This window comes from Musca autumnalis, unplaced genomic scaffold, assembly GCF_047663935.1.
Source record: "Musca autumnalis isolate F117 unplaced genomic scaffold, ASM4766393v1 scaffold_4, whole genome shotgun sequence".
NCBI classification, from domain to species: Eukaryota; Metazoa; Arthropoda; class Insecta; order Diptera; family Muscidae; genus Musca; species Musca autumnalis.
The window spans coordinates 60,528,507-60,662,684 of record NW_027411977.1 but is presented as its reverse complement, the minus strand read 5'-3'; the positions used below and the strand labels follow the sequence as shown (position 1 = coordinate 60,662,684).

The 134,178-nt window shown below is 37.1% G+C and overlaps 3 protein-coding genes across 7 annotated transcripts in view; 2 read left to right on the top strand and 1 right to left on the bottom strand.

Moving 5' to 3' along the window:
- The window catches only part of LOC141402568 (uncharacterized), a 50,264-nt gene extending 23,642 nt beyond the window's left edge, over window positions 1-26,622 (top strand). For both annotated transcript variants that reach the window (XM_073984113.1, XM_073984111.1), the window contains exons 2-6: window positions 13,597-14,031; window positions 14,098-14,386; window positions 14,455-14,601; window positions 26,068-26,217; window positions 26,286-26,622. In XM_073984113.1, coding sequence (XP_073840214.1) covers window positions 13,656-14,031; window positions 14,098-14,386; window positions 14,455-14,601; window positions 26,068-26,217; window positions 26,286-26,478 — 1,155 coding nt within the window. In that variant the 5' untranslated portion in view covers window positions 13,597-13,655 and the 3' untranslated portion in view covers window positions 26,479-26,622. The remainder of the gene's footprint in view (window positions 1-13,596; window positions 14,032-14,097; window positions 14,387-14,454; window positions 14,602-26,067; window positions 26,218-26,285) is intronic.
- A 9,125-nt stretch (window positions 26,623-35,747) lies between these two features.
- cert (ceramide transfer protein) lies at window positions 35,748-108,902 on the top strand. 4 transcript variants are annotated; one of them, XM_073984108.1, is made up of 10 exons: window positions 35,758-36,156; window positions 36,329-36,859; window positions 49,863-50,170; window positions 50,341-50,425; window positions 50,500-50,709; window positions 103,324-103,563; window positions 103,636-103,867; window positions 103,933-104,135; window positions 104,218-104,353; window positions 107,751-108,902. In XM_073984108.1, exons 2-10 carry the CDS (start codon window positions 36,512-36,514, stop codon window positions 107,876-107,878), a joined length of 1,890 nt encoding a protein of 629 aa, XP_073840209.1. In that variant the 5' UTR covers window positions 35,758-36,156; window positions 36,329-36,511; the 3' UTR covers window positions 107,879-108,902. The 4 variants fall into 4 exon arrangements, with proteins under 4 accessions (XP_073840208.1, XP_073840209.1, XP_073840210.1 ...); XM_073984109.1 differs by having other exon boundaries at window positions 35,779-36,156; window positions 36,379-36,859; XM_073984107.1 differs by having other exon boundaries at window positions 35,748-36,859.
- Window positions 108,903-116,290: 7,388 nt separating this feature from the next.
- On the bottom strand, window positions 116,291-118,388 carry LOC141400635 (saccharopine dehydrogenase-like oxidoreductase). Its single transcript, XM_073979928.1, has 3 exons — window positions 118,320-118,388; window positions 118,198-118,262; window positions 116,291-117,914 (listed from the first exon to the last, which is right to left on the bottom strand). Exon 3 carries the CDS (start codon window positions 117,849-117,851, stop codon window positions 116,577-116,579), a length of 1,275 nt encoding a protein of 424 aa, XP_073836029.1. The 5' UTR covers window positions 117,852-117,914; window positions 118,198-118,262; window positions 118,320-118,388; the 3' UTR covers window positions 116,291-116,576.
- Between the last annotated feature and the right edge of the window lie 15,790 nt (window positions 118,389-134,178).

Here is a 134,178-nt window from a genome sequence, read left to right as displayed (position 1 = left end):
GGACCATTTTAGGTAAATTTGACTCCAAATTGGGCATAATGGACCCGAAATTGTCTGAAACGGATCTCGTATTTGATCGTATCAAAGTATATACCCCTTTAACAGAGAAGCTGAGAGTATAATTAGGGAGTTGTTACTGTTTTTTTGTACAGTCATAGGCTGAGGCTACTTAGATGTTGGCAAAACTGTTTTTGCATGTTTTATTCTCCATCCTTCTCTTGATAATGGCCCAAATTTTCAAAAAAAAAAAAAAAAAAAAAAAAAAAATACCCAATGGTATACTTGCATTCTTTGTGTAGGCAGTGGAGTAATTTCTGATCCTGGATTCCTTGCCCTTGTTACTTACTTACTTAGCTGGCCCATTACAGAACATTTGTTCCATAGACCGAACTAAGAAAAGATCTCCGATTCTCTCCGTTTTTCGCTTCGCTTTCTAGAATACCGCGCCTTTTCATTTCTTCATGCACTTGTATGCTCCATCGAAGCTTAGGCCTGTCGATTCTGCGTTCACCGCCATGTGGTATGTATTCATACGCAACGCAATCGTTGCATCTCGATACGTTTAACTATATTCATGTCTTTGTATAGCTGATATATCTCGTGGTTCATACGACGTCGATATTCACCGTCAACGCAAATCGGCCCGTAGATCTTTCGAAGAATTTTCCTCTCAAACACACCAAGCACTGCCTTATCTGCTTGCGCAAGTACCCATGCTTCGGAGCTATACATTAGCACGGGTAGTATCAGCGTTTTGTATAGTGTTATTTTTGTTTGACGAGATGTGGCTTTGTTTTTAAATTGTTTACTTAGACCATAGAAGCATCTGTTGGCCAATAAAATTCTTCTTCTTATTTCACAACTGATGTTGTTTGTTGTGTTTATGGCAGTGCCGAGGTAGACGAAGTCTTTAACTACCTCAAAATTGTAGGTACCAACTTCCACAGTTGGTCCGAGCTCTATGGTCGCTTTGCGCGTCGACACCATCAATTTGGTCTTTTCGCCGTTTACCGCCAGACCCACTTTCATAGATTCTGCTTCGACCTTCCTAAAGATATCAGTTACTTCCTTTACTGATCGTGACATAATGTCTATGTCATCAGCATAAGCAAGTAACATGTGGCTATTGGTGTAAATTGTGCCATTTCTTTTGACATTTGCATCTCGTATTACCTTTTCCAGCAAAATGTTGAATAGGTCACACGAAAGGCTGTCTCCTTGTCTGAAACCTCTTTTGGTACTGAACTGTTCGGAGAGGTTGTTTCCAATTTTAACTAAGGACCTAGTACCAGTTAAAGTCATCTTACAAAGCCGGATGAGGTTTGCGGGGACACCAAATTCAGACATTGCTTGAATACCTTTGATCGGAGGGGACTGTCGAATGCTGCTTTATAATCGACAAAAAGGTGATATGTTTCGATCTGCATCTCTTGGGTCTTCTCCAGGATTTGCCGCAGGGTAAATATCTGGTCAATGGTGGACATACCAGGTCTATAGCCACATTGGTATGGTCCAATTATTTCGTTGACCATTGCCGTTAGTCGTTCGCACAATATCCCTGACACTATCTTATAGGCAATAGGGAGATGACTTATGCCCCTATAGTTGGAGCATAGAGTCTTATCTCCTTTCTTGTGGACGGGACATAGGGTTCTGAGGTTCCAATCGTCGGGTACGAGTTCTTTCTGCCAGATGGTACTATCTAGCTGATGCATACACCTTATCAGCGCATCACCTCCGGTTTTAAACAGCGCGGCTGGTAAGCCATCGGCTCCTGCTGCTTTATTATTCTTCAGCCGGTTGATTGCTGTTTTTACCTCATCTTGGCTGGGCGGTATACATTCTATACCATCTACTGGGATTGGATCTGTGGTATCATCGTCTTCGCTACTATTGGATACCAGCAGATTGGAGAAATGTTCCTTCCATATCCTGAGCACCCTATCTGTATCTGTTATCAGATTACCTTGCTGGTCTCTACAGGAGGATGTGCCTGTACCAAAGCCATCTGTTTGATATTTCACTCTTTGGTAGAATTTTCGGACTTCATTCTGGCTCCTGTACATCTCGATTTTTTTCACACTCCCGCTTTTCCATTTCTCTCTTTTTCTTGCGGAAAAGACGTTTCACTTCTCTCCTTTTCTCCCGATATCTCTCTCGTGCTCTACGTGTTGCTACTGATTGTAAAGTAGCTCTATATGCCGCATTTTCTCTTCGGTAGCAGCACGACACTCCTGGTCATACCATGAATTCCTTTGTGGAGGTCTCTGATATCCAAGTATGGATTTTGCGGCTGTTTCCATAGGGTGGGCAATATTTTGCCATTGTGTTGATATGTTATCGGGACAAGGAGTGCTCTCATTAAGACATTGCGATAGTTGAGTGGAATATGCTGTGGCTATCTGTTGTGTTTGCAGCCTATCGATGTCCAACTTCCTCGTTGTGTCTGTTCGTGCTTTATTTGCAACGTTTACACGGGTACGTACCTTTGCTGCAACAAGGTAGTGGTCCGAATCAATGTTAGCGCCTCGGAACGATGGTACATCCAACACGCTCAATGAATGTCTTTCATCTATCACAACATGATCAATTTGATTACTTGTTCTTTGATCTGGAGACAGCCAGGTGCCCTTATGAATATCGAGATGATTAAATCTGGTACTGCTAACTACCATGTTTATTGCAGCTGCAAAGTCTATCAGCCTCATACCATTGTGAGATGTTTCAGTGTGGAGACTGAATTTCCCGACTGTTGGGCCCAAGATATTCTCCTTTCCAATTTTGGCATTAAAATCGCCTAGAATGATTTTAATGTCATGTGTTTCTTCTAAGCGCTCGTAAAATATATCTTTGGTCTGTTCCTCCTTTTCTTCAGTGGGAGCATGAGCGCAAATAAAGCTGATGTTGAAGAATTTAGCTTTTATTCGAATTGCAGCAAGTCTTTCATTCACTGGAGTGAAGCTGGATACCAGATGTTTTAGTCTCCGACTAACTACGAATCCGCAACCAAACTCATGCTTTACGTCATGGCAGCTTTAATACAGTGCGTCACCTTTAGGTGTTGTTGTGACGCCTTTCCCAATCCATCGTATTTCCTGTATGGCAGTAATATCGGCCTTGTACTTTTCAAGTACGTCTGCCAATGCGAAGACTTCACCTTCTCTATAAAGAGTGCGAACATTCCAGGTGCAGATTCGCAGATCATAGTCCTTAAAACGTTTGCGGGGTTCGTCAACTTTAGAGGGGTTTGTTATTCTTTTCTTTCGTTTTTTCATAGTAGGCTGTTTTTTCTAGGGGATGGTTACTAACCAGACGCCCAAACCCAAGTTTTTAACGTTCTTATGTGTGAACGCGCGGCACATGTTAGCTCACTACCTTTAACGGGTGTTAAAGGCAGTTCCCCAGGTGACACCACGGGGAGGTCAGCGCCCACTTGAGATGAAAGAGGGACCAAGATAAATCCTGGGCTTTGCCATGTTAAAGCCGGTCAGGACCGTTCCTTGGTATCTTTCATCCCCTACGTCACCCTTGCCCTATGTTACCTTATAAAAAAATAACATTAAATAATTCCGCTTCAAATTTACAGTTGTCTAACAATTATTTGGCAAAAATGCAAAAAAAAAAATATTACATAATACCTTTTTTCTGTGACAAAATATACCGCCTTGTTTGGTGAAATATTACCTTTTATTAAACCAAAAACACCTGATGTGCATCCCCAAGCAGTCCAAACTTAAACTTCAATTGTCGTCATACCGATGTCACCACCCGATAAAAGGGAAACACTGTCTCAATATAACAAATAAATTAAATTCCCCCTTCGCCGGCCATCACAAACAAGTTGGCAATTTTTTTCGATTTTTATTAAAATGCGTGACAAAATTAAAAAATTTCGCCCAGAAAGTGATATAAACAATAAAATTGTTTTGGTTTGCTTCTTTTTGCCAATTTATAAAGGGTCAATAAGCCATCGATTGAGGCACCCCTCCCTTCCTATTAAGTGCTTGTGCATAGAATCGGATAACTAAATATGAGTTAATGTAATTTCGTGTTGTGTTATATGGCTTTAATTACATATTTATGTGTCGTCTAGCAGCTGAAAGCTATTGGTTCAATAGAAAGTTACCCGACCCAAATCGTGTGTACATTCAAAAAACTTGCAATGCAATTGTTGTCAATACACTTGGACTGGACTACCGTAATTGAATAATAATTAACCCCCACATCAACGATGACGATGATGTTGTTGTTGTTGATGAACAAAAACAAAACAAAAACCTTTTAATTCATTTAAATTACATGGGCTTCGTTCGCGTTTTTGCGATTAAAATCGATTGTGTCATTTGATGTGCTGTTATCAGACGACCATGTGACATAGATATGTATGTATGTACTTGTTGTGTTTAAAAATACATTTTGGAAGGAAGTGTGCTAATGTTATAAAATGTGGAACAACAGACGTCCATCTGTCTGTGTTGTTGGCATTTCAATGATCATATTAAACAATTACATTTGATTTAAAAGCCATTTAAGAAAACCTGGCACATGGCTTCTTATAAGTCACATTCTTACATAAGAACTATTGGCATTCACTCACATTTCACTTTTATGAGGTACTTAATTCTGACACTTGTTAAACTTAAACGGGTGTAAATTTCCATTGTTTAATTGTTTGGAAACACGCACTCAAATTCCTTATAAAGAGAATACCATCATTGCATTCATGTGTGTATCATATAAGTGCATGGATGTTTGTGTGCATTTATTTGGTAATGTAATGAAAACAAAAGACTCAAGCAACAAACTTGCATGAGAAAGTTTAATTGACCACGACATTCGATTTCAATGCTACAAACGTACATACATATTTGTATTGTACCCAAAAATAGTATTCTGACATTATTTCATTTCCGAAAAGGTGAGCGTTTATATTTTGTACATTAAAGAAATTTTGAAATAAATATTGGGGTAAATTAAGTTCAGACTTACTTCAGACAAATTGTTTAGCACAGGGGAAGTTGGAAAATAAAACAAGTACAATGAAAAGAAGTAAGTTCGGCCGGGCCGAACTTTTGTATGTCCTCCACCATGAAATATATTGACGTAAAATGTAGCACTGGGTTTCCTTTTGAAAGTACTAACCTCTTCCGCCATACTATCGGAAGAATATCGCTTTCTTTAAACAACAAAGTTTGGTTCCAATAACACATCCACGTTTTCTACCCATACAGAATCTGAAATACCACTTTACAGTTATTCAATTGGGCCTGTGCGTGTAGAACCTTCAAAATACTTAAAATCTTGAGGTAACTTCATATTGGAAATATACAAAAACATGAGCATATATGACCATTTTCTTCGTGGAGCTTCTCTACCCATTGAGAATCCGAAATACCAAGTTACAGTCTTTTAAATGACAGTCTTTTAATGTGGCTAAAACCTTCAAAATACCGAAAGTCGTAGGTTCCATTCTATGGGGCTATATGAAGACGTGGACCTATATTGATTATTCTTTTCTGGGATATTTTATATCGAAGACTAAAAACCAACTTTCTGCAATTTCGGTGGAGGTCACAATCTTCAAAATACGTAAAATCGGGAGGAACCGATCTATGGAGTCTATATGAAGATGTAGACCTATACCGACAAATTTCAGGTGGAAACTTTTACAACCCCAAAGATGACTTATTACCAAATTTGAGCCATTTCGGTGGGATATTGAGGCCACAACCTTGAAAATACCGGAAGTCGCAGGTACTGGTTCTATGGGGTAATATGAGGGCGTGGACCTATATCGACAAATTTCAGGTGGAAAGTTTTATACCCCCAACGAAGTTTAAGTACCGAATTTCAACCATTTCGGTGTTACATTGATACCAAGACCTTCAAAATAACCAAAATCGGGAGGTACCGTTCTATGGAGGCAAAGAAGACTAAATACCAAATTTCAGCCATTTCGTTGGGCCACAACCTTGAAAAAACCGAAAATCGCAGGTACTGGTTCTATGGGGCTATATGAAGGCGTGGACCTATACCCACAAATTTCGTGTGAAAAATTGTATACTCCCAACGAAGTCTAAGTACCGAATTTCAAATATTTCGGTGGTATATTGAGTTGGTATATTATATGGTCGATATTCCAAACGTTTTCATAATTTTAGGGAACATTGAATACCAACTTTTTATACCCTACACCACTATGTGGGGAGGGTATTATAAGTTGGTTTTGGCCAAAAAGTTTGTAACGCATCGAAATAATGGTCGTAGACCCATACTTATATATACCAAAATGAATGTCTCGACGAGCTGGGTCGATCTGGCTATGTGTGTCCGTCCGTCAGTCCGTCCGTCCGTCCGTTCGTCCGTCTGTCCGTCTGTCCATCTAAACCTTGTAATCACGCTACAGGTCGCAATTTTGATCGGATCGTCACGAAATTTTGGTTGTTGATGGGGGTCCCGGAGGGGAAGAAGCCTATTGATTTTGGTGATGGTCGGATAATATTTAGGGGTCGGAATGGGCAAAAAACTTATGTGGATAAAAAGACAAAGTTTTTTTCCAAAGCGAAAATCTCAGCTTCTATACGGGGTATACCAAAAGCAAAACCTGACAATAAAAGTAGAAAATATCACCTTTCTAATGATGTAAAGTAGGTTCTCGTAGGTGATCAAACAACGAAGATATCACAATAGTCGCAACTACAACCTAAATTTTCAGTATTGCGATTTTAATTATAATGACGATTATCACAGCTTTGCTTGGGGACTTTCCAAAAGCAAAGCCTGGCTATGAAAGTAGAAGATCCCACCTTTACAATGATGTAAACTAGGTCGGCGTAGGTAACCAAATAACGGAGATTTCGCAATAGTCGGTAATACATCCCATTTTTACACTTTTTTCGAAATCTCGCTATAGGTCGCAATTTTGATCGGATCGTCACGAAATTTTGAGGGTTAATGGGGGTCACACAGATGAAGAAGCCTATTGATTTTGGTGATGGTCGGATAATATTTAAGGATCGTCATGGGCAAAAAACTTATTTGGAGAAAAAGACAACGTTTTTTTTCCTAAGCGAATATCTCAGCTTCAATATGGTGTATACCAAAAGCAGAACCTGACCATGAAAGTAGAAAATATCGCCTTTCTTATGATGTAAAGTAGGTTCTCGTAGGTGATCAAACAACGAATATATCGCAATAGCCGCTAATAGAACACAACTTTTTATTTTTGCGATTTTAATAATAATGACGAATATCACAGCTTCGGTTGGGGATCTTCCAAAAACATAGTCCGACTATGAAAGTAGAAAATCCCATCTTTACAGTGATGTAAAGTAGGTTGGCGTAGGTGGCCACATAACGGAGATATCACAATAGTCGACAATACTTCCCATTTTTTCATTTTTTTTTTGTAATCACGCTAGAGGCCGCAATTTTGATCGGATCGTCACGAAATTTTGGGGGTTAATGGGGATCCTACAGAGAAAGAAGCCTATTGATTTTGGTGTTGGTCGGATAATATTCAGGGGTCGGAATGGGAAAAAACTTATTTGGAGAAAAAGTCAACGTTCTATTTCAAAGCGAATATCTCCGCTTCTAAAAGGGGTATATCAAAAGCAAAACCTGCTAATGAAAGTAGAAAATATCACCTTTGCAACGATGTTACGTAGGTTGTCGTAGGTGGTCAAACAACGAAGATATCGCTATAGCCGCTAATAGAACACAACTTTTCATTTTTGCGATTTTAATAATAATGACGAATATCACAGCTTTGGTTCGGGGCCTTCCAAAAGCAAAGTCTGACGATGAAAGTAAAAAATCCCATCATTGCAATGATGTAAAGGTGGTTGGCGTAGGTATCCAAATAACGGAGATATCGCAATAGTCGGTAATACATCCCATTTTTCCACTTTTTTGGAAATCACGCTACAGGTCGCAATTTTAATTGGATCGTCACGAAATTTTGGGTGTTATTGGGGGTCCCACAGAGGAAAAAACCTTTTGATTTTTGATAATGGTCGGAAATTATTCAGGGGTCGGAATGTGAAAAAAAATATTTGGAAAAAAAACCAACGTTTTATTTCAAAGTTAATATCTCCCTTCTGTAGGAGGTATATCGAAAGCAAAACCTGGCAAGGAAAGTAGAAAATATCACCTTTACAACGATGTGAAGTAGGTTGTCATAGGTGGTCAAACAACAGAGATATCGCAATAGTCGGTAATGCATCCCTTTTTCCATTTTTGTGCAATCACACTACGAAATTTTGATCGGATCCTCACGAAATTTTGGGGGTTGATGTGGGTCTAACAGAGAAAGAAGCCTATTGATGGTTGGCATACATCCCACTTTTCCATTTTTTATTTGGGTTGTACTGTCGATGCACTTAAATGCGTTTCAAAAAATTGACCTGTGTTAATGAAGACATTCAGAGCAAATGCGCTAAGCTATCCCAATTTTAATATTTTGAATTTTATTAGTCAAAAGGTTATGAACAGGGGTAGTGGTGTAGGGTATCACATAGTCGGCCCCGACCCGACTATAGTCTTGGCTCACTTGTTATAATTTAATATACCCTCCATACTATGGTGGAAGGTATAAAATGAATGCCGAAACGTAAATATCCTCAGCCGATGGGTGTACAAAAAACCATAACATGTTCCTAATTATATCCTTAACCTTTTGGCTAAGTATTATACATTCACTTAGATACGATCAAAAATGTGCTTACTTATACTTTCAGCCCTTAAGCTAACGAGGGTATATACTCTTTCATACGACCAAAAATGTGCCTTATCAAAATAATGGTTTTAGACCCCATGTATGTTTGGAAATTTGAAATTTGTTTTAGACAATTAGGAGTCGAATTAGCCATGTCCATGGCTGGACTGCACGATAACTCTCGAACGGATCGACCATTTCAGTTCATAATTTGGTTAACGTACTACTTTGTCTGAACTTAGTTTAAGTTCGAAGATGGGCATATCGGCACACTTCCTTTGGGTACCTCCCTCACAAAAGTGTCAACATTTTTCACAAAAATGATGTTTGGTCCATATTATGCACATATATAATAATAATAATATATAATTGTTCCACAAACATCCCAGATGGGACAAGGGAGACTTCTCTCATATCAATGAGTGCACGCCGATTCATATTGGCTCAATGATATGGGACCTACTTTTTATTGCCGAGTCCGAACGGCGTGTCTTACGACACCACTTGTAGAGAAGTTTTTCATGGCTTAAATACTCAGGAAATGTCGCCAGCATTACTGAGGGGGAATTTTGCCACCGTTGAAAATTTGATGTTGCTTGGCCTGGGATTCGAACCGCAGACCTTCTGAGTGCAAGGCGGACGTGCTAACCATTGCACCACGGTGGCCCCCATATTATGCACATAGTGGCCCCCATATTATGCACATAGTAATATTTTTACCGGATATAAATCAGGTTCGAATATTGACTTACGGTATTTCCCACACAAAATTTCAGAAAAATGCAGTTTAAGACCTGCTCTTGAATCGTGTTGTTTTTTTTGCAACAGGTCTTTTTCCGGGCGTTATGTTATGACGGTGAAGTTTTTTTCAGAGGCAAGATCATACATGCATGTGTCGTGGCTGGTACCAACCGTATACTGTGCATGTAGTAATATTTCTGAGAATCTTAGATAAAACACCTTCCCTATAAAACCGAATTGGTACAAACTTAGGATCTCGTAATGCATAGGGTCCCTACCTCACAAATGTTAAACATGTTTGTTTAAGGTATGTTCTAGAAGTTTCTCGTTGTGGTCATGTTTACAGCGATATTATATTTTTTCAGGCAAGTATCTTTCGGTGACCAACAGAAATGGTTGGTGGGTGATATACCCTCCGCCTGAGTAAATTGAAACATTAATCTATGGTCAGATTGATTGCCAGCTACACAATAAATTCTTTTTTCCCAAAAATTATGTATTTTAGAATTTTGAGGAGGAGGTACCGGAAGGAATGGGCCGTCATAGTCTATTTTGAATATTATTTTAAAAGTCATTCCTTTCGAGAGATATCGCACCCACCAACCAACAGAAATTTTAAAATACATCATTTTTGGGAAAAATAATTTATTGTGTAACTGGCAATAAATCTGGCCATAGATGAATGTTTCAATTTACTCAGGCGGATGGTATATCTCCACCGGCAGGCCTACTGATACTTTTTTACTTGTTGAAATAGCGCTTTCAGATCAGTTTAAGGCAATTTGCAGTCGATTTGGCTCTGTTCGTCCGTCCATCTGTTTGGCTGCGGCTCACGATAATGCTCGAACGGATAAGCATATGTAATCAAATATTGTAACCGCTAATGTTTTGTTCGATGATGGGCCATGTCGGTCCACTCTTTCATTTACCTCCATCAACATTTCCGGACTCTTCGCTATGATGGGGCGCGCAATAATTCGTAAAATTTCTTCCAGACATAGATGAGGTTCGACAATATCGATTCACTCCTTCTGGTAACTCAACCCACACAATTTTAAAATTTTTAAAATACAGTTCAAGGCCACTTCTTGGATAGTTTTGATAGGCTTGCTGAACTAGAGGTTCTCTCTTATATCGTTGGACCTCTCTCTGGGTGAAGAATTGAGGTCTTCTATATGAAGACCTGAGGTATTCTATATGAAAACCTGAGGTTTTCTATATGAAGACCTGATGTCTTCTTTATGAAGAGCTGAGGTATTCTATATGAAAACCTGAGGTTTTCTATATGAAAACCTGAATGTCTTCTATATGAGTACCTGAGGTCTTCTATATGAAGACCTGAAGGCCTGAGTACATAAGCTGCCTCGCCTGATTACCTTGCTTGCTTCTGATAAAAGAATAAAAAAAGAAAAGGGCAACCCAGTCCGAAATTTGCTCGGCCTTCTTTATTCTTTTATTTTTATTATGTCAGAAATGAAGTGGGAAAGCAAGTCAATCAGGCGAGGCAGCTTATGTAGGCAGGCCTTGAGGTTTTCTATATGAAGATCTGAGGTCTTCTATATGAAGACCTGATGTCTTCTATATGAAGACCTGAGGTCTTCTATATGAAGACCTGGGATCTTCTATATGAAGACCTGAGGTTTACTATATAAAGACCTGAGCTCTTCTATATGAAGACATGTTGTTTTCTACATAAAGACATGAGGTCTTCTATTTGAAGACCTGAGGTCTTCTATTTAAAGACCTGAGGTCTTCTATTTGAAGACCTGAGGTCTTCTATTTAAAGACCTGAGGTCTTCTATTTGAAGACCTGAGGTCTTCTATATGAAAACCTGAGGTCTTCTATATGAAAACCTGAGGTTTTCTATTTGAAGACTTGATGTCTTCTATTTGAAGACCCTGAGGTCTTCTATATGAAGACCCTGAGGTCTTCTATATGAAAACCTTAATGTCTTCCATATGAAGACCTGAGGTCTTCTATATGAAGACCTGAGGTCTTCTATATGAAGGCCTGAGGTTTTCTATATGAAGACCTGATGTCTTCTATTTGAAGGCCTGAGGTTTTCTATATGAAGACCTGATGTCTCCTTATATGAAGGCCTGAGGTTTTCTATATGAAGACCTGATGTCTTCTATATGAAGACTTGGGATCTTCTATATGAAGACCTGAGGTCTTATATATAAAGACTTGAGGTCTTCTATATGAAGACCTTTGGTCTTCTATATGATGGCCTGTGGTCCTCTATATGAAGACCTGAGGTCTTCTATATGATGACCTGAGGTATTCTATATGAAGACCTGAGGTCTTCTATATGAAAACCTGAGGTCTTATATATGAAAACCTGTGGTCTTCTATATGAATACCTGAGGTCTTCTATATGAAGACCTGGGATCTTCTATATAAAGACCTGAGGTCTTCTATATGAAGATCTGATGTCTTCTATACGAAGACCTGAGGTCTTCTATATAAAGACCTGAGGTCTTCTCTATATAAAGACCTGAGGTCTTCTATATGAAGACCTGGAATTCTATGTGGTGGTTTTTTATATGAAAACCGAGAATGTTCTATATGAAGACCTGTTATCTTCTATATGAAAACCGGTGATCTTCTGTACGAAGACTGTGATCTTCTATATAAAGACCGATGACTGATAGAGCATCTTTGACGGACACTTTTATCTGTTTAAAAATGCTATGTTTGTTACAGCAACAACAAACGACAAACATTCGACATGAAACTTTATCGCAGACACAACCCACTACACCACTTTCGATTTTATCTCATCATTAGATTTCATCACATCAACGATTAATAATTAGATTCTTTTTTTTTTGTTATGGAATTATGAAATAAATCAATAATTTGAAAATTCCCAAACAATAACAATTTCAATAATTGGAAATGTCCATAACAAGAAGATTTAAAGAAACCAGTTCTTCTTTTGGCCAACATGTTTAGAAAGTCCAACAACAAATTTTTTGACCGTTTTGTAAGACAATCTTTCTCATTTCTCGATTTTCTAGGTGATCATGATATACATATTGACCAATTTAGCAATGAACTATTCTGGCAAAGAGAAGCAAAACATTATTTAATACAGAATGAACAGTATATGTAGAATGGACTATTTGCCAAGTAATAACAACCAGTTTTTTTTTTTCGCCACAGACCAGACAGGATTATTTATTCTTTAATCAATATTAAGATTGAATTACTTGTAAACGTTTCTAATTTAAACATACATGAATGCATACAGAATTTGAGGAGGGTGATTTTTACTAAAAGAAGAGCATTGTGCACAGTGGGTTTTAACCAACAACATAAATATATTAATTTTTCTCGTTGGAGTTGAGCTGGATGATCGAATAATTTTTGCAAGTGAAAAAGGAAAGACGCAAATTCGAACCCACACAACCACCAAATTATGTGATCGGTTTCGCTGTTAGCTCATCAGACATACTATCGACTGTGAGGGTGGCTTCTCTGTCATCGAACTTTGATTTCCAAAATGTATTGCGTTCTTACAGCGAGGGATATTTGTCCGTTCTATGTGCATGACTTCCATGATAAATGCTTTACGAGTTTGGCTTTGAACGCTAACACGTCATGACAACAGTTTCATATGTTTTCGAGGACAAAATTCATAACTTTCAAGGGCTGCGCTCAAAAGTGATTGTCATGGAAGCCATGCATATCAAACGGACAAATATCCGTCGCTGTAAAAACAAATTGCGTTTGGGAAATCAAAATCCGATGACAGAGAAGACAATCCCACAGACGATATGTCTGATGAGCTGTCTAACCAACAGTGAACCCGGTCACATAATTTGGTGGTGGTCTTCAATCATCCAGCTCAACTCCTAAGAGAAAAATTAACATTAAAATAATCTTCACGCTAACAAGCAAAATTTCAAGATTAAAGAAATTATGAGATTATATATATATATATATATATATATATAGAAATATATTCCGATACGAATCTCCATAAAGTAATGCGTATTATATAATAAAAATTGCACCGTTTCTAATGTTAAAAGAAATTTTATTAAACAAACTCATGTTTGTTGCTTTAATGTTTTGTTAACACTACCTTAACTACATACTAAACAAACTAGTTTTCTTCTTCTCATTCCAGCAAACATATCTAAACAAAAAACAAAACAAAACAAACCAACAAACAAACATCAACAAATCATGACTTCAACGTGGCTGTGCTCTGAAAACACCTCAAAAATAGCTTTATTCACAATTGCGCTTACGGTGTTGATAGCCCAGGCCACAACCACTACCACCTCAGACTCCTTACCAAATGCAGATACATCCGCCACAGCAACAACAACACAACATGCCAATTCACTGGCCGATGAAATAGAACATGAAGAATACATTGATGGCGAGTCACAGCAACCGCATTCGCGTAGAAAACGTTTAATATGGATTACGGATGATGGACGTTTGGCATTGCCACCAGGCACAGCATTGACATTCACGCCAACCATATCTATGCCATTGGTAAGACATCCTCCGGAGGGTTTCTTTTCAAATCTTACCATTAGTTTTCCCGTAACAAGTGAGTAGAAAATGAAATTGTTTTTATAAACCGAAACAAATTTTCAAAAACTTGTATTTTTTTCAGTCGATTTTGATAAATTGGGTCTGACCGACAATCAAAATCCTTTGGGTGATTTGCCTCCCATATTTGCCCGTTCTTTTGGCCATTCTGCCGGTGAAATGTTGGGTGATTATGTGACCAAGTTATTACATTTCAAACGTAAACGTGACTTAAGCGAACAAAATAAGGCGCCAGCATCAGCATCGAGTGGAGGACACTTTAAAATCGACAAACAACAAATGAAAGATGACGAACATCCACAATTTCCACAATTGCCAGAACGTTTTAAGCACATTTTCCATGGTGGCGAAAGGTAAGCAACATGACAACAACAAGATTAACATGCAGGCAATAACATAACTTTTACCTTTTTGTTTCCAGAGTAATTTTATATGGTGTTGTAGAGGACTTTTTGGCCACATTCGGCATGAATGGCAAAGCCTGTCTGTTGCGCACAATATGTGAGGTGCACTCAAGATCTGTGGATCATTTTGGTGTTTTCGGTGAAATGGCTAAACTATTTTTAACGTAAGTACAATGGAAAGCAATATTTTATTATATCGTCATATTTTATTACATACAAATATTTATACAAATATGGAAAAGAAATTTTAAATTATCCAAAAATGTTAGAATTTTATAATAATAATTGTTTCCACAAACAACCCATAGGGACAAATCTCCCTTGTCTCTCATATCAATCAGTGGGGCCTGATGTTTATAGCGAAAGTTTTACATGGTTAAAATACTCAGGAAATGTCGCCAACATTACTGAGGGATATTTTGCCACCGTTGAAATTCTTGATGTTGCTTGGGCGGGGAATCAAACCCACGACCTTCAGCGTTCAAGGCGGCTGTGCATACTTTTGCACAACGGTGGCATCCCATCCAAGAATAATATAACTTTATAATAATTGTTTCATAAGGGAGACTTTTCCCATATCAATGGGTGCGGGTGTACATTAGGGTTAAAACTTGTTGGAATTATTTCTCAAAAATGATTTCCTGTAATGAGAATGAATGAACTTTTGCCTAAAATAACATTCATTCCATGTTATTATAAAACAACTAAGGCGTTAAGTTTGGCCGGGCCGAACTTTTTATATCCTCCACCACGAATTGTATTGAAGTAAAATGGAACAATTAGTTTCCTTTCGTTTATGAAGGAGAGTTCTATGGGGGCTATATCAAAACGTCGATTTATACCGACAAATTTCTGGCGGAATGTTTTTAGACTCAAAGAAGACTAAATACCAAATTTCCGCAATCCCATGGCAGCGGGTTCTTTCGTACCGGATTGACCCGGAACTACACAATATCATTGTTTCGGCCAGCGGCTGCCACCTCAGAGTACATTTGTTTGTATTTGTTTCGTTTTTCTGTGTTGGGAGCAGCATATCCCGGAATGCCTGCTCCGAATCCTTTTGGTCCGTGCCGGGACGGAGGAAAACCCAGGACCAATATATTTGTGGCCGGGTTTGTCACATCCGCATCTTCACCCACATCCAGCCTTCAATGAGATGCAATAGATGTCAGGAGTGGGTGCATCTAAGGGGTTGCTCTGGACTTGTTCACGTGAGGGACTACGACAGGGACTATGTTGCTGCATGCTGTGTGAATACAGTCCCCACTGAATCGGATCATCGGATTACGAAACTCCCTCGTCGTCTGATTATGAGACACCCCCGCAGTCCCCTCGACAACAACCGCACATGCAGCCTTTAACACCAATTTAATTGCAATGGACTCCGAGGTAAAATCGATTAAATAGTAGATTTCATGAGTCGGAGGAATATCAAGGTCGCTGCGGTGCAAGAAACCAAGCTCAACAACAACTGTAGCTTACAACGTTGCGATGGTTACAAGGTGCTAAGGAAGGATCGCACCAGAAGTGGAGGTGGGGGATTAGCTTTCAAATTGCACCAGTCTGTCCAATACAGACCTATCTCGCTTGAGCCTGTCTCTAATGAGCCATACATGGAATGTATGGAGGTAGCAGTCAGGTGTGGAACTGCCGAGATAGAGTTGCTAAACATATACATCCCGCCGAGAAATAGCTGTATCTCAAATTACGTGCCTAACATTAGCCCGCTTTTGGAAGGTCATAATCGTCTGGTCCTGGGGGACTTTAATGCGCATCATGAGATGTGGCATTCGGCCCTCGGAAACGACCAGAGACCCTACCAGAATTAGAGGAGAGTGTCACAGCTCGCCAGACATAACCGTGTTACCTGGTCTGACAAATGACACTACCTGGCAACCCGTCATTTCCCTTGGATCGGACTATCTCCCCATAATTGTCTCCATTAGCAGACCACCCGATTTCATTACCTCTGAACGCCGCACATACATACGTCAATCATAAGAAAGCTGATTGGCCGGGTTTCAGAGAGTTCACCAATCACCGCTTCAGAGAACTGCCCAATCCTTCTGATGTTCGGGTAGCCGCTCGCCATATCCCTGCTGGTCGAATACCCGAAGTAAGACCAAACTTCCCAGCAGAGGCGACGGGATTAGCAAATGAGCGTGATGAGCTTCGCCGAACCAACCCCAATGACCCCAGAGTCAGGGAGCTGACACTGACACAGGCTGGTCGGCGAGCATAAGCGGAACAAGTGGTTAAATCATCGGAAGAGTTGCAACATTGGAGCCGGTATAGGTGAATTGTGGGCAACGGTTAAGTCACTCTCGAACCCTGGAAGAAGGAAAGATAGGACCTCAGTCACGTTTGGCGACGTTACGTTGACTGACCCGAAGAGGTACGCAAGTTATTTCAATCAACAGTTTGCCGAGCACCTTCAGAGTGACAGGACGAAGAGAAGAGTATTACGTCGCATCAGATCTCTTCCTGTCGAGGAGGAACCACCACAGTTTACAATGGATGATGTTGCCAATGCAATCAGGAACGCTAAATCATACAAAGCGTTGGGCCCTGATGGAATCTCCATGGTAATGCTGAAGCAGCTGGATGAGCCGGGAGTGGAGTATCTCACTAAAGTTCTCAACATGTCGCTATCCACCCTAATTGTTCCCGAAGTCTGGAAAATGGGCAGGGTGGTCCCACTCAAAAGTGAATCGTACAGGCCGTGAATCGTACAGGCCCAGCAAAAGTGAATCGTACAGGCCGATTTCGCTTCGGTCGCCCGTAGCAAAGACCCTTGAGGCCTTAGTCCTCCCCAGTATCAGAAATAGCTATCAAGTTGCCGATTATCAGCATGGATTCCGTAAGCAGCACAGCACGACAACTGCGCTGCACGCCATTACCACACATATTTGTCAAGGACTCAACCAGAGACGGCCGTGCGATAGAACAGTGATGGTGGCACTTGACTTATCAAAAGCCTTTGATACAGTCAGGCACTCCACGCTGTTTGAGGACATTGAGCAGACCTACGTCCGGCCAAGCTTGAAACGTTGGATAGTCAATTATATGTGTGGATGCCAGTCGTACGTGGAACAAGAAGTCCAATGCCCGTAGATTGAAACAGGGGGTGGGGTGATATCTCCAGAACTGTTTAACCTCTACCTCTCCTGTATTCCGCCCCCTCCAGACGGCATCGAGATCGTAACGTATGCGGATGATTGCACGATCCTGGCGTCGGGTACCTATCCTGATGACATCTGTGAGAGACTGAACAACTATTTAACCGATCTTACCACCTTTTTCCATTGGAGCAATATGCAGATCTCCGCCACAAAATCAACAGCGACTCTGTTCACCACATGGACAGCGCAGTTTGGAAGAGAATTGAATGTCGTGGTCAACGGTAGCAGAATTCCGACCACAAACTGCCCCAAAATTTTAGGGGTCACATTCGACACTACTTTCACGTCGTGCGCGCACGCCACAGCTATCTGCGACAAACTGAAAAGTAGGAAAAAGGTCCTCAAGACCCTGGCCGGCAGCACTTGGGGTGCAGATAAAGAAACCTTGTTGACCACATATAACGCGATAGGTCGGTCTGTGGAAAAAGATTCAAACTTGCCAGAATGTCGCCCTGAGAACAGCAACAGGGTGCCTCCTCAAATCTTCAGTGGACCATCTACATGAGGAGGCAAAGATTCTTCCAGTAAAGCAACACAATGATATGCTTTCGTTGCAGTACCTGCTTGGATGTTACCGTGCGAGCCATCCCAATCACCATCTTGTGGGTAGGCCCGACACATTCAGGCAGATCAGGAAGGATATCCATGCTCTAGAGGGAGAGGTCCAACGATACAGGAGAGAACCCCTAGATGAACAAGAATAGCAAGCAGGTTTAAATAGTATTCACACGGATGCAGTTGCTAAGGACTTAAGCAATTATAGTGTGAATAAAGTCCTCGAAATACATCCCCCATATATTGAAGCTGAGAAGCGTCAGCTGCCACGACAAACCAGAGTAGTTTTGGCTCAACTACGCTCGAGATATTGCAGTCGCCTAAATTCTTATTGGGCGGAAATCGACCGTGCCGTGCAAGACATATGCCCAGTATGTGGCATGGGCCCGCACGACACAAAACACCTTTTCAACTGCCCAGCCAAACCTACTCATCTAACTTCAGTTGATCTGTGGTTACATCCAATCGAAGCAGCCACTTTCCTGGAGCTGGAGATAGACCCAGAGCCAGATTGAACAGAAGAACGAACATACAAACATAATAACAAAAACTGTTACAACAACAACCAAATTTCCGATATTTCCATAAACCTACAAAATACCACTTACGCTTCTATGGGGAATATAAGAAGACGTGGACCTAAACTGACAATTCTCTTTAGGAATATTTTATAACCCCATGGAAGAATAAATAACAAATTTCAGTAATTTTAGTGGGATATTGTCGTCACAACATTCAGAGTTACGAAAATCTATATTAAGGCGTGGACCTGTACCGACAAATTTCTGAGAAAGAATTGTATACCCACAACGAAGACTAAACACCAAATTTCAGTCATTTCGGAGGAATATTGAAGCCAAAACCTTCAAAATGGCGAAAATTGGACGGCACAGCTCTATGGGGGCTATATGAAGGCGTGGACCTTTACCGGCAAATTTAGAGGGGAAAGTTGAAACCACTCAGCGAAGATGAATATTTTGATGTGTTACAAACAGAATGACAAGTTTAATTATACCGTCCATATTATGGAGGGTATAAAAAAGTTCCGCACAAACCACTCTGAAAATAATATGTAATATTTTTTTTTAAATTTTGAAAAAAGGTCCCGCTTACAACTTTTAATTTTGTTGTTGTATATAATTTAAAATGATATACGTTATAAGACGATGATAAAATTAGTGAGAAAAATACGGTTATGTTATTTTGACCATGTCGTGTGCCCCTATACCTTGTTTTCAGTTAAATATCTGCTTACAGTGACTTCAAAAAATTTTCAAAAATGTTAAAAAATAAAAACTTTAAAAGCTTTTTGTGCTGAAGCTTTTTTCACCGGATCACCTTATAATTAAGATTTTATGCAATCTTAGGTAAAAACTGTTCAAAATATCATACAGGGATACGAGTTTGTAAAAAAGTCATAACCCCAGTGTATGTACCACGGTGGCGCCCAATATCAAAAAATTCTTTTTGAATAAAATACATAATTTACGATGGCAGTTTTGCTATCGCTTGGTATAGACCAAGGCCTAACAGCTTTTGACAACAAACATAATAGATTTTATAGTATTGTTATTTAAGTTTCTTTGTATTTGAAATCACAATAATGTTTTTGACAGCAAACAGAACAATCAGGTGGACTTAGTGTCCAACTGTATAAACTGTGGTATAGACACCATTCTCATTTAGTGAGAGAATTTAGGTGAGAGGAATTCTTTCTCTATTCTTTTATTTGTCTGTGATAGATACTAAATAATAATGTTTACATTAGAGCTTTTTGCTATGTTAAACTCTATTATGAATATAATTGTCAATATTGAATTGACAATTTATATCCATATGCTTTACTAACAGCAGTGTAATGTAGACATTACAATGTAGACATTACAATTAACCGGGAATGTCTTCCGAGTTAATTTGGTCCATGCCGGGATAGAGAAGAACCCCGTATCTACCACATGTCAGCATCTTCTCTGGCCTTATCTGCCTCTAGAACTACTGTGATAGGAGTTATGTTGCTGCTTGCTTGTCCAGAACATCTACCAGAGTGTCTCCATTTACGACGTCGGCGGAATACGAAACACCTCAGCAGTCTCTCTAAGAACAACAAAACGGGGAACCTTACACTACGTTTCGTTGTTCTGCAACTCGAAAATGCGTCATTATTGCGATTCAATTGCAAGGTCTCGTCAATAAAGTCCGTGAAATCGTAGACTTTATATGTCGGAGGAACATAATGGTTGCGGCGATCCATGAAACAAATCTCACCGTCACCTGTAGCTTGCAATGTTGCAATGGTTACATCGTTTTGCGGCAGGATTATATAAGAAGCGGAGAAGGAGGAAGATTTGCTATCCTTATATTATTAGCCTGTCCACTACACACCAATCTCGCTTGACTTAGTGGCCCATACATGGTATGTATGTATGTGGGTAGCAGTAAGGTGTTGGGCTGCCGATGAATAGCTGTGTCCTGTATTATATGCCTGATATACACTAGCTTTTTTGGAAGTCAATAAACGTCTGGTGCTCATCATGAGCAGTTCTGGCTTAGTAAACTGATAGCTCCACGTTTTGCGCGGTGAATGAAGACGCTCCCACGAGGATAGGAGGAGATTGCCACACGGGAGACATTCGAGTGAATTTAACTGGAGAGTTAAACAGATGCAGCTTATCGTTCTGTTCCAATCGACATGTGTTGGATATCTTTCTGTCAATTCGGGGACAACACGAGTTATGTCGGCTGCATCGTCCGGAACTTAACTGGGCTAAAACCACTCTTGCTTGCCTTGACAGCTGACGTTCTTCTGCTACGTTGGTTTTATGTGGTTTACGCCGAATACGACACTCACAATGTACCTTTGTACTGCAATTGCATACGTGTGAATGCTATACAAGCCTAGCTTATGGGCTCCTTGATATAGAGCTTCTCGATTTTACCTTTGGATTTCTTTCGCTCGATCTATGTATGTCTATGTATATCACTCCTGACGTGTCTGGGTGGGGAACCCATTCCTCTAGATTGTGGCAGGGATGTTCAAAAACATTTTATTGTGGTAATGAACCAGTAAAATTTTCGTCTCCTCATGAAGATATTCCGCTGGCGCCGCACAGCTTACCACTGACCGGCCTATTACTTTGTAAGAGGTCAACAAGGTTTCTTTTGTCTGCATGCCAAGTACTGCCGGCCAGTTACTTAAGGACTTCTGATCTTGTTCAAATAGCTGTACCCCAATATTTTGCGGTAGTTTGTGGTCGGCATTAGTACACAATCGACCAATATGTTAAAGGAGATCCACATTTCAGCCGTCCATGTGGTAAACAGGGTGGTAGTGGATTTAGCTGCGGATATTTTCATATTCCTCAGATGGGAGAAGTGCACTAAGACAACTATGTAGATATTTAACCTATCACATATCGCACCTTTTCAACAAAATTTCACTTTATATTAAAAAGCTATAAATAATAATCAACACCATCCCCTGTCTACACTTTCGTCAAAAAATACCATTATGTTGATCTTCATGTCTTCAGAGTAACTATTGAAGTATCATCAGTTTTTTTGTCTCTACTGAAAAATAGAAAATTTTGAGTTGCTACCCTTTTATTGAACAGTTGCGATATGTATGTCATCGACGATAGGATCCATCAACAAAATCGTGCAATCATCAGCATACATTACAATCTCTATGCAGCCTGGAAGGTTTTGGATTTCAGAAAGTTAGAGGTTGAACTGTTTCGGAAATATATCACCAGTTTAAGCTAGGTACACATTGCCATTTTTGAATGACAGCTTTGCTCAAATAATCGGTTGCTTGCCAGTGTGACCGTTCATTTTTGTCATTCATCATGCAACCACAAAAAATTTTGTGGTTGTTGGACAGTCAGGTGTTCGTTGTATGATGGTATGATAGTGTGAACCCAAAACGTCATTCAAGGAATAAATTTGCCGTGTAAATATGAAATAAAAATGAATAATTCGCGTATTTTTATTAAATTTGGAGAATTCCTATTGGAATTAGTGATAATAACACGGTCATAACAAATGGAGTGAATGGCATAACAAAGAAAAAAGCAAATGGTTCTGTGGATGACGGACAAAACAAAAAGGAAAAAATAAATGTGTGCATTGTGCTGTTGGACAAATATAAAAATCTCCCGGAGTTTGAATTGCATGTGGAAATAACTATACCTAAAACCAAATTGTGAAAGACGAGATGATTCTGTAGATGACGCCAAAGCAAATAGAAACAAACAAATTCGTGTATTGTGCCAATAGAAAAATGTGCTCAATATCTTCTAGTGTCTAAATTGAATGTGCAACACTAAAAAATATGCTGTATTATTAAATAAATGCTAGTGGTTTTCAAAATTCATTATATGTGTATTTTTAATTTAGTGAGAAGTCATGGGTCGCTGAGTAGGGATTTTCATGGACAACATTCACAAGTAAATAGAAAATAGCCATATATTTGTTAATATGCATCATTTTATTGTTTTTTTATTAGTTTGTGGTTGCCAGCGCCCATATTTATTGAGCAAATTTTAGAATTTGACTGACGGCTTGGCATCCAACATGAATGATAGTGTGACCGCTCCGTAAAACCCAACAAAACTGAAGCAATCGATATTTTCGAAAAATCGTCTGTCAAAACTGACAATGTGTACGGCACTTTAGAAACCGCCATCTTTCACATTAAGGGTCTTCGACTTTTTACTTTCGAATTCCGCAAACGACTGGCACCCTCCCATATAATTGATTATCCAACTTTTCAAACACGACTGGAGAGAAGTCTTCTATATTTCCACGAACAACTTGGCATGGTTAACGGTATCGAAACATTCGATATTCGTAATGTCATGGCACAATAATACAGGTGCAGCGGGAAAAACAGCTGATTATCACTCTAGTTGGCAAAATGCATTATTGTGAATAAAATCACATACAAAAGGTAAACAGCAATTCGTTATTGTGAACAATTTTGACGTTTGGTATGATTTGATGTAACACCTTCTTATTCCACCATGTAAAGGTACAACGCCAAAACAGCTGATCTTCATATCAGTTGTCAAAATGTATTATTGTGAATAAAATCACATACAAAATGTAAACAAGCAATTCACAGTAGTGCATTATTGTGAGCAAATTTGACGTTTGGCGTGATTTGATGTAACACCGCCATGTAATACTATGTTTACATTTACGAAATCCACTCGACTTCAACTGTCAATTCCATTGCTCAAACGTCAAATGAAATCGGATCGATTTCAGTTGAGTTTTCATTTGACGTATATGCAAAGGAATTGACAGTTGAAATCGAGTGGATTTCGTAAATGTAAACATAGTATAAAGTTATGTAGTTCCGAAACAAACTAGTTCAAAGGAACTACTCCGAACAAGGAACTATATCCAGATGTTTCGTTTATATAGTTCTTATAGTTCTTACTGTGCATTTTCCGGCATTCATGCTGATGTTGGGCAACTCGGAAACTACTTCTCTATTCATAGGGTGACCAATGACAAATTGAGGACACTTGTAAAACACTCAAGTAGTTGCTTGCCGTGCGGGCCCAATGGGTTGGATGATTTTCGATTCGGATGACATATACAACACCGTTCATCGTAAAGTGTGGTGGTATCTCCTCGTTCGTTATACGGCGTATTACACTTCCTTCGGTATGTTACTCTCGGTGTGCTATATACACTGCCGGTTACAATAACACGTCGGTTAGGTCCACGTTTTCATACAGCCGCTTTAGAAAGGAATGTCCCGATTTTTGTTTTCGGTACATTTTAGCTACATTATCCTACCTAAATGACTGAAATTTTGGTATTAAGTATTTGATATGGGTATAAAACTTATGCCTACTGATAATTGTGGGTATAGATGCACGTTTTAATACAGCCCCCGTAGAAGAGTTATTGCGGGTTCTTAGATTGGAAGGTACTACGATTCTGCTCGATGTGAAGTCTTTTAAAGGATTAGTCTACTGTAGTGACTGTAACTTTGTATTTCGGATTCTCGATGGGTAGAGAAGCTCCACGAAGATAATTATCAATTTAGATTCATATTTTGGTATATTTCCATCGATGGGCCAGTGGTACTAAACCTTGCTTAAAATAAAGTGATATTCTTCAGTTAGCGCTTAAGGGCTGCGTACATAAGCTGCCTTGCCTGATTGCCTTGCTTTCCTGCTTCATTTCTGACATAATAAAAATAAAAGAATAACGAAGGCCGAGCGAATTTCTAACTGGGTTGCCCTTTTCTTTTTCATTCTTTTATCAGAAGCACGTAAGGTAAGCAGGCAAGGCAGCTTATGTACTCACCCCTTTAGTGCTTTCATAAACAAAAGGAAACTAATTGTTCTTTTTACTTAAATACAACTCAACTCGTTGTGTAGGGTATAAAAACTTTGGCCTGACCGAACTTAAGGCCGTTGTTACTTGTTCTTAATTGGTCCCTTTAAAATATCGTCAAAAGCGTTTTGCTTCGGCGCGTACTTCCGTTGCTGCAACTAACAGTAGGCTATTGAAATTGGTTCACATATTTAGGGTCCTTTCGATATAACTTTTTTTGGTCCACACTGTATTTAGATTATGAAAAAGACTATTATAGTACGTTTATATATAACCGGATTTAATAAACTCTCTGGGTCTCAAATATCAATTAAATTGCTTATATTTCAAATAAATCCTCATAAAGAAGGTTAACCCTGCAAACGGCTACAATATATACATGATCTAACCAGTTTGTTTGTTTTTAATGCTCTCCCATCCCCTAATGGAAGTGACTAAAATTGGCATTGTATGCAGGAAGTCGATAGCATATTCTCCTTGGATATTCTTCTCTGGTTTCTCGGTTGCAAATGACAAGTATTTCGTTCTTCGTGAAGAATTTTAGAATTAGAAGTTCAACTTTCTTTAACCCAAATATGTTTCCAACTCCATACACGCAGAGAAAAAAATATGTTTGATCCAACAATATTCCAAGAGCAAAATATGTATTGTTAACATATTGTTGGATTCCTTATGTGGTATTGTGAATCCAACAATCGTTTTCGTTAAATAAAAAAATAGTTTATGTCAACTGAACAATATTTCTCTCTTTTCTTTGAAAATTTTTTCTCTTTTCTCGCTATTCGATGCCGTGTTGAAAAAACAATTTTGGTGAGTTGTGGTGTTTGTATGACATGCTGCCTTTATCTTTGTTTTTGTGTGTATGTATACCAACAATGAGACTCTTGTTTTTTATTTGTTTCTGTTTTGGTTTTATTCTTTTTCTTTATTTCATTCTCCTTTCCTTTTCATGTTTGTTATGGTGTTTAATTATTCCTTATGTTGTGGTGGCTGCTTTTGGCTTTTTGTTTGTCTTTGTTGTCAGCTAAAGTAGCAAACCATGTATTATGTTCATCAATGCTCGTAATATTATACGCGATATTTATATCAAAGTTGTGCGGAAAGTGTATATGAGAATTATATACACTCAAATCAAAAAATTTAGTATCTGGTTTTCAGGGCTGACAATATGTTTTGTAAAAAATTTAGATTATGATTGTTCCTACAATCGGTATTGTTAACGATTTTTACAATATTGCGGGAATTCGAAAGTTGTTTTTGTTTTCTATGTTCGGAACAAAAGATGGTATTTTTGGATTTGGATTACAATGTTTGCACAAAACAAACACATTTTTGGAACCAAAATAGATATTTTTGTTCCAACAAAACCGAAAAATATTTTTTCTCTGCGTGTAGAGGGAGAAGGTACCCATAATGAGGATTTCAATTTACTACCATCCCGACGAAAGCAATACTCTTAAATGCCAGTATAAGGAAATCTAAATGGAACCAATAATTAATTTTTTGTCTGATTTTTTTGTTTTTTCTTTCAATCTATAGTGTCACCAGATCCCCCTTCTCTGATCTGATACCGGAATATGTTAAAGCACAAGAAATTGGTGAGGGTCGTGTTGCACCCGGTGAATGCTTCCCATATTACAAGGAATGCCCAAGAAGTATTTTCAAAGCCATACAAAATCACAAATACAGGTAATAATAAAAATTTATTCACTCTTTTATGGTTAAATAATATGTACCCTTTTCTTCCTCTCTTACAGAGAATCACACAAAGGTGAATATCACGAGCAAGAAGTTGAGGAAATTACCAAACCCCAATTACCGCAAAAAATGTCAGCATCAGATATTTTGGATCAACAAATAGTTGATCACGATGAAAATCCCGAAATTAATGAAATCAACAGAGATTATGCGAAAAGGAAAAGGTCTACAACTACCATGTATTCTATGTAAAAAGAATATAACCTCTTTACCCATACATTTACGGACTACAGGGCAATATTTGTTGTAAAAAAATTTCAAATGCAAATAAATAGTTAATTTTGTATTTATTAAATAATTTCTCTTTGTTTGTGTAGCAGTAATACTAGTTAAAGTAAACTTTGTTAATTTATTTAATAATTTTTTGTTATTAATTTAAAAGTATTTTTTGCTTTTTATTTTGCACAAATGAGTGTTCGCTGAAAGTCATGAAATAGTTGTTAAGTTTTCTTTTTAATAATAATATTTATTCAATGTCGTGTATATATTAATAATATTTATAGAAATTGAAGTGTAATATATTTATTTTTTTCATTAATTAACTAATGAAATTATTTATTTTAATTAAATTATTTATTTATGTATTTTCAACTAAAAATCGATTTTAAAATAAATTACTTAAACAAGGTATTGTTTTGTTTGGTTTTTAACATGAATATGATAATAAAAATGCGGAAGTGGAGGACTGTTGCCAGATATCTGTTAATTCGGGTTCCGATGACATCCACATTTTCGTCCGTTGCTATAAGCTTCACGATCCTGCGAGGATAAGAGGAGTTTGGCACAGCTCGCCAGACAACACCAATGTGGTACCCGGTCTAATAAATGATGTGTCTTGGCAACCTGTTATTTGCCTTGGCTTCCCGTCAGATCAAAACCTCTGTTAACCTCTGACCGCCATACTTTTCCGAACTATGGAAAAGCTAATTGGCAAGTGTTCAGAGAATTTACCAATCGCCGCTTCAGAGTGTCTTTTCCGGGACATCATAACAGCTGCGCCCGCTCTCCACATAGCTGCTGGTCAATTACCCTAAATTTGATCAAATTTCCCAGCAGAGGCTAAGGGACTATCAAAAGGAAGTGATGAGCTTCGTTGTACGAACCCTGAAGAGTGAAGAGTTAGAGAAATTACAGTTGAAGACAATTGGCGAGTAGGTTAATATAAGCGGAAAAAGTGGCTAATCCACCTGAAGCAATGCAACATTGGCACAGGATAAGGTAAATTATATGCAACGGTTAAAGCACTCTTGAATTCGGGAAAGAAGGACGATAGAATGGCTGCTACTTCGAAAGTAGCAGATCCGAAGGGATGCGCGTGTTATTTAAGAAGGCGGTTTTTGGATGAAGCCGGAGTTGAGTGTTTGACAAATGTCCTCAATCTTTTGTTGTCCACACATATTGTACCAATAGCCTGGAAAATTGTAGTAAATAAATTGCAGTAGCAAAGATACTAGAGGCACTACTCCTCCCCACAATGAATAGTTGTTGCCCAACATCAGCATGAATTCCGAAAAATGCAGAGTACTACAGCAGAATTATACGTCGTATCCACTGAACCAGAACAGGCCGTGCGAACGAACAATGGCTCTTGACCTATCGAAGGCCCTCGATACCGTCAACCATGCCAAACTGTTCGAGGATATAGGGAAGAACACACTCCAGCCATGTTTGATACGTTGGATAATCAATAATTATATGTGCGAAAGCGAGTAGTTTGTGTAATTCAAAAACAATAAGTCTAAAACCCGTAGAGTGAAATAGGGAGTTTCCCAGGGCGCACAGTGGTCGAAATCACTGAACTAGCGGCGCGAAATTAATAACTTGCAAACGAATGGAGATGTTTCTGAAATTTTAATAATAATTGACTAAATATTAACAACATCGGCAAATATTTTGGTATAGCCCCCATATAACGGTACCTCCTGATATTCGGTATTTTGAGGATTTAAGCCATGGTAGAATAAAAATAAGGTAAAGTAAATACTACAACAAATACAACTCAACAAAAACCACAAAGGAACTTGTTTTTGTTTGTAACGTTACTGTCACCGGTACATGTAAACAATACAAGGAAATGTCTATAAATTATTGGAATTTATAAAACTAATATTTTTCACATTTGATTGAATATTTTGGAAAACAGAAATGATAATTCCATACATTTTCAATTTGAATGTTTCCACATCATTCCACTAAAGGAATAATTTCTCGCAGGAAGTAAAATTCTTGCAAACATTTTTAGGGTCGCTGGAATTTCATTGAAAAAGGAGAAGCTGGTTCAATCGCTAGGGCTTTATTTTTTTATTAACAAAAGTTGTACTGCCTCTATAAGCGGTGCTTTATTGTGTGGCTCGTCGTTCGGACTTGGAGGAGGTTACACATCATTGATATGAAGAAGCCTTTCTGGGAAATAGTTTTATTCGGAAAGATATATTTTTCCTCAAAAAATATATATCCCTAATGTACATCGAAATAGAAATACACTTTGACACTAACGTTACAACCCAGTTCAGTCAGCTGTGTATTGCTGTTATCTTTTATTGTTCCATATTTACATTAGGCAATTTTCCTTGCGGCAATTGTCAGTTTGTCGGTGAGAGAGGGTGTTGATAGGCAAAAAGTTACCATATGCTTTACCTCTCTCTCCATTAAACTGACAACTGCCGCAAGGAAAATTGCCAAATATAAATATGGACTTGTTCTACCATGGATTTAAGCAATCCTTTCCTTCCAAAAAGTTGCAATTTGATACTTTGGGTTTCTAGTGGTCACTAAACTTTTCTACCAAAAATTGTGGACATAGGTCCACGTTTGGGTATAGGTCCCTTTTTAGGTGCCTCCAGATTTTCAGTATTTTGGGGGATTTAAGCTAAATTTTCCGCCCAAATTATGTGTAATTTGGTATTTGGAGTTCCCAGTAGTCACAAATATTCTCCACCAAAAATTGTGGACATAGGTCTACTTTTTGATATTGCCCCCATATAACGGTACCTCCCAATATTTGGTATTTTGTCCACATTTTCAGACAAAATTAGAGTTTCTGGTCGGGAATTCTCGACCCGGGATTTCCCGGGAATTCCCGAAATTTTTGGAACGGGATTTCCCGGGAAATTTTTTTGAAATTCCCGGGAATACGGGTATTTGTATTTTCATGTATAAGTCATGTATATAATTAAATTTGTCATTCCGTTTGCAACACATCGAAATATTCATCGGGGACTCTATAAAGTATATATATTTTTGATCAGGGTAAAATTCTATGTCGATATAACCATGTCCGTCTGTCCGCCCGTCTGTTGAAATCACGATACAGCTCGCAATATTTTGAAGGTTGTGGCCTCAATTTCCCACCGAAATGACTGACATTTGATATTTAGTCTTCTATGGGGTTATAAAATATTCCAGAAAAGAATTATTAGTATACCTATACTGGACCTCCACGTCATCCTATATCCCCCATGGAAGCATACCTCTTAATTTTTGGTATTTTTTAGGTTTTAGCCACATTATCTTACATAAATATTGGTATTTGTCTTCTTCATAAACGAAAGGAAACTAATTATTCCATTTTACTTCAATACAACCCGTGGTCGAGGGTATAACAAGTTCGGCCCAGACGAACTTAAGGCCGTTCTTACTTGTTTGCCTTATAGTTATTTAATGTTGGCAATATAGTGGAGTCGCGATAATTCGTGCCCTGATTATTCGTAATTGCGGGTCCATTGTAAAAATAGCGGTAATTCGTGTAAAATATATACATTTTGGTCCTCTCGATAATTGGTGTTTTTCTCTGGAATTCGAACCTCACATAATTCTATATTTTTAGTTGATTACGGCAAAGAATAGGAGCATTCTGAACTTTTTGTAGCCATTTCCTTGTTTTTCTAGTCAATATTTTTATTGATGACGTTCTTGAAGGATATTAATTTGCTAAGATATAAAATTGTTTCATTCTCCAAAATTATTGTATGCAATATTAAAAACTGTATAATGTATAAGTGGTAAATGGAGTATATTAGGATTGGAAGCCAGTACTAACTTTGGTATGAATGCTCATATAAGTACGCATCTAATTATTGGTGCCACCGTGTTGCAATTGTGAAGTCGTGTACTCAAAACATCAGCAGTATAAAAATTCGCTATAAACAGATTTGTTCTATGATTAACACGCTCTTCGAACCATAATAACAACATACCATATGGTTGACTTTAAAATATAATCGGACAACACTCTTTGATATCAAGGGAGCTTTGCTAGGATGGTAGTGCGAAACATATATTTTATATAACCTCCGCAAATTAGTCAGGAATAATTGGATTTTGATCGCATACATATAGATATTCTTGAACAGCTGTCATATGCCGTATATGATTTATTGCTTCTTTAAAGATTTTGGCGCAACGTCTTTTAAGATGTTAGCTATTGCTTTTGACCCTTTTGTATTTTACCCTTAATATTGTTCCAAAGAGATAACTAACGACACAACTACACATAAAGGGAGTAAGTACTTCATGTTTGCTTACTTTCTGTCACGTCTATGTCCCACGGATTCGATTTCCCATAGTCCCGGGAATTCCCGGGTTCCCGGGAATGAGAAAATTTCATTCCCGATTTCCCGGGAATGGAAAAAAGTCGGGAATTCCCAAACTCTAGACAAAATTCAAACCAAATTTTGGCATTGGAGGTTTTCGTTGGTTATACATCGTCTCCAGTAAAAATTGTGAACTTAGATCAACGTTTTGATATAGCTCCCATACCCAGCAAAAAAGTCCTCCCAAAATCATGGGGTTTTGTAAGAGATTTTTGGCAGCCGTAACTACTCGCAAACCCCCTTTCTTCCCCATTATTTTTACAAGGGCATGTCGCACTCAGTTTGTAGTTATTTTATGACCACTAGAATAACTAGTTATTCTGTGGCCACTAGAAGTTGAAAAGTAAGGTGAAAAAATTATATTTTTAGACAGTTGATGTAGAGAATTTGTTTTTAATTTCATCACACATCTTACTTTTATTTTACTTTATTTTATTTCGCTGTCTGCCCGAATTGAACCCACGAACCCTCTGATTTCTAGCCAAACACACTACACACTATGCCACGCACACGAATATTAAGGGTTGCTTAAGAACTTAAATGTGCAGTGCACATGTGCACCACGAACTGTTATTTTTTAATTAAAAAAACTCGCGTGCCGACGGTGAGCGTTGAACACACAACCCTAGGATTTATAGTCGGACACACACTCACTGTGCCACCGTCGTCATTAATTAGTGAGGAGTAAAGTAAGTAGGTTTACCTTGTAAATTTTTTAAGAAGTAACCCATTACTTTTCAGATTACTTGTAATGCGAATAGAAGTTTGTTTACATTACTTTGTATACGTAACCCTTTGTATATGACTACCGGATCCAAATTTTTGCTGGGTAGATTCATATTTTGGTATATTCCCAATATCATGGTATTTCGGATTCTGAATGGGTAGAAAACATCGATGGGCCAGTGGTACTAAACCTTGCATAAAAAAAGTGATATTCTTCAGTTAGCCTGGCGGAAGAGCTTAGTGCTTTCATAAACAAAAGGAAACTAAAGCTCTGTTCCTTTACGTTCAAGAATCTTCAAGATTAACCACTTTTTACACGAAAAGCGTTCCTTTCCTTTCAGACACAATACAATTCGTATGGGAGCAGTTTACAACTTTAACTACTTTTGCCGGTTTTACCATTTTCAGAAGTAAAGGAACAGACCATAATTGTTTTATTTTACTTAAATACAACTCAACTCGTGGTGTAGGGTATAAAAACTTTGGCCTGACCGAACTTAACGTCGTTCTTACTTGTTCTTAATTGGTCCCTTTAAAATATCGTCAAAAGTGTTTTGCTTGGGCGCGTACTTCCGTTGCTGCAACTAACAATAGGCTATTGAAATTGGTTCACATATTTAGGGTCCTTTCGATATAACTTTTTTTGGTCCACCTGCATTTTGATTATGAAAAAGACTATTGTAGTACGTTTATATATAACCGGATTTAACAAACTCACTGGGTCTCAAATATCAATTCCATTGCTTATATTTCAAATAAATCCTCATAAAGAAGGTTAATAGCCCATTCAGATATAACTTCATTAGCCGGATTTAGCACATTATCAAGTTTTATTTGCTAAATCCAGCCAAAATCTACCAGATTTCCCACACAAGAATAAATCCTCGTATTGAGTGGATTTGTTTTATAACCCATTTATACCCCGGTTACACTATTGAAGGTTAACCCACTGGGTTTAATAGATCAAGTGGGTTAATCTTTGCTGGTTACACTTAGCTTTTCGAGGATATAAACTGTCAGCTGATGTTTGTTTACGTATACATACAAAATAACTAATAAAGTCGGGTGTTACACTTTTACAATTTCTCGTATGAGATATCGTCCCCTCTTTGCTCATATTGGTATATTTTACACACAGGGATACATTTTTGTATCATGGTATCAATCGTACTTTTTGTTAAATAAAGCTCTGTTCCTTTATGTGCAAGAATCTTAAAGTTTTAACACTTTTTACTCGAAAAGCGTTCCTTTACTTCTGACACCATACAATTCATATGGGAGCAGTTTACAACTTTTACTACTTTTGCCGGTTTTACTATTTTCAAAAGTAAAGGAACAGACCAAAAGTGTCTAATGAAAAAAAAAAAAATAAATAATTTTATGATTTCCAAATAACTTTATACCCCGTTTATATATAACCGGATTTAACAAACCGACTGGGTTTTAAATGTCAATTCCATTGCTTATATTTCAAATAAATCCTAATAAAGAAGGTTAACCCTGCAAAAAGCTCTAATATAAACAGCATATTAGATTTATTAACTCCATAAAATCTCATGCGACCAATCGTAAAAACAGTTGCAACTTTTGGTACTTTTTGAGTAGAGTTGGATTTTTTTGCACAAATACCGAATACAACACTGTATTTTTGGTGGATTTGTGCCGGATTTAAAATAAACCCAGCCATGAGAGGATTTAATTTTTGTATGGCAAATCTGGTCAGATTTGAGCAGATTAATACCCCGGTTACACTATTGAAGGTTAACCCACTGGGTTTAATAGATCCAGTGGGTTAATCTTTGCTGGTTACACTTAGCTTTTCGAGGATATAAACTGCCAGCTGATGTTTGTTTACGTATACATACAAAATAAGTAACAAAGTCGTGTTTTACACTTTTACAATTTTTCGTATGAGATATCGTCCCCTCTTTGCTCATATTGGTATATTTTACACACAGGGATACATTTTTGTATCATGGTATCAAGCGTACTTATTGTTAAAAAAGTGTCTAATGTAAAAAAATAAATAATTTTATGATTTTCAAATAACTTTAGATTTATTAACTCAATAAAATCTCATGCGACCAATCGTAAACGTGTAAAACAAAAACAGTTGCAACTTTTGGTACTTTTTGAGTAGAGTTGGATTTTTTTGCACAAGTACCGAATACAACACTGTATTTTTGGTGGATTTGTGCCGGATTTAAAATAAACCCAGTCGTGAGAGGATTTAATTTTTGTATGGCAAATCTGGTCAGATTTGACCAGATTAAGCAATAAATCCTCATGCAGTGGGTTAACCCGGCAAAAAGCTGTAGTGTAACCGTGCTATAAGCAAATAAATCTTCATGAAGTGGGTTAACCCGGCAAAAAGCTGTAGTGTAACCGTAATATTAGATATGACTTCATTAGCCGGATTTAGCACATTATCAGGTTTTATTTGCTAAATCCAGCCAAAATCTACCAGATTTCCCAAACAAAAATAAATCATCCTATTGAGTGGATTTGTTTTAAATCTGTCATAAATCCTCGTATACAACTCTGTTTTTTTGCAACAAATACAAAAACTTGCAAGCTGGCACAAGAAACAAGGTAGATGCAACGGTGAATTGCTACACTAAAAATAATTTAATATGTAAAAATTTGTAAACAAGGCGGACAAATTAAATCTGTTTTGATGTACAAAGTTCATTTTAATCAACCATGACTAATATTTACGATGTCTAAACGATAAAATAAAACGTTTATTTATTTTAGATGGGCAAACTGCGATAAAATAATTCTTTATTTGCTTTCGGATATGTTAAAATATTTGTTTCAATGATAATCTGACAAAATTTCTTCCATACTTGGTCTGTTCCTTTACTTTTGAAAATGGTAAAACCGGCAAAAGTAGCAAAAGTTGTAAACTGCTTCCATATGAATTTATGGTGTCTGAAGTAAAGGAACGCTTTTCTAGTAAAAAGTGGTAAAACTTGAAGATTCTTGCACGTAAAGGAACAGAGCTACTAATATTCTAAACACGAATTTAAAAATCATTGAATTCGATTGTTTTTAAAATTGTTTGGCATATTATTCAAACAGCACACACACATAAACAGATTGTGTATTTTGTTTTGACGTTTTAGGAACGGTCGAAAGAAAAAATTTAAATTGACAGAAAGCTTTAGCTAAGGCCATGTTTATATTAGGTGTGTTCGTTTACTCAATAATTTGTACAAATTTGTACAAGTCCAGTAACTTCTTGCAAACGACTAATGTCTTTTGTATCGAACTGAAGTGTAAACGAACAGCATTCAGTAACAATTTGTACAAATTTTGAGTAAACGAACACACATATTATAGCCTTTTGCTGGGTTAACCTTCTTATTCAAGATTTATGTGACGTATACGCAATGAAATTGACATTTGAAACCCAGTGGGTTTGTTTAATCCGGTTATATACAAACGTACTATAAGGCCATGTTTATATTATAGCCTTTTACAGGGTTAACCTTCTTTATGAGGATTTATTTGACGTATACGCAAAGGAATTGACATTTGAAACCCAGTGGGTTTGTTAAATCCGGTTATATATAAACGTACTATAACCTTTCTTATTAAACCATGGCATAATGTGCTAACATTTTCAGTAAAGGCCAGAACAGAATCAATCGTCGCTTGCTTTGCTTCCTTCCCCAAATGTAAAATTATAAAGGAATGCCAAACCCTCTTTGCAAATCCGCCTGCGTTCCCCTTTAGGAGGCTCTGGCATTCCTTTATAATTTGACATTTGGGAAGCAAGCAAAGCAAGCGACGATTGATTCTTTTCTGACCTTAATTGTGCTATGAACAAAAATCAGCTGACTGCCATTTAAATCCTCCAAAATGTATATCTAAATGCAATGAGATTTGTACTGGATTTATTAAATCCAGTCGAGGATTTATGGCTACTCTAAATGAGCTATTAGGCACAGAAGATTAGGAAAGGAATAGCTATACATCTCCCCTCATCTCAATCCCCTATAAACGTATAATTTCATTAAATTAATCATCGGCAAATAAAAATCAATTTAATTTCATATAAACTTTCAGTGTGTAACATGAGACTAGGCTCCATCAAAAACATCAGCTGATTATCGACAAAAACTGTCAAAACACATTATTGTGATTTGTATTCACAATAGAGAAAAACATAAACAACACAACTACGAGATATTAGACGTCAAATTTATTTTTTGCTTTTGGAATAAAACGAAAGAAGTGGACGAGTGAAACAACAATTCAGAACGGCAATAAAAATAAATTAATAAATTCATTAAAAAATTGCCAATTTACATAATAACAAATGGAACTAAACTGTTTATAAATGCAATATATCTGCATACTCGAAAAGAATTATTTTTCGCAAAAAAAAAGTTCTTTGATTTGGTCAATCGGTCGGGTCGGTAATGTTACTCTGTCCCTCTTTGGATAGTGATAATTTAATCCTCATCCAATGCGGATAATTAAAGATTATTGCTTTTTTTTATTGTTTTTGTGCCTGCCTAATTAAAGAGATTGTGTTGTTAATGTGAGTGTGTGTGCAAAGAACATAAATCCAAAGATAACAAAAGAATTGCTCTACTCACTCTTCAGTGACTGTCAAGTTGAGTTTTTATTAAAATAATTGAAATTACGTGGCCGTCCGTCCATTAAATTCCTTTGGTTTTTTCTATATTTGTTTAATATAAACAACGCCCCAGAACTTGGAAAAGTGGTTTGGTGTTCAAAAAAAGATTTGTTTTGTTTCCAGCTGTAGTTGTTGCTCTTGTCGTGGCCTCCCTCTTGTTGCTTATAATTAGAACACACAACAGGCAGACAGACAACACCAAGAAGGCAAAAACAAATAAACAAACAAAATCAACAACAACTGCACAACGCAAGTAATGAATTATGTTAAACCACTATTGAATGGTGGCGTTCAAGTGGCAAGTGGTACCGGCAAAACAGCCCCACCCCAAACGGTGGTAACAACAACAACATCATCTTCTTCGCCTCGATTATCATCTTCAAATACCATGGTTGACCCGCCAAGCAGTGATTCCGAACCGGAATTCATTGACAATAGCAGTGTGGAATTGCGAGGATATCTAAGCAAATGGACCAATTACATCTATGGTTGGCAACCGCGATATATAGTCTTAAAAGATGGCACCCTATCCTATTATAAATCGGAATCAGAATCAGATTTTGGTTGTCGTGGTGCTATTAGCCTTAGCCGAGCAACAATTAAGGTAAGTTGTAAAAAGGTTTGAACGATGCATACCTACATATGCAAAGTGGATAATTTGAAATGCATATCTCATTGATGGAATGGCCGGCCTATATATGAAAAATATATTTGTTCTTGTTGGTGTTCTTTATTTAGTATAGTCTCCATTGCTAGAATATTTTATTTGAAATTCAATTAAATTGAAATCATGTGTGCTTTGACTTTTGACCCGCATAGATTGTTGTCTTTGATGACCAATTCCAATTTGCTGTTGTTGTCACGTCATTGCTATTTTTCTATCGATACAATTAAGCTGGGTGGTGGTAATGTTCTTTTTAGTCTCTTTTTTGAAAACCGCAATATGGCCCCAACTACATTAGTGTGCTGATGTTTATCTTCATGTACAGAACTGACAGAACAGTGTTTGTCGGCCAATTTTAATTGACATAAAAACGATGACGTATTGCTTTTCTTTATTTATTTCCTTTAATAGCCTTTTTTAGACGTACTATCCTTTATTGCATTTGGGGTACATGGAGGTACATTGAGATTGTCATTTGGTTTGAAAGTCACAATTTACTTACATTAGGCTTCAAGAAGAGATAGGGGAAACGTATAGTGCAACCATGACTGTTCGGTCGCACGACCTGTTCTGGATCAGTCCTCTACTGATATGTGTGGATATTACGTGTAATGTTGAGGTAGTACTATGCATTTTCCGGAATCCATGTTGATGTTGGGCAACTGGAACACAGATTCTCATCGTGCGTAGAAGTAGTGCATCTGAAATTGTTGCTACTGGCGACAGGAGGGAAATTGGCTTGTACGATTCACCTCTGTTGGCAGCCTTGCCTGGCTTCAGTAGCGGGACAATATTAGGCATCGTTCTAAAGCCCACGAAGAGTATTTATAATACCGCTTACAATTTCTGATAATAGTTTATTAAAAAATTATCTTAACATTGTAAAAAATGTTAATTGTAAATGTTATTTAAGAAGGCGGCCTTCGACTTTCTATCAAACTGTAAGTTTTCTCCTAGTAGCCGGCTTTTGGCCGGGGTCTTAAGCCTTTCTCCTATGACAGCTGCAAGTGTAGGCTTTCCTTACATTAGAAGTTGTATTTTTTTTTCAAAATAGCCAGAGACGTTGTTATACCCTCAGCCTTTAGACTAAAGTGGGTATATACACTTTGATACGACCAAAAATCCTTTTAGACCCCAAACAAAATTAGTTTCTGACAATACCATTTTGGCGTCGATTTAGCCAGGTCCGTCCGTCTGGCTAGCTGGTGCGCACGATTACTTTCGAACGGATCAGCCGATTCGAACCACACTTTGCAATTCTTAATATTTTGCCCAAATTTATTTTAAGTTCGAAGAAGGCCGTATCGTTTCACTCCTTCGGGTGCCTCGCCTACAAAAGTTCAACATTTTTCTGCAAAACGGTGTGAACGATAACTTTCTAAGGGAGCAATCGATTTGGTCCAAACTTTGCACATCGTATTACTTCTTCCAGATATAGATCGGGTTCCAATATGGACACTATCGGTCCACTTGTTCGGATACCTCCCACAAAAAATTCGGAAAAGTGCAGTTTAAGACCTCCTCTCGAATGCCTTCGACTTTTGTTGTGACAATTTGTATTCGCTGCCACCATTACGACGGTACATGTTTTTGCAGGGGTAAATCCATACTTCCTGAGGAAATGACCCGAGCGGTCTTCTCCGTAGGGTACTTCCCCCACAAAAGTTCATTCATTGTTTTAGTGCAGTTTAAGATCTGTTAGAAGATCCTTTAGAAATTTATACCGAAGCTGTTCCTTGTTGTTGTTGTAACAGTGTTTATTATTGTGTGTTTGCGTGTTTGACCTTTCTTCTCAATCTGGCTCTGGATCTATCTCCAGTTCCAGGAAAGTGGCTGCTTCGATGAGATCTGAACACAGATTCACTGGAGTTCGAAGAGTAGGTTTGGCAGGGCAGTTGAAAAGACGCAGTGTGTCGTGCGAGCCCATGCCGCATACTGGGCAGATGTCTTGCACGGCGCGATCGATTTCCGCCCAATAAGAATTTAGGCGACTGCAATATCCCGAGCGTAGTTGAGCCAAAACTACTCGAGTTTGTCGTGGCAGCTGACGCTCCTCAGCTGCGATAGATGGAGGATGTACTCCGAGTACTTTATTCACACTATAATTGCTTAAGGCCTTGGCAACTGCGTCCGTGTGAATGCTATTCAATCCTGCTTGATATGCTGTTGATCTAGGGGTTCTCTCCTGTATCGTTGGACCTCTCCCTCTAGAGCATGGATATCCTTCCTGATCTGCCTGAATGGGCCGGGCCTACCCACAAGATGGTGATTGGGATGGCTCACACGATAACATCCAAGCAGGTACTGCAACGAAAGCATCTCATTGTGTTGCTTTACAGGAAGAATTTTTGCCTCCTCTTGTAGATTGTCCACAGAAGACTTGAGGAGACACCCTGTTGCTGTTCTCAGGGCGGCATTCTGGCAAGTTTGAATCTTTTTCCAGTTCGAATCACACAATCTCGGGGACCAGACTGGAGCCGCATAGCTTACCACAGACCGACCTATCGCGTTATATGTGCTCAACAAGGTTTCTTTATCTGCACAAGGTTTCTTTATCTGCTGCCGGCCAGGGACTTGAGGACCTTGTTCCTACTTTTCAACTTGTCGCAGATAGCTGTGGCGTGTGCGCACGACGTGAATGTAGTGTCGAATGTGACCCCTAAAATTTTAGGGCAGTTTGTGGTCGGAATTCTGCTACCGTCGACCACGACATTCAACTCACGTCCAAACTGCGCTGTCCATGTGGTGAACAGAGTGGCTGTAGATTTTGTGGGGGAAATCTGCATATTCCTCGAATGGAAAAAGGTGGTAAGATCAGTTAAATAGTTGTTCAGTCTCTCACAGATGTCATCAGGATAGGTACCCGCCGCCAAGATCGTGCAATCATCCGCATACGTCACGATCTCAATGCCGTCTGGAGGGGGTGGAATACAGGAGAGATATCACCTCACCTTGGGGAACTCCCTGTTTCACTCTACGGGGTTTGGACTTCTTATTCCTGAATTCCACGTACGACTGGCGTCCACACATATAGTTGACTATCCAACGTTTCAAGCTTGGCCGGAGGGTTGTCTGCTCAATGTCCTCAAACAGCGTGGAGTGCCTGATAAGTCAAGAGCCACCATCACTGTTCTATCGCACGGCCGTCTCTGGTTGAGTCCTTACAGATATATGTGGTAATGGCGTGCATCGCTGTTGTCGTGCTATGCTGCTTACGGAATCCATGTTGATGATCGGCAACTTGATAGCTATTTCTGATACTGGGGAGGATCAAGGCCTCAAGTGTCTTTGCTACGGGCGACAAAAGCGAAATCGGTCTGTACGATTCACTTTTGCTGGCATCCTTGCCTGGCTTCCGTAGTGGTACCACCCTGCCCATTTTCCAGACTTCGGGAACAACGAGGGTGGCTAGCGACAAGTTGAAGACTTTGGTGAGATACTCGACTCCCGGCTCATCCAGCTGCTTCAACATTACCATGGAGATTCCATCAGGGCCCAACGCTTTGGATGATTTAGCGTTCCTGATGGCATTGGCAACATCATCCATTGTAAATTGTGGTGGTTCATCCTCGGCAGGAAGAGATCTGATGCGACGTAATACTCTTCTCTTCGCCCTGTCACTCTCGGAATGCTCGACAAACTGTCGATTGAAATTACTTGCGCACCTCTTCGGGTCAGTCAACGTAACGTCGGCAAACGTGACTGAGGTCCTATCTTCCCTTCTTCCAGGGTTCGAGAGTGACTTAACCGTTGCCCACAATTCACCTATACCGGCTCCAATGTTGCAGCTCTTTAGATGATTTAACCATTTGTTCCGCTTATGCTCGCCGACCAGCCTGTTAACTTCCAGTGTCAGCTCCCTGACTCTGGGGTCATTGGGGTTGATACGACGAAGCTCATCACGCTCGTTTGCTAATCCCGTCGCCTCTGCTGGGAAATTTGGTCTTACTTCGGGTATTCGACCAGCAGGGATATGGCGAGCGGCTGCAGCAGTGATGATGTCCCGGAACGTCCTTTCCGCTACCCGAACATCAGAAGGATTGGGCAATTCTCTGAAGCGGTGATTGGTGAACTTTCTGAAACTCGGCCAATCAGCTTTTTTATGATTGACGAACGTGCGGCGTTTAGAGGTGATGAAGTCGGGTGGTCTGCTAATGGAGACAATTATGGGGAGATGGTCTGATCCAAGGGAAATGACGAGTTGCCAGGTAAAGTCATTTGTCAGACCAGGTGACACGATGGTTATGTCAGGCGAACTGTGACGCTCTCCTCTAATTCTGGTAGGGGCGTCCTCATTGACCGTGCAAAACGTAGAGCTATCAATCTGCTCAGCCAGCGCTGTACCTCTCTGGTCGTTTCCGAGGGCCGAATGCCACATCTCATGATGCGCATTAAAATCCCCCAGGACTAGACGATTATGACCTTGCAAGAGCGGGCCAATGTCAGGCCTATAATCAGGGATACAGCTATTTCTCGGCGGGATGTATACATTCAGCAACTCTATCTCGGCAGCTCCACACCTGACTGCTACCCCCATACATTCCATGTATGGGTCATTAGAGACAGGCTCAAGCGAGATAGGTCTGTATTGAACAGACTGGTGCAATAGGAAAGCCAATCCCCCACCTCCACTTCTGGTGCGATCTTTCCTCAGAACATTGTAACCATCACAATGCTCTAAGCTGTGGTTGTTGTTCAGCTTGGTTTCCTGCACTGCCGCCTTTGTTCGACGAAACAAATACGAACATGTACACACTGAGGTGGCAGCCGCTGGCCGGAACATTGGATTTGTGTTGTTCCGTGTCAATCCGGTACGTAAGAACCCGCTGCCGTGGGATTGAATACAGGAAATGTAGAGGTTAAACAGTTCCGGAGATATCACCCGCCTTGGGGAACAACCTGTTTCACTCTGTGGGGTTTGGACTTCTTGTTCCTGAAGTCCAAACCTCCTTGTGGTCTTGTTTACAGCAATATTATGTTTTTCGTGCTCAAGTGCATGCAGTCTGACGTGGTGGTCCAAAAGCTCTAAATTGTACGGTGATCAACTGAAATGACTGGTGGCTACGATATCTATCGAAAAGAAATGATTTCCAAAAATAAGATCACTTCTAAAATGGTACCTTTTCCTCAACAATTTTGAGTTTTAATTCAAATCCATATTTTTGTGAGCAAGTTCATCCGTTCAGGAAGTTCATAAAACCTTCTTAATACATAATTTTAAGAGAAAGTGATCTTGGTTGCATGGCCGCTTTTCAATCTGCCCGTAGATGAAAGTTTCAACTCACACAGGCTGAATGTACTTGTTTTAATATTTTTACCTGTTTTAATATAGTGTGAAAATTGGCATCGTTTACGAAGAGGTAAGGCAGGGAAGACTATAGTTTCGGACTGCACCATAGATCTTCATCAGTTTCATTGATTTTTTTTGTTCAACCCTGGATTCAAGAATGAATTTTTGGGAAACAAAATATATAAGTCTTAATCCCAAATAAATAGAGAGGATTCTCTTGAAAGTTTTCTTAAGTATCCGGCCTTAATTTAAGCCTTTTTCTTATAGACAGGTGCAAAAGTCGGTTACGCGCATATTTACCTCATTAACATACAGTGCTGGACATATCAATGGAAACTTTTTCCAGAAAACTAAATATAATAATTTTTGACTAAGTACATTTATTCCTTAGTCAAATATACCTGCATATTTCATTTTATGCAAACATATAAAGGTATATATATCTAACTAAGGAATAAATTAATTTAGTCAAAAATTATTATATATAGTTTTCGGAAAAAAGTTTCCATTGATATGTCCAGCACTGTAATTAAAATAGTTGTCAATACCCGTACCTGGAATGTATGGAGTTCCTGCGGAAAACTATATATCGATGGATAACAAGGACTGCCAATGATAAAAATTTCAGTTCAATCCGAAGGGTACTCCTAAGCAACAAAAAAGTGTTAGAGTAAGGCATTTCCGATAAGTTAAGACTCTTATCTTGAAAATTATTGTCTCCCCGGGAAAACCATATGTCGTTGGGATCAGGATAACAAAGGCTCCCTGTGATATACATTTTAACATTTTTAGTAGGTATGTTAGGTTGTTGATACGAAATATTTAAGACAATTTTGTGAATCATAAACGAAGCCCTTGTAAATTTTATCTTTTACAACATTTTTCAATTCCCACCTAATCCCACCTAATGTTCCTGCATTTATTTTTTTCAATTGAATCACACTGACAACAACGTACATTTGTACTTACTTTCTGTTCTGATAACAATGTAAACTCCCATTAATTAGAACAAAAACAGCACACAACAACAATAAGAAACACAAAAATCCCCAACAACAATGAAAAAGTAATATGACGTCATTGTTAATTGAATAGAAGTCAATTAAAGAAGTAGTCAAATACATGTGTATGTTGTGTTGTTTTCTTTTTCAAGGGAGTACAAAATTAACATGAATTGCAACGTTGATTTATTTTGTCGCCTATTAACCAAACAATTGCCACTGTTTACCGTTGAGCTAAAAGCGACAAATATTTCAATTTCAAATTAATGTTCTACATGAATTATCTAATTTTACAATAAGAAATACTTCAAAACACTATCGGTCGGCATTTGATTGCAAGTCATATTTTAATTCAGGCGCTATTCTATTAGCTGCTTTTGTTATATTTACAATAACTTTACAATTGTGAAGAACAATGCTGATAGTGCTGTGGTTAATGGAATTTATTATTATGATTGTAGCGATATATACTACTATTGGGCTATCGGAATTTAGAAATTATATTATCAGTACATTTTTACAGCAGCAATGGGTACTCCCAAGCATTGGAATGTTTAGCTTCCGGTTAAGACTCGTACAAAAATGACTATTAACAGAAAGGGTCTGGGGTCCGAATGGGTCTTTCTAACAGGGTCTAGAGAAGCAAAGTTTTGTTATAACAGGGTGTAGAGAAGCACCCTTTCTTTCAGAACGGGTCTATAGAAGCACCCTTCCTTTCAGAACAGGTTTATAGAAGCACCCTTTCTTTTAGAACGAGTCTATAGAAGCACCCTTTCTTTCAGTAAGGGTCTGTAGAAGCACCCTTTTTTCAGAACGGGTCTATAGAATCACCCTTTATTTCAGAACGGGTCTATAGAAGCAACCTTTTTTTCGGAACGGGTCTATAGAAGCACCCTTTCCCTCAGAACGGGTCTATAGAATCACCCTTTCTTTCAGAACGGGTCTGTAGCAGCACCCTTTTTTCAGAACGGGTCTATAGAAGCACCCTTTTTTCAGAACGGGTCTATAGAAGCACCCTTTCTTTCAGATCGGGTTTATAGAAGCACCCATGGTACAATAATTCTTAGGTAGGCCACAGCTAACAGCTGATTACAATTTTTTTTTGTTATGGCTTAATCTGTCAAAACCGAGTTGACATGCAGAGTTGATATTTATTATTGATCAAAAAATTCAACTCTGTTTTGTTTTCATTCCAACATTTCGTTCTTCTTCTTCTTTGTTTACTCATCCGTTATCATTCATCAAAACAATTTTGACGTTTGAAGCCATAGCGACAGGGTTGCATTTTTTTGGCGATTCTCATACCTGGCCTACCTATGAATTATTGTACCATGGAAGCACCCTTACTTTCAGAACGGGTCTATAGAAGTACCCTTACTTTCAGAACGAGTCTTGAGAAGCAACCTTTATTTCAGAACGGTCTATAGAAGTACCCTTACTTTCAGAACGAGTCTATAGAAGCAACCTTTATTTCAGAAGTGTCTATAGAAGCAACCTTTATTTCAGAAGTGTCTATAGAAGCAACCTTTATTTCAGAAGTGTCTATAGAAGCACCATTACTTTCAGAACGAGTCTATAGAAGCAACCTTTATTTCAGAACGGGTCTATAGAAGCAACCTTTATTTCAGAACGGGTCTATAGAAGCAACCTTTATTTCAGAACGGGTCTATAGAAGTACCCTTACTTTCAGAAAGATCTATAGGAGCACCCTTACTTTCAGATAGATCTATATACTTTCAGAAAGATCTATAGATGCACCCTTTCTTTCAGAAAGATCTATAGGAGCACCCTTTCTTTCAGAAAGATCTATAGGAGCACCCTTTCTTTCAGAAAGATCTATAGGAGCACCCTTACTTTCAGATAGATCTATATACTTTCAGAAAGATCTATAGATGCACCCTTTCTTTCAGAAAGATCTATAGGAGCACCCTTTCTTTCAGAAAGATCTATAGGAGCACCCTTTCTTTCAGAAAGATCTATAGGAGCACCCTTTCTTTCAGAAAGATCTATAGGAGCACCCTTTCTTTCAGAAAGATCTATAGGAGCACCCTTTCTTTCAGAAAGATCTATAGGAGCACCCTTTCTTTCAGAAAGATCTATAGGAGCACCCTTTCTTTCAGAAAGATCTATAGGAGCACCCTTTCTTTCAGAAAGATCTATAGGAGCACCCTTTCTTTCAGAAAGATCTATAGGAGCACCCTTTCTTTCAGAAAGATCTATAGGAGCACCCTTTCTTTCAGAAAGATCTATAGGAGCACCCTTTCTTTCAGAAAGATCTATAGGAGCACCCTTTCTTTCAGAAAGATCTATAGGAGCACCCTTTCTTTCAGAAAGATCTATAGGAGCACCCTTTCTTTCAGAAAGATCTATAGGAGCACCCTTTCTTTCAGAAAGATCTATAGGAGCACCCTTTCTTTCAGAAAGATCTATAGGAGCACCCTTTCTTTCAGAAAGATCTATAGGAGCACCCTTTCTTTCAGAAAGATCTATAGGAGCACCCTTTCTTTCAGAAAGATCTATAGGAGCACCCTTTCTTTCAGAAAGATCTATAGGAGCACCCTTTCTTTCAGAAAGATCTATAGGAGCACCCTTTCTTTCAGAAAGATCTATAGGAGCACCCTTTCTTTCAGAAAGATCTATAGGAGCACCCTTTCTTTCAGAAAGATCTATAGGAGCACCCTTTCTTTCAGAAAGATCTATAGGAGCACCCTTTCTTTCAGAAAGATCTATAGGAGCACCCTTTCTTTCAGAAAGATCTATAGGAGCACCCTTTCTTTCAGAAAGATCTATAGGAGCACCCTTTCTTTCAGAAAGATCTATAGGAGCACCCTTTCTTTCAGAAAGATCTATAGGAGCACCCTTTCTTTCAGAAAGATCTATAGGAGCACCCTTTCTTTCAGAAAGATCTATAGGAGCACCCTTTCTTTCAGAAAGATCTATAGGAGCACCCTTTCTTTCAGAAAGATCTATAGGAGCACCCTTTCTTTCAGAAAGATCTATAGGAGCACCCTTTCTTTCAGAAAGATCTATAGGAGCACCCTTTCTTTCAGAAAGATCTATAGGAGCACCCTTTCTTTCAGAAAGATCTATAGGAGCACCCTTTCTTTCAGAAAGATCTATAGGAGCACCCTTTCTTTCAGAAAGATCTATAGGAGCACCCTTTCTTTCAGAAAGATCTATAGGAGCACCCTTTCTTTCAGAAAGATCTATAGGAGCACCCTTTCTTTCAGAAAGATCTATAGGAGCACCCTTTCTTTCAGAAAGATCTATAGGAGCACCCTTTCTTTCAGAAAGATCTATAGGAGCACCCTTTCTTTCAGAAAGATCTATAGGAGCACCCTTTCTTTCAGAAAGATCTATAGGAGCACCCTTTCTTTCAGAAAGATCTATAGGAGCACCCTTTCTTTCAGAAAGATCTATAGGAGCACCCTTTCTTTCAGAAAGATCTATAGGAGCACCCTTTCTTTCAGAAAGATCTATAGGAGCACCCTTTCTTTCAGAAAGATCTATAGGAGCACCCTTTCTTTCAGAAAGATCTATAGGAGCACCCTTTCTTTCAGAAAGATCTATAGGAGCACCCTTTCTTTCAGAAAGATCTATAGGAGCACCCTTTCTTTCAGCAAGATCTATAGGAGCACCCTTTCTTTCAGAAAGATCTATAGGAGCACCCTTTCTTTCAGAAAGATCTATAGGAGCACCCTTTCTTTCAGAAAGATCTATAGGAGCACCCTTTCTTTTAGAACGGGTCTATAGGAGCACCCTTTCTTTTAGAACGGGTCTATAGGAGCACCCTTTCTTTTAGAACGGGTCTATAGGAGCACCCTTTCTTTTAGAACGGGTCTATAGAAGCACCCTTTCTTTTAGAACGGGTCTATAGGAGCACCCTTTCTTTTAGAACGGGTCTATAGAAGCACCCTTTCTTTCAGAAAGATCTATAGAAGCACCCTTTCTTTTAGAACGGGTCTATAGGAGCACCCTTTCTTTCAGAAAGATCTATAGAAGCACCCTTTCTTTTAGAACGGGTCTATAGGAGCACCCTTTCTTTTAGAACGGGTCTATAGGAGCACCCTTTCTTTTAGAACGGGTCTATAGGAGCACCCTTTCTTTTAGAACGGGTCTATAGGAGCACCCTTTCTTTTAGAACGGGTCTATAGGAGCACCCTTTCTTTTAGAACGGGTCTATAGGAGCACCCTTTCTTTTAGAACGGGTCTATAGGAGCACCCTTTCTTTTAGAACGGGTCTATAGGAGCACCCTTTCTTTTAGAACGGGTCTATAGGAGCACCCTTTCTTTTAGAACGGGTCTATAGGAGCACCCTTTCTTTTAGAACGGGTCTCTAGGAGTACCCTTTCTTTTAGAACGGGTCTATAGGAGCACCCTTTCTTTCAGAAAGATCTATAGAAGCACCCTTTCTTTTAGAACGGGTCTATAGGAGCACCCTTTCTTTTAGAACGGGTCTATAGGAGCACCCTTTCTTTTAGAACGGGTCTATAGGAGCACCCTTTCTTTTAGAACGGGTCTATAGAAGCACCCTTTCTTTTAGTACGGATCTATAAAAGAAACCTTTCTTTCAGAACTTGTCTATAGAAGCGCCCTTTCTTTCAGAACGGGTCTATAGAAGCACCCTTTCTTTCAGAACGGGTCTATAGAAGCACCCTTTCTTTCAGAACGGGTCTATAGAAGCACCCTTTCTTTCAGAACGGGTCTATAGAAGCACCCTTTCTCTCAGAACGGGTCTATAGAAACGCCCCTTCTTTCAAAACGGGTGTATAGAAGCACCCTGTTTTTCAGGACGGGTCTATAGAAGCACCCTTTCTTTCGGAACGGGTCTATAGAAGGACCCTTTCTTTCAGAACGGGTCTATAGAAGCACCCTTTCTTTCAGAACGGGTCTATAGAAGCACACTTTCTTTCAGAACGGGTCTATAGAAGCACCCTTTCTTTCAGAACGGGTCTATAGAAGCACCCTTTATTTCAGAAGGGGTCTATAGAAGCATCCTTTTTTCAGAACGGGTCTATAGAAGCCCCCTTTCTTTCAGAACAGGTCTATAGAAGCACCCTTTCTTTCAGAACGGGTCTATAGAAGCACCCTTTCTTTCAGAACGAGTTTATAGAAGCACCCTTTCTTTCAGAACAGGTCTATAGAAGCACCCTTTCTTTCAGAACGGGTCTATAGAAGTACCCTTACTTTCAGAACGAGTCTATAGAAGCATCCTTTCTTTCAGAACGGGTCTATAGAAGCACCCTTTCTTTCAGAACGGGTCTATAGAGGCACCCTTTCTTTCAGAACGGGTCTATAGAATCACCCTTTCAGAACGGGCCTATAGAAGCACCCTTTCTTTCAGAACGGGTCTGTAGAAGCAGCCTTTCTTTCAGAACGGGTCTGTAGAAGCAGCCTTTCTTTCAGAACGGGTCTATAGAAGCAGCCTTTCTTTAAGAACGGGTCTATAGAAGCACCCTTTCTTTCAGAACAGGTCTATGGAATCTCCCTTTCTTTCAGAACGGGTCTATAGAAGCACCCTTTCTTTCAGAACGGGTCTATAGAAGCACCCTTTCTTTCAGAACGGGTCTATAGAAGCACCCTTTCATTCAGATGCACCCTTTCTTTCATAACGGGTCTATAGAGGTACCTTTTCTTTCTTTCACAACGGGTCTATAGAAAGGTGTTTCTTCAGAAGGGTGCTTGTTTCAGGAGCACCCTTTCTTTCAGAACGGGTCTGTAGAAAGGTGCTTCTTCAGAGGGGTGCTTGTTTCAGGAGCACCCTTTCTTTCAGAACGGGTCTATAGAAGCACCCTTTATTTCATAACGGGTCTATAGAAGCACCCTTTATTTCAGAACGGGTCTATAGAAGCACCCTTTATTTCAGAACGGGTCTATAGAAGCACCCTTTATTTCAGAACGGGTCTATAGAAGCACTCTTTATTTCAGAAGGGGTCTATAGAAGCATCCTTTTTTCAGAACGGGTCTATAGTAGCACCCTTTCTTTCAGAACAGGTCTATAGAAGCACACTTTCTTTCAGAACGGGTCTATAGAAGCACGCTGTCTTTCAGAATGGGTCAATAGAATCACACTTTCTTTCAGAACGGGTCTATAGGAGCACCCTTTCTTTCAGAACGTGTCTATAGAAGCACCCTTTATTTCAGAACAGGTCTATAGACGCACCCTTTCTTTCATAATGGGTCTATAGAATCACCCTTTCTTTCAGAACGGGTCTATAGAAGCACCCTTACCTTTAAAACGGGTCTATAGAAGCACCCTTACCTTTAAAACGGGTCTATAAAAGGACCGTGTCTTTCAGAGAAGAGCCCTTTCTTGCACAAAGGGTTTGGAGAAGCACTCTTTCCAGGAGGTGTAGATGCACAAATCGTGGTCCTTAAGACTTTCGCCGTTCGTTGTTTTTATAGTAGTGTGTTTTTGGCTAGGATTGAATACTCTTTGTATTATGGCGGAAAGTATTAAAACAAAGACTTAACTTTTTTTTATTCCCCATCCACTGTCGTTGTAATTTCATATTTCAGTATCATCAAAACTAATTATCCTTTTATATACAATTATAGGTTTAACATATGCCACTTTACAATTGTCAACAAAAATTTAATTAAATTATATCCTTTATCTATAACACCCCTTTATTTTTTATTTTTTGCCTAGCCTCACGAGTCCGATGAACTCCGTTTCGATGTTGTGGTCAATAATTATAATAACTGGTGTTTACGTGCCGATACACCCGAGGATCGAATGCACTGGGTGGAAGTGTTGCGTATGTACAAGGAGGACAGTACCAGTACAGATACAACATCATTGCGACGTCATGGCAGCACCATGTCCTTGCAATCGAATACAGTGTCCGTGGCAAGTGGCAGTAGTTTGAAAAAGACTCAACGCAATCTAAAGGAAAAAGTTGGAGAAATTGAAACATTCAAAGATATTTTGTTTGGTCAAATAGAGACGCTGCAAAGGTAATGAAATGATTGAAGTAACTCCTTTAAATTAAGTGCAATTTGTTATTGCAAAATAAAAACGCCTTGTGCCTGAAGGTCATTTTTAATTTGCCATAAACAATCACGTTCAACAAACACAATCATTAACGTTTATGTTCCTTCCTTTTCCATTTAACTTCACTTAACAGATACTTTGATGCCTGTGCTGATATCAATAAGGGCATGGATAAGCCCTTAGATTTGGGCGATGGCTTAAAACCAATTGATTTTAAGGTATATATAACGTAACCAATCTTGTTGTTTTGTTCATTTAACCATTAACGTTTTATGTTTCCTTCTTCCTTAAGGGCGAATCTATAACGTTTCGTGCCACAACAGCTGGTGTTTTAACAACTCTGCAACATTGTCTAGAAATCATTGTTGAAAATGATGAAACATGGAAGAAAAAACTGGACAGAGAAATAGAAAAACGTAAAAAAGTCGAAGAACAAAATCGTAAATTTAAGGAAGAAATTGAGAAACTAAAACGAATATCATATCCTGGCCCAGATCTGGAGGTAAGTGCAAAGAATTAACTCAGAAAACTATTTGAATGGTGTTTATATACATATTTACTGTTTGGCGAAAGTATATTCAAGGACTTAACTGTAATAAATATTCACAAAATGAGTTGGATACAAAATGATTGGAATTAATACAAATATCCAAAAAACATAAAAATATTGTTTCTAGCCCGTCTAATTGTCATGGGATTTAAGTGTGCATCCTATTTCGATTATAACGTAACGACGTAGTTTAACTTAAACTATTACAGAAATCACCAGATATGGTCTATCATCGAAGTTAATATAATTTTGAATAAATATTGCCAGGTGTAAAATTTGGATCCAATGTTGTGCGCTTCAACCAGTTTCTGCTTTTATGATAGGTCAGGTTTAATGATGCGCAGAGGCTTTTGGTCCATTGTGTAATATCATGAGAATGGAACCTTTTTATTGCATTTTTATACCTTCAGAATTTATGTTAACGAGGGTATATACACTGTGATACGGGCATAATGTGCCTCATGACCCCCAAGTATGTCCGTATGTCTGGCTGGCTGCACCGCACGATAACTCTCGAACGAATTGACCGATTTGGTCCAAAATTTGGCTTTCATAATATTTTGACCAAATTTTGTTTAAGTTCGAGGATGGGCCATATCGGTCCACTCCCTTGGGTACCTCCCCCACAAAAATTCATATTTTTTCGCAAAAATTATGCGCACGACAACTCTCGAAAGGACTAACCGATATCGTCCATACTTTGCACGACGTAATATTTTAACAAGGCATAGATCAAGTTTGAATATGGACTATATCGGTCCACTTCTTCGGGTAGCTCCCACTCAAATTCCAGAAAAGGTTTAAGACCTCCTCTCGATTCGTTTTGATTTTTGTTTTAACAACTTTGGGGCCAGGTTCATGCTTCCTGAGAAAATGACCCGAAAGCTCTAAAAAGCAGCTCCTGCACCATGTATAGTGGATGGAGCACACGAACGGATAAACCGATTCGGTCCAAAATTTGGTAGTCATAATATTTTGCCCAAACTTAAATCAAGTTCTAAGATGGGTCATATCGGTCCACTCCTTTAAGTACCTCTCCCACGAAAGTTCAAAACTTTTCTCACAATAACTCTCGAAGGTAGTAACTGATTTTGTCCATACTTTGCACTTGGTAATATTACTGCTAAACATAGATCAGGTATGAATATGGGCTATATATGTCAACTCCTTCGGGTATCTCCAACACTAAATTTCGGAATAGTGCTGTTTAGGACCTCTTCTCGAATCATTTTGATTGTTCTTGCAACACGTTGCACGCAAGGTCCATACTTCTTGGGAAAATGTCCCGAAGGCTGTAAAAAAAGTCCTACGGCCAGCATGTGTAGTGGCTTGTGCGCAAGACAACTGTCGAACAAAAAATGCATTGGTCACACTTTGCATATCGTAATATTTCTTCAAATATTTGATGAAATTCAAAGATGGTGCTTATAGGTCCATTCCTTCCGGTACCTCTGGTATCTCTAAACGGAGCAACCGATTTGGTACAAACTTTGGATGTCGAAATATTTTGTCCAAACTTAGTTTATGTTCAAAAGTGGGCCCTTTCCTACTCCTTCGGATGCTCAACATTTTTTTTAAAGTGCGGTTAAATGTCCGTCCGAGGATCCTTTGGAATTTTTTACCGAAGGTATTATGTTTCGATATTATGTTTTTTGTGGACAAATCCATGCTTCCTGATCTAATGGTCTAAAAGCTCTAAATTATATGGTGACCAACTGAAATGACTGATGGGCGCGATATCTATCGAGAGGAATTACCGCTCCCGCAAAATTCTCTCAATGGAATCTATGCGTGTCTGATAAGAGCTTCTATCTCAAATCTCTCCAGTACTTGGTATTTCTTCTGTGCAGCATGCGACACCTGCAAAATAGATTCTCGGCCGCCCCTATCTCTTTTACATCTCCACATAATCAACAGTAGACGTCGTCACTGTCATCCCATCTTCAAGTTAGAGCTCTACTGCAGAGTGACCCGTAATAAGTCCAACAGTGATCTTCATTCCTTATTTATCGGGTGAGAGAAGATACATGGTTCTACGTTGGGATATCATAGATTGCTTCAAATATTCTACAACTAAGTTCCATAAGGCATCAAGATTTTCCGAAGTGCACATCGGTTGGTAAATCATTTTTTAAAACGCTCTTATCTTACGTGTCAAGGCAAGTTTTTTAAGTAAATTAATTACATTTTCTACGTTTGCACCTTTTTGGCTGTCAAAACCCTGAAAATCGCCAAATTGTATTTATTGAAGTGTACATTTCCATTACTCAATATATTTTAGCAACTTTCGATGTAAAAATTATTAGCATACTTTTAGGTGGCTACCTTTTTGTGATTGTTACTTTATTGTGAATGAAGCGAATGAAACATTTCGAAACAAAAATTTCATAATAAAGGATTTACATTTAAACCAGTAAACAAGTATCAGTCGACTTTGCCGACAGAGGTGAATGTATGGACAAATCGAATACCAGCTACACAACAAAAATCTTTTACCCCAAAAATTATTATTAAGGGGTTTGGCCCTTTTTGGGTGTATAAACTTGTCGACAAAAATATGGATTTGGATTAAAGTTCAAAAATGTTGCGGAGGAGGGACATATAGGAATGGTCGGACATGGTACATTTTGGAAGTGGATCTTATTTTGGTAGTCATTCCATTTAATATACATCGCGCCCACAAGTCATTTCAGTTGGTCAACGTATAATTTAGAGCTTTTGGAAGTATGGACTTGCCCACGAAAAACATAATATCGATGAAATAAGGCCAAATGGAGTACCTTCGGTACAAATTTCCAAAGGATCCTTAAACAGACCTTAAACTGCACTTAAACAAAGGGGTCGTTTATCGATAGCAATTATCGTTGAGTGGAGGTGTCAGTTGTCAAAATTACTTTATGTATGGCAACCTTCAACTGATGTTGCGAATCTCAGTTGACGAATCGGCTATTTTTCAACAACCAGTTCTTTTTAGTTGCAGTGAATATTTTCGAAGAAACAAGAAGTTAAATTGGAAGGAAAAAACATTTTTTTAACAATTGTTGATTATTTGCATGATTAATTAATTTTGTGTATCAAAAATATGGTAAAAAAATAAAACAACATTTTGAAATATTTGTTGATAAATTGAGTGCAAATCCAATGTGCACATGGGTCCATCTATACAGCCGAAAACACCAGGGAATTTCGTTTTTTTGTTTTGTCTCTTTTCCTCCTCCGACAATTTCGAAACGATCCAATTTTGGCACAATTTGTCCTCTATCAAGTGGACAACTTCCTTCAATACGTTCGACAATATAGATTGAGATTGAGTAATCATTGTCATGGGACTTTTGGAAACTTCCCTCCACAAAAAATCTCAACGCAGCGCACACTTTTAAAAGTGGGGGTATTGCTGTTGATCTGTAACTTACTTTGAAGTCATCCTATAACGTTTCCACAATGTAAACTACGGCATCCTTTTCAATCGAAAATACTGCTTAAACCTAAAATAATTTACTGATTATACAGATCTTTCCAACATGAGCTTCAACTTACAGTGCAGATGACAAGTTCAATGGATTCGACTTGTCCCTCATATTTCTTCTAATAGATGTCATGTCCTGTACATTAGGGATATAACTTTTTGCACTTTTTTGCAAATATTAAAAATACCACCACATAGCCGTGTAGAGCATGGAAAACTATTATGAAATACGGCGTAAATGTTTCTCTATCGCGAAAAAAGTTTCCGCACCAAATGCATTGAAGTTCAGTAATGCATTTTTTAATTTTAGCTGTTATGACGACATATTTGCTTTTAATTAAATTTTTTATTTTTTTGTAATCTAATTTAAAATCATTACCAAAGCATTCTGGACCAATTTGTTCTCAAATCGCGCCATTTCGGAGCATTTTAGGAACTTTTGACACTATTACAATTTTTGGTTTTTCTTTATAAACTCGTGAATTTTATGTTTATATTTTTTTAACCTATCGGACAAGAGAATATGGAGTCATTTGCAACTAATTCGCGAAAGTTACAGGCTGTTTTTGTTGACTTTGCCTGTGAGAATTGTATTTTTTTCTATAAATATTTATTCAAACAAAGCAAATTTAAAATGTTAAGTAGAAAAAATATCAAAAGGGTTTTAGTAATCACGGCCGGCGCGGAAACTTTTTTCACAGAATCGGTCTTAGAAACGCGTTTTCATTATTAGGACCAAATTCCCCACATGGTACTGGTGTTGTATTTTTGTAGAAAACAAATACGATTCTCACAAGCAAAGTCAACAAAAACAGCCTGTAACTTTCGCGAATTCGTTTCAAATGACTCCATATTCCCTGGTCCGATATGTTAAAAAAATATAAACATAAAATTCACGAGTTTATAAAGAAAAACCAAAAATTGCAATAGTGTCAAAAAATCATAATGTGGTCCGAAATGGCGCGATTTGAGAAGAAATTGGTCCAGAACGCTTTGATAATGATTTTAAATTAGATTATAAAAAAATAAAAATTTTAATGAAAAGCAAATATGTTGTTATGACAGATAAAATTAAAAAATGCATTGCAGAACTTCAATGCATTTGGTGCGGAAACTTGTTTCGCGATAGAGAAAAATTGAGACCGTGTTTCATAATATTTTTCCATTCTCTACACGGCTATGTGGTGGTATTTTTTTGGTTATAGCCCTACTGTACATTTTCTTCATCATCAAAAAATAATTCTACTGAACTTATCATTTTAAAATAGTTTTTTTTTTTTGGCGAATTGTTCCTTTTGCATTAATATAGAGTTCACAAGTTTGAAAAAACACTGATCGATAACGCGTTTATCGACAACCCAGTTGGGTTGACATCAATAATACAACATTTCATCTCAGTTGTGCTGACAATCGACAACCCAACTCAAGTTTAGTGGCAATGCATAATTGACCCCAACAACGTTGAACTTTTGGGAGGGAGCTGCCCGACATGGATCGATATGAACCATCTTCGAACATAAGCTACGTTTGGACAAAGTGTTACGTTTTCATAGTTTGGACCAAATCGGTTGCTCTGTTGAAGAAATATCGCGCATACCATTTCTGCAAAACATTTTTTAACTTTTGTGGGGGAGGTACCGCTAAGAGTGGACCTATATGGTTTTTCGAACTTTATCTAAGATTCACCGAAATATTACGATATGCAAATGGGTTTTTTACAGTTTTCGGGTCATGGACGGTATGGACTTGCCCCTGAAAGAAACCTGTGCCGTCGTAAAAGTGGTTTTGAGTACAACCTGTTGCAAAAAAGAAAATAAAGTAAAACCGATTCGAGAGAAAAAACTGCAGTTTTCCTTTCTATGCCTGGTAGAAATATTACTATATGCAAAGTATGGACCAAATCGGTTATTCCCTTCGAAAGTTATCGTACGCATCATTTTTGTAAAAAATTTTGAACTTTTGTGTGGAAGTACCCGAGGGTGTGGGCCGATATAGCTTGATTTAAGTTTGGACAAAATATTTCGACCGCCAACTCTAAATCGAATGGGTTGATCCTTTTGCGAGTTATCGACTAAATCTACTCCAAATTGTCTGAAACGGATTTCGTCCAAACATACTTGGGGTCTAAAATTATTATGTATATCGATGAGGAACTTTTTGGTCGTATGAAAGAGTATAGTAGTGTAACAAAGTAGTAGCGGTATTCACTCATTGTGGTAGATTTACAACTCTTGTTAAAGTACTATATGTACCAGGGTTTTTTACAACGAAGTGTGAATGTCTTCTTTGTGAATATCGTAAACAAATCAAAGCATCTTAAGTAAGTCTATCTTTAAGTTTCAGTTTTATTACACTTTTTTCATAAAAAAATGTTTTTTTCTTGGCCTCCATTCTTTTATTCTTTTTATTTTTCCCATTTTTCTACCAAAAAAAAAAAAAACAAAACTCCGACATAACAAAGACATAAATACAACTAAGACTAGACAAAATGCATGCAACAAAAAAATGTTTACGAAACTTTGTATAGAAACATTACCCTTAACAGGTTGCAGTTAATTCAAAATCGCAACCAAAGAGGAACATTTCATGTAATGGTATCAGAAACGAAATTTATGAATTCAAGGATCTATTCAAGAATGATTCTATGTCAATTGGATCGGTAAATTCGGTTAAATACGTGAAAAAGTATAAAAGAAAAAAATGTTATATCACCATATCGTAATATAACATTATGTTAAATTCAAAAGCCATTCACTGAAGAATGATAGCAAAAAAATGTCTTATCTTGTTGTATTTATGTCTTTGGACATAAATAAAACTCCCCAGCAAAATGTTCGATGCCAAAGATGACATTCAATCATGGGTGCAAGTGATCTAGCATGTCATCTTTTTAGCATCTTCATCGATGAATTTTATATGAGCGTGGACCCCAAAAGATGACGTTCTTTTCTGGATCCTAAGCATGTCATTTTAACCAATGCGTTGACATGTCATTTCCACCAATGCTTTGGCATGTCATTTCCATCAATGCTTTGGCATGTCATTTCCACCAATGATTTGACATGTCATTTTCACCCATGCTTTGGCATGTCATTTTCACCAACCCCTGGGCATGAAATTTTCATGTCTTGTTTGGAAAATGGAAATGCTGTATTGAAATATGGTTTTCATGAAAAACAAAACTCTTTATTAATTCAAACGAATTCATGAAATAGCTACAATTAATTTATCAGTTTAGTTTTTCAAAAGTTTACATCCAAAATTGCAATGTAATCACCACCGCTGCAACGCAAAAGATTACTTCCTCCGTTCTCCACAACTGATATTCTTTCATCTTACAAAAGGTTTTTGAATTATCTTCCCATCACCAGTTCAGATTTCAACATGGACTCCAAATGCACTCCTTTAAGTATTTTTATTTCGTAAATTACTTTTATTTTATAATTTTGTTATTTTATAACAACATTTTGGTAATTTATACTCTTTTGTTTAGTGACGGAAATATGTAGGGATCTACAACCCGGCTTGCTTTAGGGATCTCTAAGAACAAAATGTAACGAACGGAGAGGAGAGACTTTTTATGGAAAATACCATTTATGCTTAATTAATTTATTTTTAATTGTTTCTTTCCAAAAGTAGTTTCTTCTTTATTTTCAGATTCTTGTTCCTTTTCGTTTCGGACTTTTTTTCAAATTCCAAGAAGCGAGATTTGATTGATTTCATTCTATGTCAGATTTAGAACAGACAAGGGAACTTTTAAAATAGCAATGTGTGCAGTCCGATTCTATTTTTAGCTCGATGGTTGGGACTTCATATAATACCAATTGTTTAGAAATTTTAGTTGTTTGATATGCAGGAAATGTAAGACAACATCACGACGACAGTTCTAACAACTTTAGTCTGATCCAGAAACTGCAAGAATCTACTTATTTTTACTACGATAACACTTTTTCCTTTATGTTATCGGAAAAAATAGTAAAAATTAGTAGATTTTTGCAGTACTGGAACATACCAAAATGAAAATAAACAGGTGTGTAAATAAAAACACAAACATCATCTCTATTGGATCGATGGAATGGGTACAAATGCTGATGAAAAGATCGGATCTTTCACGACTTCCTTGGCATTGGTTCAAATCCTAATGAAAAGATCGGATCTTTCACGACTTCCTTTGAACCAATGCAAAAGATGACATGAAATCACGTCATCGCAAAGAACCCCTTCCGTCAAATTTTGCTGGGTCACAACAAAGTGACGACACAGCAATCAGCTGTTTTAACCCTTGTAAAAATACAATGGAATGTTTACAATACCTTTAGGTCGAGTAAACAACCCTGTGGTAAATTAAACTTTCATTTATTTTGTTGTTGTGGTATTGTAAACACTTGTAGATCTACAATATTAACAAGATGTACAAGATCTACAATACCACTTTACCAACATGAGTAAATACCGCTAGTGTAACATCACTGCACAATTTTAGTGCGGGAGGTGTATAAAAGAATGTCCTTAAATATTGGGACATTTTGGGGCGCATCTCACGGGAAGTATTTGTTTCCCTAGAAAAATTATAGTTGTTGTTATGATCACAATGACTACACGTTAATAATATTGCAACACGATCCAAGAACTGACAAAATTCTTGAACTTCTGTGGAGGCGATACTAGAAGCAACGAATCGACATAGTCGATGTTGTACTTTGATTTAAGTTCATTGTAGTGGCTAAAAAACGAATCTGCAGTCGAAAAATAGTAGTGAACACACCAATTGTGAATGAAAACACTTAAGGATAGTGATAAATATGACAAACATGCAACCATGTATTACATAAAACGTCATGTATGTAGATTAGGTTGGGGCGATTTGAACACCACCACGGGCGCCTGGATTTTCTGATTATTGGGATTGTACAGAGCAAAAAAGTCCACTAGACCATATGTCTACGGTGAAAATCGAGCCCCCGGATTTTGACTTAAAAATTTTTTCTAGGTTTTTTGGATATTTTGGCATATATGTAACAGCCAAACCACTGATATTTTCGATTCAACACAAAGACAAAAATTGTAGCCAAGACAATAATTAAGAACTCTCTAGTACACAGCAAAAGCATTGGAACGCACCTTCCGGCAGTTATGGCCCCGAGAATGTGCACATTTTTCGGAAAATATTGATAAATTACACTGTGCTACAAAATGTGACTCAAAGTCAGTGGGTGGAAATTTCCTTTTGGAGATGAAAGCCCTTGGTGAGTGTACTAAGAACGCAAAAGGAAATTTTCAGGATAGGTCAAGTTTCTGAGATATGGTTTGGCCAAAATATCCTTGAAAAAAATTTCAAGTCAAAATTCGGGGGCTCGATTTTCACCGTAGACATATGGTATAGTGGACTTTTTTGCTCAGTACAATCCCAAGAATCAGAAACTCCAGGCGCCCACTATCACATTTTTCCTTCCATACAAATCGCCCCGGCCTAATGTAGATAAATGAAAATATAAGTTATACCAAAAACAAGTTGGGGAAAAGATAAGTTGAGATATTAAAGAACATGGCGACACCTTTTGTGTAGCCGGAAAAGAGAATAGACGTTTAGAAATCCTACAATAAATTGTGAAAATCAGATCAGATTTTGGTATAGCTAAATAGGCCCAAAACACCTAAAATCGGCCTATCAGAGCAATACCAAAATCCGATATGATTTTCAAAATTCTTAGGCACAACAATGAACTGTTAAAAAATGTTCATCGATTGGACCATAAATGCGGTTTTTAGAGAATTTTCGTGAAAATGCACCATTCCACATTAGTTAGCATGTATAAGTCGTCCGCGCATGTCCTCGCAATAGGTCAATCTGTGTTAAGCTATGCGGTGCCAGTGTGGTTTTCCAAGGTAAGTGATACGCAATCTAAAAATTTGCAAACCTGCCACAATGCAGCCCTGAGAACAGCAACTACGGGTCTCCTCATGTCTTCAGTGGACCATATGATGTTGTCGAAGCAAAATTTGTATGGATTTTACAGGCAAAAACATCCAAACTACCACCTAATGAATAGGCACCCGCCACCCAGGCAAGTCATGGAGAGGGAGGTCCAGAGATACAAAAGGGAGCCTCAAGATCAACAAGCTTATCAGACAGGTTTGAGAGATATTCACACTGATGCAGTCTTTGTGGCTTTAGGTGCCTATTGTGTGAATGCTGTCCTTTCAACTTTCACATTTTAGATTCACAATTTTAGATTGTAATTAAGATGAATCAGCAGAGTTATGTATATTCTTGATCCTCAAAAAATTTTTAATCGACATATAGATGCTCGTCTTTCTGCTGAAATCGCAATATTTGAGATAAAGCTTTGTAATTTGGTGTAGAATTTTTTTTACTCCTGGGATGTTTGGCCCCCCATAGAACGTTATCTCGGTATTTTTAAGATTTTAGCCTCATTATCCCAACATTATGGCTGCAATTTGTTATTTTGTCTTCGTTGAGGCTACAAAAATTTGCCCAAGAAATTTGTCGTTGCAGGTCAAAATACTTCCCGATTTTCGGTATTTTTAAGCATTTAGCCGCATTATCTAACCGAAATGAATAACATTTAGTATTTAATCTTCGTTGGTGGCATGAAACATTTTTGCAGATAATTGTATCTATAAATTAATGTAAGGCAATGGATCTCCCGTGAGCGTAAATTTACTCTCGCTCGTGTTAGACTCTAACTGGTGAGCGAGTGTGAATTTACGTTCACGGGAGATCCATTGCCTTACTCTGGTATTACGATATGAAAAGTGTGGACCAACGTAGTATTCGGTTCGAGTGTTGTCGCGCGTACCAGCCACTACACAAGCTGGCCGTAGGAGTTTTTTACAGCTTTCAGGTCATTTTCTCAAGAAGTATGAACTTGCCCCTCAAAAACCTTGTACCACCATAATAGGGGACTTGAGTACAACCTGTTGCAAGAACAATCAAAATGATTCGAGAGGAGGTCCTTAACAGCATTTCTTAGAAATTTTGTGTGGGAGGTACCCGAACGAGTTGACATATATAGTCCATATTCAAACCTGACCTATGTCTCCTAGAAATATTACGATGTGAAAAGTATGGACCAAATCGGTTACTACCTTCGAAAGTTATCGTAAGCACCATTTTAGCGAAATGTTTTGAACTTTTGTGGGATAGGTAAGCAAAGGAATGGACCGATATGGCCCATCGTAGAACGTAGATTTAAGTTTGGGCAAAATATTATGAGTGCCAAATTTTGGGCCGAATTGGTTTATCCGTTCGTGCGCTCCATCCACTACACATGGTTCCGTAGTGGGTTTTAGAGCTTTCCGGCCATTTTCTCAGGAATTATGGACTTGCCCCTGAAAAAAACTTTTACCGTCGTAATTGTGGCAGCCTGTATGAAAGTGTAGCTTAAATGCTGAGGGTATAAAAACTGTTATTTGGTATTGCTTGGACCTATCGGAATGGATTTAGAATTCAAGGACAAATTGCAGCGAAATTAAAATGATAGCAAATTGGAAGTGATATTGAATATCTGACGATTTCACACGTAGAGCTAAGAAAAAAACTATCCATTAAAATGGCTTAGAAATGTTATCTAACTTAAAAATAAATTTACATATTATAGCACTAAAGCTCGCATGCGACATTTTATCAACCTAATTCTAATTAAACGTTTCTAAAATATTGTTTTAGTTTTGTGTAAAAATATATTTCGTAATTATTTCAGTCAAATGTATATTATTTTAATATAATTATTGATATGTTTTATTATTTTAGTTCCGCGCACATGTATGCACATTTATCTTTACCGGTGTATCTTGTAAAATAATATTCGCAAAAACAAAACAAAAATCGGTCAATCATGCAATATTTGTTTTCCGTATTTTCTATTTAAATTTAACCACACAATATTTGTTTTTTGTTTTTTTTTTTTTTTTTTTTTTTTTGCTTTTATCTATTCCCCACTTATTCTGTAACTATCTAATTGGATTACTCTACAAACATGGGAGTTGATGAGTTGTTGTAATCGTTATTTACTTATAGCACACTGACCTCTGTTTGCATATCTATGCATAATGCAAAATTACTTTTATTTGTCTAGCTTATTACCATGGTTCATTGGAATAAGTTTCTCTATTTCATCTGGGGGCAATAAAGTGTATTCATGTGTACATCTTCATGGGTTTGTATATCGTTTGTAAAAGAATGGTTAGTTAATGTTTTCACCAATGAAAGATAAAAGTACCCTATAGGAAGCCTGGTGTCAAGTGTGGACATTTCTCTACTGTTGTGTTCTATAATGGTGACGTGCCAACATGTTGTCAACAATCGATTCCATTACGAATGAAAAATAAATCCTTGTCATATAGACGAAACTTTTGAAATCCAGTGGATTTCGTAAATATAAACGTACTATTAGGCATCTAGGTTATTCATCTACTAAAAGCTGCAAATATACTAATAATCTGATGATAGTTAAACTCTGGTATCAATGTGTCCTTATGTGTGACATGGTCTCTCAGAAACTAGTTAGTTACTACTGATAAACTAATTCCAATGTGCCTTTCAAATGACAAGTTCAGGACAGGAAAATACATACAATTGATTGTTGTTTTTATTGAAACAGTATTTGATATGTTTGTATACTCGTTTTCCTGCCTAATTTGGCTCTGGGTCTCCAGTTCTAGGAATGTGGAGTTAGTTAAGTAGGCTTGGCATGCTCCTCAGCTGTGATAGATGGAAGTTATTCTCCAAGGACAGCATTCACACGATAGTTGTTTATGACATCTGCGACTACATCCGTGTAAATCTCTTGTGTGTCGATCTCTTGTAACGTTGGACCTCTGTTTCTAGATCATGAAGATCCCTCCCTTCTGACATGCCTGGGTAGGGGTTTGGTCCTATCCACCATATGTTGATTAGGATAGCTCTCACGGAATAGCTGTTCTGGAAGAATCTTTGTCTCCTCATGTAGATGGTCCACTGAAGACATGAGGACGCACACCCTTCCAGTTTTCAGGAGGCGCACAGTGGTTCAGAAATTGGCCGAACACGCCATTTTTTGTTGTTACCGATTGTTAATTTCAATATGGGATTCGATAGTAAACATATTGAAACTAGGGAATGCAAAAAATTATATCAAAATATTGGATGGTGTGGGCGTGGCGTGCTCCTAAAGACGAAAAATGTTTCCCAATTTTGAAAAATACGTCATTTTTACAAATTTCTGGAGAAAGCTATTTCTCAGAAACTATAACAAATATGGTGTTCATTGTATTTTTTGTTAGGTAGTTAGGATTGTTGCGTTTAAGAGTCGGTTTAATAAATTACCGTAGTGTTTACACGAAGTGGATGTCCTCTTTTAACCCGTCCGGATCCTTCCGTTTAACACTTTTTTATTGAAATTACATTATATATGTGTCTTTCCGTACCGTTTACCATATAAATTATAGATTTTTCACATAAATGGACATTTTTTATTTAATATATGAGTTTTTATAAGAGTTTTATGAAAACCCAAGGAGTATTTTTTTCAATTTATTTTATGGTTTGTTTATTGGGGTTTGAACCTTTTTAAATAGTTAGAACATATGTAAAACTCAAAAACACTCGTATTTTGATGAACATATGATAAATAATTTTTAACTTTAACGGAAAGTTGAAATTGTTATCTGTCGAAGAAAAAAAGAATTATGAAAATATCTCTACCCGTTCAAAATCGTTCTTAGCTCGATTTCCATACTAAAGCAATTTTATGAAATTGCTGTAGTGGGGAACTCGATCTCAGAACGCCTAATTTCGTGAAATTCTTTCACTGAAATCGTTCTAGTGTGGACCGGGACCATAGACATTTCCGCCATTTTCATTTCCAAAATAATGGCGATGACAAATTAACGGTAATATTGATAGCTATCGTTTTTTGAAATGAAATATCGAAAATATCTAATGTTGGGAATATCGGAATAGCGACTGCAGCAGTGATGATGTCTCGGATGTTAGTAAAAATTCTTTCAAGCACACATCAAGTTCGGACAACACTAGAGGGTACATACACACGTCACAAAATATCAACACTTTCTCTTAAATGTAGTTTGACTCCCATATCTATAAGAAGACCTCCAGGTCATCTATAAGAAGACATCCAGGTTATCTATAAGCAGACATCCAGGTCATCTATAAGAAGGCCTCCAGGTCTTCTATAAGAAGACCTCTAGGTCTTCTATAAGAAGACCTCTAGGTCTTCTATAAGAAGACCTCTAGGTCTTCTATAAGAATACCTCCAGGTCTACTATAAGAAGACCTCCAGGTCTACTATAAGAAGACCTCCAGGTCTACTATAAGAAGACCTCCAGGTCTTCTATAAGAATATCTCCAGGACTTCTATAAGAATATCTCCAGGACTTCTATAAGAATACCTCCAGGTCTTCTATAAGAAGACCTCCAGGACTTCTATAAGAAGACCTCCAGGACTTCTATAAGAAGACCTCCAGGACTTCTATAAGAAGACCTCCAGGACTTCTATAAGAAGACCTCCAGGACTTCTATAAGAAGACCTCCAGTACTTCTATAAAAAGACCTACAGGTCTTCTATAAGAAGACCTCCAGGTATTCTATAAGTAGACCTCCAGGACTTCTATAAGAAGACCTCCAGGACTTCTATAAGAAGAACTCCAGGACTTCTATAAGAAGACCTCCAGTACTTCTATAAAAAGACCTACAGGTCTTCTATAAGAAGACCTCCAGGTTTTCTATAAGAAGACCTCCAGGACTTCTCTAAGAAGACCTCCAGGACTTCTATAAGGAGACCTCCAGTACTTCTATAAAAAGACCTACAGGTCTTCTGTAAGAAAACCTCCAGGTTTTCTATAAGAAGACCTCCAGGTCTTCTATAAGAATACCTCCAGTACTTCTATAAAAAGACCTACAGGTGTTCTATAAGTTGAACTCCTGGACTTCTATAAGTAGACCTCCAGGACTTCTATAAGAAGACCTCCAGGTCTTCTATAAGAAGACCTCCAGGACTTCTATAAGAAGACCTCCAAGTCTTCTATAAGAAGACCTCCAGGACTTCTATAAGAAGACCTCCAGGTCTTCTATAAGAATACCTCCAGGTCTTCTATAAGAAGACCTCCAGGTCTTCTATAAGAATACCTCCAGGTCTTCTATAAAAAGACCTCCAAATCTTGTATAACAATTCCTGCAGATTTTCTAAAATAAGTTCTCCAGATCTTCTATAAGTTGGCCTCCAGGTCTTCTACAAGATGACCTCCAGATCTTCTACAAGAAGAAATTCAGGTGTTCTATAAGAAGTCCTTTAGGTCTGCTATAAGAAGACATTTAGGACTCCTATAAGAAGTCCTCCAGTTTTTCTATAAGAAGGCCTCAGATCTTTTATTAGATGACTCTAGGTCTTCTGTTAGAAGATTTCAATGTTATAAAAGAAGATCTCCAGATATTCTTTTATGAGAAGATCTCCTGCTTTTCTATAAAAAGATCCCCTGCTCTTCTATGAGAAGACGTCCTGTTTCTCTATGAGACGTCCTCCTGCTCTTCTATGGGAAGACATACTGACCTTCTATGAGAAGACGTCTTGCTCTTCTCTAAGAAAATCCCCTGCTCTCCAGGTCTGCTATAAGAAGGTCTCAGGTCTTCTTGTATAACCATTCCTGCAGATTTTCTAAAATAAGTTCTTCTATTAGAAGACCTCCTGCGCTTCTATATGCGAACGTCCTGCTCTTCAATGAGAAGACGTCTTGCTCTTCTATTAGAAGACATCCTGCCCCTCTATGAGAAGACAACCTGCCCTTCTATGAGAGGACCTTCTGCTCGTCTATGAGAAGACGACCTGTTCTAGTATATAAAGAACTCCTGCTTTTCTATAAGAAGACCTAATGCCCTCCCATTAGAAGACGTCCTGCTCTTATCTGAGAAGACATTATGACCTATGAAAAGACGTCCTGCTCTTCTCTGAGAAGACATTCTGACCTATGAGAAGACGCCCTGCTCTTCTATTAGAAGACATCCTGCCCCTCTATGAGAAGACAACCTGCCCTTCTATGAGAGGACCTTCTGCCCCTCTATTAGAAGACATCCTGCCCTTCTATGAGAACACGTTCTGCTCTTCTATGAGATGACCTTCTACTCTTAAATGAGAAGACGTCCTGCTCTTCTATAAGAATACCTCTTCCTTATCTATAAGGCCTTCTGGTCTTCTATAGTTTTGTTTTTTTTTTTTCTTTTTTTTGGCATAGAGTCCAAACAAAATGTTAGAAAATTAGTTTTGAGAATTCATATAGTGGGCTTAAGTATATATAAAATTGGAAAAATGTATTTGGCAAATGAAAAACAAAAAAAAACCACCGAAAGGGTTAACAGCGACATCATGTTATTCGTGGATAAGTCAATGCTTCCAACATAATGCTCCAAAAGCTCTAAACAATTCTATGGTGACCAACTAAAATAGCTGGTGGGCACGATAACTACCGAAAGGAGTGAAGTTGCTCTAACTTTTGCACATCATAATATATTTCTCCCAAAGTGTATTCAAGTTAGAATATGGAGTATATCGGACAATTTCTTTCGGTATCTCCCAACAAAAGTTCAACATTTTCCCTTAAGCACAGTTTTGGACTGCTCGATTGTTTTGAAATTTTCATCGAAGATTCGGGGGTAACGACTTAAAAGCGCAAATAAATCCAACGGTGACCAACTAAAATGGCTGGTTGGTATCGAAAGGAATGACTCCTAAAATTAGATCAACTTCCAAAATGGACTTGTAGGTTTTAATCCAGTAATTAAATTACTAAATTATATTTAAAAATCCAAAAATGGGTTGGAAAACTTTCTAATGGCCCTCCAACACTTAACCTGAATTTCTACTCTTTCAATAAATAACTTTTTGATGCAAGGTCCTTCACAAATACTCATTTATGCGCGCAATCTATAAGCTTCAACCTTTTAACGGTTGAAAAAAGTTTTTATTTTGGTGCACAATTACTAAGATTAGTTTACATTCTAAAACATAAATAAACTTTTTTGTTAATTCCCTTCTATCACCTTATTAATAGACATCGGATTTTGCATATTTGCATATTTTTTATTAATAAAGATACGAAAATTCTGATTGGACCAAAATTCGTTTTGAAGAAAACTGAATGCAATGACAGGCTCATATTTTTTATTTTTTTGCATATTTGCATATTTTGCATATGCACAAAATATGCAAAAAATATGCAAAATATGCAAAAAATATGCAAAATATGCAAAAAATATGCAAAATATGCAAAAAATATGCAAAATATGCAAGTAGTTTTTTTGACAAAAATCATCAAATTTAATTTGGAAAGTCATCAGAAAGTGTTTTAAATTAAGTTTATTGCCGTAAAACGTCGATTTCTTAGCAGATTATCATGTTATTAATTATTATTCCGCCACAGCAATAAATCTGGACTAAAAGACTTAGAAAATTTCCTATAACCCAGCCTTCTTATTACAACATAAGTTGCTTTCTAATACAAATTTGTTCAAAAACTCAATCAGCAATGTCAAAATGTACGTATCCAAATATGTTGATAGTTTCTGCTCGGTCAAAATTGTCTAACAAAATTGAATAACAAAATTGAATAACAAATGAGCTAGAAATTAAGTCTAAGAAATTTTTGAATATTAATTAAAATCTTTCATATTTTACTAAAAACATATAACACTAGCGAACCCGGCGAACTTCGTCTCGCTATTAAGGAATAAAATTTCATACAAAAACTCAATTTTCGATTTTTCCAATTTTCCGACTTTTCCAGAGAGATTTTCCAAAATTTTCTTCCGTAAAGACCTTCTCCTCGAAAATACGAATAACTGACAAAAAATTTTACAGAAATCGGCCTAGCCGTTCTCATTTTATGAATTACTATACATTTTTTACACCATTTTTATATATATAAGATATAAAAAATATATACGGTGCCATCATGAATATTTTCCTCTGAATTTTCCACACGGAAAATAATTTTAAAAAGTGAAATTCTTTTAAAATAAATATTTTCGCTTCATTAAGGCGTATTCTAGTCGAATCGACAAAAATATTTCCTCTTGGGGCATAAATATGGAAATAAAAATTGTGAAATTGGGGAAAGGAAACAAATTCTGCACGGAATTTTTATTCATGATTGCACTGTTAACTATATTTAATAGCCTAACCGTATTATGTCTTAGTGAATGAGTTTGCAACATGCAAAATGAAACGAAATAGACCCACAGTTCCTTTTGATGATATGCATAGATTCGCACTTATCCATCTGGCCATGTCTTTTTGAAAACAAAGCACAGGTCACATTTATAGACCAATTCGCATAAAAATTGGGGGTTTTTTGGCCCTAGAGCGATCCCTATTTTGGTAAGAATCGATTCAGATTTTGATATTGCCCGCATATATACAGTACATTCGCGATAATCCCTACGCCACAGGTTTCGGCCGTGTCCGAATTATCAAATTGTTCGGATTAACGAATTGTAAGGAAAATAAATTATTTTATATGCTTAAATTACTCGTGGAAGTTATATAATAATACTTTTTTAAATTGTAATTGCTAATACCGAACACTTAAATGAAAGTGCAGTACGTGTAAAAAATAGTGCGCTTTTTCTACTCGACAATCTGGACATTTTTATTGGCATTGCCCGTATTTGTTCCAGAAAAAAGCCAATCAGATTGTGAAAGTAGTGCTAGAAATATGACGTTTTTAAAGTTTACATCAGGATGTAAGTAAACCAAGAGACAGATGTGGAATTTCATCGTTTTGTAAATTAATATTCCTTGAAATTTTTGCCTTTTAGGTGTATAGTGCATTTGGCAACTTTAATGACAATATTGCGGCGAATATTTTTCTTAATATATTTATTTATATCCTTTACAACAAGACTAATGTGTCATGAAAGGTTTGTCTTTGTTCTCGATAATTTTTACTAAATGTTGCTGAAACATTTTTGGACCAACTTCTCCATTAAACAACTGTCAAAATTCGAAGCATTGGTAATAATTAGTACAAATTATCGAGTACACGGATAGGTATAAATCATGGTACAATAATACAGGTAGCATTATCATGCCAGCTGATGGTAACATAATGTGTTATTTGCATTGAATTGATGTCAAATTTTGACATCTTATGTTGCCAACAATTGTCGATGCTACACAGGTAGTATTTGTACCATGGTATAAATTAAACAATTGTGTATACAAAAGGGTTATGACTTTTCGACTATGTTATCAACATTCCAAATACTTTCCTAGCAGAAATATGTGAGTGGTTTTGCCATTTTAAAGACAATTCCAACGTTTTTGACTTATTTTACCACTACGTTTCTATTGTGTGGTTTTTCTAAGTGATGTCATTTTGCATTAATCATTGGGTGTTCTTCATTTTGCTTATTATTAATCGTTGATAGGTATAACAATAATGAACATTTGAACATTTTCCAATTCTGCATTAAGCGGTTGTATGCGTACAATATTGATATTTTAAATTATGTATTTTTAGTGCATTAAACTAAAGCCATGTCATCACTATTAAAGCGGCAGTTAGAGCATTTTTCCAAAGAAGTTTTTAACCACAAAGAAAAAAATTGTCAATTTATGTCTGTATATACTGAATAAAGGACTAAACACTATAAAATATATTCAAATCTAATATGTGGTAATTCAAAACGTATACTTCTAAATGGTAAATGGTACTTTAATACCAAAAAAATTGCGCTTTTATCTGAACAAAAATAGCGATGACTAACTCTAGCTCCTTTGTTTTTCTGCTAGACAATTTTGGCCGATTAGAAACTATCACCATATTTGGACACGTTGATTTTGACATTTTTGATTGAGGTTTTGAAATTTTTCCATTGTCTATCTACTGGTCTGTTCCTTTACTTTTGAAAATGGTAAAACCGACAAAAGTAGTAAAAGTTGTAAAATGCTCCCATATGAATTGTATGGTGTCTGAAGTAAAGGAACGCTTTTCGAGTAAAAAGTGGTAAAACTTGAAGATTCTTGCACGTAAAGGAACAGAACTTACATTTGTATAGGAAGCAACTTATGTTGTAATAGGGATGCTGGGTTTTTGACATTTTCTCACCTTGTGAAAACTGATTTAAGTCTTGTTAGTCCAGATTTATTGCTGTGGCGGAATATCTGGAGAGTCTCAATAACATAATAATCCGCCAAAAACTATGTTAAACGGCAAAAAACTTAATTTAGAACGCTTTTTTGATGATTTTCCAAATATAATTGGCGATTTTCTTCAAAAAATCACTTGCATATTTAGCATATTTTTTGCATATTTTGCATATTTTTTGCATATATTTTGCATATTTTTTGCATATATTTTGCATATTTTTTGCATATTTTTTGCATATTTTTGATATGACCCCAAATATCGAAAAATTGACCATCAAAACGCCTAGATCCAAAATTTGAGTCCAATCGGATAAGAAATAAAAAACATGCTAAAATCCGATGTCTACTTATTAAAGATAGTGGAATTTACCATCATATAAACTATTTTGGGATTACACCTCAAAAGCCATACAACCCACCCACCCACAACCCTATTTTTAATGCTCGTCATAACTTTGCGTATTATGTTTCCTTGTAAACCGCTAAAACAAGAGAGGTCAGCATTTGAACTTGACCGACAATTTACTAATTCGGCAAACAGGTTTTTTAATGGGAATAATAGTGGTACTGGTGGTATGGCGGAAACCAAAATAAACTTGGCGTACAATTACAATTTAAACGTTGTAAATCTATGTTTGTTTGTATGCAACTACACACGCCGACTGACGGTACCACATACCTACCATGTTTATTATCACTGACTTTAAGCTAGCTATGCAAAATTGAGACATTACAATGCCTATGAAATTAAACAATTATGCTCTTTGTTTCTTAGCTTTGAGATAATGTTTTTGATATAAACAATAAGTAATGAATAAAATATTGAGAAACATAAAATATTTTTGAAAAAGGGAAACATTAGGTCATTGTGCTAAGAAAACATTTTTCTGTATAAGAATTCCCTTTGATAACCAAACATAAACTCTAGAAGTCACACTACTACACATAACACCTTAATATTGTTGCTTCTAACGAACAATCTGTCTTGATTTTGGGTCATGGTGCCATATGCTACATTCTCACTTTTAGTCCAGCTTAAATTTTTAGTTGCTGTGGCATAATTGTCAGCGTGACATAATTCCCCAAAACTGTTTGGGGCTTATATCCGTTGTTATGTGATGAACATAACTCATAATAACATTTAAGTCTTCATCTATTCGACGTACAAAACCTTCTTTGCCTTATAAACTATTTAAACATTATAAGATGAAGTAGACGACCGGTCTTTGGTCACAATTTGAGATTTCAACCCTTGGACAGATGTAAACATCGGCGCCGCGTGCAAATTTTTCTTCTAAATGTTTTGGGTGTTTTGTCCGAGTTCGTTGACGCACATAAGTCCCAAAATCATGTTGGGAGTTATGTCCGAGCACGGAATTTTTAGTCGTTTCTGGGGTAGGAAGCAGTAGCATTAAATATTTCACTGACAGACCCAATTAACACCGTCTATGTAAAAAAATGCCCGAAATTCTTCTTCGCTAAGGAGTGAACCGATATAGTCCATATTCGAACTTGATCTATGTCTGATAGAAATATTACGATGTTCAAAGTATGGACCAAATCGGTTACTGACTTCGAGAGTTGCCGTGTGCACCGTTTTAGCGAAATGTTTTGAACTTTTATGGGGGAGATACATGAAAGAGTGGACCGATATGGCCCAATTTCGAACTCATACTAAGTTTGGACAAAATATAACGAAGGTCAAATTTTGTACCGAATCGACTGACCCGTACGAAAGTTATTGTGCGTTCCAGCCACTACACATGGTGCCCGTTGGGGCTTAGAACACCTTTCGTGTTAATTTATCAGGAAGTATCTACTTGCCCCTAAAAAACGTGTACCGTCGTTATTGGGGGCAGCAAAACCAAAATCCTAATATGCATGATGTTCGGACTTAACCACTCGTGAAACGTAGCATAATGGTTGGATGATGTGTGGGACTTTGGTAGACTCCTAATTTTTCAATGTACCTCTTGTTGTTGTAACAGTGTTTATTATTATGTTTGTATGTTCGTTCTTCTTTTCAATCTGGCTCTGGGTCTATAACCAATTCCAGGAAAGTGGCTGCTTCGATGGGATGTAACAACAGATCCACTGGAGTTAGATTAGTAGGTCATGCCGTATACTGGGCAGATGTCTTGCACGGGGCGGTCGATTTACGCCCAATAAGAATTTAGGCGAATGCAATATCCCGAGAGTAGTTGAGCCAAAACTACTCTGGTTTGTCATGGCAGCTGACGATCCTCAGCTGAAATAAATGGGGGATGTACACCGAGGACTTTATTCACGCTATATTTTCTTATGGCCTTAACAGCTGCATCAGTGTGAATACTATTTAAACCTGCTTGATATGCCTGTTGATCTAGGGGTTCTCTCCTATATTATTGGATCTCCCCCTCTAGAGCATGAATATCCTTCCTGATATGCCTGAATGGTGATTGGAACGGCTCTCACGGTAACACCCAAGCAAGTACTGCAACGAAAGCATCTCATTGTGTTGCTTTACTGGAAGAATCTTTGCCTACTCATGGCGGCATTCTGACAGGTTTGACTCTTTTTTTCAATTCGTATCACATAATCCCGGGAAACAATCTGGAGCCGCATAGCTTACCACTGACCGACCTATCACGTTATATGTGGTCAACAAGGTTTCTTTATCTAGACCCCAAGTGCTGATGGCTAGGGAATAGGGATACGTAAAATCGATTTCGGTTAATCGATTAATCGATTATTAGCCGCAAAATTTCTAAAAGTCCTAGTCGACTATTGACTGTGCGAAAACCGGATAATCGATTTTTCTTAATCGACTTTCGAAAGACGGAGTCAACTATTATTCGCAGTCGACCATTAGTCGTAGTCTATTATTATTCGTAGTCGACTATTAATCGTGGACGACTATTAGTCATAGTTGACTATTGGGTGTGCTAAAACCGCGTAATGGACGGTACTTTTGTATACATACATACATGATGGATCGCATCAACGAAAATGGTCGATTATATTCGATTATAATCGGTTTTCGGCGGTAAACGAATAATCGAAAGTCGACTTTCAGTACACTCTCAAATAATCGACTAACCGAAAATCGAGTTTTAAGTTTTTCACGAAAACCGTATAATCGAAAAACCGATTATTGCATTCCACTGCGTATCCCTACTAGGGAATTGAGGACGTTGTTTCTACTTTTCAGTTTGTCGCAGATAGCTGGAGCATGCGCGGACGACATGAACAGAGTGTCAAATGTGATCCCTAGAATTTTGGGGCAGTTTGCGGTCTTCTATACTGCGCCGTCCATGCGGTGAACAGAGTGGTCGTAGATTTAGTGGCGGATATCTGCATATTCCTCGCGTAGAAAAGGCTGGTAAGATCGGTTAAACAGGAGTTCAGTCTCTCGCAAATGTCATCAGGGTAGGTATCCAAGATCGTACAATTATCCGCATACGTTACGATGTCAATGCCGTCTGGAGGGGATGGAATACAGGAGAGGTAGAGGTTGAACAGTTCCGGAGATATCAACCCACCTTGGGGAACTCCCTGTTTCACTCTACGGGGTTTTGACTTCTTGTTTCTCAATTCCACGTACGACTGGCGTCCACACATTTAATTGATTATCCAACGTTTCAAGTTTGGTCGGTGGGTTATCTTCTCTATGTCCTCAAACAGCGTGGAGTGCCTGCCAGTATCAAAGGCTTTTGATAAGTCAAGCGCCTTCATTACTGTTCTGTCACACGGCGGTCTCCGGTTGAGTCCTCGACAAATATGTGTGGAGATGGCGTGCAGCGCTGTTTTCGTGCCGTGCTGATGATCGGTAAGCAGATAGCTATTTCTGACACTAAGGAGGACTAAGGCCTCAACGGTCTTTGCTACGGGCGACAAAAGCGAAATCGGCCTGTATGATTCACTTTTGCTGGCATCCTTGCCTGGCTTCCGTAGCGGACCACCCTGCCCATTTTCCAGACTTCGATTATTAGGCCGCATCTATCAATCCGCTTGGGACCATCTACTCTACAGTAGACGACCTTTGGGGACATCTACTCTACAGTAGACGATCCTTGCAGACATCAACTATTCGGTAGACGAACCTTTGGGCCATCTACTCTATAATACTACTCTATACTAGACGACCATATAGTCAATACTAGACGAACTTTAAAGCCATCTACTCTATGACAGACTACCCCCAACGTTGGTAGATGACTCTTGCGGTAATCTGGGTAATCTACACTATAATATGCGACTCTTGGAGACACAACTACTTCTTGAAAGTCCCCTTTCGAATTATTTTTAAAGTTTCCCTAACGTTTTTAACCACAATGTGCCGATGGCCTCAAGGGGTTTACACCAGGATGCATTGTGTTTACCAATATTCGGTTGTTTAACTATTTTATTATTCTACGAAATCGGATTCTCTATTCATAAACCTGCTATCAGAAAGAGTCTATAGAAGAAGCCTTTCTTTCGGAAAGGGTCTATAGAAGTAGTCTTTCTTTCGGAAAGGGCCCGGTACACAAAATTTTAATTTTTGAGAGAAAAATATAGAAAAAAAGGATCTATAGAAGTACCCTTTTTTGAGAAAGGGTCTTAGAAGCACCCTTTTTTGAGAAAGGGTCTTAGAAGCACCCTTTTTTGAGAAAGGGTCTTAGAAGCACCCTTTTTTGAGAAAGGGTCTTAGAAGCACCCTTTTTTGAGAAAGGGTCTTAGAAGCACACTTTTTTGAGAAAGGGTCTTAGAAGCACCCCTTTTTGAGAAAGGGTCTTAGAAGCACCCTTTTTTGAGAAAGGGTCTTAGAAGCGCCCTTTCTTGAGAAAGGGTCTTAGAAGCACCCTTTTTTGAGAAAGGGTCTGAGAAGCATGAACAGAGTGTCAAATGTGATCCCTAGAAATTTGGGGCAGTTTGCGGTCGGAATTCTGCTACAATCGACCACCACATTCAACTCTCTTCTATACTGCGCCGTCCATGCGGTGAACAGAGTGGTCGTAGATTTAGTGGCGGATATCTGCATATTCCTCGCGTAGAAAAGGCTGGTAAGATCGGTTAAACAGGAGTTCAGTCTCTCGCAAATGTCATCAGGGTAGGTATCCAAGATCGTACAATTATCCGCATACGTTACGATGTCAATGCCGTCTGGAGGGGATGGAATACAGGAGAGGTAGAGGTTGAACAGTTCCGGAGATATCAACCCACCTTGGGGAACTCCCTGTTTCACTCTACGGGGTTTTGACTTCTTGTTTCTCAATTCCACGTACGACTGGCGTCCACACATTTAATTGATTATCCAACGTTTAAAGTTTGGTCGGTGGGTTATCTTCTCTATGTCCTCAAACAGCGTGGAGTGCCTGCCAGTATCAAAGGCTTTTGATAAGTCAAGCGCCTCCATTACTGTTCTGTCACACGGCGGTCTCCGGTTGAGTCCTCGACAAATATGTGTGGAGATGGCGTGCAGCGCTGTTTTCGTGCCGTGCTGATGATCGGTAAGCAGATAGCTATTTCTGACACTGAGGAGGACTAAGGCCTCAACGGTCTTTGCTACGGGCGACAAAAGCGAAATCGGCCTGTATGATTCACTTTTGCTGGCATCCTTGCCTGGCTTCCGTAGCGGACCACCCTGCCCATTTTCCAGACTTCGATTATTAGGCCGCATCTATCAATCCGCTTGGGACCATCTACTCTACAGTAGACGACCTTTGGGGACATCTACTCTACAGTAGACGATCCTTGCAGACATCTACTATTCGGTAGACGAACCTTTGGGCCATCTACTCTATAATACTACTCTATACTAGACGACCATATAGTCAATACTAGACGAACTTTAAAGCCATCTACTCTATGACAGACTACCCCCAACGTTGGTAGATGACTCTTGCGGTAATCTGGGTAATCTACACTATAATAGGCGACTCTTGGAGACACAACTACTTCTTGAAAGTCCCCTTTCGAATTATTTTTAAAGTTTCCCTAACGTTTTTAACCACAATGTGCCGATGGCCTCAAGGGGTTTACACCAGGATGCATTGTGTTTACCAATATTCGGTTGTTTAACTATTTTATTATTCTACGAAATCGGATTCTCTATTCATAAACCTGCTATCAGAAAGAGTCTATAGAAGCAGCCTTTCTTTCGGAAAGGGTCTATAGAAGCAGTCTTTCTTTCGGAAAGGGCCCGGTACACAAAATTTTAATTTTTGAGAGGAAAATATAGAAAAAAAGGATCTATAGAAGTACCCTTTTTTGAGAAAGGGTCTTAGAAGCACCCTTTTTTGAGAAAGGGTCTTAGAAGCACCCTTTTTTGAGAAAGGGTCTTAGAAGCACCCTTTTTTGAGAAAGGGTCTTAGAAGCACCCTTTTTTGAGAAAGGGTCTTAGAAGCACCCTTTTTTGAGAAAGGGTCTTAGAAGCACACTTTTTTGAGAAAGGGTCTTAGAAGCACCCCTTTTTGAGAAAGGGTCTTAGAAGCACCCTTTTTTGAGAAAGGGTCTTAGAAGCGCCCTTTCTTGAGAAAGGGTCTTAGAAGCACCCTTTTTTGAGAAAGGGTCTGAGAAGCACCCTTTTTTGAGAAAGGGTCTATAGAAGCACCCTTTCTTTGAAAAAGGGCCTATAGAAGCACCCTTTCTTTGAGAAAGGGTCTATAGAAGCACACTTTCTTTGCGAAAGGGTCTATAGAATCACCCTTTGTTTGAGAAAGGGTCAATAGAAGCACCGTTTGTTTGAGAAAAGTTCTATAGAAGCACCCTTTGTTTGAGAAAGGATCTATATAAACACCATTTCTTTGAGAAAGGGTCTATAGAACCACCCTTTGTTTGAGAAAGGGCCTATAGAAGCACCCTTTGTTTGAGAAAGGGTATATAGAAGCACCCTTTGTTTGAGAACGGCCTATAGAAGCGCCCTTTCTTTGATAAGGGGTCAATAGAAGCACAGTTTGTTTGAGAAAGTTTCTATAGAAGCACCCTTTTTGAGAAAGTTTCTATAGAAGCACCCTTTTTGAGAAAGTTTCTATAGAAGCACCCTTTTTGAGAAAGGGTCTAAGAAGCACCCTTTGTTTGAGAAAGGATCTATAGAAGCACCCTTTTTGAGAAAGGGTCTAAGAAGCACCCTTTCTTTGAGAAAGGGTCTAAGAATTACCCTTTCTTTGAGAAAGGGTCTAAGAAGCACCCTTTGTTTGAGAAACGATCTATAGAAGCACCCTTTTTGAGAAAGGGTCTAAGAAGCACCCATTCTTTGAGAAAGGGTCTATAGAAGCACCATTTGTTTGAGAAAGGGTCTATAGAAGCTCCCTTTGTTTGAGAAAGGGTCTACAGAAACACCCTTTGTTTGAGAAAGGGTCTATAGAAGCATCCTTTGTTTGAGAAAGGGTCTATAGCAGGGATGGCCAAAAACAACAAAAAACATTTGCAGATTATAACTTGCGCTAGTGTGAGTGGAAACGTAAACAATGCATCGACCTAACGAATGTGTTTATAGGGTACGTGAGTTTTGTATGCCCGCGGTCATAGGAAAGTTGTTGTTGGTGGTCATTCCTGGTCTATAGAAGCACCCTTTGTTTGATAAAGGGTACGATGTGCCATTCTTTAAAATTGATCTAATTTTGGATAAAATATAAGAGGTGCATAGTCTTGACAAGATCGTTTAATCCATTCAAAGGGTTCTTGGCGAACATAAAATGTCGTTACTAAAATTTGCCAATCTACGGTCTACATTTTGGAGTACCCCCAATTTCAAGTGAGGATACCTCCTGACATGCAGTATGTGAAAGGTTGAAACTACATTTTCAAAACGAATTAACTTTAATTTGACGTCCATTGATAATGTAGAAAATAATAATAAATAATATGGGGCAATAACCACCAAGAATTTGATGAATTCATAGAAATGACTTCTTAAATACATACCTATTTATGTGCAGTAGATTACAGAGCAATGAACCAAACGACTAACTAACCCTACAAACTAACCCCTCTTGTGAATATAATGAACAGAGCAAAAACCCTAAATTCCATTCCCTAATCAAACCATCGCAAATTGAAACAAAAACTTCCCCCTTTTAAGAGCCACAACAGCAGCACCGCCAGCAAGAGGCATGTGAGTTTGGTTTATGGCTGTGTGTTAGCCAGATTGATACCTGTTGGTCATTTGGCAATTCAGTTAACCATAAACACTAAAACCATCAACAACAAATAACGCTCAACGCGGAGGGCATTCGTTTGTCTATTTGAAAGAAACGTATAGTACAATCAACCGACATTAACATTCGACGTTATTCTACGCCTTTCCTCTTGTAGCTTCATTTCTTTTCGTTTTTGGTGCACTGTTGTAATAATTTTCTTGTGTTATGCTGTTGTCGTTGTTGTGGATGTTTTAAAACAATTACACTAAAAACTATGTTTTTTATTAATGTTGTGAATTAAGTTTGTTTTTTGGAAAATTCATGCAACATTGCTTTGTTGTGCTTGATGTTTGATTTCAATATTTCATAATAATTTTTGTTATATCTGTGTGTGAATGTGTAATTTCATTTAAGAAATACATTTTGTAGTTTGTATTTAAAAAAACAACGAAACATTTGTGCAATTTATAAAATTTGACAATAGAAAATTCTCGATAATCATGCCTTCCATAAGCCACATGATCAAAGGACTAAAAATTAAAAACAAAGATGTTCTGGTTGTAAGTATTCGTAATTTGTTAAAAAAACACTCGTCTCTTTATTTAATATCAACAAAAGGTCGAGTAAAATCAAAAAAGAAACTTAATATTCGTAATTTGTTGCATCTAAACTTGTTGCTAAAACTTAAAAAAATCCATACCAGTTATGGGGCTATACAAAATCGTAGATCTATGAATAAGGAATTTCGCAAAAATTTTTCAAAGTGATAAATTTTGGGAGCAATGACTGCTAAGTATGGCTTAAAATCTCAAAACACCCCAGATTTTAGTGGTTTTAAAGGGAACAAATATATCGAAAATTTCAGATCGTCTACAAATAGTTTTGTCACATTACACGGTGCGCCTTAACTAAATTTAAATGAAAGGTGCTTACACCTGGGAAGTTTTTGCGGTTTCTAAAACTACAATGTTCATAGATAAGAAAAATCAAAAAAAAAAAAAAAAAAAAAAAAAAAAAAAATCGCCGATTTTGCTTGGAAACGGCAAGACCTATCGAAATGGGATTAAAGAAAATGTTGTAGCAGTGAAAATTCTCTACTAGATTGTTCTTTATGGTGTTTTCGTAGGTATTACCATTTTTGAGATATAGAAGTTCCAATTTTGACAGTCAGTAAATTGTAAATTGTTCTTCTGCTCAATCTGGCTCTGGGTCTGTCTCCAGTTCCAGGAAAATTGCTGCTTCGATGGGATGTAGCCACAGATCCACTGGTGTTAGATGAGTAGGTTTGGCGGGACAGTTGAAAAGGTGCTTTGTGTCGTGCGGGCCCATGCCGCTTACTGGGCAGATGTCCTGCACGGCGCGATCGATTTCCGCCCAATAAGAATTTAGGCGACTGCAATATCCCGAGCGTAGTTGAACCAAAACTACTCTGGTTTGTAGTGGCAGCTGACGCTACTCAGCTGCGATAGATGGCCTTAGCAACTGCATCCGTGTGAATGCTATTTAAACCTGCTAGATATACATGCTGCTCTAGGGGCTCTCTCCTGCATCGTTGGACCTCTCCCTCTAGAGCGTGGATATCCTTCCTGATGTGCCTGAATGTGTCGGGCATAACCACCAGATAGTGATTGGGATGGCTCTCGCGGAAACACCCAAGCAAGTACTGCAACGAAAGCATCTCATTGTGTTGCTTTACTGGAAGAATCTTTGCCTCCTCAGGTAGATGGTCCACAAAAGACTTGAGGAGGCGCCCTGTTGCTGTTCTCAGGGCGGCATTCTGACAGGTTTGAATCAATTCGTATCACATAATCCCGGGGACCAAACTGGAGCCGCATTGCTTACCACAGACTGACCTATCGCGTTATATGTGGTCAACAAGGTTTCTTTATCTGCACACCAAGTGCTGCCGGTTAAGGACTTGAGAACTTGTTCCTGCTTTTCAGTTTGTCGCAGATAGCTGTGGCGTGTGCGCACGACTTGAATGCAGTGTCGAATGTGACCCCTAAAATGTTGGGACAGTTTGTGGTCGGAATTCTGCTACCTTCGACCACTACATTCAACTCTCTTCCAAACTGCGCTGTCCATGTGGTGAACAGAGTGGCTGTATATTTTGTGGCGGAAATGTGCTTATTCCTCAGGTGGAAAAAGTTGGTAAGGTCGGTTAAATAGCTGTTCAGTCTCTTACAATCTATATACAGTGCTGCTCAAAACATTTGCAACTCAAATGCCTATATCACATTTAGACTATTTTTAAGGACATGTTATGTTTTGAAATATATTTATTTTTGCAATTTGATTCTTTATTGACCCTACTTTCAAGATTTTAAAATGATTATTCAGTTCTTAACACTTATGTTACAGAAATGTGTGAAATGTCGGAGGATCACGTGTTTTAGCCTGCTCAAAACATATGCAACTCCGTGGTTCGAATGTTTATTACATAATTTTTGTTGAGTTTTTGTACTAAATGGCATAAGATGGTTTTTAATCAGAAGAAGGGGCAAAAAGCTTTTATGAGGAATACATTTTATGCCGCCTATGTTTAATTTTGACAGACAAGTATGCCGAAAACCAGACATTTCTAATTTTTTAATAAAAACAAAAGTTATGGTCCGAAATTTGTATCAAAGATATGAGAAATGTTTATTTCTGAAATTTGTGGATCCAACGCAGTCCAGAAATAAATATAAGGACATGACAGTATTTAAAATTGAGCTGTATACCGCGTAAAAAGTACTAAAATTGCGATAAAATGGGAAGGAGGTGAATGTACAACTAGATCTACTGCAGGGAATACTCAAATAATGATGCGAATTATTAAGCAGATCCCTCAGAGGCCATCAACAGACGTTTAATAAAGGCTTTACATCGATAAATCTATACAAAACCCTCCGATACATACCATAGATACCGGAGTACCAATATGGGCAAATTTTAGGAAAACAGTAATTTCCAGAACAAGTTCAATTTTTCATATAAATTTTGCCAAAAATGTGTGGAATTGATTTTGGAGTTATAAAATCGAGTATTTTTCGTCGACTTAAATCGATATTTGAATTATATGACTTGAAAAAATTTACTTGATCACCAAGTCGAATGATAATAGAATTTGTCCCCTTATACAAAAAAGTTGACCCAAAACGAAGATGGTGTTTTATATTGACCTGGAGGTATTTTTATGGACAGGGATTGTACTAGAGGCATGAGGTCGAGATATTTATTGGATTTAAAAACTAACCAGACATATAATATGTCGAAATCGCACCACGTACACACCGCAGATGTCGTATAAGAGGGGTTTTTGGCATAATACCGCCGCTAAACGTATGTATAACCGCGTAAAATTAGCAATTTTTGCAAATATTTTTTGTGTTTTTATCGGACCCGATCAGCTTAAGTGATCTGAATTCATACAAAAGGTTCCGGGACCCTAAAATGGACTCTACACTATTAACTATCTAATAAAACTTTTGTATTTAATAATTATCCTTAGAGACAGGATTCAAAAGGATATATTAATTTATTTAGTTACCTGGATACCTTTATGATGTGTCCAGATAATAAATAAATGGTTAAACTCACAATATATTATCAAAACACAAATCATATCTTCAGATTTTGAATCAAATTTTCTAAGTTGCAAATGTTTTGAGCAGGACCAAAAGTGTGTCCGAGCTTTGTTTCGCGTATTTTTGAAAAATAAGTGCATTTATTGCCAATTCTTTTTTTAATCTTTAAAAAGGGGTCAATAAACAATCAACCTACAAAAATATTTGCATTTCAAATCCATAAATTACGTCAGAACTATATAAAAAGTGAAGTAGTCATTCCAGTTGCAAATGTTTTGAGCAGCACTGTATATATAAAATAGTAGTGAGGTGAGTGACTGACTGACTGACTGATTCATCAACGCCCAGACGAAACGGCTGAAGCTAGAAACTTGAAATTTTGGGTGTAGGTTGCTGTTGGTGTGTAGGGGTGAGATAAGGCTGGGATTTTGGAAATTCGACCTAGAAGTGTACGAAAAGTACTAAAACGTACTAAATATGGTACCCTTGGTATTAGGCAAGCGGGAAGAGCTAGAATTCTGAAATTTGGAATGAGGGTAACTGATGGAGAGTTAGAAAGATGTACCAAAGGGTTTTTGGAAATTCGAACTACAAGGGTACGAAATGTACTAAATGGTACTAAATTTAGTACAATTTGGATTTGGGTGAACGGATAGAGCTGGAATACAAACATTTGGAATGAGGGTCACAGATGAAGAGTAACAATGAAAGGTTTTTGGAAGTTTGAACTATAAGGGTACGAAAAGTACTAAATGGTACTAAATTTAGTGCAATTTTGATTTGGGTGAACAGATTGAGCTGGAATACAGACATTTGGAATGAGGGTCACTGATGAAGAGTAACAATGAAAGGTTTTTGTAAATTCGAACTATAGGGGTACGAAAAGTACTAAATGGTACTAAATTTAGTACAATTTGGATTTGGGTGAACGGATTGAGCTGGAATCCTGAAATTTGTAATAAGGGTCACTGATGGAGAGTAACAAAGACAAGTTTTTAGAAATTCGAACTATAAGTGCACGAAAAGTACTAAATGGTACTAAATTTAGTACAATTTGGATTTGGGTGAACGGATAGAGCTGGAATCCTGAAATTTGAAATTAGGGTCAGTGGTGGAGAGTAACAAAGAAAGGTTTTTGGAAATCCGAACTATAAGTGCACGAAAAGTTCTAAATGGTACTAAATTTAGTACAATTTGGATTTAGGTGAACGGATTGAGCTGGAATCCTGAAATTTGTAATGAGGGTCACTGATGGAGAGTAACAAAGAAAAGTTTTAGAAATTCGAACTATAAGTACACGAAAAGTACTAAATGGTACTAAATTTAGTACAATTTGGATTTGGGTGAACGGATAGAGCTGGAATCGTGAAATTTGGAATGAGGATCACTGATGAAGAGTAAAAATGAAAGGTTTTTGGAATTCGAACTGTAAGTGTACGAAAAGTAATAAATTGTACTAAATTTAGTACAATTTGGGTTTGGGTGAACGAATTGAGCTGGAATCCTGAAATTTGGAATTAAGGTCACTAATGGAAAAGAAAGGTTTTTGGAAATTCGAACTATAAGTGCATGAATAGTACTAAATGATACTAAATTTAGTACAATTTGGATTTGGGTGAACGGATAGAGCTGGAATACAAACATTTAGAATGAAGGTCACTGATGAAGAGTAACAATGATAGGATTTTGGAAATTCGAACTATAAGGGTACGAAAAGTACTAAATGGTACTAAATTTAGTACAATTTCGATTTGGGTGAACAGATTGAGCTGGAATACAGACATTTGGAATGAGGGTCACTGATGAAGAGTAACAATGAAAGGTTTTTGTAAATTCGAAATATAGGGGTACGAAAAGTACTAAATGGTACTAAATTTAGTACAATTTGGATTTGGGTGAACGGATAGAGCTGGAATCCTGAAATTTGAAATTAGGGTCACTGGTGGAGAGTAACAAAGAAAGGTTTTTAGAAATTCGAACTATAAATGCACGAAAAGTACTAAATGGTACTAAATTTAGTACAATTTAGATTTGGGTGAACGGATAGAGCCGGATTCCTGGAATTTGGAATGAGGATCACTGATGAAGAGTAAAAATTAAAGGTTTTTGGAATTCGAACTATAAGTGTACGAAAAGTAATAAATTGTACTAAATTTAGTACAATTTAAGTTTGGGTGAACGGATAGAGCTGGAATCCTGAAATTTGGAATTAAGGTCACTGATGGAGAGTAAAAAAGAAAGGTTTTGGAAATTCGAATTAAAAGTATACGAAAAGTACTTAATGGTACTAAATATAGTACAATTTGGATTTGGGTGAACGGATAGAGCTGGAATACAAACATTTGCAATGAGGGTCACTGATGAAGAGTAACAATGAAAGGTTTTTGGAAATTCGAACTATAAGGGTACGAAAAGTACTAAATGGTACTAAATTTAATACAATTTTGAATTGGGTGAACGGATTGAGCTGGAATACAGACATTTGGAATGAGGGTCACTGATGAAGAGTAACAATGAAAGTTTTTGTAAATTCGAACTATAAGGGTACGAAAAGTACTAAATGGTACTAAATTTAGTACAATTTGGATTTGGGTGAACGGATAGAGCTGGAATCCTGAAATTTGAAATTAGTGTCACTGGTGGAGAGTAACAAGGAAAGGTTTTTGGAAATTCGAACTATACATAAGTGCACGAAAAGTTCTTAATGGTACTAAATTTAGTACAATTTGGATTTGGGTGAACGGATAGAGTTGGAATCCTGAAATTTGGAATGGGGGTCACTGATGAAGAGTAAGAAAGATGTACCAAAGGTCGAAAAGTCCTGAATGGTAGTGAGCTTAGTATGATTTGGATTTGAAGAGCTGGAATCCTGAAGTATGGAATTAAGATTACTGTTGGAATATAGAATTGAGGTATAGACGTAGCTTTGGAAAATCGTACTAACGTGCACGAAGCAGTACTAAATGGTACAGAATTCGCTACAATTTCTGTTTGCGTGAACAGATTACTGTTGGAGTGTAGGATTGAGGTAGTTTTGGAAATTCGTACTTATGGAAAAGTGCTAAATGGAACTACATTGGCTATAAATTGGGTTTAGGTGAACGGATAGATATTAAAGTACATTTTGGAAAATCGTGTACGAAAAGTGCTAAATCGTACAAAATTTGACAGCTTTTGGTATTGGCTATATGGTATAGAATTTTGTACAATTTGTGATTTTGTAAGGGTTAGAACTGGAATTTTGAAATTTGGCATTAGATTAGCAATTCGTGTTTAGAGTGGAGGTAGGGAGGAGGCTTTTAAAATTCGTACTTATTTATACAAAAAGTACTAAATAGTACTATTATGGGTTTCAGGGGAACAGATAAATCTGGAAAAGTGAATTGGGATTTGAATATATGTTAGAAGGGTTAAAACCAGGAGTCAAATCTGAAATTTGCAATATGATACGTAGTTTTGGAAATTCGAAATAAAAAATATGGTAGTTGTGTAGGGATGCGATACGGCAGATTTTTTTTTGTAAATTCTGGCTACAATCGAAAAAAATATTGGTAATAAAAATAGGTCTTAGTACAACAGAATCTCCAGCAATCACCATTCCCGTATTAAATATTGATTATATATTCTGCTTCCTTTCCGCATACGAAGTAGCGGGCATTTGCTAGTCTGGTGGTATGGTGAAACAAAAACGGTCAAATTCGGTCTGGTAGGTGCATTGGAATTCAAGGTCAAAGTTAAACTTTTCAGTTTTTATACCCTCCGTCTTTGGGTTAATGAGGGGTATATGTAATTTTATAAGACCAGAAAGGTACGTCATCGAAATAATGGACGAAATTGGACGAAATTAGTTTCAGACAATTTGGAATCGATTTAGCTCTGTCCGTCCGTCTGACTTGTTGGTACGCACGATAACTCTCGAACGGATCAACCTAACCAAATTTTGCACTTCGTAATATATTGCCCAAACTTAGTTTAAGAACAAGTAGGGAAAGTGTTAAGTTCGGTCGGGCCGAACTTTTTATACCCTTCACCACAAATTTCAGCCATTTTGGTGGATTAATGAGGCCAAAATCTATATGATGGCGTGAACCTATACCTACAAATTTCTGGGGGAAAGTTTTATACCCCCGACGAAGACTAAATACCATCTCGGCCAGCCATCTCGGTGTGATAATGAGGCCAAAACCTTCAAAATACCGAAAATCGAGAGATATCGTCCTGTGGACCTATATAAACATTTTATGGTAGAAATGTTTCTTAGCCTCTGGAAACACAAAATACGAAGTTACAACCGATTCTGTTGTCAAATGGAACTAATACATTCAAAATATTTAAAAATGACGCGTGCTTTATATGGGGCGTTATATGGGGGCTATACCAAAACGTGGACCTATATAAACCAACTTTGGTAGGAATGGTCTGGAGACACAAACAACCAAATTACAACCAATTCGCTGGTAAAATGGGACAAATATCTTAAAAATTCCTTAAAACGACGACGCGTCATTTTGTATGGGGGCTATACGAAAGCGTGGACCTACATAGCCCGCTTTCAATACCAAAGGTCCTATGTACATATAATAGATTTTCCTAAAATGTCATCCACCTATCGATGTAGAATTGCACGCTGATCAAGAATATATATATAGTTTGTGGGGTCTACAATGATTTATTTTTAGTCTATAGGTCCTGAGATAATGGCCTAAAAGCTCCATGGAACCCTGACTGTACCAACTACAACGGTAAATCAGCAAGATAACTCTCGCAGGAAGTTTCTGATGGGTCAGGTTGGAATATAGACTATATCAGCCCCGTCCTACGGGTACCTCCCACACAAAATTTGGGGAAAAGTTCAGTTTGAGGAAATTTTTTGCAGAAGGTTGTAACTCTCAAGCATTTCACAAAATTTCTTTCAAACTTATCGTAGCAGAAGAACGGCAGCCGCCAAGGCAAACACGAGTTGTTTTTGGCCGATTAAGATCCGGACGATACAGCCGGCTCAATTCGTATTGGGCCATAATTGACAGCAACATACCCAACATAAGTCCTATATGTGGATTGGGACCACACGGTACTCTGCATCTGTTTAACTGTCGAGCTAAATCCACGCTCCTGTCTCCCGATTGTTTATGGACAAAGGCAGTCTAGTTTCAGAATTTTTCAATCACGACGCAGTTAAACCGGAACTGCAAAAGATATACCAACGAACATATTTCCGTTGCTGCAACAACAACTGATGAGAACGATAACATAGAAATTGAGTTTACGGTTTTCCCGAAACTTTAAGCTTGGGGTATACATTGTCAGTTTTGAATGACAGATTTGCTGAATTAATCGGTTGCTTGCTAGTGCGGCCGTCTATTTTTGTCATTCATCACAAAATATTTTGTGGTTGTTGGACGTTGGGGCAGTCATCGATAATTGCGAGAAATCGACATTCAAAACTGACAATATGTACTGCCCTTTACACATGGCAAAATATCTTCAAAACGTAGATAAAGTTACACTATATCGGACAACTAAAGCCGGGTACACATTGTCAGTTTTAAATGACAGCTTTTTTGTTGCTTGCTAGTGTGGCCGTTCATTTTTATCATTCATCGTGCAACCGCAAAATGTTTTGTGGTTGCTGGACGGTTTGACAGTTATCGATAATTGCGAAATATCGACATTCAAAACTGACAATGTGTACCCAGCTTAATTCATCGAAGGTGGTCTTTGTGATTCTGATCACAAAGATAATAACTTGTTTTTGTTGTTTTGCTTCATGAAATTTCTACCAGACTTAGATGAGGTTCCAACATGGACTCAATCGTTGCACTCATTCGGGTACCTCCCATACAAAATTCCGAAAAAGTTCAGTTTAACACCTGCTCTCGAATCGCTTTGATTTTTGTTGCAACAACTTGTATTCACTGTCCCCTATACGACGGTACCAGTTTCATCAGGGGCAAGTCTATACTTCCAAAGAAAATAGCCTGAAAGATGCAAAAAAAATCCTATGACACCGTGTGTAGTGGTTGGAGCGCAAGATAACTCTCGAAAGGATCTGCCGATTCGGTCCAAAATTTGGCCTTCCTAATATTTTGTTCAAAATTAGTTTAAGTTCGAATATAATCGATATAGGACCACTCCTTTAGGTATCTCGAAAAAGTTGTGCGCACGATAACTATGGGAGTGACCGATTTGGTCCATACTTAACACATTCGAATATATCTACCAGATATACATCAGGTTCGAATATGGACAATATTTGTCCACTCCTTTGTGTACCTCCCACACAAAATTTCGGAAAAGTTCACTTTAAGACTTTCTCTCGAATCACTTCGATTTTTGTTGAAGCAACTTGCATTCACTGACCCCCTTTGCGATGGTACAAGTTTTTTCAGGGGCAAGTAAATACTTCCTGAAAAAATAGCCCGAAAGTTGTAAAAATCCCTATGGCAGCATGTGTAGTGACTGGAGCGCACTATAGCACTCGCACTGGTCGATTTGGCCGGAAATTTGGCCTCCGACATATTTTGTCCAAACTTACTTTCAGTTCGGAGATGGGCAATGCCGGTCCACAACTTCCAGTATGTCACTAAAATATTTAAAATATGTCACTAAAATGGTATGCTTTATATCTCTTGAACGGGGCAACCAATGTTCCAAACTTTGGGTCTCCTAATATTTTGTCCAAATTTAGGACAATATCGGTCCTATCTTAGGGTACCTCCCCCACAAAAGTTCAACATTTGTGTCTAAGAAATGTCTACCGATGCTGTTGATTGTGGTCCTGTTTAAAGCGATATTATGTTTTCCGTGGACAAGTCCATCCTTCCTGATCCAAACTTTATACGATGCCCCTCTGAAATTATTACACCTTTTTCAGATGTAATTCGAATTATTTTGATTGTAATTCGAGAATTTTATTTATAATTCCTAACATTTCATTTGTAATTCGAATTATTCCAATTGTAATTCGAATTATTCCATTTGTAATTCGAATTATTCTATTTGTAATCGAATTATTATACTTGTAATTCGAATTATTTTATTTATAATTCGAATTATTCCATTTGAAATTCGAATTATTCCATTTGAAATTCGAATTATTCCATTTGAAATTCGAATTATTCCATTTGTAATTCGAAGTATTTTATTTTTAATTTCAAATAAAATATTTCGAATTTCAAATGGAATAATTCGAATTTCAAATGGAATAATTCGAATTTCAAATGGAATAATTCGAATTATAAATGGAATAATTCGAATTACAAAAGGAATTCTCGAATTACATATGAAATGTTACGAATTACAACTAAAATGTTTCGAATTACATCTGAAAAAGATGTACTGGTACAATATCTATCGAAAAGATATGACTTCCAAAATAAGATCCACTTCCATAATGGACCAAGTCGGTCCATTGTAAATACCTCCTCCGCAACACTTTTGAACTTTAATCCTAATCCACATTTTTGTCGGCAAGCTCAAATGTACGAAAAGACCCTAAATACATTTTTATACCCTCCACCATAGTATGGAGGGTATATTAAGTTTGTTTTTCCTTTTGTAACGCATTGAAATAATCATTTGCGACCCTATAAAGTATATATATTCTTGATCAGCGTAAAATTCTGAGTCGATCTGTGCATGTCCGTCCATTCGTCTGTGGTAATCACTCTAGCATCCACAAAAATGGAGATAGGACGCTGAAATTTTGGCAAGATGCGTCTTTTGTTTGCAGGCAGGTCAAGTTCGATGATGGGCTATATCGGTCCACGTTTTGGTATAGCCCCCATATAACGGTACCTCCCGATTTGAGGTATTATAAAGTTTTCGTTCACATTTTCAAACCGAATTAGTTATAATTTGACATTTAGGGTTCCTAGTGATCAACAAACTTATATTCCAAAGGATATGGGCATAGGTCCATGTTTTGGTATAGCCCCCATATAACGGTACCTCCCGATTTTCGGTATTTTGAGAATTTTAGCTACAATTTTCACCCGAACTAGCTGTAAATTGACATTTGAGGTTCTCAGTGGTCATCAAACTTCTCCACCAAACATCGTCAACATAGGTCCATGGTTTGGTAAAGCCCCCATATAACGATACCTCCCGATCTTCGGTATTTTGAGAATTTTAGCAACAATTTTTAATCGAACTAGCTATATTTTGACCTTTGAATTTTCAGTGATCACGAAACTTCTTCACTAAAATTCGTCAACATAGGCCCATCTTTTCGTATAGCTCCTATATTACGGTACCTCCCGATTTTCGGCATTTTGAGGGCCTACATTGTTTGATGGAACTACCCTCAATTTAATTTGACTTTTGAGGTTCTCTGCAGTTACAAAACTTTTCCACCAAAAATTATAAAGATAGGTTGACACTTTGATATAGTCCCGTAGGTGGTACCTTTCACCTGGCTGAACACATTTTTTAGATTAGATTTGATAATTAAGACAATTGGTGTATCTATCCATGGTCGAAAATTTTTTCCACCTAAAATTGTGAAAGGAAACTAATTATTCCATTTTAATTAAGACTATTTTATGGTGGAGGGTGTAAAAAGTTCTGCCCGGCCGAACTTAGCGACTTTTTACTTGTTATTTTTATTCAACCGAAGTGGCTGAAATCTGATTGCAATATTTTTTTTTTTTTTTTTTTGGTGAAGGGTATTTATTTATGGGAGGAGGGCCCGGCCAAACCTAACGCCATTTTCACTTGTTTCATCATATGTTGTACTACAGTAGAATCTCGATAATTCGTAATCCAAGAGACCGGTCATTTTATCGAATTATCGAGGTTTTCGATTTAGCGAGGTTAAAATGCGAAGGAAATGGCTTCAAGGGACCGACAGCTTATACAAATTATCGAAAATTTCGAATTATCGTGATTCTACTGTATATGTTTTATGCCAGTATGTTTACCTTGTTCATTGAATTCCTGAGACCGGTGCCCCAGACAAAAAACTATTATCATACTCTTGGTTATAGTTTTTTTTTTTGGCAAAGAAAGCTTTCATTCTTCGTTAATCGAATCGAACGGTGCACAGTGGTTCAGAAATAAATTTTCCTGTTCAAAACCCCAATTTGTTATCGTCACCGATTGTTAATTTCTATGTGGGATTCGATAGTAAACATATTGAAACTTACTATACCATAAAATTAGGTCAAAATTTTATAAGGTGTGGGCTCGACGTGCTCCTAAATACGACAATTTTCCCATTTTGAAAATATGTAATTTTTGCAAATTTGTACCCATATATACTTCCCTTCCGAATTTCCCAAGGATTTTTTTTCGATTTCGTTCTGAAATCGGACCGACATCGACCCGAAATTATGTCAACCACTTCACACTATTTTCATTAAGATATCGTTACGATTTCGGATCCGACATCGGACATAGCGTCCGAATTTTGCAGCGATTTCGTTACGATGTCGGATGTCGGATACATCTGAACAATTTCAGAAGCAAATTCGTTCAGATTTCGTTCCGGATTCGGAGAAAACATTGGAAGTAAATTTCCATTCGAACATACCAATGTTTTTCTTTCAATTTCGATACGCATTCGGAGCGAAATTTCGGAAACAAATTTCTCTTCGCACAACAACCACCACCGTCACTGCCAGTATACCGCCACTTTGTGTATATATCTAACAACTAGCAACAAGGTGTTGCTTTCATTTTAGTTTGTTGTTGAAAAACAAAGTGTTTGGTTATAAAATTCGCATATAAAATTTTTAAATATTTTAAATATATAAGCAACATATAATAATTGAAGCTAGTGCTGATAGACTCAACATATTCGTACACAAAGTTTACATTGTTCTACTATAACTACAAAATAATAACAACAACATTTCCTTTCCGAATTTCCCTAAGATGTCCTACCCTTCCCTAGATTTCGCTTCGAATTCGTACTAAAATCAGAAGAAAACAAGTAAAAAAGTATCAGTCGGTTTTGCCGACAGAGACACACCCTCAGCCTGTGTGGATTGAAATACTTTTTTCCCAAAAAAAACTTATGTATTTAGGGGGGGTTTTCAAAATTTTGGGCGTATGAGGGGATTTTTTAAGGCTATTTTCTCAGGAAGTATGGACTTGCCCCTGATGAAACTTACACCGTCGTATGGGAGGCAGTGAATACAAGTTGCTACAACAAAAATCAAAGCGGTTCCAGAGCAGGTCCTAAACTGAACTTTTCCGAAATGTTGTGTGGGAGATACCCGAAAGAGTGAGCCGATTGAGCCCATATTGGAACATCGCCTAAGTCTGGTAGAAGTTTCACGATGTGCAAAGTATGGACCAAATCGGTCAATTTCTTCAAGAGTTGTAGAGCGCAAAAATTTTCCGAACATTTCCGAACTTTTGTGGGTGAAGTACCGGAAGGAGTGGACCGATACAACCCATCTTCGAGCTTAAACTAAGTTTGAACAAAATATTACGAAAGCCAAATTTTGGACCGAATCGGTTGTCCGTTAGAGAGTTATCGTAAATCAACTCCAAATTGTCTGAAACACATTTCGTCCAAACATACTTGGGGTCTAAAACCATTATTTCGATGCGGCACATTTTGCCCGTATGAAAGTGTATAACCCTCGTTAGCATAAATGCTGAGGGTATAAACATTGGTATATTTTTCATTGTAATCTTTGTCCGGCTTGAGGTCATTATAATAAAACAAACTTTTATTTTGTTTTATAATTAAATTTATTTCCGATATTTCGATACGAATTCGACGATTATAATCAGGGACGATCATATTCAGGTATATTGGAAGGAACATTTATAGCAATCAGAACGATTTTCCTTCTTAAATTGTTCAGACTTGTCGGACATTTTGTTGGCAGGGTACGTCCTTAAATTCGGTATTAATGGTATTTCTGCATTTTGGATTTAGGACCAAATGCATTTTAGATTTAGCCTTTTTTGTATTTTACACTTAGAATTATTAGCTTTGTATGTTTGGCTAATATGACCGGTCGCACATTCTGATTGTCAGAATTGTCTTTTGCGAAAAATCACAGCAACACCTAACCGATCGACAGGTAAATAATTAAAAATAAAAACGACATCACTTGTCTTGCATTATTAATTAGTTGATGGCCACAAGTATTACAAGTAACGCGACCTTAACTTTGGCATAAACAAAATAGGAATATAAAGTTTTTGGCTGCTATGGTATTTCCAGTTGTTCCAAATTTGTAGCACAACAAAAATACACTCATGGATAAAGTAATGGACAAAACAGCGTAATGGTCAAAATAAAAAAATTTACAAAATTTCAATCCACCGGTAAATTGTTTATCAGCCAAAATGTATATAAATGAATTACATTCTCCATTACATTACACAGGCAATTGTAGCCCCACCCTCCCCATACACTTGAATTTAATATCTTGAAAATAGAGAAAGAAGTTTCTTACGTATAATTCGGTTTCGCCTAAATTCCATCGATTTTTATTGATTCAAATCCCGTTTATAGAATTTTGTTTTCAATTGTCAGACAATCATACTGACTATAAAATCCAACTACTGGTTCTATAATAATGGCAAATGACGCAAATATTTTCATTTGCATAAGCATTTTTTTTTTTTTTTTTTTTGATTTTGTGAATATGAAAATATTCTTTTTTTGAGTTTATTTGACTCACGCGCAGCTTTTTTCTCTGCACGTCCGTTAATAAAATCTTTTATTTTTCACAATTATTTTAGTCACGTTATAGCCTGCTGCTGAAAACGGAAAAATTCTCTACAATAGACGTGATGATGTTAATAATAATATGTTTTTGGTAAAATTTTTATTTAATTCAAATTTGAGATTTATACTTGTGATTTATTTTGGTAAATAGGCATAGATTGTAAAGAATTAAAAAATAGGAACAATCCGTGGAATTCTGTATCTCATTTTATCTGTAACTCAAATATCGGGAAAATTAATACGCAACATCTTATTATATAAAAGAGCTTAGTGATAAGTGAGTGAGTGAGTGAGTGAGTGACAGATCATCGCCCAGACGAAACCGCTGAAGCTAGAAAGCTGAAATTTTGACTGTGGGTTGGTGTCGGTGTGTAGGGGTGAGATAAGGCTGGGTTTTTGGAAATTCGACCTAGAAGGGTACGAAAAGTACTAAAAGGTACTAAATATGGTACCCTTTGTATTACGCAAACGGGAAGAGCTAGAATTCTGAAATTTGGAATGAGGGTAACTGATGGAGATTTAGAAAGATGTACCAAAGGGTTTTTGGAAATTCGACCTATAAGTGTACGAAAAGTTACTAAATTTGGTACCAATTGTATATTTTGAGCGGATATAGCTACAATGTTCATATTTGGTATGGAAATCAAGGTTGGGAAGTGGTGTTGATATAAGGAAATTATTTTTGAAGTTCGTACTTATGTGTACGAGTAGTACTAAATGGTACTAAATTTGGTACAATTTGGATTTGGTTGAACGGATAGAGCTGAAAACCTGAAATTTGGAATTTAGATTACCGTTGAAGCGTACGATTGAGATATGGGTGTACTTTTGGAAATTCATGCTTATGTGTACGAAAAGTACTAAATGGTACCTAATTTGGTACAATTTGGATTTAGATAGACATGGAAACCTAAAATTTGGAATTAAGATTACTGATGGAGTGAAGGATTGAGGTAGTTTTGGAAATTCTTACTTATGGGTACGAAAAGTGGTAAACGGTACTAAATTTGGTACAAATTGGATTTGGGTGAACGGATAGAGCTGGAATCCTGAAATTTGGAATTTAATTACTTTTGGAGTGTATGATTGAGTTAGTCTTGGAAATTTATACTTATGGGTACGGAAAGTACTAAATGGTACTAAATTTGGTACAATTTAAATTTAGTTGAACGGATAGAGTTGGAATCCTGAAATTTCGAATTAAGGTTACTGATGGAGTGTAGGATTAAGGTAGTTTTGGAAATTCGTACTTATGGGAACGGAAAGTACTAAATGTACTAAATTTGGTACAATTTATATTTGGGTGAACGGATAGAGTTGGAATCCTGAAATTTGGAAATAAGATTACTTATGGAGTGTAGGATTGAGGTAGTTTTGGAAATTCATACTTATGTGTACGAAAATTACTAAATGGTACCAAATTTGGTACAATTTGGATTTAGATAGACATGGAAACCTGAAATTTCGAATTAAGGTTACTGATGGAGTGTAGGATTGAGGTAGTTTTGGAAATTCATACTTATGGGAACGGAAAGTACTAAATTTGGTACAATTTATATTTGGGTGAACGGATAGAGTTGGAATCCTGAAATTTCGAATAAAGGTTACTGTTGAGGTGTAGGATAGAGAAAGTTTTGGAAATTCGTACTTATGGGTACCAAAAGTACTAAATTTGGTACAATTTGGATGTGAGTGAACGCATAGAGATGGAATACTGAAATTTGGAATTATAACTACTTTTGAAGTGTAGGATTGAGGTAATTCTGAAATTCGTACTTATAAGTACGGAAAATACTAAATTTGGTATAAATTACATTTGTATGGAGAGATAGCGCTGGAATCCGGAAATTATAATAAATAATCTATATATATATAAAAGAGCTTTGTGATGACTGAGGGAGTGACATGTATATCATCGCCCAGACGAAACCGCTGAAGGTAGAAAGCTGAAATTTTGACTGTGCTTTGCTATCGGTGTGTAGGGGTGAGATAAGGCTGGGTTTTTGGAAATTCGTCCTAGAAGGGTACGAAAAGTACTAAAAGGTACTAAATATGGTACCCTTTGTATTAGGCAATTGGGAAGAGCCAGAATTCTGAAATTTGGAATGAGGGTAACTGATGGAGAGTTAGAAAGGTGTACCAAAGGGTTTTTGGAAATTCGACGTCTAAGTGTACGAAAAGTACTAAATTTAGTACCAATTGTATATTTTGAACGGATTTGGCTAGAAACTTGGAATTTGGTATGGAAATGAAGGTTGGGAAGTGGTGTTTATAAAAGGAAATAGTTTGTGAAATTCGTACTCATGTGTACGACCAGTACTAAATGGTAATACAATTTAGTACAAATTGGATTTGGGTGAAAGGATAGAGGTGGCACCCTGAAATTTGGAATTAACGGAGTATAGGATTGAGATATGGGGGTAGTTATGGAAATTCGTACTCATGGTTACGAAAAGTACTAAATGGTACTAAATTTGGTACAATTTGGATTTGGGTGAACGGATAGGACTAGAAACCTGAAATTTGAAATTAAGATTACAGAAGGAGTATAGGATTGCGATATGGGATAGTTTTCGAAATTCGTACTTAAGGTTGCGGAAAGTACTAAATGGTACTAAGTTTGGTACAATTTGGATTTGGGTGAACAGATAGAGCTGGAATCCTGAACTTTGGAATTAAGATTACTGAAGGAGTATAGGATTGCGATATGGGATAGTTTTCGAAATTCGTACTTATGGGTACGGAAAGTACTAAATGGTACTAAATTTTTTACAATTTAGATTTGTATGAACGGATACAGCTGGAATCCTGAAAATTTGAGTTAAGGTTACTGTTAGAGTGTAGGGTTAAGGAAGTTTTGGAAATTCGTACTTATGGGTACGAAAAGTACTAAATTTGGTACAATGTGGAGTTGGGTGAACGGAGGGCGCTGGAACTCTGATATTTGAAATTAAGATTGCTGTTGGAGTGTAGGTTTGAGGTGGTTGTGGAAATTCGTACTTATCGGTACAGAAAGTACTAAATATGGTATAATTTGAATTTGGGTGAACGGAGAGAGCTGGAATCCTGAAATTTGGAATTTAGATTACTCTTGGAACTTATGTATATGAAAAATACTAAATGGTACTAAATTTGGTACATTTTAGATTTGGGTGAATGGATAGAGGTGGAACCCTGAAATTCGGAATTTTTGTTGGGGATAGTTATTGAAATTCGTGCTTTCACACGAAAAGCATTTATGGTATTATGAATATAGGTGGAATTCGGAAATTTGGTATTATAGGCGCTGTTGATGTGTAGGGTTGAGATATGGATGTGGTTGTGGATATACGTACAATAAGTGTACGAAAATTACTAAATGGCACAGAATTTGGTTTACACCGTTATTGTGTAACGGGGTAGAGCTGAAATTGTGAAATTCGGTATTAGTATAGCAGTTGGCGTTTAGAGGGAAGATAGGGAGGAAGTTTTGGAAATTCGTATTTATGTATACGAAAAATACTAAATCGTGGTTGGGATATAGTTTTGAAACTTATACATATTATAAGTACTACATTTGCTACCAGTTTGATGTTGCAAGAAGGGATATAGGAGGAATTTCTAATTGTTGTATGAGCGTTTGTGTTGGTGTTTACATAAGGATTTTTTGAAATGCTTGCAAATTCTGAGGGCTGGCATGTTTTGTTAATAAATACGAAAAGTACTAAATGACGTTAAATTTGACGTTGGGTGTAGTAATGAAGCTGGAATTATTTAATTAGTGCTATAAAAGTACAAAATTGCAATAAATTTTGTATTGGGCTCAGGAATAGATGTGGAATTCTGATTTATTATTTATTTGTCAGGTTCATTGTTAGAGGTTTTTACATGTAATACTATTGGCATTGGGTGAACAAGTAGAGCTAAAACTGTAAAATTTGAGCTATGGTACGGGATTTTAAAAATTGTACTGAATATTGTACTATTTTTTTATGTTAACACGAATTCGGTTTCAAAATAATGTTATATAGGGTAACATCTTTGGAATAAAGGTTTTCTACATGTTGATATCACAAATTCCAAAATTCGGTTGAAAAATGTGGATAAAATTTTCAAAATACCCATACCGTTCTAATAATGGACTGGAATTTAAAATGTAGGCCGCTGTTGAAGTGAATATCAAGTAAATATCAATTCTAATATCAAATTTTTAGTGTTCACCATATTAAATATTGTTTATTTGTATATTATTCCTTTTCCGCATACGAAGTAGCGGGCATTTTGCTAGTTATGAATAAAAAGTATCAAACCAACAAACCAATCGTACCGACATCGTAACGAAATCGGATCCGAAATCGTAACGATATGTCATCGAAAGTTGTATGAAGTGGTTGACATAATTTCGGAGCGAAATCGGATTGGTTTCGGTTAGATTTCGGAACGAAATTGGAAGAAATCCTTGGGAAATTCAGAAAGCTATTTTTTTCTTAGGAATTTTCTGATTTCTGATTCGATTTCGAAATAATGTCGTATGAAAATAGGAGGTACCTTCCGAATCTTCGTAAGGATTTCTAAACGATATCGGAATAATGTCGTATGAATATCGAAGGAAAAAAATCTTTCTCTGACGCCTTTTTTTTGATCAATTTTTCTTTTTTATGTTTTTTGTAATTTTAAACGTTTCTAATGATTTTCACAGCTATTATCATTTTGTAGTTGTAGAAGAACAATGTAAACTTTGTGTATATATGTTGCATTTATAATTAAAATATTTATAAATTGTATATGCGAATTTTATAAACAACCATTTTGTTTTTTTTGACAACAAACTAAAATGAAACCAACCCCTTGCTGTTAGGCACATACAAAAGGTGGTTGTTGTGCGAAGGGATATTTTATTTCCGACATTTCGTTCCGAATTCGTATGGAAATTTACTTCTGACATTCTCTCCGAAATCGGAACTAATTCCCCTACAAAAAATCGTATAGAAATCTAAACGATTTTGCTTCCGAAATTGTTCAGATGTGTCGGACATCCGATGTTTGATTTGCTGGGAACAAACGTTGACAGCAATGTTGCTATCGGAAGGACCCTTGGGTAGGACTTAGCGACGACTTTATTATGGCTGTTAACTTACCGAAAATTTTCGTTAATTGCCGAAATTATAGCGCTTTAATTTTACCAAACCAAATGTCGGATGTCCGACACATCTGAAAATTTCGGAAACAAAATCGTTCATATTTCGTTCGTATTTCTACATGATTTTTCGTAGGGCAATTCGTTTAGATTTCGTTCTGAATTCGAATCGAATTTCGGTACGAATTCGAATTCGGAGCGAAATGTTGGAAGCAAATTTCCCTTTGCACAACAACCACCAAAGTCACTTTGCGTAAGTATGTAACAACTAACACCAGGGGTTGGTTTCGTTTTAGTTTGCTGTCGAAAAACAAAATGCTTGGTTATAAAATTCGCATATACAATTTTTTAAAATATAAATGCAACATATAATAATTCAAGCTAGTGCTGATTGACTCAACATATTCGTATATAAAGTTCACATTGTTTCAACATATCTACAAAATGGCAACATAAGTGAAAATCTTGGTCAATAAAAAAGGCGTCAGGGAAAAATATTTTTTCCTTCTCTTCTCTCATATCAACGAGTACATCCTAGTCTTAAACTTCACTTTTTCCGAATTTTGTGTGGGAAGTACCCGAAGGAGTGGACCGATATAGTCCATACATGACTGGATGAAATAATACGATGACCAAAGTCTGCACCAATCAGAAACTCCCTGCGAGAATTATCTTGCGGATTTGTCATTTTGTTTGGTGCCGTCAGGGTTTCTTGGAGCTTTTAGGCCAATATCTCAGGAAGTATGGACTTACGCAAGAAAAAAATTGTACCGTCGTAAAGGGAGCCGCAAGGACAACCAACTGAAACAAATTTCGAAACGATCCGAGAGGAGCTCGTAGACTTTACTTACTTAGCTGGTCCATTACAGAACATTTGTTCCATAGGCCGAACTAAGAAAAGATCTCCATTCCTCTCTATTTGTTGCTTCGCACTCTGGAATACCGCCCCTTTTCATCTCATCATCCACTTGTTTGCGCCATTTATTCCTTGACCTGCCAATTCTGCGTGCACCGCCGAGCGGTCCGTATTTATACGCCTTTTTAGCGGGTTCATCATCGCCTAGCCAACGCAATCTCGATACGTTTAACAATATTGATGTCGTTGTATAGCAGATACAGCTCGTGGTTCATGCGACGTCGATATTCGCCGTCAACGCAGATTGGTCCTTAGATCTTTCGAAGAATTATTTTTGTTTTTAAACTGCTTACTTAAACCAAAGTAGCATCTGTTGGCCAATACATTTATTATTTTTATTTCACAACTGATGTCGTTTGTTGTGTTTACGGAGGTACCGAGGAGACGAAGTCTTTTACTACCTCAATATTATAGGAACCAACTTCCACAGTCGGTCCGAGCTCAATGGACGCATTGCGCGTCGACACCATCAACTTGGTCTTCTCACCGTTTACCGCGAGACCTACTTTAGCAGATTCTCCTTCGACCTTTATGAAAGTATCAGTTACTTCTTTTACTGATCGTCCCATGATGTCTATATCATCAGCATAAGCAAGTAACATGTGACTATTGGTGTAGATTGTGCCACTTCTTTTGACATTTGCCTCTCGTATAACCTTTTCCAGCAGGATGTTGAAGAGATCACACGAAAGGCTGTCTCCTTGTCTGAAACCTATTTTGGTAGCAAACTCTTCGGAGAGGTTCTTTCCTATTTTAACTGAGGACCTAGCATCAGTTTTAACTTTATCTTACAAAGCCGGATGAGCTTTGCGGGGATACCAAATTCAGACATTGCATGGAATACCTTTGATCGGAGGGGACTGTCGAAAGCTGCTTTATAATCGACAAAAAGGTGATATGTGTCGATCTGCATCTCTTGGGTCTTCTCAAGGTATTTATCGCACGGTAAATATCTGGTCAATGGTGGACTTGCTAGGTCTAAAGCCACATTGATATGGTCCAATTATTTCGTTTACCATTGGCTTTAGTCGTTCGCACAATATCCTGGCACTATCTTATAGGCAATAGGGAGAAGAGTTATGGCCCTATAGTTGGAGCATACGGTCTTATCTCCTTTCTTGTGGACGGGACACAGGATGCTCAGGTTCCAATCGTCGGGTACGCGTTCTTCCTGCCAGATGGTGCTAACTAGCTGATGCATACACCTTATCAGCGCGTCGCCTCCGGTTTTAAACAGCTCGGCTGGTAAGCCATCGGCTCCTGCTTCATCCTGCTTCATCATAGTCTTCGCTACTATGGGATACCAGCAGATTGGAAAAATGTTCCTTCCATATCCTGAGCACGCTATCTGTATCTGTTACCAGATTACCTTGCTGGTCTCTACAGGAGGATGTGCCTGTACCAAAGCCATCTGTTTGATGTTTCACTCTTTGGTAGAATTTTCGGACTTCATACTGGCTCCTGTACATCTCGATTTTTTCACACTCCCGCTTTTCCATTTCTCTCTTTTTCTTGCGGAAAAGACGCTTCTCTTCTCTCCTTTTCTCCCGATATCTCTCTAGTGCGCTACGCGTGGCTACTGATTCTAAAGTAGCTCTATATGCCGCATTTTTCTCTTCGGTAGCAGCACGACACTCCTGGTCATACCATGAATTCGAATGAATTTTGCGGCTTTTTGCATGGAGTGGGCAATATTTTGCCATTGTGTTGTTATGTTATCGGGACAAGGAGTGCTCTCATTAAGCAATTGGGCTAGTTGAGTGGAATATGCTGTGGGTATCTGTTGTGTTTGCAGCCTATCGATGTCCAACTTCCGCGTTGTGCCTGTTCGTACATTATTTGCAACGTTTAGACGGGTACGTATCTTTGCTGCAACAAGGTAGTGGTCCGAATCAATGTTTGCGCCTCGGAACGATCGTACATCCAACACGCTCGATGAATGTCTTCCATCTATCACAACATGATCAATTTGATTACTTGTTCTTTGATCTCGAGACAGCCAGGTGACCTTATGAGTATCGATATGATTAAATCTGGTACTGCTAACTACCATGTTTTTGCAGCTGCAAAGTCTATCAGCCTCATACCATTGTCAGATGTTTCACTGTGGAGACTGAATTTCCCGACTGTTGGACCAAAGATATTCTCCTCTCCAATTTTGGCATTAAACTCGCTTAGAATGATTTTAATGTCATGGGCAGGGCAACTGTCATATGTTTCTTCTAAGCGCTCGTAAAATATATCTTTGGTCTGTTCGTCCTTTTCTTCAGTGGGAGCATGAGCGCAAATAAAGCTGATGTTGAAGAATTTAGCTTTTATTCGAATTGCAGCAAGTCTTTCATTCACTGTGGTGAAGCTGGATACCAGATGTTTTAGTCTCCGACTAACTACGAATCCGCAAACAAACTCATGCTTTACGTCATGGCAACTATAATACAGTGCGTCACCTTTAGGTGTTGTTGTGACGCCTTTCCCAATCCATCGTATTTCCTGTATGGCAGTAATATCGGCCTTGTACTTTTCAAGTACGTCTGCCAATGCGAAGACTGCACCTTCTCTATAAAGAGTGCGAACATTCCAGGTGCAGATTCGCAGATCATGGTCCTTAACACGTTTGCGGGGTTCGTCAACTTTAGAGGGGTTTGTTTTTCTTTTCTTTCGTTTTTTCATAGTAGGCTGTTTTTTCTAGGGGAGGGTTACTAACCCGACGCCCATACCCAAGTTTTTAACGTTCTTATGGGTGAACGCGCGGCACATGTTAGCTCATTACCTTTAACGGATATTAAAGGCAGTTCCCCAGGTGACACCACGGGGAGGTCAGTGTCCACTTGAGATGAAAGAGGGACCAAGATAAATCCTGGGCTTTGCAATGAACCGGTCAGGACCGTTCCTTGGTATCTTCCATCCCCTACGTCACCCTTTCCGACTAAACTCAGGTATAAAATAACATTGTAGTTTCAGAATCCCTAAAAACTACCCACGTGTAAGCACCCTTCATTTAAAGTTAGTTCAGGCGCACCGTGTAGAATAATAACACCAATAAGGTTGAATGGTAGACACAATTTAAAAGGTTTTAACAGGTCCGTTCATTAATTTAGGCAATAATCGCTGCTCTCAGTTCATCAACAAATGCCGTTGGTATATATAAGATGTCCTCTTAGACGTACGATGTTTTTGAGAAGGTTTACTTTAGCGAAGTCTCCATTGTCCCGTCTGGGATGTTTGTGGAACAATTATTATTACTTTAGTGTAATCCACCCTTATAGCCTTTCATCTTTGCCCTACAAAATTGTGTCTTTGTTGATGGTTTCTTCCTCCAAAGGCTGGCATAATTTATTTTTAATTGATGGTAGTTCCCATAACTAAAACCGATTGATTTTACTGAACCAAAATTAAAATATAAGTCTTTAAAAACTACATCAGAAGATAAATTAGACACGTGTTTGTTTTTGTCTGTTTCCATTTATATTAATTTTCTATTTCCATCTAGCCCCTTTTTAAAATGATTCTAATAAAAATCAAATATCTATTTATTACAGGAAGGACCACATTCCACATTACCGGAAGATGAATTTTTCGATGCTGTTGAAACGGGATTGGATAGAATTGAAGAGGACATGCAAATGCGAGTAAAATTGAAATTACAATCACAGCAATCACAAATCTCTACACACAATTCAGTACATGCCAATCAGCCAACGGAAAATGGTGAATGTGAGGATGGTGATAGTGATTTTGGTACCGGTGCTTTGGCCAAGTCGCATGGCCTGTGGCAAGAAGTGAGTTGGCAGACAAAAAATACCGGATATTAATAATTATTGCAATTTGTTACTGTTTTGTGTCTTCAACAGATTGATAGAGTCTGTCTGGAACAGTTACACTACGCACGCCAGGGTGTTGGTTCCGATGGTAATGGTTGGCAAATATTTGCCGATGAGGGTGAAATCAAAATGTATAAACGTGAAGAAGAAGTCAATGGTATGGTGGTTGATCCTCTAAAAGCCTATCATTCCGTCAAGGGTGTAACGGCAAGAGAAATGTGTCATTATTTCTTTATGCCCGAATTCCGTAATGATTGGGAAAGTAAGTGTAGATGTTATATTTAACTATTTTATATAAATTGTAATTGAATTTTTTTCTTCTTCTAGCTACTTTGGAGGACTGCACAATATTGGAAAAAATCTCGCCAGACACATTTCTATTCCTACAGACCCACAAACGTGTCTGGCCTGCTAGTCAACGAGATGCCTTGTTTTGGTCGCATATGCGTAAAATTACCGATGGTTTAGATGAAGGTGCTGCCGATACCTGGATTGTTTGCAATAATTCAACCGATTACTCAAAACAAGAGGTAGGTTTTATTTGGAATATACAATTGATTGTGTATCTTTTCATAGTTATTTTTAACGTTTTTTTTTGTTTTGTAATTCTAGTCGAAAAATGGCAAATGTGTGAGAATATTTTTAACCGTTATAATGGCCTGTCAGACACATTTACCACCGGGAAAAACTAAAGCAGATAAACTAACACGCGATGATCTGACGTGTAAAGTTACCTATTGTTCTGTGGGTAAGTACACGCAAAAGGTTTTTTTAAAAACAAATAACTAAAGTATCAGTCGACTTTATCGACAGCTAAATGCCCACAGCCAATTACTGCGGAAAACAATAACAGTGGTGGACCTAAATGCACTATGACCAGATCCCTAATTTTAAAAGTAAATAGCATTTTCTTTGATGACAAAAGAGAAGTTTTGGAAGTTTCCAGCTTACATTTATAGGCGTTTGTCAGGTAGATGTCATAAACAGTTGGCCTAATAATTCCACTAACATAGCTAATCAATCGTATATTGCAAGAATAATAGATGGGCGGGTTTTAAGAAAATTCAGACAATTCAGAATAAAATTATAGCGCTGTAACAAAAGCCACAAAGACTACAAAAACTTTAGCGCGAAAGGTGTGGCTCTAAATATTGGTGCATTTCGAGGCCCATATGTCAAGAAGTATTAGCTTCCCTAGCATTCCCATTATGAAAAATATTACGCGAGAAGTGACCTACAACTAGATTAAGGGGGGATATGGGCACTAATTGAGCACCAAACTTTTTTTAGAAGATTTTGTTTTTATCTGAAAGATCACACCTTGATCTACTTTCGCCTACGAAACACTGTTTTTTCTAAAGTCAAAGTCAAAATTTCAATTTTTTCATCTTGGCGCAGGTTCTATATATATATTTTAATTACGCTGTGCAACATTTTTAAGGTGATATTGTGCAAACTATTCGAACTGAGGATTTGTTGAAAGTACAGACCCAAACGACAAGGAACCCTAGTTGGGTTTTGTTGTGTCAGATCCAGCTCGGATTTTATGGCCCCATCTAAACATGGTATGAATCTTCATCTCCTCATGCAGATGGTTGCATTCAACCTGTTGCAGTTCTCAGGGCGGCATTCAGACAGGTTGCACTGATGTTCGCGAACCACACTGGCACCGCATAGCTTACCACAGACCGACCTATCGCATTCTAAGTGGTAATGAACTTGGGCGATTTGCTGATATAAACGACTATAGGGAGATGGTATGATCCAAGATAAGCGACGGGTTGCCAGGTGATGTCATATCACACCGAAATGGCTGAAATTTGGTGCTAAGTCTTCGTTGGGGGTATAAAACTTTCCCCCAGAATTTTGTCGATGTCGGTTCACTCCATTATATAGCCCCCATAGAACAGTCCCTCCGATTTCCAGTATTTTGAAAGTTGTGGCATCAATATTCCACCGAAATGGCTGAAATTTGGTATTTAGACTTCGTTGGGGGTACTCAACTTTCCCCTTTAAATTTGTCGGTATAGCTCCACCCCTTCATATAGCCCCCATAGAATGGTACCTTCCGATTTCCAGTATTTTGAAGGTTGTGTGGTTGAAATTTTGTATTTAGTCTTCATTTAGGGTATAAAACATTCTTCTCTAAATTTGTCGGTATAGGTTCACGTCTTCATATAGCCCCCATGGAAAGGTACCTCCCGATTTTCGGTATTTTGAAGGTTGTGGCTTCAATATTACACCAAAATGGCTGAAATTTGGTATTTAGTCTTCGTTGGTGGTATAAAACTGATCCCCAGAAACTTGTCCGTACTGGTCCACGGTTTCATATTGCCCCTATTTCCGACTAAAATTCGTCGGTATAGGTCCACGTTTTGATATAGCCCCCTTAGAACCGTACCTCCCGGTTTTCGTAATACTGCAGATTGTGACGTCAATATTCCACCGAAATGACTGAAATTCGTTATTTAGTTCTTATAAAATATTCCAGAAGAGAATTATCAGTATAAGTCCACGTCTTCCTATATCCCCATATAGTACCTCTTGATTATCGATACTTTTTAGGTTTTAGCCACATTCTCTTACCGAAATATCGGACATTTGGTATTTTGCCTTCTTTGTTTGAGTCTAAAAACTTTACGCCAGAAATTTGTCGGTATAGATCAACGTTTTACCGAAATTGCTGCAATTTGTCTTCTTCATACACGAAAGGAAACTAATTATTCCATTTTACTTCAATAGAACTCGTGGTGGAGGGTATAACAAGTTCGGTCCGACGGAACTTAACGCGGTTCTTGTTATTGTTGTTTCCGTTCAAGATGTAGATATTTTTGTTTAGGTATCTACTTATGAGTGTATTTTTTCACACTTGTGTATTATTGATATATGATTCTATGCACAAAGTGAAAAACAAGTAAAAATTTTAAGGTCAGCCGGACCGAACTTTATTATACCTTCCAACATGAAATATTCTAATCTGAAATGGAATAATTAGTTTATTTTCCTGTTCACAATATCAGGCGGAGACGTTTTCTGAACACTGAGAATCCCATAACCAAATTACAGCTAATTTAGGCCGAAAATGTAGATAATAACTTCAAAACGCCTGAAATTGCGAGTTACCGTTATATGGAGGCTATACCAAAACCTAGACCTATGTCCACAATTTTTGCTGCAGAAGGTTTCTTTCTGACTACTGGGAACCCTAAATACCAAAGTACAGCCAATTCGGACTGAAAATATAGATAAAAGCTTCAAAATACCTGAAATCGAGTGGTACCGTTATATGGGGGCTATATTCATATTCCCCATATTCATGATTTTTTGGCTAAAGTATTTTTTACTTATTTTAAGCATTTAAACATCAGATATATCCGACGAATAGAAATATTTTTGTCGCTTCTTCCCATACAAGTGGGACCACTGTGCATCCCCACTGACATAATTAGGAAATATTTAAGCGACCACCTTTGTTACGACCAGAAGTGCGATTCTAAAACGCAAAATTATGAATGAAAAGTTCAAATAAAAGTTGAGAGCACTCTTACTATCGGTAGAACTTTACGACTGCTTTTTATTCATCGCTAACTTACCGAAAAACATCATTAATTACCGAAATTATAAGCATTTTAATTTTACCGATTTTTGTCGGTAACTCAAAGAATGAGTTAGAGAATCGCACTACAGGGTTACACGATGGTTATATCTGGCGAACTGTGACACTGTCCACTGATTCCTGTAGGGGCATCCTCATTGACCGTGCAAAACGTAGAGCTAGCAATCTGTTCAGCCAGCGCTATACCCCTCTAGTCATTGTCGAGGACCGAATGCCACAACTCATGATGAGAATTACAGTCCCCCAAGACCAGTCGGTTATGTCTTTTAATATCCATCAATTCAGGGTGGTAGATCTCACCGCCGCACAGTGATTTGGTTATTCAATATTACTGTCCAAAATCTCATTTATTTAATAGTGGTATAGTATCGGCTGAATTTTTACTTTGTAGAGTATGAAACGGTATAACTTATTACACTGTGTACACGTATCTCCACAATGTTTTGTACATTGTTGTTACAATTAATGAAATTTTCCTGTGTCGTATTTTTAATAAATAACATTTTCTTTTAATTTTTCTCTTTTCCAGTAAATCCCGGTGGTTGGGCACCTGCCTCAGCTTTACGCGCAATTTATAAGCGTGAATATCCAAAGTTCCTTAAACGTTTCACCAGTTACGTGATAGATCAACGTAAAGATCAGCCCATTATGTTCTGATATTTGCCATTATCATTATTATAATTACTGTTATAACAAAACATTTTTTATTGTTTTTTTTTGCACTTTATTCACAACGTTTTAAATATTTTTATTTTCTTTGTTTCTCTCTCGTTCTTTTTTAAAATGCAAGGCATAAAGTAAATTATTTATTTTTTCATGTAAATTAATCATTCATAACTTATTTAAAATGTTCCAAATTGTAATTTTTTAAAATCTGTTTTTTTTTTAATTTTTACTATTGTTAACAAAGTTGAAAACGAACAAATCCTTTCCCACTACTACCCTGTTCAAATAGTTCTTAGATATTAAGTAAACAAAGCTTGGGTGTTTTGTTGTTTTTTGTAAAAAAGTAAACAATAATTTAATTTCATTAATAAAAAAAATACCAAGTAAATTAAAGAAAACAAGTTGTAATCCAACTGGATACCATATGCCTTTCAAAAATGAAATGAAATAAAAAACACAACATTTATCATCATATAAATATTTACAATAACATTATTAGAAGTGTAAAACAGTTCTGAAACAAGTAAAACAAGTTTAAATATTTCCCTCTTTTTGTGTACATATTTGGAAAACACAAACTTTTTATGAAGGACAAAACATTTTATACCAAAAATCTTATCTACCATTTACATTAGGCAATTTTAGCTGTGGCGATTCTCAATTTTTCCCTGTCGTGAGGTGAAGCTAATGGAAACCTTTCAACAACCTCTCTCAGGGACAAACTATGAATTGCCGCTGGCAAAATTGCCAAATTTATTAGGGCTTTATTTCGAAATATTAAAATTATAATATTTAGTCTTCCGGTTTGACCGTTTTCTTCCACACAATTTTCAGTTGAAACTTGTAGTCGCATGAAACTTTTTCCCGATAATCATTATTAACATAAATAGAGGAAATAATTTCCAAAACAAAATGGTGCAGAGTGAGCAATATATCAATACTTTTTAACTATGCCTTATAAATAAATTGGCTTTAGAATGCGAACTGAATACCAATTTTCCTTCAAAAAAACAAATTATACATTGCAATTTACATCCTATAAATAAATAATAAAATTAATTTAAAAATATTATTATCATATTTTTTATTTTAATTAATTATTTAATTATTTTATGTTATTGTTGCTTTTAAATACATAATACACATATACACATGCACAAACACTGCAATCCTTACTATTTTCCAATACACAAGCAATCACTTTGACTCAATATTATTTTTTGTTCTTATTTACAATAAAAATTTATATATAATATACCATATATATTTATATACAAGAACAAGAAGAAAACAATGGCAAAAAATAAGATTTATAAAATAAAAAAGTGCTATATATTCAACAAAGTTGTTATGCATAATCCCAAGAAAACAAAAAAAAAACTATTAATGAAAAGAAAATTGTTTTAAACAATATTTTTAATTTATCAATTTGTTTATTTTTAAATAAATTATATTTTTTGAGAATAAATCGCATTTATTTTACGGTAGCTAAAAGTATTTGTCAAGACAGAAAAGCAAAAACACCAAATAAAAAAATATGTCATTTTACTTTCTTTTTTTAAGAAGACAATCATGCTTTAAAAGTTCTCTTACACAATTTTACTTAAAAATATGGATCACTGTTCAAATTTCAAAGCAAAACTACAACAACAACAACAACAATTCAAAGTTAAACAGAAACGATAAAAAATTTTAAATAATAAATGTGGAAAATTAATTAATCAGATTATTTAAGAGAATGACAAAATCGTGGCATTAAGTCTTAAAGGTTGAGCTGTAAGTATGTCATTAATGTTAATGTTTTAAACTGAAACGTCAAAATACAAATATACAGCAAATTCGGATCTACTTCGTCAAAATCGAACAGGTTTCTGACATATATATTTTCGTTAGAAAATAAAAAATTGCACCTACCTATATTATATTGTTGCTATTATTATAGTAGGTTTACATTTACGAAATCCAATAGATTTCAACTGTCAATTCCATTGCTCAAACGTCGAATGAAATCCAATGGATTTCAGATGAGTTTTCATTTGACGTATACGCAAAGGAATTGACAGTTGAAATCGAGTGGATTTCGTAAATGTAAACCAAGCAAAACTCGATTTCAAATGTCAATTCCATGACGTATACGTCAAATAAAATCCAGTGGATTTATAACTAGGATTTATTTGACGAATAGGCTATGGAATTGACATTTGAAATCGAGTTGATTTATAAATCTAAACGAACCATAAGAAAATATAGAATTATGGGGTCGTTCTAAAAATTTTCTAACCCTGCGTTTACACATGACAGGACAGTTGAGTTCATGTATTGATTGTCAAAATCCCAAAACTTGCCCGTGTGACGTAGGCGTCCAGAAATCGATGATTTTTATTCATAATTTTACAACTGTTTCTGCAGTTGTCGGGACGCTTACGTCACACGGGCAAGTTTTGGGATTTTGACAATCAATACATGAACTCAACTGTCCTGTCATGTGTAAACGCAGGGTTAGAAAATTTTTAGAACGACCCCATAATTCTATATTTTCTTATGGTACGTTTAGATTTATAAATCAACTCGATTTCAAATGTCAATTCCATAGCCTATTCGTCAAATAAATCCTAGTTATAAATCCACTGGATTTTATTTGACGTATACGTCATGGAATTGACATTTGAAATCGAGTTTTGCTTGGTTTACATTTACGAAATCCACTCGATTTCAACTGTCAACTCCTTTGTGGATACGTCAAATGAAACCTCATCTGAAATCCATTCGATTTCATTTGACATTTAAGCCATGGAATTGACAGTTGAAATCGAGTGGATTTCGTAAATGTAAACTTACCATTGGTTTCGTAAATCTAAACGTACTATAAGGCCCTAAACACATCCAACGTTTGAGTAAAGTTTTGTCCCATTTCTGGTACAAGAATAAAGAAAAATTGAAATTTGGCAGCATTTTGTCTTTTATTCATCTACCAGAAATGACAGAAAACTTTACTCAAACTTTGGATGTGTTTAGGACATAAGCCTGTCTATCAGAGCACCGATTTGCTCGTTTTTACTCGCGAGTGGGAGTACTCGAAGAGTGCGAGTAAAAAGTCAGATTTTTACTCGCGATGATGTTCCTGTGGACTGAATATGGAAAGAGCAAGTTGTTCGGAGGTTCACAAGAGGTTGGAGGTCCAGAGGAGGTTGTTCCGAAGTTCGGAGGAGGGTGGTTGGAGGTCCAGAGAAGGTTGTTCCTATGTTCGCAGGGGGTGGTCGGAGGTCCAGAGGAGGTTGCTCCGAAGTTCGAAAGAGGGTGGTCGGAGGTTGTTCGGAACTCCGAACTCCTTCCTCTGAACCTCCGACTACGCTCCTCCGAACTTCGGAACAACCTCTTCTAGACCTCCGAACAACTTGCTCTTTCCATATTCAGTCCACAGGAAAATCAAAACCTGTTCGCTACTACACACGCTGCAACACACAAACGGCAAAAAATATTTTTTTCACTCGATTTTACTCTTCGAGTAAACTCCAACTCTATTTCGAGCATTTTCACTAACACTCACTTTTTCTTGCAAAACTCGTACTCTTCAAGTACTCGTACTCGCAATCACTTTTCACTTGCGAGTAAAAATGAGCAAGTCTGAAATATGCTTCGCGAGTGACGAGTAAAAATAGAGTATACTCGATTTATTTTTTCTACTCGCGCGAGTACTCCCGCTCGAACTCGAGCGAATTTCACACGCGAGTAGAATTCGAGCGAGTATTTGGGAGCTCTGCTGTCTATTTTGAAAAAGCAAAATAGAAGTCGTCATCTCCTAATAGTAAATAACAGCTAAAACGCCGTTTGCATTAGAGGTTTAAATATATCCACTGTTCTTCAAATGTCAACACTATTGTGTACACCAGAGGCCTGCGTTGAATCAACGCAACTATGTAGTGTATCGCATCATTTCGTAAACAAATCATTCATTTTACCAAAAATCAGCATACGCCAATGACTACCACAACAATGCATTTCTTATCTCAAACAATCGGTTTGATTCATTCATAAATGTGTGTGATTTACGAACTACTAATCTGTGATCGTTAATGTACAAACAAACACCACATGAAGAGAGAGTAATAATCCTACAAGGCATAAAGTATGAGAGAACTGAAAACAAAAACAACACAGTTGTCTAAACATAGCTGTCTACAAATATGGGGAATTTATGAGAGAGGTGTGTTGTTGTGTTATACAAAGGCTGTGTTAGCTAAACAGAGAATGCGTTTGTTTTGGTGTTACGACAACGTACATAGGCGGACATAACTGTGATTCATTTGATGCGTTTAGATTTTTTATGTGTTTTCGATTGTTTTTCTTTTCGCTAGTTGTATGCATAAAGTATACTCGAAACGAAGTCAACACGAACAATTCGAGCAAGAGGTAGTCATTTGTACGAAGCAGTAAAGTCTTTACATACAATGCGTTAAATATGAATCAGCAATGTTTGTGTTTGGCTTTCAACAGAATATTGATTACATTCTAACGCAAAAAAGAGAGTGGTGGTGCGTACTAGTATCGCTTTTTCTTGTGTCTACCGCAATTCATAAAATTGGCACCGGTTGCAGGTCACTGGTGTACACGTCAAATAAGTCTTCATAAAGAAGGCAAACAGCTCTAATGTAAATGACATTTAACAGTAGTCCATAATACATTATTCTTCATTATAGTAAGCGCCAATTTAAACGTACTCTAACAGCCTGTTTCTGTATGTCGAAAGAAGAATGTGTGCGAATGAAACACGCCCAAACTTTAGTTTTCGAAATAATTTTACCTTTGCTTTTGCATCAAAACAAAAAAAGAAATTCGAAAAACACACAACAGTTTGCCCCTGTTTCATTCGCACACATTCTTTTTTCGAAATATACAGAAACAGGTTGTAAAGCTAAAAACACATCCAACGTTTGAGTAAAGTTTTGATTCATTTCTGGTAGAAGAATAAAGAAAAATGCAAACTTGGCAGCACTTTCTTTTTTATTCTTCTACAAGAAATTACACAAAACTTTATTCAAACGTTGGATGTGTTTTCAGCTTTACGGCAAGTCAAGAAAATTAATCCTTCGTTATCACACCACAATCGCCGACATCGCTGACGTTTCAATTGTGTTTCATAATGACTGCTGTTGTTTTAGTACAAGAGGAATACAACCCTGTTAGATTTAGTACAAATTCTTCTTCTTCTTCCATTTAAGTGAATGATTGATATACACCGCCAAATTGTGAAATGAGTGAAAAAGTTTAAATTTGAACGAAAGTTTATTGAAAATAATGGATTTCGTTGTATTTTTAACAAAGGTAAGTAATTGGACTTAAATTAATTGATAATTGTCTTAATATTAGTTTCTTGTGTGAGTTTTTCATGAATGATGGAATCGTATTTTCAAATTGTTAAGGAAGGAACCGAAGAACCCGACAGCATAACTGATGTTGGAACATTCCTAGTTTGACTATAATACTCCGATCGGTTTGAAATTTTCACCATAGATAGATCTCGATGCCCTGATTACGAAAATATTAAACATTACCAGCGGTCATAACCGGTTATCCGATTATTTGAACCGAAATTACGGGTAAAAAAAGCGGATATATAACCGGGTATTCTGGGCCGATATGGGTATCAAAGATAGCTTAGGAAAACTCCTATCCAGAAATGTAATATTTCCAGCTGTATATAAACCGGTTACAATTCTAAAGCAAATTTCGGCTACGCGGGTAAAAGTTTCTTTAAAATTGCATGTTTTCTTAAGTAGCCGGCTTTCGGCCGGGGATTTAAGACTTTCTCCTATGGACAGGTGTAAATTTCGGCTACGCGGACAACAGTTTCTTTAACATTTTAAGTTTTCTTAATCAGACGGCTTCGGCCGGGGATTGTGATTGTTGTGAACCAGGGTATGGAATATTTAGGTATCGAGTGTGCCCTCCCCTTGCAATAATAGTTTCACCTCTTGCCTTTAACCCATCGGCTCCTGTCACCTCTTTTTCTTCGACATGTTTAATGCAGTCTTCATAATATTATGCAACGCCTGCACAGGTTCGGTACCTATTGGTTTTGTGATATCTTCTAATGATTGTCAACAGCTTGGAAAAGTGGTATTTTAATAATTTTTTTCTTCTAATGGAGTATGTACCAAATCCATACTAATGATTTAATAATATTTTGCCTAAATTTAGATAGCCCATGTAAATGTAAATCATTAGGCTATTTTCCTTGCGCAATTTTCAATTTGTAGGCGATAGAGAGTGCTGAGAAGCAAAGGGTTGCCAAATGCTTCACCCCTCTCTCCATCAAACTGACAATTGCCGCAAAGAAAATTGCCTAATGTATATATGGACATAAAGTTCGAAGATGGGCAATCAACCATTTGGGATACCTCCTCCATTAAAGGTACAAAGTTTTACCGATTGGTCCAAACTTTGTACATCAAGGTTCGAATATAGACTCTATCGGCCCACACCTTTGTGTAACTCTCAAGCACCATTTTAAAACGGTTGTTCAATAGGTATACAGTTTAAGGCATAATTCCGATTGTTTTAAATTTTTTGCAGCAGCTGCGAGGACACATCCTTGTACTGCTTTTCGTTGTTGTAACAGGTCTGCTGAATAATAATTGTTCCACAAACATCGTAGGCAGGACAAGGGAGACTTCTGGGGAATCGAAACCACTACCTTCTGCGTGCAAGGCGGGTATGCATACCATTGGACCACGGTGGCACCCACAGATGTTCGTAACAAAAAGATCGATTGTTCTAGATACTATTTTCGTCTTGGATGTCAGAGCGGAAGTGTCTGATGTCCTTCTGGTGTGTCGTTGCAATCCTGAGTGGTGGCTAGATTTTAGCATTTCATTCATCTATATCCACTCCAGTACTCATCATTGTGCTCCTGTTTACTGCGATATGTTTATCGTGGGCAAGTGCATGCTTTCTGTTATAATGGTCCAAAAGCTATAAATTATACGGTGACGAAATAAAATGGATGGATGAGTATTTAACAAGTGTCATCAATCTATCGTTGGAACGTTGGATAATCAACTATATTTTGTTGTTGTAACAGCATATGGTGCTTAGGAGCTATTCGCCGAAACACTTTTAGTTTCGGGTCAATCCGTTACGCCCGTGGAATTTTCTACAACCAGTATCGTAAGACGCGCCGTTCAGACTTGACTATAAAAAGTAGTTTAATATTATTGATCTAATATGAATTTGTTTGCACTCATTGATATGATGGAATTCTCCCTTGTCCCTTAGGGAATGAATGTGGGAAAATACGACACCAGAGAAAAGCAATTTGCCACTTGCTAAACAACAAGCCTACATACATATGTATTGATTGCCACCCAAAAAACAAGTTTTCTTAAAATACATACTCATAGACCAATGATGAACACGTCTATAAATTCGTTAGTCTATGTTTTTGTTGTGTGGTAAAACTACTCGAGTGGCAAACACACTCGCTATTAAACTACTCGAGAACTAAAAACGTTTCTGTGTACCTATGTGGCTCACTTTTGCCTGTGACTTATTGAAGATCTCTGTACGACACCTAGCACAAAAAGTGATTGACATTGATCCAACCCTTGCACATCTCAATTTTGTTCTCAAATTTAAGTCAAATTCAATGGTGGAATAGAAGGAACAACTCCTTCCGGTAATGCCCTCACAAAAGTTCAAAATTTTCGCTTAAGTACAGTTCAAGAAAGGTTCGATGATATAAAGATATAACTTTTTTCGTGGACAAGCCCATGCTCCCAAGCATAATGTCCCGACAGCTCTAAAAAATCCATTCTACGGTGATCAACTAAAATGAATGGTGGGCACTTTAACTATCGAAAAGTATGACTTCAGAAATTATATCAAGTTTCAAAATGCATTATGTCGGTCCATTCCTACCTAAACTCCTGCGCAAAAGTTCAATCATGCACAAATTTTAACAGGCGATAGTCATCGTTTTCGTTTACTCTAGTGTAACCGTACTATTATTTTTTCAAGGTTGGATTATTAACCCGCTTCGAACTCATCTCAAGATTTTGTCCCGTGAACGTTTTATGCGATACATTGCAATCAAGCATTTAATTTGCACAAACTTGTTTGTCAGTGCTGTTTACAAAATTATTAGTGGAATTTAATATTTTGTCTACTTATATGCTATGACGTATATCCGTCGATCTGTCTCATCAGTCGTATTATCTGAAAACACAACAATGCAATTTGTGCCACCAAAGGTTATCGTGGGGTTTAGAAACGAATATAATATGTATTTAATTAATTTCACCTATATAAATATTAACAAATTAATATTGGCATGTATTTTATGACTGTTATGAAAATTTTGTTTTCAACTGAACATTGAACGCCGGCTATTAAATCTAAGGGTTGTTCATTATATTATAGTATTTATTTTTTTCATGCTTGCCATGTTAGGTATAGACACATTTTAAATATATATTTATATTACTTTTTCAAAGATTTCTCATAACAATGTTATGCATTACATAAACTTTATAAGACACTAATAACTATGGTTATCACTTCGCATTTCTAAATAGGTTTCTTGCCCGACTTCCGTGTTAGTTGTTTGCTTTCGGGTTTTATTGAAATTATATATTAATCGTTTTTTGTCTTTGCCTAAAGACACTGTTTCTCTTGTTCATCACCCACCACTTCACTTGTTAGCTAAGATTTCGAATTTCATGCCATGCTCGTGCTTTTCTAATTCACTGATCAAACTTGTTTTGGCAAATGCTGCACCTGGTGGCAAAACACCACCACTTCCAGGCATTTTGTCGCTCTCCTTCAATATTGTCTTAGCTGTGGATAATAAAGCCACACATGTTGCACCATAACCTGGATTCGGTCCAGATACTCTAACCATCAGTGATTTTGATGGTGGGCCACTTGGTGGTGTGGCGTTATCGGTTTTGGGCCAGCCCAAGGCTTTCATAGTCATTGCAAAGTATGTTCGTTCCATTGATGCTTCAGAGGGGCCTTCATGTGAAATAAGTCCTAAAGAAAATAAACGAGGGTATTTCAACAGTAAACGACGTCCAAAGGAAAATTTCGCCAAAAGACCAAAGGCAACAGCAGCCAAGGCAACCAAACAAGCTGTAACATATGATCCAAATGCAACATAGGCGTGCATTTGAACTGGACGCTTCTTTTCCTGTTCGTATATAAAACGTTGGGAACGCATAACAACTGAACGATCAGCACCGGGGAATGGCAGGCAAACACCATTTACAATTTCCGAACGAAATATTAAAGGACGATGCTTGAGTACGGGTTCAAAGCGTGGCATTTTTTCAGAGTACAATTTTTGTCGTATGCCACGCAATTCATTGGCATGGGCCAAACCATAGACAGCACTTTCCCAGGTTCCAAAATGTATACCACCTCTCCCTCCGGCTGAGCCTCCTTTTGTATAACTCTGCAAATAAGTTTCCACGGAGTTAACAATGCCATCGAAATTCTTTTCAATAAAAACGACACCCATATCAGCTGGTATTGAATCAAAACCACAGGCTGACACAACATAAACATTGCGCTCCTGGGCCTGGCTATGATATTTCAATTGCATCGTTTCCATGTATTGAGGTTCACCGCTGACATCCACATGATGAGTACCGGCCTCAATGCAGGCGCGTACCACCGGTTCACCATAGAAACGATATGGACCACAGCAATTTACCAACACTCGGCAACGTTTTGCCATTTCCAACAATGAATTTTGATCTTCAATATCGGCAATAATAATCGGCACATTCTTTAGACTTTTATTTGCCTTGGTGCCCATATCTTCGAGGACAGCTTCCAATTTCTTGCGATTCCTGCCGGCAATGCCCCATTTCAAGTCAGCCAAAACTGAAACCGCTTCGAATACTGTATATTTTCCGGTAAATCCCGAAGCTCCAAATATAATCACATCCAAGCGATCAGCCATTCTGTGTTCTGTTAAGAATTTCTTTTCAATTCACTTTTTTTCGCTCCCGCCTTAAGAAGTTATCTACAAGAATAAAACAAGAAATGTCAATGAAACATTGTTCCCACATTCTTATCTCAAGTGAAACTAAAAGGAAAGACAAATCACGTAGCGAAAGAATACAAACAACCAACGCAACTTATCGCATTCATACGTTCACTAAGAATGAAGATTGGATTTGGTTGTTGTCGGAAATGACCTTTGCTTCAAAACCCAAAATCAATGTGTGATGACTTAATACACCAACACTTATGTTGAATATATTGAATACCTAATTAAATGTTATTATTGAACGCCAATTTCTTACCTCTTCTACAAATAAGAAAAAATCCCGAAGTTTCCGAAACTCGTAGGTAACGCCCAACACCAATACTGAAAGAATTATTTGTTCAAGTAAAAATGAAATGCAAATAACAAATGCAATACTACCGGCATTCAAAATACGGAGGAGTGTAAATATGTGTTTTTGCAAGACCAGACTTGCCACTTTTGTGTGCAAATTCTATCGAGAAGCAAATAATGTTATCGACCAACGATGTACGCCATACGCCATAGAAAACTTTCGCCTAAACAAATCATTGCTTCTTGAAGCTTTGCGATGCGTTGTTCAAACGGTCAGTAGTTTTTATGAAGTATGTCCCGTTCCACACTAGAGTGATTTCGTAGCAAAAATTTCATGAAATTAGGCATTCTTAGATTGAGTTCCCCTCTATAGCAATTTCATAAAATTCGATCTAAGAACTCCTAATTTAATGAAATATTTGCAATGTAATCGCGTTACTGTGGACCGGGACTAAATAAAACTGATTTATTTCACACATTGCTCAACTTTTCTTTGGCTTTATTCTAAGATCTATTATATTTGAAACACAATCTATTTTATTTGAAACACAATTAGTTTTTACATATTTTAAAAGATTTATCTTTCTATAATAAAAAGGGGTCACTACGAAAAGAATTTTGTATAAATAAAAATAATAATTACTAAAATAAAAAATAATTAAAATAAAGTTACAGTGTTTTATTTATACACTTAAAACTAGAAAATAATTTTTCGCTTAGCCTTAATAAGTATATTCATCTTCATGATAAAATCTCTCGAATAAAACGCTTGCCCTTTAATTTTGTCACCATTTTTAATTTAATTGCAAGCGTTTTATTTGAGAGATTCCATCATAAACAGCGGAATTTTAAGCAACCCCTATTTTTAGTCCGATTCATGTCAAATTTTGGGACTGGGCATATTTTTGGCTTCTAATTAAATTGCAATCGAAACATATGACATATGCAAAGTGCATAAATTTTTGCATATGCAAAATTTATGCATTTTACATACACTAATACCTCGATTTGCGTAGTTTCGATTTGCGTTAACAAAAAAATAATAGATTTTATTTCGATTTGCGTTACAGATTCGATTTGCGTTATATAAAAAATAATATATTTGGCATTGAATATCGTGAAGAGGACATGGGTTCTTAATGTCACACGATAAAACAATAAGAAAAGATTTTTTATTTTACATTGCCTCGGAACATGCATTAATTAAAGGGATAATCACCATCGTCTAATTACCGCAGAAACATATTTTAAAATTCACTCAAATATCAGAAGCATAGCAACTTATAACCAAAGCAATTGAAATGTTTGTGGACAAAGATTCAGAAAATAGCAGCGATAATCCAAAATAAGCTATGGGAGATGCAATTAATTGTTATAAAGAAACATTTTTTCCAAAAAATTTATTCGACCAAAAATAAAACAGTTTTTATCAGAGAAATAAAAGCTATAAATCATTCGCATAATGTGACGATTTTTTATTATATTTTAGTTAGTTTTTTCGTAAAAAGCCTGATTTTGATATTCTTTACATAATAATAACAATATCATTGATATAGCATTGGTACAGTTAAATGTTAACAACCGCCTTCGATTGAATTGTTATGCAAAATTTAGAAGAAAAAGATTCTAAATAACAATTTTGGAACCAATTAACAACTTCTTCACACAAACACGTGGAAACATGCGTTTCGATTTGCATTGTTTCGCATTGCGTTGAAGTTTGTCGGAACCAATTATTAACGCAAATCGAGAAGAAATATTTCAATAATAGGTACAAAAATGTTTGTGTGTACAGTATTTCTGTTTAAAATTCTCTTCAGAGAAGTCAATAAAATAGAGAAATTTATAACCACAGCCACAACCTATGGGGGCTATATGAAGGCCTGAACCTAAACCGACAAATTTTAGGTGGAAAGTTTTTTACCCCCAAGGAAGACTTAATACCAACTTTTAGTCATTTCGGTGGGATATTGAGACCACAACCTTCAAAATACCGGAAATCGGGAGGTACCCTTCTATGGGGTCTATATGAAGACGTGGACCTATACCGAGAAATTTCAGGTGGAAAGTTTTATACCCCCACCGAGGACAAAATGCCAAAATTTCAGTCATTTGCGCGGGATATTGAGGCCTGAATCTTTAAAATACCGGAAATCGGGAGGTACCGTTCTATGGGCGCTATATGAAGACGTGGACCTATACCTACATATTTCAGGTGGAAAGGTTTATACCCTCAACGAAGACTAAATATCCAACTTCAGTCATTTCGGTGGGATTTTGAGGCTACAACTTTCAAAATACCAAAAATCGGGAGGTACCGTTCTATAGGAGCTATATGAAGACGTGGGCCTATACTGACAAATTTCAGGTGGAAAGTTTTATACTGCCAACGAAGACTTAATACAAAATGTCAGCCGATTTAGTGTGATGTTGAGGCCACAAACTTCAAAATATGGGAAATCGGGAGGTACCGTTCTATGGCGGCTATACGAAGACGTGGACCTATGCGGACAAATTTCAGTTGTAAAGTTTCATACCCCTAACGAAGACGGTGGGATATGTAGACCACAAATCCTTGAATATATTTTTGCATATGCTCATTTAATGCAAATATGTAAAAATATGTCAAAATATGCACGATATGCAAAATATGCGATATGCAAATTTTGCACGAGGTAAGAGTTTAGGTAGAAGAAAATGGCTATAATTTTGCATGATGATCTGATATTATTTAGCGGTTGACATAGACCATTACTTTTGTATGAAAAATATACAAATTTTATTTTTGGTCCATATTTTAATTCCTGGAGGGCATATACCGGAAAAGTAGCCTACATATGGAATAATAACTACTGACCTTTCCCCTGATGCAAATTGCAATAATGTGTCTGCTAGATAACGGGCCTACTGCCTAATATATAATGGGTTTTGTGTAGAGAACCACAATTTCCTCCCAAGCTACAAATTGTCTCTATCATGACTGAGAAATTTTCAGTTCAGTTGTCAAATTGGATTTTTTATACAAATATTGCAACGACCCCACCTATTTTATACCTCAGAATTTAGGGTAAAGGGGATACAAACAAAATACAACCAAAGATGTGTCTCATCGAAATATTGGTTTTAGATCGCAAGTATGTTTGGACGAAATTAGTTTCAGACAATTTGTAGTCTATTTAGCCCTGTCCGTTCATCTGTCTCTCTTAATGTCTAGCTGGCTGGTGTGCACGATAACTCTCGAACGGATCTACCGATTAGAACCAAATTTTATACATCATATTATTTTGCCCAAACTTTGTTTAAGTTGGGATGTAGGTTATGTTCGGACCAAATCTCCCCCAAAAAAGTTCAAAATTGTTTTCGAAAAATTGTATGAACGATAACTGGCGAAGTGAGCAATCGATTTGCTCCAAACTTTCCATATATTCCATCCAGATATAGATCGGATAAGACTATATCGGTCCACACTTTAGGGTACCTCACACACAAAATTCGGAAAAGGAGCAATTTAAGAGTCCTTCCGAATCGTTTCTTTTCACGGTCCCTATTCTGGTCCCTTTTCAGGGGTAATTCATACTTCCTGAGATAATAGTCCAGAAGTTCCAAAAACCCCTGCCGGCTTCAACTAAAATTACAAATCTGAAAAAATAATTCTCAAACTTACTTAGCTTACTAAAATTGATTTGGTATAGCCCAATATTACGATACCTTGCACGTATTTTGAAGCAAACTCGTGTTACCGTTAGCGCAGCTGAATTATACTATCTTCTTTGCTGTGTAATTGAATATGAATAATTTTGGGATTTATAAATTAGTTTGCATGCAAAATTTTTGAATTTCTATTCATTGTTAGTTGTTTCTACCGATATAAAATATATTTTAGATATCACAATATATGCCTACAATGACCTATTTTCGAAGCATATGTGAGGTATTGTGCACAATTTTGGACGATAGATCTTCAATAAACTCTTAATTTTCTCAATTATCAAATATACCAAATTGCATGGTATATATATTTATTAATTTTAGGTGTATTCCAAAAAGGAACCTGATATTCAAAGACAATTTGAAGATGTAGCAGGAGGGGCTAATCAATGTGAATTTTCCAATGTTCGAATATTTTTTTAGAAATGTATCTCTATTATATAAAACTCAAATGGCGTTCGTACGTGAATCAAAAACTCGACCAATTTACAACCGATTCGTTTCGCGTTTGTTCGTATTTATCCAAGGAAGGATCTGACGTATTTTATTTTTGAGATATTGCGAAGAATTCGCGAAAATTTGTTAAAAATTTTTTTTGAAGAAAGATTTTCAGAGAATATTTCTAAATCGCCTCAAAGTAACATTGGCTATATAAATCTTTGAAATTCCGCGTGGATCTGGAGATATAGCATCGTAATCGGAGGCATCCCAAAAAATTTAAAAGTTGTATGCGAATATCTATAGAACGGTAACAGATTTAGTATCCAAAATTTTGATGTGTGGCGGAAAACGATTTAGAAATAAATATGACAATTTATATTGAAATCGGTTCAGATTTGCATATTTTCTGTTGACTTCATGTATTTGACGCATCAAACACGCTATGTTTGTCAAATTTTATTGAAATGTCGAATGAATGACGGAATTTGGTGTAGATAGAAGTATATCAAATTATATTGAAATCGGTTTCGATTTATAATGTACCTTAGTCGGGGTAGCGCAGTGTGCCGGGTTCAGCTAGTAATTTATATATTTTTCCACAAACATCCCGGATTCATATGTAGTTATTGATATGTGACCTAGTTTTTATCGCCGAGTCCGAACGGCGTGTCCTAAGTTGCCACTTGTAGAGACGTTTCTCATGGCTGAAATACTCAGGAAATATCGCCAACAATACTAAGGGTAATTTGGCAACCTTTGAATTTGATGCGAATCGAACCCGGACATTCAGCGTGCAATGCGGTTGTAGGGTATCACATGGTCGGCCCCGTCCGACTATAGCCTTTGCTTACTTGTTAATTTAAATGCAAGCATTTTATTTGAGAGATTCCATCATGAAGAAGAATATACTTTTTGAGGCAATGCGACAGATAATTTTTTAGTTTTAAGAACATTTATAAATAAAACACTGAAACTTAATTTTTTAAATTATATTTTATTTATTTTTAACTTTTCAGTACATACATTTTTTTGGCCACTGAGAACCAAATAACTAAATGACAGTCAATTTAGGCCGAAAATTTAGATAAAAACTTTAAAATACCTGAAATCGGGTGGTACCGTTATATAGGGGCTATACCACATATATGTCCACAATTTTTGGTGGGGAAGTTTCTGTACCATATGGAACTCCAAATGTCAAGTTTCAGTCAATTTGGGGAAAATGAATTACTACTTCTATATGAAGATATGCATGTCTGTCTGTCCGGCTGGTCCGCAGGATAACTCCCGACCAGATCAACTGATTTGGTCCAAAATTTACACCTCGCAATACATTGTCCAAAGTTAGATCAAGTTTGGAGATGTGCAATATCGGCTTACTCTTTCGGCTATCTCCTCCACAAAATTTTAAAATGTTTCCTTTAAACATTTAGTCTCGAACAGAGTAATCGATTAGGTCTAAACTTTTTACATCGTTGTATTTCATACAAATGTAGATCACTTTGGAATGTACTCCTTCAGGTACCCGAAATTTAAACAATTTTCAGAAGGACATACAATTCACATGTCTGGATCGCTTTGAATTTTTTTCGGGAATAAGTCCATACTTCCTAAGATAATTGCCCAAAAGCTGTAAAGAATCTTGGTGGCACCAACTAAAATGACTATGAACACAAACATAAAGAAAACTTCCCTCCAGTTGCATCTGAAACATTGGGTAATCAACTAAATGTGGGGTCGCCAGTCGTTTTTGGAATTCAGAAATAAGAAGTCAAGACCCCATTGAGTGAAACAGGAAGTTCTCCGAGGGAGAGGGGGGTAATATCTCCGGAACTATTTAACCTATACATTTCTGAAATTTCACATCCTCCAGACGGCATGACATCGTAATGCACGCGGATGATTTTACGAAAATATTCGCAGCTAATTCGACTGCCACACTGTTCACCACATGGACGACTAAAATGAGGCTCCCCTGATGGAGTCCTGTGTGATTAATTTTCTTTGTTTGGCATCGCAATTAGGGGATGCGACCAACCCTTTCTGCGGCGAAAGATCAGCCAAAGTGTCGGTAGCAACTACTTATACAACACCCATACAAGTTCTTTTATGAAATCACTTACACTGTGTAACATTTTTGAGCCAATCGCGTGCAAACAACTTCTGTCCAGAATTTTCTGAAAGCAGAGGACCAATAGGCAAAAACCATATTTAGGTTTTGTTTTCTTAGATCGGGTTCGGTTTTTATGGCCTCATCTAAACATGGTTAAAGATCGATTTTTTAAAACAAATCCGGGCTGTATCTCTGAAGCCAATACGAATCTTGTTTTGACATCTGCAGCAAACTTGTAGATAAGAGTAAGAAGAAAATATTTGGAGGAATAGTGTACTCGAAAAACTGCATTTATTGCCTCAAATTTTATAATATATCTAAAAATTCTATAATTTGTGTATATTTCGCAGCGTATCTCCCAAAATGTTAAATTCTGCTTATGTTACCTTTTGGGAAAATATTCTCTGGAATGTAATAACAACTCTTCAGAACATTATATTGTTGTAAAATGCCTCTATCGCCTTGTTTATAGCAAATTTTTCAACAACAATTTGGTAAATATTTCAATAATTCATTGAAATCCCCAACATGAAATTCCCCAAAACTTTGTAAAAGTCTCAATAAAATATATCATGAATCTTGAATATACATATATTGGGTGTAACGTTCCACAGAATGTTTAAGTCTCCAGCACAAGATCAGATACAGGAATCTCCTAACCGGCAGCACTTGGGGTGCAGAAAAATAAATCTTGTAGATCTCTTACAAAGCAATAGGACGGTCTGTGGTAAAGGGGTTTCTACACGGTATGTTTTATTCATAACGACTCTCACTTTTTACTGGTTTGAATTTTGTACAAATGGTGAGAAGCATACAAACATTTCAATCCATCAACATTATATGGGTATACATCTGCATTTTTTACGAATAGAACGCGCTCTATTCTCGTCTGTACAACAAAAGGAACACCTCTGGTTTGTTTGTTCACAATATAAATAAGGAAACAACAGAAAACGAATGAAAGATAATTTTGCTGCGCAGAAGGAATTACATATGGCCGAAAAAACAGTGAGAGTTGCTATGCATATCATCTATGAAAGATACCCTTAAGCTATGCGGTGTCAGTGTGGTATGAAAATGTTAGCCCTATGCATTAGAAGAATATTCAATTTTGCCTGAATTTCGTCCTGAGCACTGCAACAGCGTACCTTCTTATTACAGCAGTGGACCATATTCACGGAGCATTAGAACAAGAAGATGTCGATGCTGTACTTGCTTGGGTGTTATTGGCTTCAGCATATTGATGATCTAGGTAGTTCTTGGTGATCTGGAGAGAGGGGTCTAGAGCCAGGTCAGGCAATGTGCGCTTACTGAGAGCAAGTGAGCGAAAACTTCAATGTAAAATGCATTGAAATGTATGCTCACTTGCTCTCAGTAAGCGAACATTGCCTATCCATGGTCTAGAGGTACACGCGAGAACGTCTAGATCAAAGAGCCTATTAGGCAGACATTCACACTGATGCCGTTGCGTAGATAGTACAAAGGTACATCCCAGCAAAATGTTCGATGACAGATCATGAGTTGAATCATAAGTGCAAGTGACTTGTCATAGGTGCAAATTTAGTGAGTTTAGTTGAGTGACACCTGATTTCATCTGTTCATTGTCATGGCATTTTGCACCAGTTCATTGTCATGACATTTTGCACCAGTTCATTGTCACGGCATTTTGCACCAGTTCATTGTCACGGCATTTTGCACCAGTTCATTGTCATGACATTTTGCATCAGTTCATTGTCATGGCATTTTGCACCAGTTCATTGTCACGGCATCTTGCACCAGTTCATTGTCATAGCATCTTGCACCGGTTCATTGTCATGGCTTCTTGCACCAGTTCATTGTCATGGCTTCTTGCACCAGTTCATCGTCATGGCTTCTTGCACCAATGCTTTGGATCCGGATTTTTGCCAATCAGAAATAAAATTCGCAATACAATTATGTAATTTGTTGAATTAATAAGAATACAATGCGCAGATGATTTGTATCGCCAGATGTTATTTTTCTTTATTTTGTATGTAATTTTCAAAATTATATATTATATTAATCTGCAATATCATATTTATCTCTTCCGATGGCTGCAAGAAACTTCTTTCAACTTGGGGGTTCCGTTTTTCCAATATTCGATAAATTATGTGTCAATCTCTGAACCAAGCTCATCGTTTGGGAAATCTAGTATAAATTTGAATTCTGTTATTTTATTTCAAAAGAAAAAGCTTATCCTGTAATAGTTACCACGTTATGGTCTCTTTTATACTTATTTTACCGATCTCCTACTTTGCTTCTCTCACTTTGCATGCCATGCTTGTGATATCGTGATCTTTCCATTGGAGTTTTGTTCCCTCGGGTCGCATAACGTCAAATGGCTCGTATTCAAATGCCGGTGGCATCTTTATCCATCCTGTTAACATGGCCCAACCAACCCAATAATTGCAGCTCGATATGTTTTACTATATCGGTGTTGGTCGGCTGGGGAAGCTCGTGGTTTATAGACCGGGTCTTTTTCATACTTCTTTTTAATATCCACAAAACGAAACAGGTTTCCAAACACAAAATATATTTTTCTTTTGTTTTATATCAATTTACATTGTATTTTTAATTAAAATATATAAATTTTGCCACTATCGACCACTTTCATCTGACTTTTATTTTCATTTTAACAATTACTTTTGCAAGTACACAATTATTCGGGTATATGAGTATTTGATAATTTATTGTGCGGTTACTTATCAATTTATTTGAACTCATGATAATATTGTGACAAAGATCGGATCTTTCACGACTTCAATTGCACTCATGAAAATTCGATGAAAAAGATCGGATCTTTCATGACTTCGATTGCACTCATGAAAATTCGATGAAAAAGATCGGACCTTTCACCACTTCAATTGCACTCATGAAAATTCGATGAAAAAGATGGGATCTTTCACGACTCCTTTCGCACTCATGCAAAAGAACCAGTGAAATCATGATTTCACATGGAATCACTTCCATTTAATTTTGCTGGGATTGTGAATATCGGAGACCACCCCATCTATCTCAGCATTTTTTCGTTCAGAATATCAACAAATATTTTTCCCAAATTGAAACTTCTTCCGACAACTCCCTTACAAATGTTACTTATAACCAGTCCCCAAGTAGTCCTTGAACTACACTTAAGTGAAGTAGTTCAAGGACTACTTGGGGATTGTTTTAAAATTTTTATCGAAGACAGTCCTTGCGATTCTGATTACAAATATATGTTTTTATTGACATAATGACCAAAAGCTCTAAAAAGTCCTACGGCGATCAACTAAACGATTTTGGTACGACAACTGTCGAAAGGAGTAACTGACATCAATTCAACTTTTGAACATCGTAAAGTTTCTCACAACCTTAAATTAAGTTCCAGCATAAACTGTATCAGACAACTTTTTTGGGTACCTCCCTTACAAAAGATGTCAATTTTTGCTTAATCGAGAATTGTTTGGAAATTTAATTGGAAGTATAAGTTGTGATACTGATTATAATATAATAATATTAATGTAAAATTAGAATCACGATATGTTTTTCGTGAGCTAGCCCATGCTTCCTTACATAGTGATCGTGGCAATGATAATTATCGAAAGGACTTTGGACTTTCGTTCAGGTACCTCCTCCGCAAAAGTTTTTTGTGCTTTAATCCAGCTTAAGGCCACTTCTCGGATCATGTTGACATTTAATAACTGGCAGTTCTTGTGATTGTGACTACAAAAGGACCCGAATTGTCCCAATGTCTAGGCCCAGTCCTTCATACAGCTTTCACACTAGAGTTCTTAGTAGACTTTGTAGTCTTTGTTATAACGTTATAATTTTATTATCCATACTTCACTCGACAAATCTTATTCCTCTTGTAAAAAAGGGATTATTTCATTTCTTTTTGAAGACTGGTTTGTCAGTGGAATAATTAGGCTCTCACCTATCCCATACACGCCTATAAATTTACGATGGAAACTTCCATAACTTCCACCACATCTGCTAAAGAGTTTTGTACAGTCAAAGGCAGAAACTGTCGGCAAGCCGACTCATTTTCTTTTTCACTTTTTGGAATAACTTTGCATTTAAAATAAAAACATAGCGATATATAATCAAGATTTTTAAGGTAATACTTACCTTATATTAAGAAAAGAAAATTCATCATTAGACACGTTTAGAAAAACTCAATGGTGAGGCAAATGAATTTTTTTATTTTGAATTTATCTTTTTTGGTTTCGTTATATTTTGTTTTGTTGGTTTTTTTATTTACGACAATAAGTAACTATGTATTCTATTTTACGGATTTTTTTCAATACTTATTTCGGTTTATTTAAAAATTGTATATGGTACTATTTACAAAACAAAACAATCTTCTAAAAATATTGCATATATTTTTCCAATACTTAACCCGAAAGGCATTACTATGTGATTTAGTAAAAGCAAATAAAGGAAAACAAATAGAAAAAATAATGAAAAAAATTAATTGTTTTTATTAAAAAAATTTTCTGATTTTTTCATACTTCTTATCTCTTTCTATTTTTATAATTTCGTTCGTGTAATTTTAGAATCGAAAAGAAAAATAATTGTATCTAGTTCCAAAAATACCAAGCAAGTATTTCCAGTAACACTTGAGACCACAGACCTGTAGTGCGATACTGTAGCTGGTTAACGAAAGATTTACGGACAATTATCGATAAACATCATTTGTTGCAGGAATAATGTCGTAAATGTCATCAACGACAACATTCGACGACTTGATCGTTTAATCTTTGGCATACATAACGATCTCGATGTCGTCTGGAAAGGGTAGAATACATCAAAATGGGGTCAATCAATTTCGGATCCTTGGGAAATGTCACTCTACCGAGCTTCGATTTCCAACGTTTCAAACTCTAGACCGAAGGGAAACAAAGTTGTGAGATTGACAACACTAGAGACTTTTAATATTTAAACTCCCTAACTCGGGACTAATAGGTACGATTATTCCAGTGTTAGGTTTTTGTATCGTTCTACTTGTGGAAACTATTCAAATGAAATGCAATTGTCTAGGGTCTATGTTACGGGCTTGAAATCGGTGTGTACGATTCAGTTTTGCTGGCATCGTTTCCTGACCATGTTTCATACTTCAGGGGGACTATTGACAAGATGGTGACTTTACTGAGATTGCTGCACCTGGTTAATAATCTGCAATCGCTGTTCCTCCTTAGAAAGAGTTCTTATGTTGCCTTATGTTGTCCCGTCACTCTCGAAGTGCTCGACAAATTGTCAATTAAAATACAATGTTCGCCGTTCCCAAAGAGTACCTCCATCGCAAGGAGAGTTTTTATCTTGTCAAAGATATGATTTTTACCCCGGTGCTCCTCACACTATTTGTCTAGTCCCCAACGGAGATACCACCAGAACGTATATTGCGAGACTGGTGTCTCGGAAAGGCCTTCTTGGTAACTCTTGTTTTTCTGATCCTAATGAAAATACGTCCCACAGAAGAGGTAATTAAGTCAGGCGAAATGTTGGTGCAGTATATAATTACGAGTTTTAAGACCTAGCCTGGCCAGCTTCATTTCTGACATTACAAAAATAAAAGAATAAAGAAAGAAATGACAACCTAGTTCGAAATTGACACGGCCTTCTTTATTCTTTTATTTTATGTTATGTCAGAAATGAAGCAGGAAAGCAAGGCAACCAGGCGAGGCAGCTTATGTACCCAGGCCTTAATGCCTGGCGAACTGTCACACCCACATTAAATTAAGGGGTGGGGTCGTCCTCATTCACCGTGAAAAACGTGCAGTCATCGGTCTACTCAGACAGCACAAACCCCTTTGCTCATTTCTTGGGACGGAATGCCAAAACTCGTGATGTACAGTGAAGTATCCTAGTACCAGACGTTTATTGTCTTCCAAAAGCGAACTCATGTAAGACCTTGTCTGCTACCCCATACATATAGTTTGGGACTTTATCGGGATAAAACTAATAATATCCCGTTAAAGTCTCAAATTTATGGCATTTATTATTTCTATCCCGAGAGAGTCTTACAATTTATGCACTAATCCTTCCTTTCTCGATTAAAAGTCGCAACTTTACATTTAAACAAAGTAATTGAGGGGTCGATTGTCGATAGCAATTATCGTTGAGTGGAGTTGCTAGTTTTCAAAATTACTTTATGTATGGCAACCTTCAACTGAAGTTGCGAATCTCAGTTGACGAACCGGCTATTTTTCAGCAACCAGTTATTTTCAGTTGCAGTGATTATTCTCGAAGAAACAACATTGCTGATTATTTGCATGATTAAGAAAATAACAACAAAACAACAGTTTGAAATATTAATTTATAAATTAAGTGAAAATCCAATGTGCACATGGGTTCCATCTATACAGCCGACAACACCAGGGAAATTAGTTTTTGAATAGCTCGATTAATCCATAATTAATAAACTTTCAGAAATGATTTTTGTTTTGCCTTTTTTCCTCCTCCGATAATTTCGAAACGATCCAATTTTGACACAATTTGCCCTCTATCAAGTGGACCACTTCCTTCAATACGTTCGACAATGTAGATTGAGCCATGCATTTGTAATCATTGCCATGGGACTTTTGGAAACTTCCCTCCGCAAAAAATCTCAACACATCGTAAACTTTTAAAAGCCATCCTTTAACGTTTCCACAATGTTAACTACGGCATCCTTTGGCGATCGAAAATACGCCTCAAACCTAAAAAATTTACTGATAATACAGATCTTACAGTGCAGATGACAATTCCAATGGATTCGACTTGTCCCTCAAATTTCTTCTAATAGATTCCTGTCCTGTACATTTTCTTCATCATCAAAATATAATTCCACTGAACTTATCATTTTAAAATAGGGTAAGTGCACCAGTAGTCGGTAGGATTCTCGTATCTTCAGCCGTATGTCATTCCGAGTCTAAATATCCAATCAAATTAAATTTAAGTTGTTATGATTCGTTATTTTGTGTAGTTTTAGATTATATAAACAATTTTTTTGATTATTTCTGTTCAACATGCAAAAAATACAATTTTAGTGAAATACTGCTTTTTCATCAGTAGTCGGCACCATTCCCCAATAGTCGGCATGATATGATCCAGTAGTCGGCATGTTATATTTAAATAAAGAAAAAATGCATACTTTACATTTTTTTTTTTCTTAAATATTTGAAAGAACAATAGCTTAAGCATTAGTTATTTATATATTTCAAGTTTATTATATACATTTCTATTGATTTTACTTCAAAAAATAAGGAAATTTTAACATATTGTTTAAATAAATTAGTTCGTGCCCAATAGTCGGCATATATTACCCAGTTGTCGGCACCCCACAACGTACGTACTTCAAATCATGGCTAATATTCCTTAAAATCGCTAAAGTTCCTTTCAAATTGAAACTATTTTTTTATTAATTAGCCTTTAAAGTATTTCTTTAGTATTTTTTTATAATTTTTAGCTAAAAGTAATCGATAAAAATCAATGTTTATAACCCCATGCCGACTTCAGGCAAATTTTATTTTTTTTGTCCCTAAAGTCGGCATCAGCAAAAATTGCACAATTATAAATATTTTTTAAAAATTTCTTTTTCTAAAGTGTTCTTTTAACAGTTCTCTACCTACATAACAAAAATTGTGGAAAATTCCTTCATTTTAAAATAATTACAGAGCTTATAAGGTTAACATCTCCACAATTTTTTTTCTTAAGAAACATGCATTTTCGGTTGTGGTGAAAAACCCTCACTGACAAAAACTTAAATTTCGATATAATAATTGGTCCTAGCTCAATGAAATTTTATATAAAGTTAGCTGACAATATTGTTGAAGCATTTTTAAGATTATTTTCCTATTTTATCTTAATTTTTAGATATTTGAGTTCAAATTCAAAAGGTGCCGACTACTGGTACATGCCAACATTAGGTGCACTTACCCTACCTTTTTTTTGCGAATTGTGCCTTTTGGATTTAATAAGAGTTCACAAGTTTGAAAAAAAAACACTAATCGATAACACGTTTATCGACAACCCAGTTGGGTTGACATCAATAATACAATATTTCATCTCAATTTCGCTGACAATTGACAACGCAACTCAAGTTTAGTGGCAATGCATAATCGACCCCTAAAGGAATTATATTTAGTTGAATTCATGATTTAAATAAAAAAATCGATTATGAATAAATGAAATGAATAAAATGCGAATTTTGCCGAAGTACGCCTTTACTCTTCCGCGTCGTTGTATGAACTAACTTCAAGTAAGAGTGTGATGTATGAGCATACCAAATTTTCTCATCCCACATATATGAATTGTAGATCTAGCTCGTTGATGTACACGCCTGCACGTTGTCGTAACAACAGAGAATAACAAATCCAAATGAGAGCCATGTTAGCCGTTGTTTAACAAAGGGACATTACTCTCGCAACAATTCTCTCTCATTTATTTTGGACATCAATGATCTAGCTTAAACGAAATAGGCCTTTAGCGTACAGACTGGCGAAGCTATGTTCCTTCCTCCAAACGTTGTTACCATCACAATTCGTAAGCTGCAATTGTTATTGAGCTTGGGGTTTTGCACCGAAAGGCACTCTTTAGCTTGGACCATTCTATCGCCTATATGTTGTTGCACTCTGAAGGTCTGCTTTTCAATCCCTGACCAGAAAATTTTAGGCGGTGGATGTTGTGGAAGCATTTGTATGTATATGTTGGTACTTAGGTTTACATAAGTCATTTCGGCCTCGACCAAGAAGGTCCGACTCTGCGAAGTCACTAAAATTCCAGTTTCTTTTGTTATACAATCAGCCTTTTAGCTAACGTCAAAAAATGTGGCTAATCTTAAAAATCCTTTTCTGTTTCAGGCGATTTAGAGTCCGTCTTTAAGGCTTGTGGTCTAGATAAATCTAGTTCAAATACATTTCTCGTATGGTTCTTAATTTTTTTATAGCAGCTTGTCCATGCGGTTTTTTCCGACGGTATAATTTTCCTGAGATAATGCCCCAAAAACTCTACAAAATCCTGCCGGCACCAAACAAAAATGAGCACTATAACATGCGAATTGAGTACCCGAATTGGCTAAAAATCTGCACATTGTAAAATTTCTCCCAAAAGTGCATCAATTTCGAAGAAGGTCAATTTAGGAACATGTCGGTCGGTTCAGTCCCCTCTGTAAGATATTTGTGCTTTAATTTAATTTAAGATCACTTCTCTCAACAGGTTGAAGTTTTAGGGGTTACCCCCATTTGTAAAGCCCAATAAAACCCATCTTAATGCATTTTTTCCAAGAAAACTACGAAACTTTTTTGGTAGATTTTGTTTTTAATCTTAAAGAGCTACTTTCTGTTTTTTTAATATATTACGTAGCTGTTTTAATTAGGGGGGACTGTGGGCCATAATTTATGGCCACTTATTGAGCGCGAATTTTTTAAAGAAATCTTGAGCTACTTTTGGGATTTTTTTGTTGAAAAATATTGCACAGTGTTATGACAAATGACCGTCTACGAAACACTGCTTTTACTAAATCAGTTTGAGGTGCCCACTGCAGCTCGAAAACGAATAAACCGATTCAGCATATAATTTTGTGGAATCATTAAGGGGGTTATGTCCACTTACAAATTTTACGAAATCGAAAATGAGTGTTAGAAAGAAAAAATTCATTGTGATTTGTATGTTACATCGAAGTTGGAAATGCGGTTTTCTCAAAATGAC

Coding starts and splice junctions, on each gene's coding strand:
- LOC141400635 (XM_073979928.1), bottom strand. CDS start 117,851: ATGGCTGATCGCTTGGATGTGATTATATTTGGAGCTTCGGGATTTACC.
- cert (XM_073984107.1), top strand. CDS start 36,512: ATGAATTATGTTAAACCACTATTGAATGGTGGCGTTCAAGTGGCAAGT. Junction 50,710..103,323: donor ATCCTGGCCCAGATCTGGAG/GTAAGTGCAAAG, acceptor TATTTATTACAG/GAAGGACCACATTCCACATT. Junction 104,354..107,750: donor AGTTACCTATTGTTCTGTGG/GTAAGTACACGC, acceptor TCTCTTTTCCAG/TAAATCCCGGTGGTTGGGCA.